We start from the raw sequence: 144179 nt of genomic DNA on the forward strand, positions 1-144179 counted from the left end.
TATACACGGCCATTGTGTGGATTGTTTTGCTACTAATAAACTTTTAAATTAAGGGAAATGCAGAATATCCCATGAACCCTGACCAGGATGAGCACTTTGAAATGGATGGATTTTCAGAATGTTACCAGAAATATTTTACCCTGCATAAGTTAAATCTTCTAAAATAATGAATGCTTCTTCAGATTATTTAAAATCAGATCTTTTGGGGGGTTTCACAGACTACTGTTCATTCATAATTTTTACCATGTTTTGGGAATACATTACATAATACATGGGTGAACTCTGAGTTCAGTACGTTTATTAATCTATACAATTCCAGATGCATTTAAATTTTAAGTGCACCTCCCAACCACAATTATGCTGCTTCATTCAGTATATTTTTTGAAGTTGTATAATTGCAAAAATATAAAACCCATTTGAAAGCTTTGCTTGAAATGAAAAGATTAAGCACAAGAACATTTCTTTTTAGTACTTGCAGGGTTTTATAAACCAATACCTTTGTTCTGTCAACCAACTAGCGCCCCCTAAGTAATAATAAAGCTTTCAAAACATCGCCATAAAGGGTTAAGAAATTTGGAATTCCTAAGTAGAACAACAGTAGCTCCTCTACCAAAAGTCCATATTTTAACAATTCCTCTTTAACGGGTCTCTGTGATAATGCAATTAGGACAATTTTTGCTGTTTCCCTGTCTGATTCACAATAACTTCTATCACAATAACGTATACGTGCCGCCTCATGGTAACATCAGGTAGTCCCACGAAGCACCAAGGGCACTTTTCCACTGGCATACAGGAATGGACCTGTACTCAAGCCATACCACAATAAAAGAGTAGTTACAGTGCGGTTCCAGCTCACTTGAATTTTCCACTGCAGTTTTCCAGTGCACTGCACTGACAGGTCAGCTTGGTAAAGGCCCCACTTGGAGTGCATCAGTGAGGTAAAACCGAAAGACGCTTATTTGTTGTTCCCATGGTGCATATTGTGATTTACTATGTGCAGTTATTTAATTATTATTTATTATTGCTGTTTGGCAATTTCCACTAGCAAATCGAAAATCACCTTGTTATGGAATTATGCTAGCGGAATTAGTATTCACTTGCGTATATTTACATTGAAATCAAATTTTTTAAGTAGGGGGATCGCAATTATAGAGTCCCGAGATTCGGGAATGCACTGGTACATAACAATGTGATATACTACTAATAATTAATGAAATACAGAATATACTCTCCTTCAGTTAATTCATGCACAGTACACCGTTATCTCTGTGCATTTCCACCAGTCATAAGGTGGTGAAGCAACCAGCTCAGTTTGGTTATTTCTTAATTTTCTCTTAACTCTCCAATTTGTTTCCCAAAATGCTCTTAAGTATATCTTCTGTAAGATATTCATAGGTAAGGTAAGAAGACTAACGTAGTTATGATATTATTTTGTCTGACACATGAATAGAATCTTCGTTAGCTTTCGTCATTGCACTCTGAATGCACACCCCTCTAAATGTCATGGTATATGAAAACTTTGGTTTACAAGGTTGAATGAATCGACACTGCAGGTTCATTTACATATGTTTAATATATTTTCCCTTAAAAAGCACCCTGCAATAGTCCTTCGTAGTTAACACTTGTGGATGACATGGCTGGGAGGAAATTCCGACAGAATGAAGGGAACTATATTGCAACCATAACCGCTAATGCCCTCTTCCTCGCTGATGGGCGTGGGCTTTTACCAGACACTTGGGCTGCGTAATACCCCTGCTTTCAAGTCATGTTGGAAAAATGGTAAATATGAGATGAGAACACATGTACACCACTAGAAAGTCATATTTACTAGTGGGAAACTCTGGATTTTCTTTAAACTTTACGTTCCCGAGTTGGGGGCTTGTCATTAAAACAATCATGATGGAGGCAACGGATAGCTCCACTGCAAAAGGTAAATTATTTTGAAAATAGTAAATTTTATATAGCATGCCATTGCAAAACTCTAATGAGTTTTGAATGTTGAGATTGTTATTGGAGGAGATAGTTATTAAATGGTGTGACCATGAAAAAAAATTATCTCAATATTTGATATATAGCTGGTCAATTGCCTGCTGTTTCAGCAAGGGATTATGAATATGGATGTTTTGCTATGAATGCGTTTTGGCATTTGAAAAATATAGCAAAACAAAAAGTAGCGTTTTTATCACCTCCACTTTGCTCCGAGTTCGCCACTTGAACACACGTTATGTCGTAATTGTGATTTCCTGGCTCCCTGGTTGGATTTTCGAAGTAGAACTTGAAGGCAGCATATATCGTCACGGTTCTGCATCACGAGATTTGAAATTTCTGGCAGTAATATTGCGAAAAAGAAAAGAAAACAAAAAGGACAAAATTACCTGAAATATACTATGACCAAATAGAACTTATCTCCCATTAGAATGTCTCACATAAGTTGGTGCTGTTGCCAGTTGTGTCAACATTCACAAAATAATGCTGACAAATGTAGTGTGGTAATTGCATTGTGCAACTCTACCGGACACGTAGCAATGAAGTGGTCTGCCTGACCACAAAGAATATTTTTGCATTTGGTTCCGTCTTTTGGCAGGGGAAAGGCAAGTCCGGTCGACTTCCATGGACTTGGATCCAGGCACTAAAGAATTAACCTGAGCTGGTTAGTTCATCCAGGCCACCCACTCCCCTCTGTGATGCTCTCGCCTGGATTGATGAGTCTGGCTATCGATGCAGAGAGCTAGGTCGATTAAAGTGCACCTCAAGAGAGGTTAACTTCTTAACTGTTTTATCCCCTCAGATAGTATGTGATAAAATGCATCCACTTGTGCCTTCTTAACCAAGCCACTTGACACTGCTCTGGTTTGAATGTCAGTGACGTTTTCATAAACAGATCGGTTCCCCTGGCACACATGCTGCCTCTCTTGAGACCCACCTCATTTCCTCCTCAAAAAAGGAAAACTCTGCACAAAGGGAAGTGCCTAATCCCAAGTGGTGGTAGTCCACTCCCTGGTAGAGCCAGTTAATAAGGTTATAGACTTCATGTGACCGCTCTGTGGGGAAAGGAGTGGGCTGAAGTTCAAAAATGAGAAAACACTAAGACAGGAATGAGCGGCATGTACCCAGATTCCCGCTGTACTAACCTGGAGGTGTTAAGGTTCAATGGCATGTGGCAACGTTAAAGCGGAGGGGCAAACCAGATGCAGACGCTACACCTGAGTAGCCAGCTATGTCAGACCGGCGCTGAAGGACTACAAACTCTCATGTATGGCTCCCTGTTCTGTTTGGTGCCAACCCAGGAGTGTGCCCTCCTTTCCCAGGGCTTCTGCCAGCTGTGGGATTCTGGAAGGATCTACTGGATCCATTGGCGGATATATAATACAAATCTCAAAAGAAAATATTTTTCTGACATGCATGGTGTTAAAAGTAGGAAGGCTCAGTTGAGAAGGCAACAACAGAACTAAGTATGACATCTCTCTGTGTGATCTCTGAAAAAACAATTAAGGTAATATGATTTTGGTATATATTTACAAGATTAAAATGATTGTGCCAGTTATCTCAAAAGTCCGCCACAGCTGGGGACCCACGTGGTTGTGGTTGGGAACCCATAAGGTCAAGACTAGGGTTGTCACCACTCCCTTATAATACAGGATCATATTTACACACTTCACAGTTATTTTATGCTAATTGATTTGTCAAAATTTCCTTTATGATGTAGAATTAACATGGCAGAAGAGATAAGATGCTTTAACTAGCAGAGATACTTTAATTATTTTCAGTTTACTGTATGAAAAGACAAGAATATTAGGCAGACTGTGAAATGTAATCATTGCCCAGCTTTCTACTGCTGTAAATTCAATGAGCAACCTGTCCAAGCCCGTAATAAGAACATTCCTGCACAAAGCATTGGAAATAAAGTAATGAAAGGACTATGATGTTTGTCCATGTATTTTTATTTGGTAAATTGGGGATTTAATAGTTTTAGATTTATAGTTTACATCAAAAGTGAAGTAATGAATAGTCTCATTTACTTCTGAAAAGGAATGACAAGTAATTTGCAATTTACTAATACTAATAACTAATTACTTTTTTTGAATAACTACCCCAGCACTGTTGATAGACCTTTATTCTACTGTATGCAAGTTACAAAGTGACCATGAATGATGAATGATGCTGACTATTTCAAAAAGTACAACCCAAGAGATGAAATATTCTATATATTTAGCAGGGGTGCATGAAGAAAGACATGAAATGAAAGAACTAACTGACCAGCTGAGGGAGCTTAACTATCTTATTGATCATTACTACATGTGAAACACAAATCAGATGTCTTATAGATCATATTAAAACAACAGTGAACACTAAATCCTCACAGTCTTTTTTCTTACATATCATTCCATACATGTTGTGGAAACCCACATATAATACAACTCAATCTAGAATTTGGTTATGTCCCTCTTCATTATTTCTACTTATTGCATATTATTATGTATTTCAGTGATAGTTTGTATTGAGTCATTCTTTCAACTGAATATTATTCATTCTTTGTATTTATATATAACCACCCATTGAACCTTTTAATTATGTGTTATGTGGTGTTCTTGACCAGATTGCTGCTTTTGTACATGATTGGCACCATACATATTTGGCACCATATATAATTGTTTAGTTTTACAATGCGAATGACATTATCTTACACATCCTATGAGAATTGACCTTGCAACTGCATTGAACAACCACCAGGTGGCAGGAGAGACATACAAAAGACCAATAAAATATTTCTGTCATAGCAAACAAAGGGTTAAAAAGAACACTAAACAACGTCAATTTTTAAGCAAGCTTGGAAAATTCATCCTATGTCATATTCCACACTTTTTACTTAATAATAATTAATTATTATAAAAATGTGTTTTTGACAGATTTTTAAATATATCAATAGACACACCATGACCAGTGATCTCAATTCAATCCTTGTAAATAATATATAAAGAAGACCTCAGATACTCATGGTACAAGAAAATATAATGGCTTTTCCAAAATGTAGGTGTGCACAATTGATGCTCAACTGGGAAATACATTATGTTTTTCAGTTTATAAGCAAACAACAAAAGTCTTTCTACATGATTATAAATAACTGAAGTACAGCAACACATTCAGTAGTTTAACAGCTAACAAAAACCTTCCTACCCTTGGAAATACAGTGCTTCCATATGGGCTGACACAAAAGCAAACGGAACTACTGGGATGCTTATGCCTAAGTCTATGACTCAGTATCACGGTACCTCTTGACCGAGATAGACGTGTGAAAGCTGTGTTCCTGTGTTCGGTGTGATTTTTTTTGTACTTTATCTACAGTACATTTAATGATACAGTAATTATTGCTCCTAAGAATGTTTGCAGTGATGGTAGTAGACAAAGAGGAATGGAGTGAGAGTAACTGTAGAACTTAAAAAGGAAATTATATTGAGACTTGAAGGTGTGTCTGCTCTTGCATTGGAGTATGGGATTGTCATTTATTTTAGGTTTATTGCTTTGGTATGTGCAGTTTTTCAAGTGTGTTTTAGTTTTATACTAATTGTTAATGATTTGTATCATTAGTTAGGTAGGTAGATATTATTTGGGGGTCTGGAATTAATTAAATTCATTTTCATTATTTTGTTACGAGCTCCAGCCCAGGGTTGGAGCCTGACAGAAAAGAAAGGGAAAGGGTAAGGGGAGGATGAGACAATCAGGGATCGAAAAAGGGGACACGAGTAAACAAAGGGGTATTTTTTTATTTTTTATATTTTATTCACATCACACGGACACATTACAAATCACCTGGTGCAAGAAGACTTCAGTGGCCTGTACTAAGAAGCGGGGTTACTGGTTTATCGGGGTAACTTGTCAGATTTAAGGTACGATTACCACAGTTTAAATGGACTTCATGTTCATTCACTTACATTTTACCCAGACTACCTTAAATCCGACAAGTTACCCCGATAAGCCAGTAAACCTGTTTCATAGTACAGGCCACTGGAGCGACTACGGCCAAAACAACAAAGAAAAATCAGAAAATCCAGTAACCAAAAACCGTCATACACAATAAATCAAACCAATAAAACAAACCAGTATCAATGAAGGAAATGAGCAGAGCTCCCGAAGTATCTTGTCCTCGGCTTTTCAGGTCGAGGAGTCGGAAGTGACGGATGGTGCATCGGGCAAGTCGTTGGCGGGGTCTGGTCAGTGTGGTGGAGCAAAGGCCAAAGGGAGAGGAGACTTGCTGTGGGTGGGTCTGGACTTGCAACGGCACGTAACAATGGGTTGCATTATTCTGCATTTGATTATTTCTCTCTGAGTCTGCCTTTTTTACGACATTGATGTCGAACAGAAGAATGGTGCATTCATTTTTCTCTCAGAACTCGGAAATTCCAAGGTGGGTGGCATCACGTCTGACAATCTCCCGTTCCAGCTACCACATCTCAGAACAAACATGGCTGCCTCCATGAACACGCTGCTGTGTGTTGTTGCTTTATATTTTAGCAGATTTAGCTGAGATTATTTTTTCCGAGAGACAAACAAAAAACATGAACTAGTCAAACCACATTAAAAGATTTATAAAATATTTTAGTACATTCATAGCGATGTTCTTTTTTCAAGAGGCAAACAAACTACAACCAAAAGACACTAACAAGTCTGGTAAAAATCTGATATTGCATGCTAGGATACTGTTTATGGTCATAATATGGCATATTCTCAAAAACGAACACGTACAATTACATTTATAACTGTTAAGACATTTAACAAAATATACATTTTTAAAGATTTATCAAATAGAATTACTATTGAGTGTGTAAGCTGCCATGGTGAAATTACGTCACAGGGGAAACTCGGACAAGAAAATGGTGCGTTCGTTTTTCTCTCAGAACTATTCCATACTCCAACTACACGCTGTGTAAAGAAGTGCTTCCTCAATTTTGTTTTAAAATGTTCTCCCGCTAATTTCCACTTATGCCCGCGAGTTCTACTATTTAAACTAATACTGAAATAGCTATTTAGCTGAACAGCATCCAGACCTGTTAGAATCTTATACACCTGGATCATGTCCCCCTTTAATCTCCTTTGCTCGAGGTTAAACAGATTCAGCTCAGCTAACCTCTCCTCATAAGACATTCCTCTAAGACCAGAATTATTCTCATAGCCCTACGTTGCACCTTTTCCAAGGCAGCAATGTCCTTCTTATGGTATGGTGACGAAACCTGCACATAATATTCTAGGTAGAGTCTTACCAAGGAATTATATAATTGTAGTATCACTTCCCATACATGCCCATACCATAACACTGCCTCCACCATGTTGACAGACGATGTGGTATGCTGTCCCCATCAGTCTGGCACAAGGTGATCTTGGTTTTATCTTTACAAAGAACTTTATTCCAATATTTGGCCCTCCTGTTCTTCAATGTTGCCAGTTTGCATCTATAGGTAAATCCTGTATTTACATGAAGATGTCTCTTGATTGTGGACTTTGACAGTGATACTCCTACCTCTTCAAGAGTGCTCTGAAGTTGGCTAGATGTTGGGAAGGGATGTATCTTCACCAAGGAAAGAATTCTGCGATCATCCACATAAGTTGCCTGCTGTGGTCTCCTAGGCACTTTGGTATTGCTAAGCTCACAAATGCGTTCCTTCATTTTAAGAATGTACCAAATTGTTGATTTGGGCGCTCATCAAGTTTTATCTATCTCTCTGACGGTTTATTTAGTTTTTTTCAGCCTAATGATGGCCTCCTTCACTTGCATTGACACCTCTTTGCACCTCATGTTGAATTCCAGTGAATAGCTACCAAATGGAAATTTAGTGCTTAAAGTCAACTCCAGACCTTTTATCAACGTAATTTGTAATGGTGTAACGAGAGAACAGGCCACACCTGACCAAGAAACTGTGTGTCACATATCCAATTACTTTTGAGATTCTGAAAGGTTAAAATAACTTTGCCTTTTCTAGACCCTGGGCGTCAGGAAATAAATAAACGTAGGTATAGAAAATGTGTATATATTATACAAATATAATCGAAAAAAAATTACTTTCCTGAGAATCACAGTATATAAGAAAGGCAGTGAATATTCTGTTTCTTATTTTCTGTTAGTCTTTAGTGTTTCCCCTGCTTCCCTCATGGCTGCATAACTCAATGAGCTCTTTTGAATTTTGATATTTTGATCTTTATCCTGAAAGTGGTTGAAGTATTAATCCAAAAAACATTCTCCTGACAATCACATTGTCTATATTTTATACAGATATTAGTTAAAAAAAATACTTTCCTGACAACATTGCAGATTCTCAGCATTCTTTCAACTATCTTCCAGATGTAATCACTTGGGATATTTCTCCAACAATACTGAAGAATTTTCCACAAGTTATGGACACAAGTTGGCTACCAAGCACAGGGCCCTTCTAATCCAGTGATCACAAGAGTCATTGTGCAAACATCAAGATTACCTGTTCTGTTCTTCCTCACTGGAGCTTCTCGTAAAACAACTGAAGATATCATCCAAGAAACCTGAAGTACCAGTTCTCTTTTAAACAGGGTAAAGAAGAAGGCCAGTGCATGGGAGGGCCATTTGTTCTGTTCTGTGATATTGAAAGTAAGAGGCACGTGGCAGTTATTATGAGTAGAGATAATGTGAGATATCAACAGGTTGACAGATGATGCAATCCCCTCTACTCTCCACTCCACCCTCACTCACCTATACAAAGAAGACTCTTACGTGAAAAAGATATTCACAGACTTTAGTTCAGCATTCAATACCATCATATCTCCACAGCTAATACAGAAAATGGACCAGCTGGGCCTGAACACCTCGCTTTCCAGGAATTCCTTCCGAAGAGACCACAACCAGCAAAAATACATCTGGCATCATCGCACTGAGCATGGGGGCACCCACATGACTGCACACCAAACTACAGCACCAACTTCTTTTTCAAGTTTAGGGACAACAGCACAGTAGGACAACAAGAATGATGAGACTAACCACAGGAAGTAGGTGAACCAACTGGCCTTGTGGTCAGTAGCAACAATCTCTTCTTTAATGTGGACAAAACAAAGGGGACCATCATTGACTTAGGGAGATTGCACACCCAACACTTCCCACTACCATAAATGGTACTACTATGGAAAGAGTGAGCAGGACCAATTTTTTGGGGATGCACATCACAGAAGACTTCTCCTGGTCAAAGAACACTGCTTCACTGGCGAAAAAAGCCCAATAACACCTCTACTTCCTCCGCAAATTAAAGAGAGCTTGTGCCCTCCTTCTATCGAGGCATCACAGAAAATAACCTGAGAAACTGTATTACTGTGTATTTTGGAAACTGTACCAATAACAATCGAAAAACAGTTCATAGTGAACTCAACAGGAAAGATCGTTGGAGCCCCACTCCTCTCCCTCCCTCTATCTATCTAAATGATTGTGAATCCACCACGTTTTGCACCATGATCCACTTTTTGCACAAAGTATTTAACTTAGTTTAATTTTATTTTTGCATACATGTATATACTTGAATACTTGTGTCTGTCTTGCTTGTTGTTTTTAGTGCACTCACCATGGGGTCTGAGAGTAATGTGTCAGGGTCAGCACCTGTTTGTCCCAGTTGTTTGTGTCTTCTCCCCATTTGGCCAGCAGGTGTCGCTGGCCATCCTGTCCTTCCCATTCTTAGTCTTTAATGTTTCCCTTGCTTCCCTCACAGCTGCATAACTCAAGGAGCTGAGCATGCGGCTACCTGTCAACCCCTCACTCGTGTGATCAAATCCTGCCTCCTCTGTTTTTGTACTTTTTGTAGATTTTGTTCCCTGGTGTTTCATTTGTATGAGTTTTCTAGTTCTTGTGTCTTGTGATTTGTATTCGGTTTTAGTTTGTATGCTTTGTACTCATGATTGTGTTTTACTTGTCATTCCCCTAGTGAAGACTCTGTTAGTTTCTGTTTTGAGTTCCTTGAATTAATTATGTTTCACCTGTTGCCTGTTCTTGTGCTAATTCCTGTGTGTTTCCTGATTGCTTGTTGTCCTGTACCCTCTCTGATTGGCTGATTGTTTCATGTCTCACTCCTTGCGTCATTACCCGGTTTGGTTTCATATATTTATATTCCTGCCTTAGGTTAGTTCCTTGTTGGGTCATTGGACATCTGATGGTCAGAAACTGAATGTGTATTTTATTTGCTTGATGTTTCCCTGTGTTTCATTTTTGTGTTTTGTTTCCTGCCTGCTCCTAGTTCCCTCGACTTTTTGTTTTCCCTGTTTGTTTTTTACCCCTCATGGTCTGTTTGCCTTAGTGTTTCCTAGTATCTTCTGTTTTCACTTAATAAACCCCTTGTGTTAGCTGGAGTCGCCAGTGGATCATCAACATTCTATTCCCTGCCTGCATGATCCCATGGCCTCGTGTGAGATCCGCCCGAGATCATGACATAATGTAATTTCAGTCCTTCGTGTGTCCTGTACCTATGGCAGAATTGACAATAAAGACTGACAACTCCACAAGCTTGACCATGCAGTGCCGATTCTAATCTTCCTTCCCCTTAACCCAGCACTGCCACACTTCCTCCTTTTTTTTTACATCCAATGTACATCCAAAACAAAATGTTTTGTTTTAGTAAAGGCAATGACATGATTAAGAAGTGCAGAAAGTGCATAGGGAATGGCATGCACTGGAAAACAACCATATTAAGGCTAGGGTGTATAATCAACTTGCTGCCTAATTCGTGTCCTGGGCCAAGCTAATAACAAGCAGGAGTAAGAGAACAGAAAACTCACAGGAGTAGAAGTACTAATTCCCCTGACCTTTATTTATACAACAGAACAAACAAAGCACAGTCGGAGCGCAAGGGCTTGGGGGAGGTCCCGGAACTCTAGGTCTGGGAAGCTAGAGAAGAGCTGGCACTAGAGACACACACAGTGACAGGGAAGGACATAGCAGGGATCTAAAGAGTCAGGGCAGACTGGAGCTTCGCAGGCAGGGACAGAGGCAGGGACTATTGTGAATGGAGGCTGAAGTTGTGTAAAACACGTGCATTCATTCATAATAAACACTACAACTAGCATAAGACTGACATGACACAACATAAACAAACATGAAATAATAGGAACAAACAGAATGTAATTATGGAAATGCAGTGACCAGATATAAATGGGTAATCTTAAAAAGGAAATGCTGCTCTGCAAAGCAAGCACAGTTGGTAGAAATACGAGCCTAAAGTCATAAAGCAGATTAACAGAACAGTTTAGTTTGTTACGATTAATGGTTTCATGATGGTCTGACAATTTCTCGAGGGCTTCTCACAGGCTTCTCTCAGGGCTACTCCTCTCTGGTCTTCTCCTGGGCTGATGTTCTCTTCTTTGTTCTGAGGTGCCAGGTTTTATGGTCTAATGTTCATGAATAGGAATGACCAGAAATTTGACACCTGAACCAATGCCTGACCATCTAGTTGGCGGGCTTTCGTAGGGGTGTCTGTGGTAGTCCTTTTGGTATTTATGACCAGACTGATTCCCCTTTACTGATGACTTTCATTAAACTGCTGTAACTTTTGATAGATACAGATTCATGGTAGCCTCTGACCAGTTTTGGAATCGGGAATGATTGTCCATCAGCTTGTAATAATTTTGTAATTTGTAATAATTAATTAATTTGTTACATGGTGTATGTTACTGACTCACACCAGTATAAGGTATAGGTGCTGAAATCTTATTGTAGGAACACGAAAAAACGCTGACTAAATCTGTAATCTGTCTTCTTTTCAAAACGGCCATTATCAAAAGTATTAAAGTTTTTAAAATTAGGTTAAATTGGCAAAAATGTAAACCATGTCACCTTACTTTGTTTTACCTACATCGGGGGCGTGTAGTGCCGCTTTCACCTGAAGATCGCTATTTGCATTCGAAATAGGTGCATTTGCATGTATTAAAATTGCATTCCCATGGTAATTTGATGAACAACGCAACGGTGAAATGCGATCCAGATACATCCCCATCAGCGCCATAAAAGGGGGGGAGGATGTGGCCAGGTGTGATTGGCTCATGCAGACACATGAGAGCTCCTACATATTCAATGGAAGGAGGCCAGAAATAGTAACATCAGTTAGCATTTTCTTACTTATTTATCCAACGGAATCTTGCAACTACACCATTTAGTCATCTTCATGTAGCCAAGACTTTGGTGGTCATATATCTGGGACCCAAACAAACTGCCACCATTGCTTACGATGTACTTTTATAATGTTTCTGCAAGTGTTCCAAACTGCATTTTGCAATGTCTATACTTTGATGTCGAATTACAAATTTAACATAAATCTGACATATAAGTACATTAAAATAAGGATGAGTGTAATGCCAAAACAAATATATAAGAAATCATTTATTTGCCATGAATTAAGTTTATGATATTGAATGAGATGTGTGATCATGCCCCGGTCAGTGAATCTGTGTTCCCTACCCCTAGACCCCACAGGGTTAATGCAGTTCTTTTAATGCAGAGTAGTAGGACCAAGAAATGCTAATGGACCACAAAGATCAAATAAGGGCCACAGAAGAACGTGGAAGAAAAAGGGGGGAGAGTTGTTAGTTAAACAAAGAAAGAAGAACCTCTGATAGTTAGGACACACTAAGATGGTATAACCATGAGAACGTATATGCAGTGGTAGCTATACATATTTATTCATTCAAATTCATATAAGCGTTTAAGTGTGAGGGGTAAAATAGGTGATACTTGTGTCTGTCTTGCTCACTTCCGTGAACATGGTTATAAGGGTGGCACACAAAACACTAACATTGTCTAAGTACACACACAAACATAACCTGTATATTGAGACTAGCAATCATGAGTAAAGAAATATATAGGGTATACAAAAGTCGCCCTTAAAAGAAACTTTCTTTAGGGTGTTGGACTGTTGGGTGGGTGGTATATAAGGCAGGATGTATGGGGAGGGGGTTGCGTGCCAAGTCGAGGGACCCCTATCCTTGTGGTCCACTCTGCTGTCCGTAGGTTCCTAAATCTGACCTCCCTTGTTATCTGTGTGTCTGTGTGTGTGTGTGTGTGTGTGTGTGTGTGTGGAGGGGGGGGGGGTCACTAACCCCCCCTTTTGTGTGTAGGCCAGCGAGTACCTCTCGTACCAGGGTAGGCCTTGTCTCAGGCCACCTGGAATCCAAGCTCTATCATATGTGCATGTGTGATCCTACAACTGCACACTTATTAGTCCATTAATACTATCTTTTGTACTTTGAACAGACACATTGCAGTTATTAATAGTAACACAAAAGTATTGTTAGATCTCACAAAAGGACTTGTCTTTTGTTTTTCTTTCATTCATTTTTTTCTCCTCCCATGCCCCCTTAGGGACTCCATACAACTGCATTAGGTAGGTTGGTAGCAAATACAGTTTTGTCCCTGTCGAGCAGATATCGTTTTAGAACGTCATTGTTGGTAAGCATTTCCAAAACATTCTTTCTGGACTGTATGTGCCTACCTATGCCTGAATGTCATCTTTAGGACATCTCACAAGCTCTCTTAAATCTTGTCGGAGTTAGGAGTAGATTCCTACGATCAGAAAATTTATAAAAGGCTCTAATTTTTACTCCTAAAAGTAGGACCAAAATTGTGTCACTCTGAGACTTGAACCTGAAGACCACTATTACTCAGCAGTCATAGAGTATGTCCTGTGCTCCTCCATCACAGTCTGGTTTGGAGCAGCCACCAAACAGGACAGGAGCAGACTACAATGTTCAGTTAGGATAGTGGAACAAATCAATGGTGCCCCCCTGCCCTCCCTCCAGGACTTGTACACTTCTAAAATAAGGAAAGAGGCCGGAAAAATCATCACTGACCCATTGCACCATAGACACTGTATTTTTGTCACCACAGAAACTTTTTTCCCCCAAGCTATCACCCTTACAAACATCTGACCTGCAATATCAACCTATGTACACCTGTTTCCTTGACTGCTACACCCCATTGAAGTGAACGTAAAACATCCCATACACTTTGTATCTTGTATGTTGTTTGCACTTTATGCACATTGTCTGTCTGTAAATAAGATTTTTTTTATATATATTGTATTTAATCTGTATGGTTTTGTTCTATTGTACTGTAATACACTCAAATGCTACACTCTGATTAAAAAGTGTTCCTTAATTTTTTTTGAGCAGTGTATATAGAAGTACAATCTTTGTTCAAGCAAAACATGACCTACAGGTTTTAAAGCGTGTTCAATTAAAAGGCAATAGGGCTGTTATTCTACTGCATCTCACAATTTAGGTTCCTTGCCAGGCAACAAATGAGTCAGCTCTTCAGTCAGCTGTAACATTACTTGCTCCTGCCACTGCTGGTGTACACTGCTTTGTTGGCATCAGCACATGCAGTTCAGCATCACGCCTTCTAAAGTACTTTAATGTGACCTCATGTCCAGCAGACATCCATCATGCATGCCAATGTTAAACAACATAGAACATGCTACAAGGAGTGCTGCAACTTTCTGAGGGTTGAATTGTACTATTCTATAAGAACATGAGAAATTTACAATTACAATTAAACGACCATTCACACACTGTTGTGGGCATTGAATACCATGTAATAAACCATGTCTTTAATGGACAGTCATTGTAGCCATTCAGAGGTGCTGCAGCACCATGGCAACCCTCCTGCTGCACCCTGGCACATGGCCCTGCAGTCTTATGTCCTTTTATGGAGATTGATGTTTACTTGTGCTAATTAAGAACAAGTGCAATGCGCTTTCAATTTACAAGGACAATGGGATTCATCATTACTAAAACCCATTTGCAAACAATTCTACAGGTTAAGAACACACCGTGAATCTAATATAGAACAAATAATAAAAAAAAAAACTTAGGATATGAGACCCATTTGTTTGCCTGAAGGTGACATCATTCCAGTGCTTGAAAAAAAGTAATTTGCATCTAATGCCAGGGGATTAAGAATTCATGGTCATATAATTATAATATCTTGAAAAAGTTGATTTATTTCACTAATTCCATTCAAGAGGTGAAACTTGTATAATGTATACATTCATTCCACACAGACTGACATATTTCAAGTGTTTATTTCTTTTAATTTTGATGATTATCAAAGACTTACACAAGAGTTTCACCTCTTGAATTGAATTGAATTTCAGCAACCAGTTGAATTGGTTGCTGAAATGGGGTACACACCTGCAGCAACTAATAACTGAATACCTGAAATTTCTTTACCTCTTGCACACGTGTATCAGTCATTTTTGAATTTTATACAGTTAGCGTTCTTGTACAGATAGCCAATGATATGTTATTTGCTCTTGTCGTCTGTACAGATAAATGTTTGATTTCACTCATGTGTCAGGAACCAAAATGAGGAATAATCCCTTTGTTGTTTATTTCAGTCCTTGTTTCCCATCCCGGATCATGAGCAGCATCTTCATAAATGGCATCATAACATTGCCACAAAAGGTTCAGGTACAAAAGCCATGTTTATGAGTGAGCTAAACCAAGTTTAAAACAAACAAAGCTAATACTTATGGAAAACCAACATCTGTTTTCCTGATTGCTTGTTGTCCTGCACCTTCCCCTGTTGGTTAATTGTCTGTCTCACTCCTGCTGTCTCGTTGCCCAGTTCAGTTTTGCCTGAGTTGAGTTCTTTAGTACTTCATTGTTTGTCATAGTTTTGCTGTTTGATGTTAGTCCTGCCTACTCCATTTTGTACTTAGTCTTTGTTTATCCCTTTGTAGATCATTTGGTTTATTTTTATATTTTATACCCTTTTCGTTTTGACCCCTCATGGTCCTTTATTTTTGTAATGTTCCCAGTGTTTTCTATTTTGTTTAATAAACCCCTTCTGCCCTGTGAGCTGCTAGTGGGTCATCCGCATTTCTTTTTGGACCTGCACTATGCCTCGCCTGCATGTTAAACTCAGCCAGATTCATGACAGGGGTCTCTAACGCCCCCTCTTGGGGTCCGTGGAGACCCCAGCGCCCGAGATGACATGACCCAGATAGCTAACTTCTGGTTTACAAACAGCACACTTTTCAAGCTTCACCTTTAACCCATCTTTCTGTAATCACTGCAATACCACTTCAAGGTGTTCTGGGAGATGGTGAATGAGAAGATGACCACATCATCAAGATACAAAAATAGCAACTGACAGTTCTCGTTACTGAAAACCCTCTGCATGAGTCGTAAAGGGCTTGGAGCATTGCTTAACCCAAATGGCATGTGGCTATACTGAAATTGCTCAAAGGGAGTTCAAAAGGCAGTTTTTGATGTATCCCTCTCCAACACTGAAACTTGGTTGTATCTGCTAGCTAGGTCCATATTGGAAAACTAACAGGTCCCTGATAGTGCGTCCAAAGACTCCTCAATCCGAGGAAGAGGGATGCTATGCTTACGAGTCTTTGTATTCAATTGCTTTGCATTCAACTGTTTTTTGCCATAATTCTTCTAAGCTTCCAAACTGATTTATTGATTTCAGATTTTACTGACCTATTGAAGTGATTAAAATATCACTTTAATGTGTGTTTCCATGCAGCAAGTCCATACAAAGAAACTCAGGTAGGACCTTCTGAAGAATTAGCAAATTTGTCAGGTTGAGATTGTCTACAGCATAGGCTGATCAGAAGGACAGTGAGGATGGTAGAAAAAGAACCAAGGAAACCATCCAAGACCATTCAAGCTCCAAGGTCAAGGTACGTCACTTTCTGATCACACCATCCGTTGCATTTTGAACAATAATAGGCTCCATGGAATAAGACCGAAAAGGGCTCCATTATTGAGAGAAAAACATAAAAAAGCCAGAGTGGAATTCACCAAAATGCATGTCAACAAGCCCCAAAGTTTCTGGGAGAATGTCCTTTGGACTGATGATACAAAACCTGAGCTTTTTTGCCAGTCATATTAGCTTTATGTTTAGAGAAGGAAAAATTAAGCTTTAAAAGAAAAGAGCACCATACCTACTGCGAAACATGGAGGGGGCTCAGTTTTGTTTTGGGGCTGCTTTGCTGCATCTCGCATGGGGGACCTTGAATCTGTGCAGGACACAATGAAGTCTCAAAATTATCAAGGCATCCTGGCCTGAAACATACTGCCCAGTGTCAGAAAGCTCAGCCTTGGGATTTTACAAAGCCACTGTAGTCATCGCTCTTCTCCCGCCTTGGGTACCTAATAGCACCAAAATCCCAAATGATCCAATGATGAGGGACTTGTGGGAAATCAAGTGCACATCTGCATGAGAGCATTAGTGCAAACACACCATTGAGATGTATTAATTAAACTCAGGAGCCCCAGTAGACTCAACATCAAACGGGAGCTGCTGGAATGGAGGGATTCAGAGGGAACAGATGTGACTCCATTATTGTGATGGAAGGTTGTATTTAGGGATGGGCCAATCCAGGTTTTTTCATTTCCGATAATATTTCGATACACAACTGCAGATATCAACACAGACTCCGATACAAGAGATGTGTTTACTTTGTTAGACTTATATTATTTTTTTAAGCTGGTAAATACAGATGGAAAAAATGTAAAACTGTAATGTAATGTATTTTATAAAGATTGCAAACCGCTGTGCTGCTGGTTTCTGTTAAAAGCATAAAATACTCCCAGATCGTCACTTCTTATCTTGCGCTCCTCGTACTGCGAAGGGTAGGTGCATGACGTCACTGCAGGTGGAAGTCACTGTACTTACACCCATTGAGTAGCAAAAAAGACTGAGGGGCAGCATTAACGTTTGATTTGAATGCCACAAAAAACACATGTAAAATGGGAAAGAGCTGTCATGCGATTCATTGTACATATACAGTACTGTGCAAAAGTCTTAGATAGTCCAATGAAATATTTAAAGCTGTTTATCAGTCAGATGCAGATGACCTTAGTATAAAATTAAAATATGCATTTACTACCAAGAGTTTTAAACATTTTCTTTGACTGCCTAAGGCTTTTGCACAGTACTGTATATTATTACTGAGGATCTTTGATACTGTCAGGTTTCGCAGGTGAGGATGGGCTGGCTGGCGGGTAGGAGGCAGGGAAGGACGAGGCAGGCAGGCAGAATATTGGGAAAACTGGCGGTTTATTAGTGGGGAGACGGCTACGGGAAGAACAGGACATCGTGACGACACTAACATCAGATAATATCCATGACGGACATCAAACAGGGCAAGACATGGACTCAAATAGACAAAGACAGGGCAAACTAACAGGGCACAGCCTAACAGAAAGAAGATACATGTGAGTGTGTCTTTTAGATGTCTTCTCATCCATTCATTCATTCATCCATCCATCCATCCATTCATACATCTTAACCACATAACCAGTTCAGGGTTGGGGTGACCCTTTATGCTATCAAAGAGCCAGGGAACACCTTCAGTAGAACACCAGTAAATTACAGCACAGCATGCCAGGCATGGCACCTTCATTAGCCGGACATGTAATGTACTTCCTGCTGCATAGTCATGTTACAAAAAGAAACAAACATGGCACAAAATGTTAAATATATCTTTAGAAATACTTGGCATTCCATTCAAGGTGTCTTCCTCATGCCGGGTGCTTCCTGGAATCTGCCCTAGGCCTGCCATCAGAATGGAAGAGGGTAGATTATGAGTACATCTTAAAAAATAACACTGGACTCCTCAGTCTAGGAGTAGGAAAATAACATGCCTTATTTTGTTTAAATTACCTTTCAATTTGCTAAAATAATCTGCCTGTGAATTTCACAACTTCCCCATAGTACAGTATATGGCTGTGTGTTTGTGTGTGTGTGTGTGTGTGTGAGAGAGAGAGAGAGAGAGAGAGAGAGAGAGAGAGGAGAGGAAGTCGTTGAATGTGTATGTGAGTGCGTGTCTGGAATTTCAAAAATCACCTCTAGATCTTCTCTCTTATTTGTGAAGCTTCATTAAATGAAAGGCCTTTTGTTTAGTTTACTTACTGACGTCAGCACTCATTTGTTTCGCAAACATACTGCAATAGGTGGGGCATAGCCGATGTCAGGAAGAAACTGAAGTGAAGACAAATATTTGACACACCCATTATGACAGCGTAGACCAATGAAAAGACATTTCGATGAGTGACATAAAAGGAAGCAAAAGAAGAAACTTTCTTTGACAGAACTGAGGAACATCTAAAGTGAATCAACATGGATGGGAGCAAGACATACAACAGCCCACCGGCTTATCCTCCACCTTCTTACATTGAAAACACCCTGAACCCCAATACTGGGTATTATCCCAACCAAGAGGTTTTTGGTCCACTGCCACAGTATGGAGCTCAGAATCTACAAGGACCCCCGATTGTTCTCACAGCCCAGTCGACGGTGTTTGTGAGCCAGGTGCCACTTAACACACCTGTACCAGACTACCTGGGATATTCCATCTTCGTTATGCTGTGTTGCTGCTTGCCTCTGGGAATTGGAGGTCTCATCTACTCAATCAATGTGAGTAGGATAGGAATATTATTGTTGTTATTGTTGAGTAATCTTTATTATGTATCTGGGACCACTTTTTGTATAAACCCATTATGGTAGGAAAATGGGAAAATATTTACCAAACCTGTAACAGCTATCCATCTTCTAACAGCTTAACACTGTTCAGGGTTGCAGGAGAGCTATATCAGTATTGGGAATATATTGGATGGTGAATAACAATATTATGATTATTATTATTGGTTATTAGTGCTTCACTATTTTTACAGTAATTTATTTTGAGAACTCTGGTCTGAGAAATGTTACAATTAAATAAACAGTCCAGGTAAGCAGAACCTTATAGGGCCTTGAAAAGGATTATTATGTATCTGCTCATTTTCTTCAAAAACACATTCATTTTTTTAAAGCTGTATTACACTGTAAAAAATGCATCCTTCTATATTAGAATGTCTGATAAAACAGCTACTGGTGCAGTTTTTGTGTGATGTGTTACTTATAAATTGGTTTCTAATTATCACATTCTTGAAAGTTCCATCATCATAACTGCCCATAATCATTTTAACAATTCTACATAAAACATTATAAAACTTTATAAATACTAGCTTTTTTTTTACCAAAAGTATGAAGACCGTGGTTATAGTGTGCCATAATTCATTTATAACAGTTCATTGTCTGCATCCAAAAAAGTAAGGATACATTCATATCTATAATGTGTTTATTAGCTCGGTATAACAAGCTTGAAACAGGTTTCAGTGAATTACAAAAGCATGGGAAATGTGAAACACAAATTTATTATTTGCTTCAGGTAAAAAAAAACTGATGCTGTCATTTGTCTTTTGGTTTGCTCTGTAGTTTGCTGTAAATGGAAACTATATGGTTTACTGTAAATGGAAGGGTGAACAAATCAGGCAGTGCAAGAAAATGAGAATCTGGGCGCAAACGTGCAAGGTACAAATCAGGCTGGTGTTAAGGATTGGCTCCAGAAAGTGTTGTGAAACGATGTGGGCCGAATGGGTCACCATGGTAAAATGTAGTGCTCTGCATCTGCAGATGTGCACGGTACAAATCTGGCTGGTGACATGGATCGGAAAATGACAACATGCATTTAGATTAAAAGTTATTTAGTCAAAGGTGTGATAGATCACCTCAGCAAGTAGTATGAGTGATCGGATCACAATGCATCTTGGTGGTCATTGACACATATAGTGCTCTACTTATGATCCGATCGGCCGAGATACATTTTAAACAGAACCTGGGACAATTTAGTGTTTAACGTCTTACTTTTTTGGAACATAATACTGTCAAAATACAGCAAAAGAGATATGACAATATTTTTGTTTCACATTTGCCGTGCATTTGTAATTTAGTGAAACCTGTTTCAAACATAGCAAGCTGTAAACACATTATAGATATGAATATATCGTCACTTGAAGCAGACAAGGAACTGTTATAAATGCATTATGGCACACTATAACCAGTCTTCATTCTATTTGATAACTAAAAGATAATATAGCATAGTTTTTATGTAGAACTGGAAGAATATTTATGAGCTGTTGTGTTGATGGAATGCTTATAGAGTATTATAATTAACACTATGGTACCTTATTGCTGTCAATAAAATATACAATAATGCTTCATTAAGTCTTATACTTACCGTAATAATGCATTAAGAAGGTATTTGTAAAGCATAATAAATTACAGCTTCACAGAAAGTATCACCGAATATTTCAAAAAAATGTAATAAGTAAAAAGTATTATCAAATATTCTGGATGACAAGTGGGTATATTCTTCCATGCAATTAAGTCTAAACAGTGCATAGCTGTCAGATTTTTTTCAAGTGTTTTCTCCCATTGCCAGTCTGGGGGTTAACCCCTAGCCAGCGCTAACCCTAACCATAAATAACCAAATCAAATTTTTAGTTTTTTGATTGCATTCACAGATCTTTGTGGAAAATGGTCCCCACATTGTGTGGGACTTTTGGTCCTCACAGTGTAATACAAACCTAACACACACAGACACACACACACACACACCACTAACACAACAAATGAGATACACCACATCACACACATAATACAAGCACAATACATGCCATTTACAATAAATGTGTCTAGTTTATGGAGATAGCAGAGTGGGCCCTGTCCCTTTGGATTGATGAGGAGTTGGTGTACATAAACACACACATACACAAACACACACAGCCATATACTGTACTATGGGGAAATTAGAGACACCACAGTCAGATTATTTTAGTAGGCATTCCCCATCCATGGCCTTAGTAACTAATAAATGGGAGTCTCATGGCTTCCTGGGCACCGAGCTCTTAAGTACAGCTACCTCAATAGGACATCTGTGAACCAAGCATCTATCTTGACGATCTGATGGTACATGCAGCTAATTTTGATGACGCTCTGTGGAACCTTCAGATTGTGTTTCTGAGAATCTGTCGGACTTCTTGGGGGGCATCATCAGCGGGGAAGGGTTGGCTGCTGATCCAAAAAAGACTACAAGAAAAAAGTGCTACAATATAATAATATGTACGTCCATCTTAGCAATAAAAATATTAATTAAATTACTAATTAAAATATTATAAAATGTATAATGGTTCATCTTGGTCTGAATCCAGGTAAAGCATAACCTGGATTAGCTGTACAATGTATAAATTAAGGTGCAAATAAGAAGGAATAGTGTCACAAAATTGATGTGACTATGTAGAACAGCAAATTTCCTTTCCAGTCACTTTAGTTTCAGTTGTTTCTTCAGAGAAAATATTTACAGTACTTGGGATACCATTATTGTATGCTGAAAACCTGAGTAAAAATATAGTTTTTCAAACTGGTTTGGCAAAAAGCATATAAGTCCCTCAACTCGAGTATACACAGTATATATACTTCAAAATTAACCTTGATTTGTATTGTTTTTTGGCCTTGACAGAATGTCTTTTTTCAATGTGTTGAGCATTTCAAAGAATAACTGCAACAGTGACATTTCTGTCTTTCTTTATGATAAAATGGAATTTAGCAACATGTGCAAGAGTTTTCAGACAAATTTCTGATTATTGCAGGCCAGTATTTTAGACTTGTATTTTTGTTTGACTCTCCAGACACGTGAAGCCAATAATCGGGGTCAGCAGGAACTGGCACTGAGGAGCTCACATACCGCACGGATTCTCGACAGCATTGGCCTGGGCGTCGGCATTGCCATTGCCATTGCATGGATTGTCATTGTAATTATATACACGAGGTACTGATAAATACTAAAGGCTTGCAAGTGTTAAAATTAACTAAAGGCATATTTGGGAATAACAACAAATATATCTAAAAAACATGTCAAAGCCTTTCATACATTATGCAAGTAACTGCTGCAAAATGTGAAAAATATTTTTTTTTATCATAATTTTTTAAAACTAAAATTACTGATATTTGTGTTACCACAATACCACCTGTGGCTGCATGTGTTTCTGTAAATGAGGTTGAATCCCAAATAATTGATAATCAAATTTTACTACATCACTTACTGTAGAAGCCATCGGCTTGTCTGGTATGTACATAATAGGCAGGAGTTTTCAGGTCACATTATGTAATTACTGACCGTCCTCTGTACAGACTTACTATGGAGTAGCACACGGCAGCATCCCTGGTCCCTTGCTGTTTTCCCTCTTCTCCCGCTACCTAATATCATTAGAAACCCTGATTTTGATTTTCACTTTTCAGCTGATGACATCCAGGCATATGTATTGAACAAGCCGAGCACTCTAGGTGTAACAAGCAATATAGAACAATATTTGATTGCTGTAAACGAATGGATGTGCAACAACTTCCTAAAACTTAATGAAAAAACAAAGGTAATTATTCTGGGTTCCGGGTAATAAGGGATGACTTGAAATCAAGGTTTGATGGTGTGATATCACATGCAATACCTGAAGTTAAAAATCTTGGTGTAATTCTTGACTGTGACCTTCTTGTGTAATTCTTGACTGTGAAGTTTTATTTTATCATCTGAGGAACATAGCAAAGATCAGATTGTTTTTATTGCATAATGATGTTGAAAAATTCATACATGCTTCTATTACGAGTGACCTCGACTATTGTAATTCCCATTTTACTTGTTTTCCAAAAACATCTGCTTATGAGTTACAATTCAGAATGCTGCTGCCAGAATACTAACAAGAATTAAAACAACAAACTGAAATATCACATCAATCCTGTATGACCTCCACTGGCCACTTGTATTTTTAGAATAGATTTTAAAATACTTTTACATATGTATAAAGCAATAATTGTACTAGCACCTTCATAGATTACTGACCTTTTTACCTTATTTTACCTTACCTGTATTACAAGGGTGAACCATAAATACAGGGGTGAGGGAACCTTTAGCTATTATGCTCGAAAGCTATGGGACACACTGTCAGAGAATATCAGAGAAGCCAAGTCGCTTAATACTTTAAAAAAGTTATTGAAAACATCTTTTTAGACTGGCTTTTTAATCAGTTCATAGAGTGCTATTATATTTCATTTTATTTCCTTGTTCTCATATCACTATCATTTGCCTGTGTTCTTTTACTATGTATGTTTTTTTTTTCTTTTTACATTACTATCCTGTTGTTATATCTATAATATGAGGTGTCAGCTTATACTTTTATATCTTTTGACCTTTTCATTCCTTTACATTTCATCTCATGATTTGTATTCCTATTTTTTAAATTCAATTTTTATTTTATTGATTGTTTTTTTCCATGCTTCTTTATTTTATTCTTTAGATTTATTCCTTCTTTCTACAACGTCTTTGACTTTTATGTCAGTTGTATATTTTATTCAGCTTCTCCGTCTCTGGTTGTAACTTTAATCCCATATGTGAAACATTTTGAGCTGCATTTCATAAATAAAGATTATAATTATATAATAATAACAATGCTTTTATGGATCCCTGTTGGCTAACTTTCTTTTTGCCTATCCATCTTGCTCTTCATGATACACAGACACATATATAGATGAAAGCAAGCTTGGCAGTGAAGGGCAGCCACCTGCAACGGTGGTCTTGCTCGATTGCCCACGGACATGTGACCATTTTCTCAAAGATGGGCTTGAACGGTCACAAGTACCGACTCTTAGCCCACTGAATCACACACAATCCCCCATAATATATAAAATTAGCATATGTCAGACAGGAAACTTTCTAATGTATGGCCCTTACATAATACATTCTAAATGTATAAAACCAGTTGTTTTCCATTTTATTGTGAAAAACCTGAACTAGTTTCTTAGTAATAAAAATATAATCATCCTCACTGATATGACTACATAAAGTTTAAAAAAATGGTGATTACCATCACTCCCATTATTGAAAGTAATATGACTGGGAGTCCCATTGCTTCACATTCATGGCTTTTTAGTGGTGCTGGGATATTCTAGCATATATAATGGTTACGAAAACAGCATGATGTAAAAGTCGTAACAAAATGGGAAAAATCTACCATGCGGACAGAAAGCGCGTCATAGTGGCGGTAATACACCAATCAGTTGGGTTCCGGCCACAGCGAAGAAGAAAAATAACACAATAGCGTGTGTAAAAAACACAGCATGGATGAAGACAGTAAAGTGGGTAACATTGCAAATGATGAAGGAACAAATTCGGAGACGCAAGGCATTCCCCATCCATGGCCTTATTTGAAAGAACCTTTAGATGTTGTTGGCTCAAAGAACGATTCGTGGTGAATGCGCTGTGTCTTGTGCAAACCAAAGAACCACGAGCTTCTGGCGTTTAAGAATTCGCCTTCAAATCTTAAAAAACACAGGTAAGCATGTATTTTTAGCTGTTATTAAGAGCTAATTGTAAAATATTAAATATCCAACAGCAAGGTTTTAAAACTGTTTTGCATCACTTACAACCAGATGTGGTTGTAATGTCCCGAGGAACCATCAAAAGCAGAGTTGAGAAAGAAATGCTGGAAATGAAGAATAATCTAAACTCAGGCTCTTGAGACCAAACAAGACAAGGTGGAATTTCTCTTTTCTTAGCCGTGGAGAGGATTGTAAGGATCATGAGAGAACAAGAGGAAGGAGTCATTACAGCTGTCTGCAGTGCGCTAAAATTCCAATGTAAGTACAATAACACTTCATTTTCATAACTTAGTGACTTTAATATCGTAATAATATTAATTAATACATGTTCCAGATTGTGTGCGCATGTATATGTGAAAGGGAGAGAGAGAATCTTTGTATGTGTACATATAAAGAATTTAGTTGTGTTTTTTGTCTTTTGACAGGTTCACTCCTGCTGAGATTGCCTTTCTCAAAGAGCATGTGAAGGCGATGAGCCCACTTGCGAAGGCAGTTGATGTTCTTCAGGGAGAGGCCAGATCATATTAGTATTTTTTTTTTTTAATCTTCTCTTTACCAACTTTTGTACTTAAGTACATTTCAAAACCAATACTTTTTTACTTTTACTTAAGTAAAGGATTTCAATCTGTACTTTTACCGAAATCTTTTTTCACGCAAGTATCTTAAGCAGAGAATGTCAGTACTTTTGACACCTCGGAAGTTTGAATAGACTGCCATATGTGGCTAGCCAGTCAAAAGCATCTTGTCAATATCAGTATCACAGACTTAGTAATGTTGTTTCCTGGTCCCCTGCTAACCTGGGGTACACAAAAGCATAGTAAAAACATTAGCAATTTTCATAGTTCTGAACGGTTACAACTATGTAAGCTACTATTGGGATCTTTTGGGAAATGCCCTGAATAGGACTTAACTTCTTAGCCTAATAGTAATAAATAACTTTAAATAAATGGTTGTCAGTATATATTTCTTTCTTCGCTAGGTGTACTTGAGTGAAACTGAGCATGCATGCCCCTCGAGAGAGAAAATAAATGGTGCAGGTCGTGCAGGTTCTTTGGGCGTGAAAGTGCGCTGGGGTATATTAATCCAGGTAACAAGGAATGTTCCTAGAATTTTAGTGTTTTCTCAAAGTTGGCAAAGAATTATCATTAAGCTAAAAATTATTACCTGTACATCCTTTTAACGCAATTAATATTGAAAAATATTGTTTTTAACAAATTATTTTATAAAAGTCCTATATATGTCTATACCACGAATGTGCCATCCAACCATAAACCCATGATCTTTGACATGTAACTAGAGGTAGACAGTTCAGGACCAGAAAGTAAAAATCTAGAGCAAGATTTTGTTTCAACTACCCACCTTTGTATGTAATGCACCAGAGTTACCCTCTTCCCTACCATGCCTTGTTTTTATATTATTAGTCTTTGTTGTAGTAGTGGTTGTAGTAGTGGGATATTGTTATTGGAACATCAGGAAAACTGGACACTTTTAGCATTTTCATACCATAATCATAATGTTCGGTAAACATTCCTAGTACAAAAAAAATCGAGTGTTTGAGATTCATGGTATGTCAGTTACATATACTGAACTCTCCTTATTTAGCTATGCCAAGGTGAAGTCAGATATTCTTTCTATGGCACCATAAAAAGTTCTTAATGACCTTTAAGCTTCTACAAGAAATAAAAACCTTCTTTTGCATTTATTAAAACAAAACTTAGATTATTATATTTAGGTCCAGTGATGGCGTTGATACCCAATGCCACAAACACAAACAAATGATTCATTCCTTAACTGCCTCAGTAAACCCACTGTAGAAAAATTGGGGGTGATATCAAATAAATATACCTTTGATAAGCATATTCATTTAGTTGTTAAGGTTAGGCCAGTTTTTTCCAACTAAGGGTTTTAGCCAAGGTCAAACCGTTTCTTATTTTTAATGAGGTAAGGAGCATTCACTGATACAATGCAATTATTTTGAAAAATTGATTCATGCTTTTATTTACCTCAACTTGACTACTGCAATTCCTTGTACGCTAGTCAGTCCTCTCTCTCACCTGCAGATGGTTCAGAATGCCACCAAGCTTTTAACTTCTTTCCATCGGCAACCAGTTAATTTTAGAATAGATTTAAAGATTTTACTGTTTGTTTTTAAGTCCTTGAATGGATATTCATCACCTTATATCACTGATCTCTTACATACCTACATCTCAGCAAGGTCACATTGGTATTCTGATCAGCTGCTGTTGAATTTCCCAGGACAGACTGAAAAAAAGGGTTGATGGCACCTTTTCTCTGGCAACTCTAAAACTGTGGAATGCCTTATTTCTTCACATTAGGACAGCATCCGCATCTAGGGTGAGCACCTAATCCATGTCAAGAGGGACACTATGAGGTGCTTTAGGTTTTACAAACTACTTTAAAACTGAAGTTTGTCTCATTACTGCAGTTATTGTGCTTAGACTGGTTTGTTTCCTTGATTGAATCATCTAGCTGTTTCACATTAACATGAATGACACATTCCCCCCCCCCCTCCCCCTTTATTCCTTGGCTCTTAATTTATTTTAATGTTTCGATTTTTACTTTATTTTGTTTTATTGTTTTCATGTAATTTTTTTGACATTTTATTTTTAAATGTTTGTTGATTTGTATGCTGTACAGCACTTTGGTCAACGTGTGTTGTTTTAAAAGTGCTTTATAAATAAAGTCGACACTGCCATTTATTGTAACTTGCTGCTTTTGTTATGTGCTCAAAATTCAACTATCAGCTCATCTATTCTTACACAAAACAAAAAAAAATTGAAATTACACACCAGGGGTCGCTGTCCAGAAAGCCTTGTGGGCTGCGCTGTTAGCCGTCATCACTATGCGACAATCGGAGCAGAAAACGGGAAGTTTGACTTGGAACAAATAAGGAAGCTAACCGGCAAAGTTTCCTCTTTAAGTGGTGTCATATCTACGAATGTTTTGAGTATTTTTCAAGGGCTTTAGGTCTTATAATTGTTATTTTTGCAAGCATATATGCTGGGGGACATTTTTTATACATTGTAGCTGATGACATAGTTTTTGTCGTAGACGTAGATAAATAGTTTACGTTTAGTCATAATTTTGTTATAGACAGGTAGTCATGTCGAGGAGGATGAAGTCGCTTCATGAAAGCTACTGAGTAAGATTTAATAATGGTTTAACGCCGAGCATCCAGGTTTACTTAGGAATTGGAGCTGTTTCAAATGTCTGGAAATGTTGAACATCCCGTCGCAAGCGTTCCCGGCACCCAACTCACAGCAGCGGGTCTCTCAGTCAGCAAGAAACAAGGTCAGTTATACAAAGCCGTGTTGTTCATGGAGCATTTCATCGCTCTACACCACATACATGCAGAAGCTGTCTGATGTGCCCGATTCAACAGCTATGTCAAATACCAACACACGGTGCACAAATTAATATAATACACAAATGAAATAGATAATTGTACTAGGATCGGAAGTGGTGATGCCCACTTAACACTAGTGGATTTTGTTTCCTGTGTCGCACAGGATTTTAAGCGTTGGAGACGTACGTGGTTAGATGCTTTTCATGTGGGCCGATCTTATTGTTTATGGCTATTAAATTAACTCAGTACTTATTGCGAGTGTAGTTTCTAATGCCGTAGTACACTTGGGAAATTAAGTTAATAAGAATCATAGACCAACCACAGCAAAATTGTTGTGTGTGCATATAATTGCTCTAACATTGTATCGTGATCATTATGAATGACCTGGTATAAAGATATAAATGTATTATCAGGGTATTGCACTAGAACAAAAATATGCAATGCATTTTATGCAGTTAATCCAATTTGCAGTTTTGTTATTTGTTGGAATTGTTCACCCCAGATGGGACTGAATTGGCTATTATTGTAAGAGCTGAAAAAAGAAGCAGACTTAGCAGGCCATCCAAAAAACCCACACCCACTCCGGCCCTCCGTGGAACAGGTTCCCCACCCCTGCTTTAGATGAAGTTGTCTGATGAATAATATGAATGTATATGATCCCTCTTAACCCTGTGGGCTGTGATGAACCATGTTGTTGTAGGTGGCATTGAAGCCAGGATGCAGTCTAATGGACTGGATCAGGTTGACCAAGAGTGGCAAAGACTTGACTGGGTTCCGGGGAAGGCTCATTGAGGTTACCGAGGAGGAACTGCGGAAACACAACACGCGAGACGACTGCTGGACCTGCATACGAGGTCAGACAAACACACACAGCCATTTATGAGTTTAAAGACATGCAGGAAAAATACAAATTAAATGTGATTTTTTTTTAATGACATATCGGTCTGTCTGTCAGTGTTAAAGTTATTATGCTATAAATATTGGTTTGCTATGCATACTTGCATATTATAAGGCTTTAGTGCAATGACTTCATTCTATCTACAAGGTGTGTTCTGTGTGTTGTGTTTGCAGCGCAAGTTCTTCTTGTGTGTTGACTGGTTTGTTTTCTTGATTGAAAGACTCATCTAGCTGTTTCACATTAACATTAGTGACACATGCATGATTATAAGAAGAACTCAATGGATTTTAAGTAAAATCCAGATTCGTTTAATTGAAAGCCCAGTGTCTTCCCGGAAATAGATTATCGGATCACCCTAATGCTGGTCTTTTACCAAACCTGTATTTACTAATTTACTGTAGCAAAGTTGCGGCCTGTCTGGTGGTTAAATCATGGTGACTGGAGTTCTCTCTTGAAAGGTAGAAACGTTTCACTGCTCATCCAAGCAGCTTCATCTGTCTGAGGGAGGTTGTAAGTGTCCACATATTTATCCTCCCGGGTGGTCTCACTTCACACCTGCTCTAGTAGGCTCTTTGAGTGAATCAAAAAGGGGGGGGGGGTTGTGGGTAGATGTAACCGTCACACCTTAGCAGTCCCTCCTACCCCCATAGAGTGGGTCGTTAAGGGTGGTCCACCTGGGGGAGGTTTGAATTGGGTCTGGTTTTTCCTATGAATGATTTTTCTTTTGGGAAAGGATGAGAGGGCCGCAGGATAAATTGGAGACAGGTTGTGCCTAAGGCCTCCACCTCTGTTGAGTGAGGGGTTGTGCATTTACACATGCAAGGCTTCCCTCACCCCTCTCGCGACCCACTTGTCTTCTCTATCCAGTATCTGGATGTTGATTTCCTCAAAAGAATGTCCTTTTTCTTTCAAATCGAGGTATGCAGCTGATTCTGGCCCGGAGGTGTTGTTCCTTCTGTGCTGGGCCATCCATCTATGTAACAGTTGTTTGATCTCTCCAATGTAAAGTTCAGGGCACACTTCGCTGCATCGAATGGCATACACTGCGTTGCTTTTCTTCTGTTTTGGTATCCGATCTTTGGGGTGGACGAGTCTCTGTCTCAGCGTGTTGGTGGATTTGAAATGGATGGTTATGTGATGTTTCCCAAAAATCCTTTTAAGCTTTTCAGACACCAGACAGGTATGGGATGACCAAGCCCTTTCATTGGTCCTGCGACTCTGATTGTTACGTTGTCCTTTTTCCGAAACAGGGTCCTGCTTTGTTAAAGGCCCACTTGGGATATCCACATGTCCAGAGGGCTGTCTTCAGATATCTGTTTTCCTTTTTCTTAACTTCTGTGGAAGTGGGCTGTGGCCTGTACTACGAAGCAGGGTTACTGGCTTATCGGGGTAACTTGTCGGATTTAAAGTAACCCAGTTTAAATGGACTTCATATTCATTCACTTACGTTTTGCCCATACTACCTTAAATCCGACAACTTACCCTGATAAGCCAGTAACCCCACTTCGTAGTACAGGCCACTGATCTTGAGCATTTGCTATTGTTCAGTTGCTAGTACAGCCTTTTTTGCTGCGTCCTTATAAGGAATATTTCAGTATAATTGTTTCTGTTTTGATATATTCTAAGGGATGGTTAAAAACATAAACCTTTATAAAAAAAAAAATTCTGTCAGAAGTCTGCATTTAACCAGTGCCCAATACTTCTGCCAGCAGAGGGTATATTTGCTCTTTCAAATAACCTTGGGTGTGTTATAGTAGCAACTGAAAATAATGACTAAGCTGACAATATTGTCTCTAACTGCAAAGTACATGCATATTCATTTTGTGTTAAGAAACATTATCTTGGTGTGGAAATGTATTATGTTTGTGTTTGTGATTTTTCATTTTTTTTTAGCGTGTATAAATTGTGTGAAGATCTATACAGTCTAGTTATGTATTTTATATCCATGTGCTTTTCTTGTGATGATGGTGTGGGTGTGTGTTTTGTACACCAATGGTGTGTCTCTTCCAGGCATGGTCTACAACGTGAGTCCTTATATGCAGTTTCACCCCGGGGGGGAGGATGAACTGCTGAAGGCGGCTGGTGTGGACGGCACTGACCTGTTCGATCAGGTGATTCAGAGATGCCACCTCACTCACACATTTCTGCTTACACTTTGCAGTAGCTTTGAGTTTAATGCAGTGGTTCTCAAACTCAGTCCTCTGGACCCACTGCCCTGCTTGTTTTTCAGCTATCCCTGCCCCACACATAAGTCCCAGCTGACTATCAGCTTCTGATTGACTGAACACACCTGATCCAGGTAATCAGCAGTGTGTAGGGCAGGGATAGCTGGAAAACAAGCAGGGCAGTGGGTCCCGAGGACCGAGTTTGAGAACCACTGGTTTAATGCAACAATGATGCCTAGACTTAGGATTTGACACATGCGATGGCCTGATGTTGTGGGGCCAGTAAAAATATGTGGATCAGGCTAATTGACCAGTTGATGATGTTTCTGCCAATGACAGTCACTATGTAGCATGACAAAGGTAAGTTATTCAGCTGGCCAAAATGTGTTAGTGTAACTTTGCTCATAAACACACAAAACGTGACTGTTATATGTCAATCAGCCAGTCAGCTAGCAACCAAGCCTCAGTATGCTACATTATCGATCTGCCTTAAGCGTAGCTACACTAGCTAGCTTGCTAATTTATGAGACTGTTTAGTGTTCAGTGCCCGTTGCCTTGCGATTACAAAAATATGGAAGTACTCGGCAATACTGCTATATTGTGAATATATTGAATTGCTCTGGCGGTGATAGCCATTTACTTCAAATCTCCCATGCCACTGTTGTCTATGCATGTACTGTGTTTACATGCACAGAATAACCAGATGTAGGTAATAATTTGAATTTGTTTTCATGCTTTTGAATGAATCAATTTCTTCCGTAACCTGAATTTACACGACAGATTAAGGAAAGTATTTGAGTGAGTGTCATGTTTCCTTTTTTTACAAGCTTGGGGTAGATCCAGTCGAAGAAAACTTTTAAGTAAAACTTTCCTTAAAGGGGCATAAGTAACTGGTACTGCAAATCATGAACAATTAAGGCACCTTTCCACTGCACCAAGTACCATAATGATTGATTAGTGATGAACAAACATCAAATCAGTACGTAATAAACACTTAGTTTCTGGTTAATTCATACATTAAATGAGTGTACTACTACATTATTTGTACCTCCATATGTAAAGTGCTACCAACATTTTGTTATATTCCAGCTTTGTATTCTGCAACTGAGCATGCTATTAGACCTATGACATCCTTAAGGTCCACAAGAGACAGTCCAGATATAAATTTACAGTATTCCCACTATACATTGCCCTTTTCAATTGAGAATGGACACAAACGCATTCCAAAGCATTTGCAGGTATTTTTTTTCCCTCCCCTTTTCTCCACAAACACTTGACGTCCTGGTATAGGAAAAGGAATTTCTCTGGATGTTTCCTCAAAATCACATACAGGGTCTAAAAGTGACCTTTGTCGTCTTTCTCAGTTTGCAGAGGATGGACCCAAAACTTGTGGGTAGACCTTCTGTGGCATAAAATTGCCACTTTGAGCATTAAAGCTAAAAAGAAGCTCTAAATACATTTTTAAGTAAAATATAGTCAGGATCTGGCGCCAAAAACAACCTGCGATCTCCACACCAAAATCCTAAACCTATCTCCTCACAAACCCACACAAAAAATTTGGATGACAGTGATATTATCTGGTTTTCTGATTTGCATATTTCAGTGACATTTAAATATGTACAGTCACAAACACACATAATAAAACTTAACATTGAAAACATATAATGACTTCCATCATGCACATATACTGTAAATATACTTATAACAAGTTTTTTAACATAAGTATTTTGTGTCATAAAAAATAATGTACGATTTTGATAACAAGGTTACCTATTGGTTGACCAGTGTTAGGGTAGCTGTATGGTTGAACAGAAGTAGTGAATAAAGAGGATGGATAAATATGCTGTATTGCACTGTTCACCATTGAGTTTTTTTGTTTTTGAGTTGTATGCTGTGCTCTTTTTCTCATTACTTGGTAAGCATAAATTGTAGAAATGTCCTGTTTAAGTCCTTATTAAATGTTCACTGTCGTTGTAGATTCATGTGTTTTATGGAGATATATCTTGCTAATGCATTGTAAAATTTATTACAGTAAGCCTTCGTGCATCCGTTATTTGCGAAATCAGATCTGCGAAAATTTCATTGGAACTGAACTTGTTTGTATACGTGACTTTTTCGCACATTGCGGAATCCTCGAAAAACAGATACAGAAGTGTTTGTTTAATTTTCGTAATAATTTTTCGTGCTTTTAAGCGTAAAATTGGTAAGAAAAATGTAGTTAATGAAGATTCTACTGTGTTTTGCGGGAAAGTTATAAAAAAGACATATGAATCAGTTAAAAATCCCTTTAAAAAACTTGGCTTTCTTATGGAAACGTTCCTTTTTATGTACCTTTACAAGATGTGAATCCCATTCGCAAAGTTTATTTCCTTTGGAACTGTCATGTCCTGCTCGTCCGATCCTCCCGTGTGTCACACCCCCCTCATTTACCTCGTCTGGAATCCTGGTGTTCCCAGCTGTGTCTAATTGTTGTTAATTAGTTCCGTATATTTAAGCCTGCATTCGAGTATGTTTCCCCGTGCGGTCATTGATGTTGTGTTGTAGTTAGATGTTCCTGAGTGCTTTATACATATTAAATCCCATGTTCACCCGACTCCCTGGCTCCTGTGCTGCTTCCCCGCTCCGTGCTCAAGCAATGCATAACATTATCACATTTTCACTTTACTGCACAGCTAATTCATAATTATCATTATCTTAAATCAATATTCATCTAAATTGTACCTTGGTCTCGTATATGACCTTCAATAAGTTTACAGTCCCGTTCGTTTACTCATTTTACCTTACTGTGAATGCAAAAGCAAACGGCAGCCAATGCCGTGTTCTATGAATTAGTAGGGGTAACATTAGTATACTGTACTGTAAATGTTCCAGTGTGACAAATAGGCAATACTGTACTCCTTTTACGGCAAACATTTTTTTCAACTTTTAAATGAAATTGAAGTGTTTTGGGAGCATATTTAGGATTTAATCTATATAAATAAGCACATATTAGCATTTTTAGTGACTCTGCCAAACCTACCAAACGTCTTACTGTATTACTTTGGCTGATATATATATTGTGTTTCAACTGCTTGGAGCTTGATGCTCCCTTAGAGATATCGGCCACTACCCTGATTCCCATTGCCATTATCTCAAGAGCCTGAAAATCCTGCATTTATAAATAATACAAAGTTCTCATTTCTCTCAGTGGCTGTTATGTTATTGTTAAGAAATGTTCTGTTTTGGATGATGTCTTAAATTTCCTTTTTTCCCAGTACCCTTCCTCTGCTGTGTATCTGTGTGTGCTGCTTGTAAAAAAAAAAAAAACGTCTGCCATCTTTGGCGCAAATTTACACTGGAAACGTCTCAGTGGTGTGCTTAGTGATTTTGACACTACTTAGGCTTCCTTGTCTGGTTGTGCTCCACAGTCATATGTAGCTTTCTGAGTTTAGTGACATGTAGAAGTATAAAGACCATGTCGAAAAGAATACATAAGACATGCTTAATGCTAATCCTGTGCTCTCCCTCGGTATGCGATTAGCCATAGCTACTACATGTAGGCAATGATGTATGTTGAATCGTGATAGATTCTAAACCATGGTGATTTTTTCATGGCTTTCAGGTCCACAGATGGGTGAACTACGAGTCTATGCTAAAGGAGTGTCTGGTCGGCAGGATGGTGGCCAAGCCCAGCACACTTAAACATGGTAGTGATCCGGTGCACGTTTGTGTGTACTTTTGTTAAGAATCTGAATGAATCCAAGAGAATCCTTCTGAAACTGATACCTGCTTCTTTCACTGCAGGTTCTTCAAATACACAGAAGATTAACCCTTCTGTAAACCGTAAGAGATCATTTATTTATATACACTGAACAGTATTAACAGCTAGGTTCAATTTTCCCCATATGCACATTAATAAGAAGTCATATAAAATTAAGTTATCACATCTTATAAAAATTTACAATATAAAATCGTTTATGGCTGGGTGATACAATGGTAACGATAATTATCACAATATAAATTTTCCTCGATGTGAATGTGACAAGTGCTCGATAAAAGTTTGGCCCAATATGTTGTCAGTGACATGTTTTGCAAGACGATGAAGTGACGTTACTTTCTCTGTGACTGCTTGTCAGGACCAGGAGTGGAGTACATGCGCAAACATAGCTGTAATATAATGCAGAGAATTAAGAAACTTCAGTGGCAACATTATTTTCAGTGATGACTAAAATAAAATAACTAAAATAACCTGTTCATCTTCTATCTTAGACTCGTGAAATGCGTAATGCTGTTTGGTAGTGATGGCCAACTTTATGAACAGTGTGTTTTTTTTGAGCCATCACGCTTATGGTTTCGATATGCTTTAACCTCCTTTTTTTTAATAGAGAGCTCCATCTAGTGGGGTCAGAAAATAGTGCATATTCGTCTGGAAGCGTCATTTCAGATACCACTACTGTTTTGCAAGTGTTTGTCACATTATGATTATAAAGAATTGTTTATAAATGCAGCTACCAAATTTTAACTGATGAGTAAAAATCAGCCTTTAAACTGGAAAGAAATAATGAATCAACAATTATTGCAACAATTCATTTTTGGCCATATCGCCCAGCTCTGAAACCATTGTATAAAACTCATTTAATGTGCTTATGTTTTGGGGCATACAGTGATACCTTGAAATGAATAGTATGTATGCCCATCTTTGGCTTTAATTACTACTTCAGTGCATTATGAAAAAGGAAAACCATATATAATGAAATATAATGGAAAGCTGGTGGTGATGTGCTCTACTCATCTTTTGTAAAATTGGTAATCTCCATTACTCTCTTGGCTGTGTACTAACACTTTCCCATGGATTTCAGTGGGGGAGCATATTATTTAATTACTTGAATTACCACATTACCACATATAGTTTACTCTCTATGTGCTTTTAAAGTTGGGTTTCTGATGTGAAGATTAGGTCTCCAAGCTATAATTTCTATGGAACAATGTCTCAGAGCTGTTTGCTGTTTTTTGTCTTGCTAGGGTTATACCCCTCTTCCCCCAGCACACTTCTTGAATCAAACCTGCCTTCTCTGCTTCCCCCTCCAACCAAGGACCACTGTCCCAGGTGAACTATCTTACCATGACAGGAAATTAAATTGGGTTATAGCTAGGGGTGGGTGATATGGAAGGGATGATCACGATCCAAGATCTTATTATGATTCTTTTTCATGTTGGTTTTTAAGACTATTTTGCAATTTACTGAACAGTACAACGAATCTAATTATCCTATTTTTAAAAAATATAGTCCTATAACTAGGGGTGGGTGATCTGATGGTTTTATATTATGATCGATCTGGAAAATGTCTACAATATGCATTTCATGCAAATTGTAGAGATTGTGATCTTTTATGTCTCCTCGCTAATATTTCCAAACTTCACTTGTTACTTAAGTGGCCAGTATCAATTACCCTATCCATACCACACTTCCTTATCTGCTATGCTATAGTTCACATTGAATTGTTTTTCACATTTGCACAGCTTGACTCTGTGATAGACACATACAGTAATATAATCAACACAGCCAACTAGTAGGAAGTAATTTTTTACCTTTGTGAATGTAGCACGGATCCTTAGAGACTGTGATCTTTTGTTCTCCCACTAATATTTAAAAACTTCACTTATAACTTCAATGGCCAGTACTAATGTGCGTCAATACCTGATCCATACCACTTGCTGAATTTGTACCTGTCTCCAGTGATCCGATCATCCTGCCATTTTATGGAAAAATCATATTGTTTACACATTTACAGCTAACTACAGAGGTCACTTTATTGTTTAGCAAGAACTGGTGTTAATGATTACACTGACTGGAAAAAAACAGTTTTCTTTGCTTATCATTTTAAGTATTCACTCTGGTTTGTATACCTGTAGCTTTGGTTCACTCTCAACTGAAAGGGCATCTGGCTGTGACTGGGGTATCTAACTAGACCCACAAACACGCATTCGGACACAAGTGCAGGTGCTCTGCAGAACTTTTAAACAGACAGAGAACACAAACAATCTGAAATCAGAATATCTCCCTTAATATCCCATTCTGGGGTGGTGGAAATTGATCAAAAGCAGCCCATAAAATGAACCTGATGTAGTGAAAAGAACTATTAACTGGATTAGGATGTGTTGTGACAATGTTATGAAACAAAATGGTCAAATCGGGCACTGTTGTGAAATGTGCTGTAATGTGTAGTGCTGCATATGTGCAGACATGTGAGGTACAAATCGGACATGCGCAGCGATCTTTCACAGTGTTATGTGTAAACTTTGTTGGGCCACACTGAGCACTTCCGAGGTAATATAAAAAAATCTATTCAAACCCGATACAACTTTAACTGAAGTTTAAATCAGGATTTAATTACCATTTTGAAAATGGTGTCTTTAATGCAGTATTGTGTCCCAAATAGTGCTATTACTATGTCTCTAATGTTGTTCAACTCTGAATTCTTGACAGTACATTTTAAAATTGGGGGGGGGGGGGGGGAGGGGAGGCAAGGCACAGAGGTCATTCAGAATGCTTTACATAAAATACGATCAATTAAAATCAGTCAGTAAATGGAAAATAAAAGCACAAGTAGAGGACAAAGTAACAGTAATTTAAAATTACAAATAGAAGACACCAAAGTAAAAGAAAAAACATCAACATTGATTAATAGCGCTAATGAATGGCACTATGGAAGAAAAATGTTTACAGCCTGGTTTTACTGGTGGCTGCCTTTGGTGCCTCATCAGGGAATTGGTTCCAATTTTGAGTGGCAAAACAGCTGAGTTCCATTTGGCCTTGCTTAGTTTTCACTTTTGGCACTATTAGTTGACCAGCTTCTAATGATCTTAGCGACCTGTTAGGTTCAAGTTCAGATTCATTCAGAAAGTCTATGATATAAACTGGACCGAGACCATTACTGCGGCTTATTTATAAGTCACTCACTTTGAAGTTAACTCTTAAAGGGAACTAGAAGCCAGTGGAAGGACTGGAGTAATGTTTGCTCTTCTTGGTTCCAAGTAGCAAAGTAATCTAGCAGCAATATTTTAGATGAGCTGGAGCTGTCTTGGATTTTTTTTGGAAAGTTTTTTTGGGAGTTATAATAATCTGTGAGTGGAATTGAAGGCATGAATAAGTTTATGGTCATTCTTGGACATTATGTCTCTGATTTTAGAGATGTTCCAAATGTGATAAAAAAGATGACTTGGATATAGCCTTGATATGGTTATTGAAACTGATCATGAAGCAGGACCAGCGATGCTGATCGATCTTTTTTTAGTCTCTTTGGGAAATGATTACTAGTGGACCAGATTTAATTATGATTTAAAAACATGTTGCGGGGTGACAAAACTCAACAAAAGCAGTGGTTCACAAACTTTTCACACCGTGTACCACCTCAGGAAGGATTACACTCTTTGCATATTACCATTAGAGCATTATACTTCAATATCAAGATAAATACGGCCTTGATATGATAAGTAAATCTGCTATTTTCACTGCATGAGGGTTATCGTTTGATGTGTTCTCTCTCTGTAGTGTTTACTGCATGGTGAGTGCTGCGGGTGGCAGTTTTGTCATGCTCGTTCTTATGTTTAGTTTTAATATGTTTAACTAGAACAGGCTACTTGTATGAACGCCTCTTGATATTGTAGCAGAGCATAGTTTGAGTCTGCTAGGTTTATGTAATTAATTGTGGTCCCCAGACTTCATTTTTTGACAGATCACCTGAAGAGACATTGAATAGTAGCAACAAAGGGAAGGGTGAAAGCAGATGACATTTGACTTGGTGAATGTGATCAGTAAAAAGTACTTTATGGATTATATGGATGGAAATCTACCTCTGGCTTCATTTTCAGGCAAATTGCCCGAAGCAGCAATGCTGCATGGCAGCAAGTGAAAAAATGGCAGTGTAGAAGACACTAGGTGTTGTGAACACAGTAAAAAGTATCATGCAGATCTTTTTCAAATTTTGCAGGCACATTGTAGGGGTGATGAACTGGAAGTAATCAAACTTTGCAATTGCACCAAAACTGAAGCAACAGTGCTTAATGACAACAAAGAGAAAGATGTGCTTAGAAGATCTATTTGTGATTCTTTGCTGTTTACCTTATTTGTTGTCTGTTTACTTTGATTGACCTTATCACTTCAGAAAATCATTATATGGATGAAAATCTACAGCTAATAGTGTATATTTGATTAGATCCAAAATTGTTACTGGAACTGTCAACAGAGGGCAGCCGAGAGAGAAAATGAAGCAACCATTATCTTGTGAGCACAGCCATCTGCTTATTCCATGGGTCTTTTTGCAGACTTCCCAGGAACATTGTACAGGTCAGTGACTCTAAAAGTGTGGGGCTTGTGATGATTTTTGGAATATTCTGTAATAAAGTTTGGATTGATTTTTGGTCTCTAGATGCCCATTGGGGGATGTTATCTGTAGCAGTCCGGTAGTCAATTAGTGAAATGCATTGTACGGAGAATTTAATCATATGACTTTTTTCGGTAGGTTTGTAATAATATTTTCTTTAGACTGCAGTATTTTCAGTTGGTGAAATTTATCACATGAAGTGCTCCAGGGTCCCCAGATAAAGGTCTTTACTATGCACTCAAGCTTCGCTCTCAATTGTGAGTGTGTACTTGGTGTGCATATGTGCATGTGTGTCTCTGTGTGTCTCAGTATGTCTGAGTATGTCTGAAAAAGAGTGATTAACCACATTAAACCATTCAAAGCAAGAGTTAAGCCAATATTCCTTGTTTTCTGGGCAAGTAATTGGTAAGTGAAGTAGCCAAGAGTTAACAATGCTTTGATTTGTAAATACTTGTTGACTGTAGCTAATCCCTTGTACATACTGCCCTTTTATTAATGTTTTTTGGCACTAGTTTCTTATATTGTGCAGTCGTCCCATATTGAAAAATAAAAAGGTGGGTCCTGTTTTGAACCAATATGGGACGCGATTTGTCTTATATTTTCTGAATGTGTGATCGTGAGCTTGATTATTTTGTGAGCACATTAAACTAAAGCATGGTTTAGTGTTGCATCTCTTTGCCAACACATAAAGCATCGCATTAACAGAGTAGAGCTCAGGGGTTCAAATACCAGGATGCGCACATAAATTGTATCTCTTCCTTCTACTGTATAAGTCTTTTTGGATAAAAGTTTAAATATGAACGAGTTGTACATATACATTATGCACATGAAAAAAAAGAACTGTCCATTGGCCCTCCATCCCATTCAGGGTTGTGGGGGGTCCAGAGCCTACAAGCACGGAATAACCCAGGATGGGGCATCAACCCAGTGCAATGTAAAACTCACACACCAGTCATTCACACATGTGCACCTGTAGGCAATTTGGTAAGTCCAGCCAGCCTCAGCATGTTTTAGGATTGTGGGGTTAAGCCCAGAGGGTATACCACTATGACACGGGAAGAACATGCAAACTCCACACAGAACCTTAGCAGAGACTTGAACCCATGTCCTAGAGGTGTGAGGCTACAGTGCTAATCACTGCACCACCATGCCAATGGCCCCTCCAGACTTTTATTTATTTTTATATATATATATAACCATATAACCATAGGCCCCTCGAGATATACTAGTGATTTGCAAACTATTTTGACAGGTCCCCATAGGACTGATGCATTTGTCTTGATTTGATATTTGGTGCCTATTTTACACACTTTCATTATTTTAATTTGTCATGTAATGTGTGTAGACATATAACCTGCTCACGTTATTTTTTATATTTCTGAAGTTTTTCTGTTTAGAAATAGATCTGCTCCCAGCTCAATCCCCTCAACCGGTTCTGTTATTTTCCCTCACCTGCACCTCCCTACAATTCCTTTTTGCACCACAGTTTGGATACCTCTGCTATATACTATTAGTGTATTTGTTGCAGTTCTTACTGGTACAGTAAAATCCTGTTATAATGGACTTCAAGGGACCTGGCAAAACAGTCCGTTATATCCAGAGCTGCTGTATGCCCATTACACAACTACAGGACACCATTTACTCATGCCACACCTGAGCAGGCACACTTGTGGTATAGAATATTATATTGTACATGTAGTAATTCAACTTCACCTGACCAGATGCGTGACTATTAGTATCTGCGCTAAATATGACCGGCACGCCACGTGCCTTGTAGGCGGAGCCTGCATGTCCGTTATAGCCGAACAAAACTACAGCTAAAAGAGACCCTGGGGACCAAATTATTTCTCCGTTTTAAACTAAGTTCCGTTATATGCGAGTCCGCCATATCCGATGCTTTTTCTGCATGTTCTTAAAGGCGCCTGGCTGGGACCAGCGGACCTCATCTGTTGTAGACAATATTCCATTATAAGCGAGTCCACTATAACGGGATTATACTGTATATCACAAAGTTTTGGTTATAGTGCAAAAGAGAAATGCATAGAAAATAAATATTTTAAACATATAGGTCAGATTGGGGAGCATACACTGGTACAGCATGTTGCCACTCCCACCACATGACAAAACACCTCGGGAGCTCAGTTGGTCAGCCTCCAGGTCAACATGTGGCCTTCCCACCCTCCAGAAGGGAACATCCAACTGCCAGAACCAGGTATTATGTGAGTGTCCCCTTAGCCTGGTCCAGTTGCTTGGGTCCTCCGCAATGAGAATCCTGCAAGCAGAATCACCCTCAGGGAATCGTGCCACATGGCCGTAGTGTCGTAACTGATGCTCCCTCGCAATGCAAGTAATGTGCCTCATTTGGGTCTCCCTGAGCAACCGCTTGTTCAGCATAAAATCAAATCAGTGGTACCCAAGGATTCTTCAAGGAGACACAGTACCAAAGGAGTCCAGTCTTCATCTCAGGTCATTGGGTAGCATCTATATTGCAGTTATACAGCAAGACAGGGAGCACTAGGACTTCAAAGACTTGGATCTTAGTCATATTGCAAAGACATCGGGATTGCCACACACCCTTTTCTCTTTTCTGACTTCCCAGGAAGAATCAACAACAAAAAATATAAATAATATAAATGACATTTTCATACATCCACAAAGGAATGCAAGTAATCAACTAATTGGTGGGGAAAGATTCTGCAAATTGTCATAAATGAAGTAATTGTGCAATAATTGAATAATTTACATTCAGACCTATGTATCACAACAAGGACTCACAGCATTCAGGTAAAAACCAGTTGCACAAGTTAAGTTTGGGACAAGGATGGTTTAAATGGTCGGACCAAATGATAGTGGTAGTTTCTGACAGCAGCAAGTCTAGTACTTATTTTGTTTCCCAAGCAAGAGATCAAACCCCCTTTGAACGTGCATTGCAAACAGTACCCCTTACCTGTTTAGCAAGTTTTACTTCCACTGCTATTCACTTTTTAAAGTTTGTTTTTCATGCATGAATACCTTGTTATCTGGAGTTTGGTTGGGTGGATTGAGGCACTAACCAGTACTTTTTGACCTTGATTTCAGATTTGATTGGTTTCAGACAGATTTGACTGTCAATATCGTGGTGTATACAAAATGTAAGGTAAGTTGGTATTCCTTCAATTTTCTCTGAATATTCTTCATAGCTTATTTATATTAGTTCTGTACCACATTTCTTCCTTCACCATTGTGAACGATATCCAATGAGCTGAGATTGAATAAATTGTTAAAAATACTTCCGCTCCTGCAGATTCCGACCTCAGGCATCACTGTGGTCGACTTGCAGGGTGGCACTCTACGGGTTGAGGTATTCCTTGGAAAGCTGTCATATCTGCTCCATCTTCGTAAGTACACACTCTTTGTAATCCATTGCTTTTTTCCTAGACCAGTATAAAAGCAGGAATTGTGTTTGACTTGGCTTATCTTGTTCAGGATAGAATACCAGAAAAAAATATTATTTCACTTATTTTTCTGAGGAAGGTGGGTGGCAATTGAAATTGGCATTATAAGGGCATTATAGGATTCATCAGCCTGCTCCCCTAAGTGCCACAGCCAGAGGTAGGTAGAGTAGCCAAAATGTCTACCCAAGTAAAAGCACTGTTACTTACCCCTCTGGGCTCGAGTGCATCGTCGATGATGCAGCGTATTTTTCGTGTCTATTTCAGGTTATATCTCGCGGAAATCTTTATGTAGAATCATGAAAAAAATGCTGATTAAATCCGTAATCTGTCTTCTTTTCAAAACATCCATTGTCGGAAGCATTAAAGTTTTTTTAAATTAGGCTAAATTGGCAAAATGCAAAAAAAAAAGCATGTCACCTTTCTTTGTTTTACCTGCATCAGGGTCCTGCCCTCACCTGAAGATCGCTATTCACATTTTAAATAACTGCATTTCCGTGTATTCAAATCGCATCCGCATGGTAATTAGATGAACAATGCAATGGTGAAACGTGATCCAGATACATCCCCATCAGCGCCATAAAAGGGAGGGGGGATGTGGTCAGGTGTGATTGGCTTATGCATACACATGAAAGCTCCTACATATTCAATGGAAGGGGGCCATAAATGGTAACATCAGTTAGATTTTTCTTATTTATCCAACTGAATGCTGTAACTACACCATTTAGGCTTCTTCATGTAGCCAAGACTTTGGAGATCAGATATCTGGGATCAAAGCAAACTGCCACCATTGCTTACTATGTACTTTTACAATGTTTCTGCAAGTGTTCCAAACTACATTTTGCAATGTCTATACTTTAATGTCAAATTACAAACTTAATATAAATCTGAAATATTGACAATATACATTAAAATTAAGATGAGTATAATGCCAAAACAATATATAAGAAATAATTTATTTGCCATGAATTAAGTTTATGATATTGAATGAAATGTGTGATCATGCACCAGGCAGTGAAAGTGTGTTCCCTACCCCTAGACTTCAGAGGGTTAAATTATAAAAACAACTCAAGTAGGACTGCGAGATACAATCACGTTTGGATTAGCGCTCTTAAGCTGCTATTCAATGAAGTCGACCTTGGTGAATCTCAGTCTCAGTATTTGAATAAGAGTAAAAGAGTATCTAGAAAGAAGACTGCTCACATAGCGAGTTACTTTACAAAATCTGTACAGTTACAGGATTTCCCAACAGCACAACCAATGAACAAAATTCAAAATTTAAAATGACCTCTGTCAATAAAACAATTAAACATAAAATGTGCAAATAAATAAAGGTACACATTTGTTTTTGCAGACATACTCGAGTAAGACTATGAAGTATTCACTGTCAAAATAATTTGTTAAAGTAAATTTCTTTTTAATCGTATACTTATGATTATTACTATGTTTCAGAGCTTTCTCATGAAGTACAGGAACACCTTTCTGGTAAGCAAAACAACTGAACTTTTTCTAGGATTTTTTTATTTCCTAAAAATGGACAGCAAGCTCTCCTACTGGAATGTTGAAAAAGTTAACTGTATGTACCGCGACATGTACCAGGTGGGTCAGGAGTCTTAGGTATGATATGCTGTTTCTCTGATCAGGGCCCATAGATTGGAAATTGACTGCTTAATGTCCGCATTGTCATGGACTAGACAGTTTATTTAAAGTGGACTTCTTACATTCCACCCTTTACATTCCTCACAGTTCCAATTTGCATTTAGGCCTGAAGAACAGATTCTCACAAACACACACACACTTTCGCTTTATAACCTTTCAGCACAGTTTTCCTTTGTATTCTAACCTCCTCCACAATACCATAATTGTAAGCTTTTAAATGTAAGCTTGATTTTACATTTAAATTTGCATTTGAAGTAGGAAGCACATATTCTTTTTTCTTTTTTTTGTCAGCATGCTGTAAAATACTACTTAATACTTTCATAATCTTCCCAGGCAGTAACAGCATGTGGTCTTTTATCTAGGAACAGGTCTGGGGTTTCGATGATGGTGTTGTTTGGCACCACTAATTTCTCCACCAAGTCTCCCTCTGTGATGTCCCTGGAATCCTTGTCTTTGTGTTCCACTAAGGCTTGGCCTTCCAAGTACTTCCTCTCACAGCTTTCCAGGTATACAATATCTGGTTCCAAGTAATTTTGCAAGATGGAGGGCAGAGATAGTAGGTTACACATCCCTGATCAGTTTGATCAGTACTTTTTTTCTTCACTTAAGAGGTAATCTTCTGGGGTGAACTTCAGCTCCTACTGGACACCACTGGGGCCTCAGTTCCCAACCATCCTGTAGAGTGAGCACATCGTTTTCATGTGTGATTATTAAGTCAGGTTCAGTAGGTATACTGACTAGTCCTTACACCACTCCTTCACTAAGTGGGGGCTGCCCCCCCAACGGGTTTCTCTCCCTACTACCATTGAGCTCCTGCCCTCCTCCTACACTTCAAAGACATTGCTGTGCACTTGGAGCTGTTTCTTGGTGGTTGTGGCATTAGGAACCAGGTTAAAACCGACTGTTTCTTTTCTACCTTGGGCTCATCAGGCCAGCATAATGAATGATGAAGGTCAGTCAGCTTTTGCCATTGTTCTCCTAAAGCCTCAGTGTGTCAGATTTCATTCTGTTTTTTGTATCACAGTAGAGGAGATGTTTCAAGCTGATTATTGCCACTCTTCAGTGGTTATCCAGAAAGCTGGCAATGGATGGGGGACTAAACATGACATAAGTATAAATAAATAAATGTACAAATAGACCATTAAATAAATAAATACAGTTTGGTCATGAAAAATGACATAATTAGCTCCACTTATTCATTGATCTATTTCTACAATTCTTCATTTACAAATTTCTGTATTTATACATTTTATCGTTTATGTAATTACACATTTCTTCATTTACTTATGTATTTCTGTCTCCATAGTATAATAAGGTAGGCTGTTGTAGCGTTTTCAGTTCAGTTTTATTTGTGTAGTGTTTTTCCACAACATTACAGTGTCTCAAAGCGCTTTACATTATCCCTGCCCAAAGCCCCCAGTGATCAAGCCAGAGGTGACAGTGGCAAGAAAAACTCCATAGAAGGAAGAAACCTTGGGAGGAATCAGACTCAAAGAGTCTGCCATCCTCCGGAGGCCGGCAGAGGAAGTCAAATGAACAAAATGGAAAAAATCCTAATATACACTGTCCAAATTTTAAGATTTGAGTCTGAATGCAGCAGGAAGTATAGATAGAATGCAATTACTGCTGCTGCCTCTGACAGCATAATGACCAGTAGTACAGCAGCAGGGTAGGCAGAAGGGCGAGCAGGCCAGAAGAACATCACAGGTAGCAGAGGCTTTGCAGTCAGCAGGGTGGGAAGAATATCATGATAGTTATCTTTTTTTTGGGGGGGGGGGTGGGGTTTCCAGGCATCACACCCCAGGAGGGGTGGGAGAGATAAAAAATGTGTTCACCAAAGTAGGGGAGACTAGAGGCAGTGCAAACAGTTAGGTGAGTGTAATATGTAAACTCTAGCAAATATGGCTATGGTAGCATAAGTAGGAGGGAGAGGCGGGCAAGAACGCAGGCATGGGGAGTCCCTGAACACCAGTACTCCAATTCCACAAGGGGGTGTGAAGCTAGAGTGACAGCACTAACAATTCAGTTCATCCAAAACCAATGGCACCAATCCCCAACCAGCTCTGCACCGCACACTGTATGCCTAACTGGGGACGAGCAGTTAGCCAGAGTTAGAAATAGAAAAGTGTATTTTTAGTCTAGACTTGAATATTGAATCTCGGACATCAACTGGAAGACTATTCCACAGCTACGAAGCTCTGTAAGAGACCGTTTTGCAGCCTTCCGTAGTTCTCTCTGGCCTCAGTATTATTAAATATCCGGCTCCTTCAGATTGAAGCAAGTGGAAAAAAAATGGAATAAAGTCATCACTTACGGGGTTTGTGAGCATGACATGGAAGCATTCTTTGTTAACCTAGACAGAGATTCAAACAGGAATTTTGGGTTGTTTTTGTTCTCTTAGTTTGGAGAGAGACATAGACTAGCAGTCACTAGTGCTTGTCTGTATTTAGAGGGGCTCTCTTTCCAGGTAGATCTGAAAACTTCTAGTTTAGTTGAGCGTCATTTACACACTATCTTGCGTGAAGCGTGTTTAAGTTCACCGGTATGATCAGAGTACTACAGGGCAGGTTTTTTATCTCTATTTTTATCTTAAGTGAGCTTCAAGATACAGGATTTCTTTATGTCCAGTTACCTGTCCAAGTTCATTTTCACTTGAGGCTCAAATGTAAGGTTGATGGACTGGAAGTTGGTCAAGAAATATTGCAGTGGATAATGAGGCTATAGAATGATTGGTACTGTAACCAACAACCAACAACTGTGAACAAAACGTGGCATGTCCAAAGTTATTCATACCTTTCTCAGTAATCAATAGAAAAGCCTTTATTGGCTATTACGGCAAACGCTTCCTGTAATTGCTGACCAGCTTTTTGCATGTCTCCACTGGTATTTTTGCCCATTCATCTTTAGCGATGAGCTCCAACTCTTTCAGGTTGGAGGGTCTCCTTGCCACCACCTGATCTTTAGCTCCCTCCACAGATTCTCACTGGGTTCTCCCAGTTTCGGAACACTCTTTTTCGGATGTGTACATTTTTTGTTATTGATTATCATAATCTCGGCCATGTTGTAGAGAAGGTATGGTACCAACGGTATTTACCAAACAAGTTATTAAAGTGCGGTATTTGGCATGTTTTTTAATGGAAAAAATTATTTAAATTGCATTGATTGCAAAGGTGCTTATGAAACAATAACCGAAATCCAGCAATAGCCGAAATCCATTCTCTTGCCACATTTTTAGATTCTTCAGAACTAATTTACAATCTCATTCCAGGAATCTTTGAGACATGGATGTTATGCAGGTTTACACGTTGTTCTGTGACTCTGTTCCAGCTGCTGAATGGTATTGATCTATAGCAGAGTCAGAGCTCTGAGTGATCAATTGAGGAGCATGAAAGAAGTGAAAAGTTGCAATGCAAGTACATACAATTTTTTATGCATTTGCTTTCAGTTCTCACTGCTAGTGCAGTTGGAAAGGTGCAAGTCTGCATGCACAAAGTTTCCAGTGGTCAGTGGGCCAGATTGGGCGAGCCCTTGGAGTCCCATGAATCATTTCTGCACAGGAAGGATCGCGGTGAGCCAAGCAGCATATCACAGTGCACCTCTTCCCACACCTTACTGGAGGAGTTTAATGCTCTTCTTGCATTTGATTTGGGTTTCTTCTGGGTACTCTACTGTTCATCTGAATTAATTTGGCATCTCTAATTGAACCGTCAGATACCATTGGGGTTGGACAATGAAACTAAAGCACTAGCCAGAATAGTTTTTGAGGTTTCACATCTGTATGTGTATGGCCTGGTGCCCAGTCTTTACTGATTACATATTCCATCAGTAAGAGCAGAGTGTCAATTGAATTGAATGCAGGAGTTGAATTAGCAGAGCAATAGCACAGCTGTACATAAAATATTGCAATCCACAAAACGTAATGAAAGACCAGGTCAACAAGCCTTGTGGTGTATTGACAGCCACAGTATCCAGGATAATGTTGGTATACTACCACAAAGGATGAAGCCCATCCAACAGGAGTAACAGTGGATGCAAGAGGAAGCGGTCTGAAAGGGATGCCACTAAAATTGTTCATTCTCTGTAGATAATGCGAAACATTTATTGTTCTCTGATGAGTCCACCTTTACTGTCTTTCTGATATCCTGCTGCGTACCCTGAGTGCAGCATGAGGGTGGATCAATAATGATTAGGGCTGCAATATCAAGTTCACCCTGTAGTTCAAACATTATACCGTGAAGTAAATGCATTGTATCAGGATGATAGTACAGCAATACACAGAGTAAGAGTGGTGACAGAGTGGTTGGTGAAGTTGTATTGAGCCATTTTTGAGTGTTTTGGAAGAGCTAATCAGGAAACGTTTCCTTCCACCAGTATCACTTAGTGACCTGGCCCCTTTTCTGCAAGAGGAATGACTCAAAATCCCTCTGCCCATTCTGCAGGACTAGTATCTGTCCTTTTAATGAATTTATACTACTTTTTGGCCACAAAAGGAGGCCCTACACCATAATAATAAATTATTGTGGTCTAAAACCAGGTGTTTCAGTTTGATTGTCCAACTCCTGTATTTTAGTGTGACAATATGCTGTATTTATTTTGCTGTTTATTTGCATTCTGTGTTATTTTCTTGTTAATATGTTAGCTGCATTTGTTGATGTATCTGTAGGTTTAAGTGTCCATAATACAATTCTTCAGCTTTTTTTCTTTTATTTTTGAAGGCATCTTTTACAGGAAGTGTGTGTTGGTGTCCAAAACACACATCACACATGACACCAGCGTGTTTCGGTTCCAAATGCCACCTGGTACAGTCATGCAGATTCCAGTCGGTGAACATGTCTACTTAAAAACTACCGTCGAAGGTAAAAAAACCGAACACCCCGATCATCCCCTGCCTTTCCTTTGACCAATAATACTGTAGCTATTTTCTCATAGAGGCCACTCTGAGTATGAAAGTCTATGGTGGACCTTATTCAAACTCTGCAGGAAAAACGCCTGGCTGATGAACTGGTACTGCTTAAATTTTGAGACAGATCACACTAAAATTGAAGCAGTGCCACATAGTGATAATATGATGACGTTAATATCAGCTCAAAAAATATTTGATGGATGTTTTTCAAGCTGAATGTGGAGACATTCTTTTGGTGGAGACCTGCAAGTGAGACAATTTTGAAACCAATGACACCAAAATTATGCATTTTCAGCACATACCCATTCAAAAATAAGTAATTATTGTTTATTTAAAATAAATATATGTTTTAGAAAGAAAAATCAAAAATCCCTTTTAGATTAAAAAATAAATTAATTAAATTTAAATAGCAACCCTCTATTGACCAGCCGCCATTGGAACTACACCCGGTGATCTTCAGACAAAATTGCCCCCAAATTTTTGCACCAGCGGTGATTGGCAGCAAAGGAAGGAAACAACAGCTGTAGAAGACACTTGGTTTTTTGAACACAGTAACTGTAATAATTTTAAAACTTTTCAGGCATATTTTATGGGTGACAAACTGGATGTAAGTAGCAGTGCCACATAGTGATTGCAGAAAAGGGCAGTTTCTGACACTGAATCCCATTAGAAGTCAAAAAGATTTTAACAGATGTTGTTTAACCTTTGCAGACATATTGTAACAGTGAAGATCTGCATTTAATCATGTCGTGCCAAAATTGAAGCCACTCTAGAAAGTAATATCTAAGAGAAGGGCAGCCTCAGACACTTGATCTTTTCATCATGACAACTCAAAAATTGCCATATCTTTTCCATACACAACAGTACTTGGTGCACTATGTGTTATGACATATTACTCCTGTGATAGTCAAGGGGGTGATGTGAGATTCAAAACGAGCAGAGAATGAATTTAGCTTGTCTGGGTGGAAAGGAGACTGCTCTGTGAATTGTGGATTTGATTTTGTCCATAAGCTTCTATGAGTCATAGCTGATCAATGACTGAACAGTATATGAATTTAAAAGCAGAGAACACAGCAATAAATAACTTAAGTCAAAAAAAGAATAAGAACAGACAGGAGCTTCTGGTACAGCATCCATACCTGTCGGCACCATCCTATCAGTTTGTTAGCGGTTCCCCCCCAGACCACTCTCAGTATGTACTCACCATGGACAACAGTATGCATCCTATAAGCTTTGCAATTTTGGAGATGCTCTGACCCAGTCATCTGACCATAATGACTGAAACTTGGGCTGCATGACCACATTGCAATTATATAGTACATGTGGCGCTAACTGAATTTAATAAACAAAAACATATGCCACATTTATTTACCCATACCTCTTCATTTATATCCGTGTAGTACCGAAAAATTTACATCCATGAAAATGATAATGCCCATCATCTGAAGCCCTCGTGATTATTGCGCTTGTGCAATATAATCATAATTATATTGCACTGTGATATTGTGCAGCCCTAATTTGGCCCTTATCAAATTCACTCCTATTACAGGTTTTGAATGTTAAATTACTATCAGATACATCCCAGACCTTGACATGCACCATTTTTTCGCTTCACCTAGGGGTAGTCATAATGTTTTGAATCATTGGTGTCTGTGTGTGTATGTCTGAAAAGCAATTAACCATACTTAGCCAGTTAGAATGTGATTTCAGCCATCAGACAAGAGGGACTTATTCGCCAATATTCCTTTTTAATTTGTGGACAAGGAATTGGTATACTCTAAGTGAAAGAGCCAGGAATTTAAAAAAAATAATAATAATATATAAATACAGTTCTTGGTGATTATAGTTAATCCTGTGTATATATTGTAATTAAAAATGTTTTTTTTTTGTTCAATTTTTTATTGTGCAAATGGAACGTTGTGCAATTAAGTCTTTTGGGAAACGTTGGACCAGCAGCCATATCACCTGTAGATCAGACCAGCTACTCCATCTGAAGTCAAGCAGGTGTGTGACTGACCAGTGCTTAGATGAGAGACCAACTAGGAAGGCTGGGTTGCTGCTGGAAGAGGTGTTGGTTTGGTCAGCAGGGGAGCCCATCTTTTCTTCTGTGTGGATCCCAATGTCCCAGCACAATGACACTATGCTGCAAAAATGATGCAGTCCATTTGCATGAGACGTGAAACTGAAGTCCTGACTCTCTGAGGTCATAAAAGATCCCTGAAAATCTTTTGATCCAGTGGTAGTAGCCGATGTGGCTCCCCAGTGATTCTGCAAAGCACTTTGGGTATATTGAAAAGTGCTCTTTAAATGTAACATTCATTCATTCATTCAGTTCTAGAGCTGTTTTAAGTGTCCTGTCCTTAGAGAACCCAACATGAATACACGACACAGATTATGTACTCAAAATGGATATTAAAGTATCTTTTAAAGGCAGTAAACTGGATTACATTTCCTTGAATGATTTCCATCAAGGAGGAAAATGAACAAATCATTATTTCAGGTAAATAGTATTTTTAAATGGTAATGTTAAGTTTTTTAGTTTTTTTACAATTAGTTTATGAAGCAAAATTTATAATCTTTGTTTAGGTGTAAGGGCGGCATGGTGGTGCAGTGGTTAGCACTATTGTCTCACACCTCTGGGACCTGGGTTTGAGTCTTCGCCTGGGTCACATGTGTGCGAAGTTTGCATGTTCTCCCCATGTCGTCTTGGGGTTTCCTCCAGGTACTCCGGTTTCCCCCACAGTCCTGCGACCCAGTACGATAAGCGGTTTGGAAAATGGATGGATGGATGGATGCTTAGGTGTAGTTTTATATTTTATTTTTTGTCTTTCAGTTTTCAAAAATGTTTTCTTATAGATTAAGTTGTTTAATGATAATTACCCTGGTAGGACTTAACACCAGAAAACATGCCACATTGTTATCAGGATTTTACCAGGCAGAGGCTGCTGGGATTGCAGCATTGAGAGAGAGTGTTGTAAACGTGGTTTACACTTATGTTGTACCCGTGTTTCAGTGGTTATTTGGGATTTGTTTGGCAGAATATCTGTGTGTTTGGCTGTTTTTTTTGGTCGGCCTGAGTGCTTGTCTATTCTTCTTAATAAACAGGGGCAGTGTTACCGACAGTGGGTTAGGGATGCGGGTGTCACCTGAACGGCATTCTGTGTCCACGTAACTTTGCAGCAAATATCCGAAGGGCAATATCATCTAACATCGGTAATGTTAACTAGCGCCGGTGAAGGACAGATGCTCCTGAGACACCAGACAGTCACCAGACAGTGATTCTGTCATTAACATAGATAAGAGTGTTGATGAGGACAAGGCTAGAGATCACTCTGTCATGCTTTAGAAGGAGTGTAGTGCTTGAAATCATTGTTCTTCCTCTAGTAACCATGGTTACCTGCAAGGAAACATGTGCAGTCATCATTGCTTTACATAAAAAGGGCTTCACAGGCAAGGATATTGCTACTAGTAAGATTGTATGTAAAGCAACCATTTATCGGATCATCAAGAGGTTCAATTGTTGTGAAGAAGGCTTCAGGGCACCCAAGAAAGTCCAGCAAGTGCCAAGACCATCTCCTAAAGTTGATTCAGCTGTGGGATTGGGGTACCACCAGTGCAGAGCTTGCACAAGAATGGCACCAGGTAGAAGTGAGTGCATCTGCACACACAGTGAGGTGAAGACTTTTGGAGGATGGCCTGGTGTAAAGACAGGCAGCAAAGAAGCCACTTCTCTCCAAGAAAAACATCAGAGACAGACTGATATTCTGTAAAAGGTACAGGGATTGGACTGCTGAGGACTGGGGTAAAGTCATTTTCTCTGATGAATCCCCTTTCAGATTGTGTGGGGCATCTGAAGAGAAGATTGTCTGGAGAAGAAAAGTTGAGTGCTGCCATCCGTCCTGTGTCATGCCAACAGTACAGAGACCATTTGTGTGTGGGGTTGCTTCTCAGCCAAGGGATTGGGCTCACTCACAGTTTTGCTTAATAACACAGCCATGAATAAAGAATGATAGCAAAACATTCTCCAAGAGCAACTTCTCCCAACCATCCAAGCAGTTTAGCGACGAACAGCCTCTTCCAGCATGATGGAGTGCCATGCCGTAAGGCCATATCTAACTAAGTGGCTCAGGCAACAAAACATCAACATTTTGAGTCCATGGCCCAGAAGTTGATTGACAGCATGCCAGAGCGAATTGCAAAGGTCTTGAAAAAGAAGGGCCAACACTGCAAATATTGACTGAGGAATCCCAAAAGGACGATTGCATTGGAAGCTAAGGATGACGTTAAAAGTTTCTTCCAATATTTTAACTCCAAAAGAGTTCTCAAAGCTGAAAGCACTAATCTGTAGGATAGTAGGAGTTTAATGATTGTTTTGCATGGGTATTCACAAAACGTGTCAAAATATTTCATTATGCAGTGTTATTACATAATGTGTTGCTACATGTTGTATCCTACTACCTTGATTTAGGTTCTTTCGGTTATTTATCTAGTTCTCCTCAGTCAACAGCATTAAAGTTTTTCATGTTTTCATTTTGAAAATGTTCACTGCATGAGGGTGAAGTGGGCTATGTGGTATGATAACGAAACATGCTGTTATCTTGTCTGACCTGTCCAGGTAATGAGGTTGTAAAACCATACACTCCAGTAGACAAAACACTGATGCCTAATTCACTGGAGTCTACTGAAGCCACTGGCGACGTCTTCCTCATGATAAAGGTCTATCCAGATGGAGTGTTCACACAACATCTCTGTGGCTTGAATATAGGTAAGTGAAAGAATTATATTGTATTACTGCTGTTGTGTTCTGAACTTAAATTAAATTATATTATGCAACAGTTAGTTATTTTACAGTTCTTTGTATGGATTAATTTTAACATTATATTCTGCAGTAGTTAGATTCTTTTACCATATAAGTCTGTTGTCAAATTATAAAAACATAAGAAATTTACAAACGGGAGGTGACCATTCAGCCCATCAAGCTCGTTTGGGGAGAACTTAACTAATAGCTCAGAGTTGTTAAAATCTTATCTAGCTCTGATTTAAAGGAACCCAGGGTTTCAGCTTGCGCTACACTAGCAGGAATACTATTCCATACCCTAACTACACGCTGTGTAAAGAAGTGTATCCTCAGATTCATTTTAAAATGATCTCCTACTAATTTCCACTTATGGCCACAAGTTCTAGTATTTAAACTAATATTAAAATAGCCATTTGGCTGAACAGCATGCAGACTTGTTAGAATCTTATATACCTGGATCATGTCCCCCTTTAGTCTCCTTTACTCGAGACTAAACAGATTCAGCTCAGCTAACCTCTTCTCATATGACATTCCTCTAAGACCAGGAATCATTCTTGTACCCCTACGTTGCACGCTTTCCAAGGCAGGAATGTCCTTCTTAAGGTATGGTGACTAAACCTGCACACAATATTCTAGGTGAGGTCTTACCAAGGAATTATATAATCGTAGCATCACCTACCTTGACTTACACATAGGTGTGTGGAGTTTAACCCAACATCCTATTGGCCTTTTTTATTGCTTCCCCAATAAAATTGCGAGAGTGGGACATGGAAGCATCAACATATCAACATACTCAACATACTCACCGAGGTCTTTCTCATAATCAGCTGCCTTTATTTCAGTGGAAACCATAAAATATCTATACTTCTGCTCCCTGCATGGATTACCTTACATTTATGTTAAATTTCATCTGCCAGGTATCAGCCCAGTCGCTAATTAAATCAAGATCCTGTTATAGCCTCTGTGCTACTAGATCAGTATCTACTACACCACCCACCTTGATGTCATCTACAAATCTATTCAGTTTACCGTATGTATTGGTGTCAATATCATTAATGTAAGTTAGGAACAATAGTGGTCCTAAAATTGAATCCTGCAGTACCCCACTATGAACGCAGGCCCATTGTGACATTGTGCCTCTAATAACTACTCGCTGCTTCCTGTCTATTCACCAGTTTTCGATCCAAGCTGCTACAGTTCCTAAAATCCCTGCAGCTTTCAGCTTAAGCAAGAGCCATTTGTAGGGGACAACATAAAAAGCCTTCTGGACATATAAGTAGATCACATCGTGGCCTTTTTGTAATCAATTTAAATATTAAAAGTAATATGTTTCTATATTAGGATTTTTAACATCAGTAATCTTTTACTGACACAGGTCTCTTACATTGGTCCTCCTTTCACTTCTTCATACCATTATTTTTCACTTTCTTTGCCCTGTTTTGCATATTGTCAGAACCCAGATCTCGGGCATCCTTTTTATCTTAATCTTCATCTTATTTTGTAGATAGGACTACAGAATTTTTATTAGAATGAAAAGACTCAATTTCTTAGTGAATCAAAAATTAAAAAAAAAACTTTGAGATTTTGTATTGAGAGCTCGTTCTCACCAAGAGATAATCAGAAGGACAGCAAGCTGTGCACAGATATATGAAAATATACAAATATGAATTTTGGTTCCTATTAAGGAATTGACTGTTAGTATTGGAGAATTTGCCGGATTATACATTACTGGATTTGTTCCTTGTGCTGTATGGGATGAGCAAATTGACAGTGATGTGGTATATAATGTTGAGAACGTGCAGGTAGTATATTAATACATTTCATATACAGTAGGTGGACAGGTACAGGTCACCAGATGTTTAGTGACATGATTGCTTGCTTGCAAAAAAGCTGTCCCTGAAGTTGCTGACACAGGTGTGATGTACTGAAAGTACTTTCCAGAGGGCAGAAGTGTTAAGAGGGTGTGAACTGGGTGGCTGGCATCCGTGATGATGGATTAGACCTTCTGGAGGGGTAGATTGGGGTAGTTGGATAGATTGATTTGAGCTGTGGAAAATCTGTGCTGCTGATTTGCAAAGCTGTCCAAAGCTTAATATTTTTTTTCTTCTAATGACACTTTCACGATACGATATTTGTATGCACTGTTCTCTGTCTGGCAGTCCAATGGATGAGTCTGAGTTTGGTAGATTGCCAAGAGAACTGTGTAAAGCTTGGTGGAGAGATTATGGGTTTTTTTTTATGGGTTGGGCTTGGCCCCTTAATTCCAGTGAAAGGAACTCTTAATTCTGTAGCATTCTAAGCCATTCTGGACAATTTCATGCTCCCAACTTTGTGGGAATAGTTTGGGGATGGCCTGTTCCTGTTCTAGCATGACTGCGCACCAGTGCACAAAGTGTGGTCCATAAGGACATGGATGAATGAGTCTGGTGTGGAGGAACGTGACTGGCCTGCACAGAGCTCTCACCTCAACCTGATAGAACACCTTTGGGATGAATTAGAGAGGAGACTGTGACCCAGACCTTCTCGTCCAACATCAGTGCCTGACCTCACAAATGCTCTCCTGGAAGAATGGTCCCACAAACATACTCCTAAATCTTGTAGACATCCTTTCCAGAAGAATTGAAGCTGTTATTAAAGCCTATGCATTAAGAATGGGATGTTCATGTGTGTATAAATGCAGGTGTCCCAATACTTTTAGCAATATAGTGTATGTGTAATTTCCCTGCATTATGCAGTACATGTATGAACTGTAATTATACCATTACATATGAATTTTACATTGTGGTAATGAAAGATTTCCAAATATTTTTTCCAGTGTGATTTCATTAGGTTCAGAAAGTATCTTTGTTTTGTGTATGATTCTTGCCTTGTGACCCATCCAGGAGACTCACTGGCGATCAGCAGTCCAAATGGATCCTTCAATCTCCGCCCCCTGCATGACATCACTCACCTGTACCTTCTTGCTGCCGGCACTGGCTTCACTCCCATGGCAAGGCTCATTCGTTTCGCTCTTCACAATGTTGGGAATCTCAGGTGAGTCACAGCATATCAGCTGAGTTCATTTTTAAATGCACATTGTGGCAAATCAGTCAGTAAAACAGACTCATGAAAAAGTCTTTAGCTGCACAGTCGAACTCTAAGTGTTCATAAGACTACCGCTCTGTTTATCTTTCACTCGGTTCATATTTTAGCCGCACAATACTGGAAAAAAATTCAAATATCGTGAAGTAAAATTTTTTTGATAAATATTGCATTATTTATAATCAGAAAAGGAGCCCAAAATTAACACATTATGTTTAGCTATAGTTTCTTAACTACCAATAGGATCACACAGAGAAGTTGGTAGTGCTGCTGCGAGTTGCCTTTTGGTGGCCAATCCTTGTTAAATTTTCTGCTCACGAGGCTGCAGTTGGCTACTTACTCACAGCTTATGATTCATTTGGCTTCTTATTCACAATTTCCATACAGGGAAAAGCTGCGGGGGACAAGCCAGCTGAAAAATAACACAAATTATAATATTTTCATCCTATGTATGTCCCCCCTCACCAGGAACACCAAACTGATGTTCTTCAACCGACAGGAGAGCGATATCTTGTGGCGTTCAGAACTGGACCAGCTTGCTGATACGGAGGAAAGGTAATGGAGAAGACTCCGTGTGTGTTTGCGCATTTGTGTGTATATGGGGTCAGAATGTCTGTCACTGGTTTGTGTATATTTACGTCTTGCTAGTGTTCTCTTCTTTGCGAACGCTTCTCGCCTCACTCACCACTGGGTGTTTCACTGTGAATGGCAGCAGTTGCTCTATGGTCATCTCCGTGTCTTATCGTTTGTCTTCATGTTTCGCATTCCAAAGAGTGGAAAGTGTATATCCACCATTGATCTCCCTTTCACATTCACTTTCACCTTCTGGTTTATGAACTTTTTTTTTCTTTTTGTGCCACCAATATTATTTCTGCTTTGTTTCATTTTGTTCCATAAATTGCTTCCACATCCCCAAATATATTGCACTGTCCATGCATTATCTTTAACAGCTTGAGCAATATGGTTTTTGCTTGTTTGGAACTTTCTTTTCGGATTATCATAGTATCACTTGATTTCCTAGGTAAAATATATAAGCCTTGTACACTGCTGTGTAAAACGAAGTGAGCAGCGCATACATTGATATGGTTTTGTCTATGCATCCATCCATCCATCCATCCATCCATCCATCCATTATCTCCCGTTTGATCAGAGGTCGGGTCACGGGGGCAGCAGTTTCATCAGGGAAGCCCAGATTTCCCTCTCCCCGGCCACTTCATCCAGCTCCTCTGGAGGAATCCCGAGGCGTTCCCAGGCCAGCCGAGAAACATAGTCCTACCAGCGTGTCCTGGGTGTTCCCCGGGGCCTCCTCCCAGTGGGACATGCCCAGAATACCTTACCAGGGAGGCATCCAAGAGGCATCCTAACATCCTAATCAGATACCCGAGCCACATCCGGCTCCTTTCAATGCAGAGGAGCAGTGGCTCTACTCTGAGTCCCTCCCGAATGACTGAGTTCTCACCCTATTTCTAAGGGAGAGCCCAGCTACCCTGCGGAGGGAATTCATTTTGGTCGCTTGCACTAAATCTCGTTCTTTCGGTCACTACCCACAGCTCATGACCATAGGTGAGATCCTTTTCCAGCTGAGGACCATGGTCTCGGATTTGGAGGTGCTGATTCTCATCCCAGCCGCATCACGCTCGACTGTGAACTGTCCCAGTGAGATCCGAAGGTCACGGTCCGATGAAGCTAATAGAACCTCCTCATCTGCAAAAAGCAGAGAACTAATCCTGAGGTCACGAAACCCTCAACGCTCTGGCTGTGCCTTGAAATTCTGTCCATAAAAACTATAAACAGAATCAGTGACAAAGGGTACCCCATACTACAAAAAAACCCCCCCCATAGGACTCCCTGAGGGACGCGGTCGAATGCCTTCTTCAAGTCCACGAAACACATGTAGACTTGGTCCCTTGAACCATCCAAAACCCTGCGGAGAGTATAGAGCTGGTCCACTGTTCCATGGCCAGGGCGAAAACCACACTGCTCCTCCTGAATCCGAGGTTCGACAATCCAGTGGACCCTCCTCTCCAGAACCCCCGAATAGACCTTACCAGGGAGGCTGAGGAATGTGATTCCCCTATAGTTGGAGCACACCCTCCAGTCCCCCTTCTTAAAGAGGGGGACTACCACCCCGGTCTGCCAGTCCAGAGGCTCTGCCCCCTGATGTCCATGCGATGCTGCAGATGCGTGTCAACCAGGACACCCCCACAGCATCCAGAGCCTTAAGGAACTCAGGGTGGCTCTCATCCACCCCCGGAACCCGGCCACCGAGGCACACCCGAGTTTTTGAAGCTACATCCCGCTTGGCCTGCCAGTAGCTGGCAGCTGCCTCTGAAGTCCCACAGGCCAAAAGGGCTCAATAGGACTCCTTCTTCAGCTTGACGGCATCCTTCACCACTGGTGTCCACCAGCGGGTCCGGGGATTGCCGCCAAAACAGGCACCGAACACCTTATGGCCACAGGTCCGGTCAGCTGCCTCCACAATGGAGGCGTGGAACACGGTCCATTCTGACTGAATGCCCCCCACCTCCCCCGGGATATGGTAGAAGTTCTGCCGGAGGTGGGAGTTGAAATTCCTCCTGACAGGGGATTCCGGCAGACATTCCCAGCAGACCCTCACTATACGCTTAGGCCTGCCAGGCCTGGCCGGCTTCCTCCCCCATCACCGGAGCCAACCCACCACCAGGTAGTGATCAGTTAACAGCTCCGCCCCTCTCTTCACCCGAGTGTCCAAGACATGTGGTTGCAAGTCCGACGACACAACTACAAAGTTGATCATCGAATTGCGGCCTAGGGTGTCCTGTTGCCAAGTGCACATATGGACACCCTTATGCCTGAACATGGTGTTCATTATGGACAATCCGTGACGAGCACAGAAGTCCAATAACAAAGCACCGCTCAGGTTCAGATCGGGGGGGCTGTTCCTCCCAATTTTGCAACTCCAAGTCTCACTGTCATTGCCCACGTAAGCATTGAAGTCCCATAGCAGAACAAGAGAGTCCCCAGGAGGAGTGCTCTCCAACACCCCTTCTAAAGAGTTAAACGCCAATGTACAGGCACCCAGCCAGGGGGCAGTAAGTATGCCCACCCCCGCTTGGCGTCTCTCTTCGTGGGCAACTCCAGAGTGGAAATGGGTCCAACCCCCCTCAAGGAGACTGGTTTCAGAGCCGAAGCCATGCGTCGAGGTGAGCCCGACTACATCTAGCCAGAACCTCACAACCTCGCGCACCAGCTCAGGCTCCTTCTCCTATCAGAGAGGTGACATTCCATGTCCCTAGAGCTAGCTTCTGCAGCCCAGGATCAGACCGCCAAGGTCCCCGCCTTTGGCCGCTGCCCAGCTCACATTGCACCCGACTCCTATGGCTGAGCCCGACCAGGCCCCATGGGTGCAGGCCTGGCCATCAGGTGCTTGCCATCGAGCCCCACCCCCAGGCCTGGCTTCAGGGGGGGCCCAGGAAAGGGAAACCATGGATCCAATATTTTTTTCTTCATTAGGAGTCTTGTGAGCTGCGCTTTGTCTGGTTCCTCACCCAGGACCTGTTTGCCTTGGGTGACCCTACCAGGGGTATAAAGCCCCGGGCAACTTGATCATTGGAACACGCAAACCCCTCCCCCATGATAAGGTGTCGGCTCCAACGAAAAAGTGTTTTGTTTATGCAGATCTATTTCAAAATTAAGTTTAGTTGGCTGACCTAGTATTTACCTCTGTGTTGCTGCCTCGTGGCATGGTGGTGCAATGGTTAACACTGTCGCCACACCTCTGGGACCTGGGTTCGTGTTTCAGCCAAGGCTCGATGTGTGTGGAGTTTGCATGTTCTCCCCGTGTCGTCGTGGGGTTTCCTCTGGTTAATCTAGAATTGTCATATTGCCCGTAAGTGTGCGTGGGTGAGTAAATGGTGTGTGTGTGTTTACTTGCTATGGGTTGGTGCCCATCCTGAGTTATTCCTTGCCTTGCGCCTGTAGCCTGCGGGACAGTCTCTGGATCCCCCTTGAACCTGAACAGGATAAGTGGTTTCAGAAAATGGATGGATGTTGCTGCCATCCTAAATAACTTAGGTTATGTGTTGTTTGTGTTCCAGAAAGTCAATTTGGGAAGTTGGTAGTGCAATTTCATTGAATATAGGCTTGAATAAATTTGACTTAATTAACCAAAATGTCTAGAATTTTTTTTTTTTTGGTCGCGTTTCGCAATCAGGGCAGGGATCAGTCAGCAGTGCACTCACCTTGCCATTCATCATTTATATTTCAGTTCATTGTTTTCCCTGCACGGGGGCGGCATGGTGGTGCAGTGGTTAGCACTATTGCCTCACACCTCTGGGACCCAGGTTCAGGTCTCCGCCTGGGTTACATGTGTGTGGAGTTTGCATGTTCTCCCCATGTCGTCGTGGGGTTTCCTCCGGGTACTCTGGTTTCCCTCCACAGTCCAAAGACATGCTGAGGCTAATTGGAGTTACTAATGCCCATAGGAGTGAATGTGTGACTGATTGGTGTGTGAGTGTGCCCTGGAAAATGGATGGATGGATGTTTTCCCTGCTTATTCAGTAGATCTCCCAGTTGCTGTTCATTGTGCCTATGTGATTCACAATTGTACTAAGTTTAATAGATATTAATGCATTTCAAAAACTGTTATTCAAGTAGTAAGTTTCATACTTTGGCCCATTTATGCAGAAAGTTTTTTGCTCTGGCTTTTTCACTGAAGTGCTTTAAAGCAGCAGACATTTACAGAGCTGACTTTGTGTCTCAGGTTTGAAGTGAAGCATGTTCTCTCTGAGCCATCTGATGACTGGACAGGCTGTCAAGGCCGAATCGATGCTACACTGCTGATGGACTTCATGAGCAGGCCAAAGGAGTCCAGGTGCTTCGTGTGCATATGTGGTCCCACACCATTCACAAAACTGGCACAAGGGTTAGTCATCTGTTAGTCTGCTAGTCGCAGCATGCGAATTATATATTTTGGTATGAATTACAGGTTTTGGTTTAGGAGAACTTGTATAATGAGTACTGTCTGATGTTCCCCACAGGTTTCTGCAGCAGATGGGATATTGTGATGAAGAGATCCACACATTTTTAGGATGATGTGATGAAGCTGCTGGCCCCTACAGAAGTCTCTGCAGGGGAGATATGTGATTGTGGATGATTTTTATTTGCATAATGGTTGTGTTGTGTGTGTTTTCTCACTATGCACTATGTCTGATGCTAGCTGGCCTTTCTCACCATCCAAACCAGGGAGACTATCCCCAGGGCCAGAGGAGAAGGTGCCTGCTGGACTCTGCTGACTCTCTGCCCTTTTGATAAACTCAGGTTAATGATACCAATGATCAGACTATGTGCATCTAACCAGCAGACTTTGAGAACATTTTGGCTCACTTCGACATCTCACATTGGGCTGGACACAACATCAAGTATGTTGGTGTGCTGTATGATGTTTGGCACATATCTTACATACCTTTTGTTTTGGGGTGTGAAGGATATAGGTGCTCATATGCTTAAGTTTAAGGGTCCCAACTTGGCATAATGTAAATTTGTATAATATTGATTTGAATGTCCAGTGATAATCCTGCCATGATGCTCATGATGACTTTTATTTGGGGGCGAAACATACACTTTTCCTATAAATTCACCCATGTACAAGCAAAATCCATGTCTTTTATAACACCTGCCCAATGAATGCTTTACATGGTAGTGCAGTACTACAGAGTTATATATAGTATACAGAATTGCACAGGTTTGGGGTACTGAAACAGAACTATTTGTTGATATTGCTGTTTTCTGAGAACATCATGGATGTTATAAAGTCCTTTAATTTTGTACAGCTGAGTACTTTGATGACGAATTCAAAGAAAATCATTATTTTTAAAGAAACCCACCTCAATATTTTGGGAATCACATTTAGTTTAAAAGAATATGAGTTAAGGTCACTTTCTGCAAGTCCATAAAAAGCAATACTCTTCAAAAGCCAATTAAATCAAGGCTATGTTTTGGCTTACATGACAAACTGGGAAGGGTTATCCGACTGCCCATCATCTGGGGTAAATTAATTACAGACTGCCCAGTTTTGACACAGTCTGGAATTGCTTGCATGACTCATTGGTGTCCTAAGCCTTTTGTTATAATATCACGATGCTGAAAATGACCTGCTCCTTTTGTCAGAAATTTCCAGTCCCCCATGTTGTAAATAAACACTTGAATGTGTGAATCCTGTAAGAAAATGGACTTGCTCTGCTGGGTTCAGCTGATTCTGAATACCCAGTAGAAAATAAATTAACAAAGAAAGCTTTGGAGCAGTAAATCTAATGCATATTCGATTCAGTTTTTCATATAATACATGTTCACTGCACTTTAAAATATCCCTGCCTAAAGCCCCCAGTGAGCAAAACAGAGGTGACAGTGGCAAAGAAAAACTCCCTAGTAGGAAGAAAACTTGGGACATCCTCCCTGGGCCAGCAGAGGAAGTCAGGTTAACAAATTTGATATGTATGTACTTTATTGATCCCCTTGGGGTAAATTTTCCATACTCCTCACCCAGCTTGAACATAAGAAATTGACAAACAAGAGGAGGTCATTCAGCCCATTAAGCTCATTTGGGGGGAACTCAGTTAATAGCTCAAAGTTGTTAAAATCTTATCTAGCTTTGATTTAATGGAACCAAAGGTTTTAACTTGCACTACATTAACAGGAAGACTATTCCATACTCTAGATACACATAGTTATTTAGTTGAACAGCATCCATTCCTTTTAGAATCTTATATACCTGGATCATGCCCCCCCCCAGGTCTCCTTTGCTCTACACAGAACAGATTCAGCTCAGCTGTCCTCTCCTCATAAGACATTCCTCTCAGATCAGGAATCATTATTGTAGCCCAATGTTGAAGGTGAGAGCAAGCTGGCCACAAAGGGCTGTCCTCTGACTGTTCACATGAAGGGTGCTTGTGTAGATTCAATACAAAGCATGATTTGAAGAGTTGGTTTTTAACTGACTATTGAAAGTCAGGCTGGCCTTTAATGTTTTAAGGAATTCACTTATTAATTTCACTGAGAACTAAATGAGAATTAGGTTGAGGAGGTAATATTATAGCTTTTTATGCATTCTTTATGCACTTCAGGAGAAGTGCTGCTGTTTACAGGTGATAAGGTTATGTGAGTGATGGGAGGTGCTGCCTCTTTGCTGCAGTGCTCTGCGAATCGCCTTTATTATGACTGCATGACCCAGTCCTTGCTGTGTTCAGTTTATTGCCTAGCAACGAGTCCATCAGCAGAATGAGCTGAAAAATCCCCCCATATGCATTAACCACAAGGATGATTCTACCATGTGATGTGTCTAAATGAAGTAAATGACTGTCCCCAATCTTTTCATTCTCAGCATGCAATACCAGGCCAGTTGATGATGCCGATTAATACTGCTAGGGCAGTTTGTAACTGCAAACGATAGCATTCCTCAGAAAACAGCAGAAGGTCCACTTCTAGGAAATCTCCTTACCCTTGTTTGAGTACGACACAGAGTATTTACAATTAGCAGTAGGTAACCTCTTGTTTGTTTAGATTCAGATGTAGAAAGTGACAGTTGTTTTTGGTATAAGTAGGTCCATATGACTGCATATGTTAATCAAAGTGTTAGTGACACATGCATTACTAAAGTATGAGAACTGACCTCTGCCATCATGGACAAATATTGCCTTAATGGCATTCTGTATGTCTCCTGCCACCATTTTTTGATGTTATATTCTTAATCTGCAATATGCCCTCCAGAGCATATAGAGAAAAATGCAATTAGAAGCACTTAAATGTTATGTACATGCTTGAATGAATTTATTGGGACGTCATTTAATCAAAGATATTAAGCTGATAGTAGGTACTAGCATTATAATGAGATGCAATCTTGCACGTTTAAGATATAAAATGCTCAGAGCACTTGTTTTTCTGAAAAGCAATATGTTGTAGTGTGGAGAGTCCCAAAAATAACAGACATACATGCTATCAATATTCAAATCTAGACTAAAAACACACTTGTTAAGTCTAGCTTTACAGGGACTCTATTTCTAACTCTAGCTAACTTCTTAGCCCCAGTTAAGCCTACAGTGTGAGGTGCAGTGCTGGGTGAGGATCAGTGCCATTGGCTTTCGATGAACCGGACTGTCAGTGCTGTCACTCTAGCTTCACACTCCCTTATAGAATTGGAGTGCTGACGTTTCAGGGACTCCCCATGCCTGCGTTCCCACTTGCCTCTCCCTCATACCAGACAACAAAGTAACAGTGTATGTATTCTGGATTCAAATCATGCCTAATGCCTCATCAAGCAAGCTTAAAAGATGAAACTTTTTCTCACCCCATCACCCTCCCCAACACACACACACACACACACTTTTCTAAAATCTCTCCTGCACACCTGCCTGTGAGATAAGACCGGATGGGCTAGCCTACGCTCCCCATACGCATCAGTGAACCATGGGCACCCAGGACCCCATCTACAATTCACAGATTGGCCTTCCTTTTACCTCTTTTGATAGGTATTGACCACTGCATACCAGGAACCCCCCAGAAGACCTGCCATTGGGGAGATACTCTGTTCTAGTTATGAAGCCATCACAATTTGGCCCTTATAGAAGTTGCTCGGATCCTTACACTTGCCCGTTTTTTCTCCAACACATCAACTTCAAGAGCTGACTGTTCACTTGCCTAAAATATAATGGCACCCTTCACAGTTGCCATTCAAAGATCAATGTTATTAATGCCACCTGTTGGTGGTTTTAATGTTATGGCTGATCAGTGTAGTGTTACATAGTTCTGTGTGCCCTCCAAAGCTACATCGTCATGTTTCACTCAATACTATTTTTTAAATAATTATCATAAACTTTTACACAAGTTTTTTTTTTTTCGTCAAATACTGGCAAACTGTAATGTCTTCTGTGTTCTATGCAGTTCTGTATAATATTACTTAAGATTTTTTCAGTACATTTCCCTATCGAACCTAAAGTGTTTTATCGTCGTATTGTATTATATATATATAAACTAAATTCTAAACTCCTCCTGCTCCCTGCTACCTCCCCGCCTTAAAGGCAATCGCCCTTCCCAGAGTATCCCCTTGCAAAACAGTGTGTTGGGAGTCCATTTAGAAGCGCTAGATTTTTGTGGTGGACGCACACCAGATTGCAAGCGTGTGGTGGACGATCAGTGGTGCTGGCTTCTAAGGTTTTGTTTTATATGAGCAAAATAAATGATGCAGCTGCCGTGGAAGACTGGTGTGAGAGTAAGTATTTGAATGCGATTTCGTGATGCACATTTAACTCGTTGTTATGTTGTTTAGCATAGGATACTGCCTGGATGTAACGAATGAACTGTTTGTTTTTATTCTGCTGTGTTTTCAGGTTGTGGTGGCTAACATTTTGTATTTCCAGTTTTCTTAAATTTCAAAGAAAGTATTCTGGAGATGTCTGAGTTCAACCACCTCAATAAGAGTCGATCAAGCGGCCGTGGTCCTGAATATGTATGGGAATATGAATATTATGATGACGAAGAGCCGGTGTCTTTTGAAGGGCTTAAAGCGCACAGATGTGAGTTGAAACATGCGCGTGTTTTAATGTGCACCGTTCTGTCGCAGTTTTCTCCGAACTGAAAAGATTTGTGTTGCGCGGTGTTTGCGTACATTGTGAAGATTTTGTGAATGAGATGTTAACCTTTGGGTGTGTTTTTCTGGATCCATTGTAGCCTTTATGTTGTGAATGTATCGTTTTTACAGCAACAGTGAACGCCCTAATTGTTCTCCACCTCGGTTTCTGTGTGGGTTGGAAATAAATGGTATTCAAATGAGGCTCCTGAAATAGATTCGCTGTTTACGGTATTATACAGCAAATACACTTTTCTTAAAATACGGAAAGAGACCAGTTATTGCTTTATTATATTAACTGACTGAGAAATTGTATTTTACGTGAAACTTGATTCCTGTTAATTCCAGGTGCGTACCTTACTAAAACTTGTGTTTAAGTGACACATTTTATGCCCATTCACTGCTGTAGTGACTGACTTCTAAACCCCCATAAAATAGCTGGGGGGGCTACCAAGTGAAAAAGCCTTTGATTTAGCTGTTTTCTCTTATGGTGCATCATATTATAGTACACTGACAGATTCACAGCTCATTAAGATGTGGCTCAGCTATGTCTTTCAGCTTCCAGCTGAATACTGGGAACCTGGGAAATGGTTGTCTATTAGGGCATTTCATGGAATCGTTCTGTAGAATTCCTTTTACTGGTAAATTGTATTATGTTAATATATTAAGTACTTTTTCATGTAAGAAGTATGCTGGCCTTAATCTGATTAAACCTGTTTATTTCCTCTGCAAAATTGAAATTGTGCTTCAAACTGACTGACTGTAAGGAGTAAAAATATTGTATTAATTTAATCTCACCTGTTGTGTTGCAGATTCTGTTGTGATAGGCTTCTGGGTTGGCCTGGCAGTGTTTGTCATCTTTATGTTCTTCGTTTTAACCCTACTGACGAAGACAGGAGCACCACATCAAGAGTATGAGGATATGAATTTTGAAAATTCTGCTTTCATCTGCATCCTCATTATGTCCTGCCATCCTGAATGCAAATTTGTGTTTTACTAAAAGCCTTGGTATTTCATACATTTTGAACATTTAGAGCAGCTCTTCTAAGGTAGTATTTTGCTTTCATATACATTCAGTGTCAAATTCCATTAAATCTTAATTGCTGGAAGGAAACCGTGCATCTGATGTTGAATGTGCCACCATCTTTCATTACTAGCGGTAGTAATTACTTCTGCAATATGGATGAAAGAAGGTCCTGGTACCTAAGATGGTAGAGACCAGTTTATTTCCTTGTTGCAACATAAAGCTTCACACCTTGCTTTAGGGTCCAGATTCATGGAATATTTATCACAATGTTAGTAGGCCCCCCCACATAAGATTTTCCAGTCTAGGCTCATGCCAGCAAGCATTCAACAGCCAACATCCATTTAACAGCAACAGACCCTCAGTCGTGAACTGGCAGTGCGAGTGCCGCTAGAGATATTGGGCCCCCAACCCAGAGCAATCCAAATTTTTTCATACCCCTTTCACTCAGGAGCCCTTGGAATAGTCTTATCTTCTCCCCTCTCTCTGATACCCCTGACTTCAAGCCACAATAGTGACAGCATTTGAAGATCCCCTAAGTTACTAGAACAATGAACATCAATCTAGGTTGTTTTTTCATTTACTTTTATATAGTGCCTTTCACAACAAGGCATTTTACACAAGTGTGTTGTGATACATTCCTGCATCATTTTAAGGTTAACTGTCTGCCCAGCCCTCCTAGGAATGCTAACATTAAAGAAAAAGAAAGAGTGGGCTTGCTTGCAAGTGTAAACTGTGGTCAAGGTCAAAACCCTGTAGCAGAAGACGTTATTGCCAACTGTTACTTTATGTGTGGAATGGCCAAGAAGCCTGTGTTCTGTGATCTGAGTGAAGTGGCTTGTAAACTTGAAGTAATTCTGTTAAGTATGCAAGCGTTCCTTATATGTAAGTAGGAGAACTCTAAAGTCAGCCTTGAACCTAACAGGAACCTGGTGCAGGGTACCAAGAACAGGGGCTATGTGTTCAAACTCCAGGCTGTATTTTGGATACGCTAAAGTGTTTAAAGTGTTGTGTGTACTCCCAGATAACAGAGCATTACAGTAGTCTAACCTACCGTATACAGAAGCATGTATTAGTTTATATGTATCTTGAAGAGTAAGGAAACAATGTAGTTTGGCAATGTTACATACCTGTAGGATACACACCTTTAACACTGAATCCACATGAAATTTGAATGAGAGGCTTGCATCTAAGGAAAGGGTCTCAAATTCCAGTCCTAGAGGGCCGGAACCCTGCACATTTTTTGGGTTTCACCGCATTTAACACACCAGTTTCAAATACTTGCACCTCCCTGTGCTAAATATCACACAGCTGAATGATTTGTGGTGGAACAGAGAAAGAACTAAGCTACAGAGGGCTCCAGCTATGGCAGTAAATTAATAAGAAAAATGTCGTTAATGCAAAAAAGTACGTTGAATTACACTACTCGAATAAAAATTTGCATTGCATTGCATTTATTAATTATAGAATAACACACTGCATTCAATAATGCTTGAATATCTGGGGGCTGTAATTTAACATGAATATGCATTTAAACACAATATTTCAAATGAAAATATTTCAGTTTCAATTTCATTGGTAAAATAAGCAAAAATATACAGCTTCCACAATTCAGTTCCAAAATATGCAGTTTATAAAGTTAATTTTTATAATTCAGTCACCTGAATTATATTTTCGCCTCAAAAGAAATGTCGACAAATTCAGCTATAAACATTTGATGTTTTAATGTCATCTTCATAATTCAAGAGGTAACACTGAGTCCTTTTATTTTCAGTCTGCAAATGCGCTGCCAAAATTTCAGTGTTTTAAAATACGGTCTGAAATTCAAAAAGCATGAGCAGTTGAGTGCCGATAGAGTTCTTGTGTAGATCTGCAATCAACAGTGAGTGTGCAATAAAAAGGCCTACAAGTTCTGTTGCACCGGTGGACAGGTAGATTCTTTGTGCCATAGTGAATTTGAGTGTCCCTTAAGTCAACTACTGTCCCATATTTTCCATCTAGATATTTATTAAACTTGCCGGTGACAATTCACGGCATGACATTACACGTGACTGTAATACTGGAAGCGATTTGTCTGTATTTTCTGATTGCAGAATTGGGAAAGTTTATGGTTCAGGACCCAGGTGGAAGAAGCGTCCCTTATTTTTTGAGATTATTCTGAATGAGCCACTGAAATCCCTCATCCTTCACTATGGAGAATTGCTAATTGTCCAATCTAATCACCTCCATTATTTTAATAGTTCTGTCTTAGGCTCTGTATCATGGGACCAGCCCATGACAGCTAAATATCCTTTATGTAGCTTCTAAATTCCCAGATATGGACCACAGCTCCAATGACACAAAACTAATTTATTCAATCTCCAGCACAAAAACATTTAGCAGGTAAGCTTACAAACAAAGAATAGTACCAAAAAACCCAGAATGTTGCTACATCATGATAGGAAATGACAATACCAGAAATAACTTTAAAATAAACACACTAATTACATGGGCCCCATGATAAAACACCCAAAAGGAAATCCCAATATGTCCCTTTATTTGGGTCTATCGTCAGCAGGTCCCTTGCAACGAAACTAAACACTCACACACACCTTTGTCCAGTCATTCACACAAATATAAAGATAATAAAAGAAAGATAAATAAACATAATATGTTCATATTAAATTACAGCCCCCGAATATTCAAGCACTAAGTGCAATGCATTTTTATTCGATAAGTGTCATTCAACATGCTTTGTTGCATCAACAAATTTTCTCATTAATTTACTTCCATATCCAGCTGTCCAGGACTGGAGTTTGACACCACTGGAGACACCTAGGTTATGGGCTGAGCTGCTGAGGGAGAAGTTCACCACCTAAGAGTGGAGTGAAGAGATTATATCTGACCAATCCGTGGACTTGCCTCCAAACAACAGAACCTTGGTTTTCTCTGCATTTAGTCACAAAAGGTTTTCACACATCCAGGTCTTAACTTCATTAAGTTCATTAACTTCATTGGCTAAAGTGACAACAGATGTCCATGAACACTTTATTATACTTTTTTTTTTTCCTGGAAGTATTTGTACCTAATTTTCTCTATTTCCTTCACCTGGCTTTATACATCTACTGCCAATTACAGGAACCTGGAGGCTTGTGACAAACATCCTGGTCTTACCAGCTGCGTGGTGGACATAAGCCATGACCAGGGCTCCGGCAGCAAGGTGTGCTCTCGCTCCCTGATGGAGGAGTCCCACTCCATCTTCCGCTGCTACATCAATGAGGAGGAGCAGTGTGAGCCTGTGGCTGGTCACCAGGGATACCAAGGCGGACTTAGTGGCAGGACCTCCTCAGATGTTCAGGGGGAGCCCGTGGGCATCAGGAAGGACAGAGAAATTAACTTTCTGCAACACTTCAACATCCCAAACTTCGTTAACTCTGAACACAGCTCTGTGTTGGGTGATGATGACCTGCTGCTTTGTGAGCCGCCGATTATTATGGACAGTGAGACCAGGTGCAACAGTAAACTTGACATCATCAGCTGAAATCTGTGGCCTGACATATCGATGTTGCTAGATGAGCTTCATTTGTATTCTGAAAATCACACTGGTCCAGCATACAGTAAAAATCAGTACGTAAAAAGCATTGTACATGAGTAATGGTACATACAACAATGGTATATACAGTGACTAGCATGTAATTTCAGCTACCCGTTTTGTCATTTGATTTGATATTGCAATTTTGACCTCATAAAATATGTAGTAATTAGTATTTTTCTAAACTACTTTCTTAAAAATAACATAAAATTAGTCCATTTTGCAGCATTGTTATTAAACTGCAGCAAAATAAATTTAATGCACCAAACTATCCTGACATCATTTTGTAGCTGTGTGTTATTGAATGTGAAATTCATCACAGTTAACTCAAAATAACTGTAAAATGTGTTCAATCATATGACCAAAAGGAAAAATAGTCTGTGATCAGCTGCATTGTACATGATGTACTGTATGAGGAATCCAGCTATGAAAGACTAGCTGGGTGGTGATGAATGAGGCTTGAAACAGGCCATTATTTTCCTGGCCAAGACCCGTAAGAGTGTAAAAGTTAAATATTACTTATTCAGAAAAGTGTCAGCTAACAGAAAAGATATTTTATTTTCATTCTGAAATAACTGGGGGTAGTAAAGCCTTACAAAAAAACTGTACTTGTACTGAAAAGAACATACATTTCCACTCATCCTCACACCCATGTTGGATATATCATCACCTGAGGTTGGCTCTTCAAATTTGGATTGAAATTTTAAAATTCATAGTAAGAAAGAAGATAATTAACCACACAGAAAGCACATTCAACCTTTACTATGAAAACAATTAACAAGAAACAATTACAGTCTAAAATAAAAATAATCCCGTAGGAAATAGGATACAGTAATACATCCCTGCAGTTATGTAATGATTAAAGCAAATGAAAATTCTATCAAAATACAATAATAATATTTAAACAGACAATGCAAGAAAAATATTTTCAATTTCATTGTCCTTGTCTATCAAATCATGTTCTAACTGCAAGAGATCCACACTACCAGTATCTATGCTGAAGTATATAGACTAGTCTTGCCTTAGGTCAAGTGTACAGCTCCATTGACTGGGATCACCACACCCTGCTTCTGAAGCTCTCTCAGCACACCCAGGATGGAGTCCAGCTCAGTGCGAAAGTTCTCCAGCTCCCTAGTCTTGCCCTGGGCCAGCTTTCGCAAGGCCTCTACTTCCTGCTGCTGCTGATGCTCTTCTGATACTAGAAGTGTCTTTGCGATCACCTTGAAGCAAGGAGACATTAAATTCTGTTAGAGGCTCAACTTCAAGGCCTGGCTTTTATAAATATTAAAAGTGGACATTTTGTGTTAATTCAAGTAATGTACCATAAAATGTGCATTTTTCACGATTTCAGCTTGTTTGCTTGTGTGGGTACTGAGTGTTTGTAAGGGTGGGTGTATGGCACTCTGTTGCCCGCGTACTGCATGCATGCATATGTGGACATCCCTACTGTACCTGCTGCAGCTCTCTCTCTCTTTCTCTGTGCCGCATTTCCATATTCTTGATCTTGGTCTCTAAGAAGGTGAAATGTTTCAGCTGGGGGGTGTGCGTTTCCTTTGCTTCTTTCAGCTCCTTCAGCAATTTTTCCATCTATAACATTAATAACTTAGTTATGGTCCCACACACATTATACATTAAAAATATGCAACATATTTGGAAATATGAAACATTTCCTCTACAGTGTAATACTCAATGGCTTTAATATTGCAGTGCAGTAATAGGAATAGTAGCAATGCTTAGATAATTAGGCTTGCCATTAAACAAAAACAAAAAAACATGGTACATACCTCCTTCTGCAAAGTCTCCTCCCTAATGTGGGAAACTGCAAGCACTTCTTTGCATCCCTGTAACTCCTTAACCTCTTCCTGCAAGTGTCTGATGATGATCTTGGGAGAAAAGCTGACTTTTTAAAATGCAGCTCTGAACAGACTGAATACATGAATTCATATTTTCAATAATGACAAAATTTAACCATCCTTGTAAGAAATACTAGGTTTGATTAAATATTTGCTGAAGCTTCAGAAAAACTGACTTAGAATCCTCAAAAACACATCACTTGACCCAACTGGTGACCGCTGAAAGCTCTGAGTAGCTACCTCCTGGGTAGATAGCTGATTGGTGAGTTCAGCCACTTTAGAAGAGGAGTGTTCTAAGGCATGCTGGGCAATCAGGCTCTCTCGCTCCCTCTGGAATTCAGTCTTCAGCAATGACAGCTGCTCTGCAGCATCCTTCCGGACCCTGTGAGGGAAAAAACTAGAGCTGAACATCTTATCTCATCATGTTCACCGATGCGTCTTACAGGCTCTCGATGGCACTGGTCTCATCATCATCAACTGTCACATGTGGTTCATACGGGATGCATAGAAGCACAATTTAGAACATTCCATGCTGTGAAGTTCTGATTGTAGGCTGGACGTACACTATATCGCCAAAAGTATTGGGACACCCCTCCAAATCATTAAATTCAGATGTTCCAATCACTTCCATAGCCACAGTTGTATAAAATCAAGCACCTAGGCATGCAGACTGCTTCTACAAACATTTGAAAAAGAATAGGTTGTTCTCAGGAGCTCAGTGAATTCAGGCGTGGTACAGTGATAGGATGCCACCTGTAAAATTTGGAAAATTTCCTTCCTACTAAATATTCCATGGTCAACTGTTAGTGGTATTATAACAAAGTGGAAGTAATTGGGAACAACAGCAACTCAGCCATGAAGTAGTAGGCCAAATAAAATCACATTGCAGGAACAACGTATGCTGAGGCGCAGTGTGCAGAAGTTGGAAAGTCAATAGCTACAGACATCCAAACTTTGTGAGGCCTTCAGATCAGCTCAAGAATAATGCGTAGAGAACTTCATGGAATGGGTTTCCATGGCTGAGCAGCTGCATCGCCAAGTGCAATGCAAAGAGATGGATGCAGTGCTGTAAAGTACGCTGCCACTGGACTCTAGAGCAGTAGAGACGTGTTCTCTGGAGTGACGAATCACACTTTTTTGTCTGGCAATCCGATGGACGAGTCTGGGTTTGGTGGTTGCCAGGAGAACGTTACTTGCCTGACAGCATTGTGCCAAGTGTAAAGTTTGGTGGAGTAGGGATTATGGTGTGGGGTTGTTTTTTATGGGTTGGGCTTGGCCCCTTAATTCTAGTGAAAAGAACTCAACGCTGCAGCATTTGAAGCCATTTTGGACAATTTCATGCTCCCAACTTTGTGGGAACAGTTTGGGGATGGTCCCTTCCTGTTCCATCATGACTGCGCACTAGTGCATAAAGCAAGGTCCATAAGAACATGGGGAAGCAAGTCTGGTATGGAGGAACTTGATTGGCCTTCACAGAGCCTTGACCTCAACCTGATAGAACACCTTTGGGAAGAATTAGAGTGGAGACTGCGAGCCAGACCTTCTCGTCCAATAACAGTGCCTGACCTCACAAATGCTCTCATGGAAGAATGGTCAAAAATTCCAATGAACACACTCCTAAACCTTGTGGACAGCCTTCACAGAAGAGTTGAATCTGTTATAGCTGCAAAGGGTGGGCCAACTCTATATTAAAGCCTATATATTAAGAATGGGATATCATTAAAGTTTATGTGTGTAAAGGCAGGTGCCCCAATACTTTTGGCAATATAGTGTAGGTCTTAGTTTTGTTATATTCCCAAAGATGGTGACAACTGGAAGATGAACAAGCTGTTCTCAATTACTTTGCTTAGCCTATTGGCCTGTGGCAATGTGAAAGCTTGATGTCCACCTCACTCAATGAAACAGTGTTTGTTTATACAATCCTGTACATCATATTCTTATATCAAGGTTACTAAAGTTTTGGCCTTGAATATTTTCAGTCACTTCTATATACTTTATGATGACCCTGAAATAAAATAACAAAACAGAAAGTATTTAAATGTATGTAAGTGACACCAACACTATTAACTTCTACTGCACGACTACTACCACTTGATACTTCCAGATATTGACTGCTGCTTACCTGATTTTTGACACAATGGATATGAGAATGTGCAAGGTGTGGTTGTTTCTGTCTCAACATACCTGTGGAGCTCCTTCTCTACTTGTGCCATTGCTACCCTCTCTTGTTCGTTCTTCAGTTCCATGTGCTGTAAACAAGCCTTCAGATGATCATTTTCCTGCAGTACTTCTGAAATGTGGGACCCAGAGAAGGTGAGAGGTTGGTAGCTCTTCTCATTTAGTGTCACAGGGAAGGTCTGAGCCTTGGTGCTGATCTCTCTAGCTGCGCTGACTGGCTCTTTGGGTTCCTTGCTGTGCGCATTTGCTGCTGACACCGAGAGCAGTGACCGCCGCTCCCGCTGCAGCCGCTCCACTGTTCGAGTCAGATCCTGTACTGTCTTGGTTTTGGCTGCAAGCTCCAGAGTCAGACTCTTAATCCGGAGCCCCTTCGCCATTTCTGCCTGATGGTCATGCTTGCTTGGACTCTTCTTGGGTGTCTGTTCTCTGCACCCAGACTGTTTGACTTGGTCCTGAAGGGCATCAACCTCTACCCGGAGAGCACTGACCTGCTTTTTCTGGGTCTCTTGAAGGCTTTGCAGTTCTTGCTCCAGGGCCCGGGCCTTAGACTCCCAGTCCTTGCATGTTCCAGTCTGGTCATTTAGGCCTTCTTTTCTTAACTGTTCCTCCAGCTCAGAAATATGCTGCTCATACTGTATCTACAAACAAAAATATGTTGATCTAATAAGTTTCATAGCCAATAAAAAACTAGAATTGATGTCATCGCATTATATTCCCCAGACAGCCCCATCACCTACTCCACCCAAACTAATCTGTACTCATCCCCACAAGTACTGGATGGATCACCTGGAAATGTGAAAGTTAATAAATCTGTTTCTACCTGAAGGCTGCATGTACTTGCTGTGATATGTAGGTCTGAAAGTATACTTATTCATTTATTGCACATTCCATTTATATAACAATTTGCAGAATCTTTCCCCACCAAATAGGTGGTAACTTTTATTAATTTGTTAATGCTTAAATGGGTATGTTTGAAAATGTCACCTGTAAATATTAACATTCTGTTTATTTCTCTTTTGCCTTATGGCCATAATTTCCCATGACATAACAGTAAGAACTGTAACAGATACATTAATGGTATATATGGAGGTCTGGTGGGGGCATGGACAGTTTTTTGTACATGTAACATTTACATTTGACACTTTTATCAGAAAAGACAAAAATGTGTAACTGACATGTGCTTTCTGGGATTTGAACCAGCAAGGTCTGTATTGTTAGCACAAAGCTCTACGTGTTGAGCTTCAGGAGAGGTATTGATCCTATACTAAACTGTGTTTTGGTTTAACGGAATTACAAAATACTAAATCAACTTCACAAAATCCCAAAAACGTGTACATGATTTATACTCACTGGCCACTTTATGAAGTATACCTGTTCAACTGCTCATTGAAGCAAATATCTAACCAGCAACACAATGTATAAAGTCATGCAGATATAAGTCAGGAGTAAATTAAAGGTGAATTAAGTGACAATGTGGTATGGTTATTGGTGCTAGATGGGCTGGTATGAGTATTTCAGAAATTGCTGACTCAATTAGTTAATTTTGTATTTTATTTTAAGGTCCTCCCCAGTTCTGATTAATTTAATCATTTGAAAGAACACCAATTTCTCTCATCAAGCAGTTCCTGCACGGTGGGAATAATTATTATAATGAATTCTCAAACCATCAATGTCAACCCATCAGGTGTTTCAGTGCCTATTAAGGTCGCTCTTAAGAAGTTCTCCCATAATCTCTTAAGAAACTGTTCGGGAAACAGTTGTAGGAAAAGAAATACCTTTCGTAAGATATATCTTTAGCGCCTTCGTAAGATGCTAAGAGTCATCATTATCGGGAAACGCACCCCTAATCACATATTACATTTATATTCACCTTGATCTTGTGGTACTGTTGTTCCATGGCTCTCAGGCTCTGCTTGGCCTCCTCATCCTTGGCCTCCAGCTCCTCCTCCAGCCTGTGGACACGGCGCTCCAGGAAGGACACTGTTCCAGCCTGCTCAGTGCTCCCTGGCCCAGCTGCTGAGGCAGCAGCCCAAATCAGGGCAGGAAGGGAGTTAGGGTGTCTGCGCTTCAGTATGTCTTCCATCTCCTTCACCTAGTCGGGAAGGTGGGCATATCCTCTGTAAGTGACACAGTAAGCTTGGGCTCTTATCTCCTATGAGTCATATCTCTTTTCCATACTTTCTCAGGCTTGTTATGACTCACTCCCCACAATGTTCCTTGCTAAGGTAATATTATTTTCTTATGGAACCTACCTGTCTCTCCAAATCCAGGATTCTCTTTGCATCTGCCATTCTCTCTTTTACCTTCTTTTGTTCTTGACTGTTTTTCTGTCCCACCACATCCTTTAGTTTGTCTACCTAACTGGACAAATAAGACAATTAGTGATACTGCTTACAGTATTTCTGCTTATATTCTCTAAGCCCATGAGGTACAGAAACATGTTACTTCCACTCATTCTTTATGGATAAACAAGTATAAGATACAAACCAGTTTTCCTGGTCAGGATTGCAGGGACATTTAAAACAAAATTTAATGATTTGCCCCCTTTAAAGGATCTTTTAGAAACATAGATGGTGACAGCTACATTTTCTATGACTTCTTGTCCTGTTTGTGGTTGCGAGGGGTCCGGAGTTTATGTTGGAGGCTATGGGCGCAAGGCAGGGAATAATCCAAGACGGGGCACCAACCCATCACCGGGCAACTTCACCGACACATGGACACCTGTGGGTAATTTGGTAACTCCAATTCACCTCAGCATGTTTTTGTACTATGGGAGGAAACTGGAGTGCCTGGAGGAAACCCCACGACGACATGGAGAGAACATGCAAACTCCACACACGGATCCATGGTGGAGACGCCAAACCTGGTCCTAGAGGTGTGAGGCAACTAATACTAACCTCCAGAATATCAGAATATTCAGAATATCTAATGAATTAAGTCTCTAGCTATGGGGTTTGCAGAGCAGTGGTAATGCATTGGTCTTGCAAAAAATTGTGCATCTGTATAATGTTTATTAATGTATATTACAGCTGTTAATGGGTGTTAGGATGTAAAGGTATACATGCATGATGTTTATGAATGATTTCTGAATACTTAATGAATACATTATGAAGGTGTATTGAATATTTTATGAATGCAATATAAATGCATTATGAAGGTGCAGTTATTTGAAGATTTTTTTAAATTTATTTTGATTTGAGATTTTTTAAACAGAATTTTATAAAATTTCAGTTGCACTGTTAAGAAAAGGACACGTTTTGCATAGTTTAGAAAGATAAATAAAAGAAGATTTTTCAATAAATTTGTCTGCAGCTCATTCTGATTGTGAGAAAATCGCATCGTGAACTCAGAATCGTGAATTGTATCGAATCGAATCGTGAGTTGACTGTATCATTACATGCCTACATAATATCCAAAACTCCAAAAAACCCCAGAAAAATCAGCAAAATGTACATTTTATTCCAAAATGCTGGCTTGAGTGGCAGGAATAAGTATGATCAAGATAAAAAAAAAGCAGAGGACAGAAACCTTTCTTTAGCTACTCAGAGAACATTGCAACATTGTCAGAATGTCTATTTCGAGAGCTGCACCTGCTCTTTGAGCCTGCGGGTCTCCTCTGTGGCAGCTCTCAGCCGACCTACTTCGCTGTCCAGCATCTCGTGATTCTCTGTGTACCACTGCAGCCTCCTGTTCAGGGCCTGCACCTCCATCTTGTGCTGCTCCTCTAGCATCTTTATGTCAAAGTTTTTATCACCTGTTGGGTAAATCACAGAACCATAAGCCTCTAATTATTTTCCTGTTTGTTTTTTATCCATATCACTGAGAAAGCCCGGTGCACTTATAAAGTAGGTTTTTCTACTGTGGATGGATGTGGAAATTTCATGTCCAGAAATTAAAAATGAGAAACTTCAATAAACTGTCCATAATGGACATCGTTCATAACATACATCACAGAAATGTAATTCCAACAGATCACTTAAAATGATTGAAATAATGCTGAGTATCTCAAAAATAATGACTTACTAATTCATTATTCTGAGATATGATGTCAAATTTCTCATAATTTTGATAAACTTTCGAATTAATTCAAAATACCAAGCCACTACTTGGAGATATTTAATCCAATTTTATTTGCGTAAATGTGTTAACAATACATTTACATTATCCCAGCCCAAAGTCACCTGTAATCGAACCAGGGTGACAGTGGCAAGAAAAAATCCCTAGAAGAAAGAAACCTTTGGAGGAGCCATAATCACAGGACGAGCCCATCTTCTAAGGGCCAGCAGAGAAAGTCAAATGACTTTGACTAAACATATGAAGTCAAATGAACAAGATGGAAAAATACTAATTTACAGAGTCCAAAATTTGAGTCTCAATATGGAGGGCAGGCAGGTGTTGGTTATGGATCTGATGGCAGGAGGAACATTGGTACAACAGCAAGGAAGGCAACCCCCCCAGGGTTGTGGAGTTTGTGATAATGGTTATCTATCCCTTGCCACCCTAAATAACATATTTGTGTATTGGAAGTTTTGCTGCTTAATACACCAATGGTAGTGCAATTTCCTGTGGTTGCTTTTTAACATTGATATGCTTAATTTCTTGTATATTCTTGTCAAATGAAAGCATTTTTCTTTATGAAGACTAAGATGAACTATTACAAAATAAAAATGCATTTGCACATCTTTAAAGCCCCTATAGCTTATAACCATTAATAAGTGACATATGCTCTGTAAACTAAACAGGGGCAGAAGGTGGCAGTGCCAACAGCCAGCCTAGTAATCCACATGGGCACATAACAAATCAATTTCAACCCATTAATACAGCCAGACCTGAGGTACAGAGAAGCCCCTTCTTACCCGAGTCCATCTCCTTCCTGACCATCCCCACATCCACCTCCAGGGCCTGCTTCTCCTGTTTCAACCACCGAATCTCCTCTGTCAGTCTGGCTTCACTCTCCTACCGAACCAACCAGAAACACCATGCTGAGAAACGAGCACATCAACACCACACCCTGCCCAAGAGTCTTTTTTATTTTAAGGACATTTATGGTTTATGACCAACATAGAGTAAAACTGCTGTGAGAACTTACACATTAACATACTTATACTTAACATAAATAAGTTACAAAGTTACATCAGTTCATTATTCTGTGGTTCTAATATACTTCTGTACAGTAAGCCTTACATGTATAATTTTACAAATGTCAGGTTCAAGAGTCAATCAAACAGCCGAGCGAGTCCTCTTATAAAACAGCAAATATTTACTAGGAGTGACCACAGATCCTGGAGGCTCTTTGGCACTAACCTGTAAAGCCTGCACCTGGTCTGAAATGGCCATGTTCTGCTCAAAGGAATTTCCAGCAGTCCTCTGCATGCAGCTTCTTTTGATCTCTTCCCTATGAAATACAACCTGTCAATGGCAAAACTGATATCTGGGAATTCATTTTTTCATTTAATACTGGAAATAAAATTTCGAAATCTCCTAAAATAAACCAGCATTTGGCATCGACTAAGACATTTCACATTGGGTAAATGGAACAAAACATATTTAGTGATTACTCCAATTTTGAGATTTATAGCAGTAATAGAAGGGTTTTATATAAGAAAACAGAAGAGAAACTGATACTACAATTTAACCAAAAAAAAAAAAACAATGAAACATGGGCGCAGGGAGTCTGGGAGTGCTTTGTCTGCTCTGGAGTTCATCTGCACTGAATCACCAATACCCCAACAAAGGAAGAGTATCAGTCCATTCTTTCAAAACATGCTATACCCTCTGGTTTGGTGCTTTGTGGATTCATGCTTCCACAGGATGATAACCTCAAACATGCCTCAAAGCTTTGCAAGAACTAACAAGAGCACGTACTTTCCCACAAAATCACCTAATTTCAACCTCATGAAAAATGTATGGAGGTACCTGAAGACCAAGAAAGCTATTCAGTTAATAACATGATGGTCTTCATTCTTAGATCATGCTGGCATAACATGAATCATCAGGTTTAGCACAAACTTGCTAAATGGAAAGCTGCTTAGGGGACTCGCATCAGAAAGGAAAACAAATGTTTTCAAATTGCTGCCGGGAGAACATTCCCTCAACATTCCAAGAATGAGGAATGAGTTGCGATTATGTCTTCTGCACGTGTGCCATGTACAGCATAGACTCTCCTTCCAACATTCCTGACAGTTTTGTATGCCAGAAATGATTTGTTATAGTAGAGCCAGAGGACAGGATTCATGTGTTGGAGAGGCACATTAGTACCCTATTGGAGACTAAGTAGATTGAGGGATTTATAGATATGGCTTGACTGGAGCACACAGCCAGCATAAATCTGACTGTAGTTCTTCCTGCCATGACTGTCTCCGGATCCCTGAGTCATGGTCACACGTGGTCCTAGGAGTTCTAAGCAGAGAGCTCCTGTACAACAGTCAGGTGTTGCACTTAACCACAGGCTTTCTGCTCTTGTCAGTTTGTCTGCTGTCATTTCTAATGATCACAGTGCAGCACTTTCTGTGAAAAGCCTCGCTGGGACCAGTGTTTCCAACCATCAAGGTGAAATTGGACTCACTCTCCAACAATGAAGTTTCCACCTTGGTTATTCATGTTGGAACTAATGATATAAAGTTCCAACAATACAAGGTATTAAAGAGGAACTTCATTTCTTTGTGTGTGAAAGCAAAATAAAATATCAAAATCTAATTGTTTCTGGTTCCTTATCTATTCTCTATAGTGGCGATGTAACCTATAGCAGGATACTTTCCATAAAGTGGATGGTGTGCATAGCCTTATAATTGGGAGGTTTTTTTGGAATAGCCTGACTTTTATAAAGAGGACATCCTCTATAGGAGGGGATCATATATGCTGTTTGGGGGAAAAAAGCAAACAGTTTTGCTGCCTGACTTCTAAGTGTACTACCGGAGATCCTGTGATCATAAATCGAAGGCTGTTTACTTTCCCAACTTTAGCTCATGTCTGGCATTGACCAGTTGCTCTATAACATGGCATTCCCTAAATCTAACAACTATATAGAAACAGAGTTGAATGACCCTAGAAAAAATATGGTAACTATTACTATACCAAGACTTAAACACACTCTATCACTATGTCTGCATGTTCTGACCACCCGTGTTCTATGTGTTCATTCCTACATGTAGTGCTAGTTTAATCCCATGGAAGTGTGATATCGAGGGTACAGCCTTCAATCTACAGACTCACATGCATTGAAGGAATTGACCATGACTACAGTTTACGATGTGTTATTAACAAGCAAGCCTATTCCTATTTTCCTATTCTTTCTTATTCTATAATGTTAGCATGCTTGGGGGGGGGGGGTGTTGATTCTTCTCTGTTGTATTCTTCCTTTATTTCTTTCTTTGTTTTTCCATTTTTGTTTAATTCTTTATGAAGGATCTAGTAATGCATTACAAAGTTCATTAGGGTGACTTTGTTGTGAATGTAAATGTGATTAATCATTTCACCATGTTCACTTGAAATCTGCATAAAACAATATGGGAATAAACCAGTACACCTTTATCCAATAAGGATCTTGTGTAATTTAGGGTAGCGACACCCACCTGGCCATGGCCAGTTCAACCTGTAGTCGTTGGTTCACCATGAACATGGCCTCTTCATTTTCCTTGCTCTGTGATTTTAATGCCTTCACCTGGTGGTACAGCTTCTCATTCTCCTGTTGGCAAGGACAGATGCAGCTCCATGAAAACACACCTGTCTGCCAGACCCTCCATTAAATAAATTAAATATTCCACACCCAAGTTAGTATGTTTGTTATAAGCAACAAACAAAAAGCAAAAAATGTAAGTGCCATTAAACAAAAGCTACTGAATGAAAAAATAACCTCAAATTGCAACAGTCTGCTTTAATGATTAAAAACAGACATGTCTGGACTCCATAAAGGGAATTAATTTCCAAGTTTTTCAGGTCATAAAGGTCATTCATGGTTATTCCAAGAATCATTGATATTTTAAAAGTATTATATGAATAAGAAAATTAACAGAATTGACCAGTATTTAAACAAAAACAGAAGACTCACCATATAATAACATTTAATAAAAGTTTTTAAAAGGCATATTTTAAGAAAATGAAAAATCCTATTCTAAATACAAAATACATTTTATGTTTTAAAAGAGTCAAATTTTTAGGGATCTTTTAATAAAGACCTACAAAAGGGAAATGGCCTAATGATGAATGATAAGCACCTGGAACACCTGCTGCAAAGCAGCACAGAAGTGAACCAGTATTGATGAAGAACCTGTGAAGAACCTCTTCAAACCCGGAAAAAAGTCAGTAAAAAGCATATACCTGATGGTATCCCTGGATGAGGGTCTCCTGCTCCTTCAGCTCCTTCTCAATGAGCTTGAGCTTCTCATTTGTTATGGGGTCTGAGGACTTCCCAATGCTCCATCCGCCCTTCTTGCTGACCTCTTCTAGGTAATGCAACTAAACGCATATGTAAGATAAATAATTACAACTACAAAGCAATTACAATAAAATAATACATGTATGGATTTCTGTCAATCCCACATGACCAGGGTAAACAGTTGTAAGTTAAATTATATCGAACATTATGTAGTTTTAATAAGAGTGTCTAGGCTTACTATAAGCCACCTTTGGATTCAGTTGCAGTGTTGGATGGATGGATCAAGTTAAAATATATTTTTAAAGACGACATCCATATACATGACAAAACAAATTGATATCAGTGATGGGTTGAAGATTATTCAAATAAGTGTTCATTTAAAACTAGTGTATGTGCAATATAAAAGCTGTTCCTTGAGAATAAGTTATAATACAACCTGTTTTACTTGATATGATCAAATAACCAATTGCAAACAGAGAGAATGAGATCATCACATCACTGCAGATCACTGCACGCATGTAGAAATACAGTAGAGGTTTGGTTTTAATGTAATGATTGTACTATTACAACACAAAAATCTGCATTTACATCTATGGCATTCAAATTATATACGCTAAGATTACTTTTGGCAGAATTACTGGATTCTGTTTTGCCAGAATAGTGGTTCATATCTTCATGTGTATGCAAATGCAACATAACATCCATAACATCCATTAAAAGAAGAATAACAGAATCACTAGGGAGTCATGGCAACTGCTGACGTAGCTTATTTCTCTATTTCCTATTCAGGGAACCTACGTTTGTGCTCCTGATGGCTGAATCATGGAACAAACATTTAACCATTTTTACTCATCCTCATTACAGAATTATAGCTGACTGTGCGGCTGAGCAAAATTCTTATATCAGCGACAGCTTACCCTTTATCACAATTAAAGTAACTGCCTACTTATCAGGTATTTTCCCCTCATGTAATCCATAATTTTTAACCAAAAACCAAGAATAGTAGGTTAGTACCCTTTATAGAAATTCTGGGCCTTTTTCTACACATACCACCATACACAATTCAGGCTACAGATACCCAGACTACAGCATATGACCTGGGCATGGATGAATTACTGTACAAATGAGAATGAAAACAAATTTAAGCTCTAAAGGAGGACAATTGTACTTGCTGAAATAACAGTGGTGCTTATGAACTCTTACAGGATACAAGGATATGACTTAGACCTAAAAAGTAGCTTGAATAAATTAAACTAAAATTAAAATTAAATTGAAGAGACTGCTTAATTTCCGGTGCATATAACAATGTTTAATATGCCTGTGCTTTGGACAGTTACAGTGAAAAGCGATTCCTTTACTTTTAACAACACAATCCTAAGAATTAACAGAGTAGCTTAAAGGCTACTCTGTTAATTTATTTCCATGCAAAATGAGACATCACTTTAAGGCTAACTTAAAAGAAGGTTTGAAACTAGGTCTTAATGATATTGGGAAAATTCACATTGTGACATTTGAAACTGCTGAGATAAATAATATGACGGTTATAAAATGAAAAAAGGAGTTGAAATAGAACCTGCTATTATCTATCAATAGAGTCTTTCTTTATGGAGAAAGGCAAGAAAGTAATTCTGGTTAACTCAAAAAAATCTCTACTGGTACACTGACATATCCCCAAAATTTTAATTAAGAACAAATTTCACAGAAAATAAAATTCAAGAACATTTGAAACTCCAACCATGACAAGCTAAATGCAAATATAAAATTAACAGAAGCAGCATAATCAGATTCTCTTGCACTTGCTGCCACGAACTGTACCAAGACAAACAAAGCAAATCTGACAAATCATTTGCAAATACATTCTTTATGGGCACCAAACTACTAGTGAGAAAAGATTAAAATAATTATGATTGGCTTGGAGAACACGTGCAAAGCTCACGCAAAAGTGGAAGTAAAACTGGACATTGGTAGGCCCGGGAGGTTGGCATATTGGGTCTGCTATGTCTTAGGCCTTAGGCAAGAAGAGATTGTTTTGAATACTGTGTGACCTCGCTTCTTTTTAGTACGTTCCACAGACCCCGAGGAAACCTCGGACATTGGAGAGGCAGACAGCGGACCAAAAGAGGGGGAGAAACCACCGGCAGGAGGAGATTCGAAGCTGCCCCAACTGGAGCACACTAGTTATAGCTTTATAAAATAGTTGTGGCAGACCATATATATATGTATATGTATAAGTAATTATGTTTATCATACTAATCATATGTTAACCATGTATATGCAGTGATTCAATGACAATACGTCAATACATTAATCATTAATCAATGGAACACCCAAACATTAATAGTGATTTAACGTCATATGATCAATATCTATATACATATCTCAAGTAGAGTCTAGAAGCTGAGACAGATTCTGGTAAACTGAGCTAGATGGGTGGATTTTACCTTGCCACCAAGGTAAACCAATAGAGCAGGAGAATGGTGTTTGTTATACGTTTGAGCTCGGTTTGTTTCGTGACCAATCAGGACTTAGAAGTCCTTATTGGGAATTGGGAGTTATGGTTTATCAACTGGTTGCTCTGTGTGCTCCAGGCGACTTGGTACCGAGTGCCAGAGTGTGATGAGAGCGCTTTGCTGGATTGCTGGAATAAAAGAGATTTCCTTTACTCACCAAACTGAGAGGTCCGACTTTTATTCTAAGTGTTATATTTAAAATTTTTCTACCACAACAGCAGACGTAAACTTCAGAATGAATAAACCGAATGAATGGCATCCATTCATCCATCCATCCATCCAGCACCATAACTGCTTAATCCCAACTGGGGTCGCGGGGGGACCGGAGCCTATCCCGGGAACAATGGGCGCAGGCAGTAACCAACCCTGGGCAGTCACCAACAGGGCGCACACATTCACACAATTATAGGGCCAATTCAGACTCACCAATCAACCTGCCCTGCACACTTTTGGACCGTGGAAGGAAACCGGAGCTCCTGGCGGAAACCCATGCAAACACGGGGAGAACATGTGAACTCCACACAGAAAGGACCTACGCCCAACCCTGCGCGCAAACCCAGGACCTTCTTGCTGTGAGGCAGCAGCGCTACTGAATGGCATAACTCATCTAATTATATTGCTACTAAATAACACAAAAAATTGACTCATTTATGAAATTAATTTACAGTGTTACACACGTTCAAATATTCGACAATGCTGACTCATTCACAATAAATACATATCAAAGTCCATATCTGTATAATTATGCATGTCTCCCACTGAAAATTAATTCTCTTGTACTTTTTTAATACACAAAATTTATTTAGAAATTCATGTATCAGGCAGTTTATGAATTTTCCTTTTGTTTTGATCAGTAGACTAAACGGTTTTACATTATTGTCTTGATCTACGTTACACTGCAATGCAAACACACCAACACAAAACAGAAGCAGGAAAGCACATCTGTCTGAGTTTTCAGTCTCACCGAGGGCCCTAAATGCCAGCTCAAGTCGACCCAATAATTGAATTGCATCAGCCTTTCGTAATCAAATAGTTTTTCTTCACTGTGTTGTACTGTCTGGCTAACTGGAGACAATCAAGTTACCAGTCCCCATTAGGGTTGCCACATTCAATCACAAGAAGTAAGGGAGGCCACCTCCCTCTCCCCTGGTACCCAATAAAATGTCCTTGGGGGCGAGTGCTTAATCGCACAGAAAGTACGGGACAAAATTACATAAGAGGGAAACAATATTTTAAATGAGATGATCGTGTAATATATGGGATGCAGTCAACCCTCACATACATGGGATTAGCCAGAATAAATAAGAACAGTATTTATAAATCATAGAAATTTTAACACTTGGCTCTTTCACTTAGAACAGGGGTGGGCAATCTTATCCGCAAAGGGCTGGTGTGTATGCAGGTTTTTGGGATAACTTTTACGTCAGCTGTTCAAACCCAGATGTGAGGACTCTTCAGCCAATCAGTCCTCTAACTAGTGACCTAATTAGGGAATTGCAGCAAAAACCAGCATACACAGTGACCCTTTGTGGATAAGATTGCCCATCCCTGACTTAGAATATACCAATTCCTTGACCACAAACCAACAAGGAATAAATTACTTTATCTTACCTAATGGCTGATCTCACTTTCTGAATGTTAAATGTGATTATATTCTCTCCTTTTGAGATATACACATATATATCTTCCACCACTTATCTGAGTCTGGGTCATGGGAACTCTGTGCAGAGATGCCCAGACCTCCCTCTCCCAAATCACCGCCTCTAGCTCCTCCAGGGGAATACCCAGGCACTCCCAGGCTAGCCAAGAGATGGTCACGGTCACGTTTTATGATGAGATAACATTTAAAGCTTTGGTGGTATGTCCTGGTTTTAGCTGACTTCAGCTGTTTACGTGCAATAACCCTTTTAAGGTGCTTACAGGTGTCTTTAATAAGCGGATTAATGTGTTTACATGACTAGCCCATTAAAAACATACCAGAATATTTTTGTCAGATTACTGCATGTAAACATAGTCATAGCTCACAAAAAAAAATAAACAGATCTCTCTTCAGGACTTGGGAAGATGCATGTCTCTCCCTCTCTTCTGTGTGGTCCATATAGCTGGGTGATATGGACCAGAAACCATATCTTGGTATTAACCACCGTATACAGGTGGTGGATGTAGAAAGCCCCATCCCAAATGATTGATGACCTGTCTTGCGATTGATCAGGATTATACTTTATTAGATCTACATTTGTTTGCTCTTTCTGAGTATGTTTTCCCTGTTTTTATGAATTTGAATTTCTCAACCCAAAGTTTCTTGACCTGAGTTTTACAATCCAAACTTGAATTTTTATTACCACACACACACACAAAAAACCCCCACAATTTCAAGTTCCGGTAATGAATTCAAATTTGGTTTCTTTAATTCAAGTTCAGATAAACACATTCAGGTTCAGGTTCTGGTATTCGGATAATAAAATTCAAGTTCAGGTTAACGCATTCAGATTTGGGTAAATACATTCAAATTTGGGTTGTGGTGAGTCAGATTTGATGCCATAGATGTGTACCTTTCCCTACAACCAAACGGAAACTGTTTTGAAGCTTGGCATCCTGATCAAGACTGAAAATTGATTGTTCTTTAAAAAAGCTATAATTGTCTAATCTTAAAATTCTTAAAAAGACTTCCCAAACTAATGAGTGTCACTAATCAGTGACAATGACATTCCAGAGTGATGGACCATTGGCAATATGCAAACCATTACAGGTGAGTTGACCTATTTAATCAATATTCATTTTGTAGGCCATTGACTTTTATATATAAAAAAAGTGTCACTCCAAAGTTCTAACACTAGTAATCAAACCACATGAAACTTCAGAATGCTTCAATCCCCTATGTGTAGTCAACCCCTACAGTATGTCTATACGCTCCAGAGCTCAAAAGCCTTGACCACAAATGTTTATAATCTGTTGTTATATATCTTAACACCTCTAAAAAGAGATTTTTGAAAAGTTACCTAAAATTCCATGGCTAATGATATTACATTTCCACACAAAATATAAAATCCCCCTACCTCCATGTGCTACATTGAAGACAGAGGAAATTCTCCCCTATTGAGAGAAATGAATTTCAGGCCCTGAATGAACTTCCATAGCATCAAGATTTAGAGAATTGTTACTTTATTTCACAGAATTCTGGTTAGTCTATGGTTCACATACGTGCCGAACCGTGGGAGGGACGGGGGGGGATCCATACGGATCACAGATTAACTACAGTCCATTACATCACTACTAAGTATGTTACTGCATGATATCCAAGGCCACTTTTTCAAGTGATCCTCCAATTCTACAACTGTAGAAGGCAATAGTATGACAAGACTGTCGCATGTCAAGGTTAACAGCCTTTGTTCCCACAAACTGATTTGTGTTTTTGCTATCACTATCACTCATAAATCACTCATAAATGTCAGTTCTGGTTCAGTGCTGCAACAAAACAGAAGTCGTGCCCATAATTCATACCCGGTATCATGATAGCTGGGAATAAGATGGAATAGAGTCCAGCCCAGAGTTGAGGTTACATCATATCTACACTATTTTAGGGCCCTTTCCCATCAAAAACAGACAGTCCATGCTTGTAAAGCCGGTTTTGGTAGATTGGTCCGCAAAGGTTTCTGCCTTCACATATTGTCATGTGTTCCGCAATGCATTGGACTCTTATGGCTCCTCCTACAGGTGGTGAACTTATTGGTAATTGCCCCACAATAAATTCTAGCTTTGATTTGTTCCATAGTTTTATCAGGCCCAGATTTATACCCCTTACAACATGTCTGCAAATGTTGAAAAAGATACCAAATACTTTTTCAGTTACCATACTAATGGGATCCAATGTCTGAATCTGAAAAATGTTTTTTTTTTGCCATCACTGCATGGCACTGCTTCAATTTTAGGGAGATCGGTCTCAAATGTTAAATGGTTCTGGTTTGTCACCCATATCATGCCTCTGCAAAATTTGAAGAAGACCCTTCAAAACGTTTTTGAATTATCTTAAGACCATCTGCGGTGGTGGACCGATCCCAAAACCATATGCAACCCCTCTCCAGGGAACACAATTATGGGTTCCTACCTTTGTCTGCAAGATGTAATTTTCCTGTTTGAGAACTAAAACCTCCCTCTTGTGGGCCAGAATTAACTCCTCTTCTTGTGTTTCAAACTGCTTCTGCTTGCGTGCCGGTCTATCCACCAGAGGGCAGTCCTGAGCATTCTCAGCGCCCATCTCCCTTCCACTGCAGTTAGGTGGTGCTGTGTCACTCTGCAGGTACAGTGAGGACTGTTTATTTACCTCAGGCTGCAATAAGAGCACAAGGTCATTATCAGGCAAGTTTTTATGTGACATGACAATATATAGACACCTGTGATGAGAACTGAATACCATGAAAGTTTTAACAACTGTCAAACAAGGAAAGAAAAATCATCTCATCTTATGCAACACTTAAAAATGTAAAAATATAAAGTTAACGTATTAATGTATGGAACATACGTATTACATGTTCAGAAGACAATATAACTGGCACAGCTGACATTAGATTGCAGCAGTGAATGGCAGTAAGTTACTCACCTGTCTACTGTATCCTGCATCTGAACCTTGCGCCCTACCAGAGTCCTCGTGCTCTCTCTGTTGTACATGCTGCTGCAGTGAGGTAGCAGAGGACCGCACTGAAGACACAAGTTCATCACTCACCGTCAGCCCCAGCTCAGCATGTCTATCTGAAATGTAGAAACATAGAACTAGTGTGACAGATATTTACTTACAGAGTTAGTTCATTTGAAAAGTTTAAGGAACTTTCAAAATCTTTCGTCACTCCTCCTCCTCCCCACCCCCCCATTCTCAATGTCAGTAACCTCCCCCCACCTACCTACCAATAAATGGGAGTATTTCATCTTCTTGGAATATTTCAGCATTTAGCCTACCTGCCAGATTTCCCGCATTTGCTTGTGAAGGTGAACCAGGCAAAGCTCTCTTATTCTCCACCTGGGGCACATCAGATTTCTTTTGGGAGGGAAAAGATGAATCACGTCGACGCCCCTGCACTGAAGAGTGCCCTGGAACCTATTTAAAAAAACAGAATGTCATCTATCACTGGGGAGAACTGCCATCCCATTCTCCAAATTAGAATTAAATTAGACGATCAATGTTAACTCACCACAGCACACAGTGCACAACAACGAAATGTGTCCTCTGCATTTAACCCGTGACATAGCAGGGGGCAGCTAATTCAGAGCAACATTGCTCGGGGGTGGTACCTTGCTCAGGGCACCTCAGTGGTACCTTGCTGGTCAGGGATTTGAACCAGTAATCTTTCAATTACAAGTGCGCTTCCCTAACCATCAGGCCACCACTGCCCCATCCAAATCTCTCTGCTTCACCAGTGTCTGTATTTATGCACCTTTTTCACCTGTTTCTTTTTCGTTTTACAAAGTTGTGGGTGACGAGGCTCAAGGTAACCATCCTGGCCCTGCATGATCAGCTTCACCTCCTCCATTATATTCCTGTGCTTTTCATCTCCTGTCCCCAAAGGTGGATCTTCTGCGCTCTCTCCAGCTGGCCCCCGAAGCAGTGCTTCAGCAGAGGTGCCGATTTTGTACCCCTGCAGTATCCCAGTGCTGTCACCACTGTAATCAGACATAAGGTCATCATCCAGTGCTGTCATCATTCAGGACGTTTACATGCACACTAAGAAATTAGAATTTTTGTGTTAGTCCGCCTAAAAACCAGACTTTTACAGTGCATGTGAACATGCTTGTCTGACTGAAATCAAACTAAATCAAATTTCTCTAAACCAGACTAAAACGCCCAGATAATGTGATTGGGAGTCGATTTCCTCCTGCATGTATATGTTCAATTAGACTCAAACTAGACACTCAGCGCATGCTCAACAGTACCCCCCCCCCCCCACCAGGAAGTAAGAGAAGAAACCGGCACACATAAGAAGCATAGTGCAGAGCAGTGGACATACAGGTCGTACCAAATGTACAGTGCTGTAACGCTGTCCAATTCATAGCTAAACTGCAGGGTGCTGTTCCAGTTCTAATGATCTTATGTTGAACTCCTTTTTTATTTCACAAATTTTTATTACAACAAAATCACACTGCAATATTAAAAAAATTTACAATACCAGGCTCTCCTAGTATGTTAGAATACTTTATTTCTTGATATGATATCCTGATCTGGTTGTATCTGTTTTTCCAACCAGATCGCAATTAAAGATTGTGTCACTTCATTTGTTACGTGCAATATAATAGGTCAACTGGAAAAAAATCCCAATACTAGCAAGCTAAAAGGAACTATATCTCCACCTATTGTACTGGAGTCAAAAATACTTCGCTCAATAAGTCGATTCCCCTCCTGTGCATGTATACTGGGACAAGGACAGCATTACTAATTAAATGGCATAGTCAAGATATAACCATAGCTTGACTTAGCTATGCATGTAAACGTACTGACTGTGACCAGACATATGGTAATCACCCAATGCTGCCATCACTGTGACCAGACACAGTTCAGTGATTCATCTCAGTCTCAAGCACGATGTCCTGTTACATTTTATTGTATTATTTTTAATAACACGTCAACTGCCAGGTAGTGTGCAAAGCATTCTGAATACCGTAGAAGGTTTAGATTTCTTTAAATCTCTAAAAAATAAACTTTTTTATGAAAAGAAAGCTCATCAGTCACTCAGATTTTTTTAACTGATCAATATTCAGTGCCAAATATGTTTATGGGCTTTCTTGACTTTGCTGAGTCACACGTTAAAGTCCTTCAGCATGATATCATCTTGATTTCAACAAAATGATATGTGATTGGGGGGCGGCATGGTGGTGCAGTGGTTAGCACTGTTGCCTCACACCTCTGAGACCCGGGTTCGAGTCTCCGCCTGGGTCGCATGTGTGTGAAGTTTGCATGTTCTCCCCATGTCGTCGTGGGGTTTCCTCCGGGTACTCCGGTTTCCCCCCACAGTCCAAAAACACGCTGAGGCTAATTGGACTTCCTAAATTGCCCGTAGGTGTGTGTGAGTGAATCATGTGTGAGTGTGCCCTGCAATGGGCTGGCCCCCCATCCTGGGTTGTTCCCTGCCTCGTGCCCATCCGCGACCCAGTAGGATAAGCGGTTTGGAAAATGGATGGATGGATGGATGGATATGTGATTGGAAATGGCTCACATGACTGGATGCTGGGAAGATTGCTGGGTGAGACTCAAGTCCGGTCTGATTAGCCGCATGAGTTCTTCCGCTGTAGGCAGATCTGAAACACAGTGATTTCCATGGTGTCACATCCTATGGTCAATTTTTGTACAAAGAAAACACAAAATCCTCAAGCTTTCTTTATACAGAACCCTTTGATCATTCAAACAAGCTTTAACAAAGGTGAGATTAAACCAACTAAAGACAAATACTACAACAGAAAGTGCTGAGAAATTTCCAACAAAGTGCTTATCTTTTGAATCATCAAAAAACTGATATGGATAAGAAACAGATATTCTCTGATTACTGGATATCCAGTCCTACTCATATACATATGGATGTATTAGTGTTTTCTTCTCTCCTGAACCTTCATGCCAAACAAAAATGAATATATACAGTATGTTCCATAATAAAGCATGAAAGTAATAGCAATTAAAGGCATAATTGTTAGGCGCTATATAATGCTGAAATCTATGTTGTCCAAACACAAGCACCACAATCACAATATCTTTCACCATGGTTCACAACTAAATATGTTGGCCACAAATGGCGAACATCATAGTCTACTTGCAGCAGATTCAAAAATATGGCAAGAATCACCTGACTCAGTGCAGATGGTGGCCTTGAAGGTCCCCCTTGAATATTCTGGAGCAGGTACAGGGTGGCTGTTATTACTTGGAGAAGAGGTGCCTTGCACATGGTCGGCTGAGTCACCGATGAACAGGTCAATCTGGCGGTAGGCTTCCTGCAGGGCCTCCACCTCACTGGCACCACTCTGACCATACGACTGAGCTGTAAAAGAGCATTCTCACTCTTTATTCTCATATAGACGGACACACATACATATACACATATAGTGGTGGCCAAAATTATTAGAACACCTGACAGATCTGAAAATATTGACCTTTTTTTTGCCTCCAAGACATGATTTCATTTTATAATGTTCGTGAAATATGCAGATGGTTGCCTTCAGTACAATAAATATCAGATGAAGTGAGTCCTACTGTTCCATCCACTTTTATAATATAATATAATTTTAAACTTTAATATTTGGTATGTCCACCTTTTGCAGCAATTACAGCAGCACATCTCTCTGACACAATGTCAGTATATTTCCTGAGAACTTCAACACTAATGTCATCCCATGTCTTCTGCAACTCAAGCCAAAAGATTTCTTTTGAATGTACAATAGATCTGTCCAGTTTATTTTCCAACTCGCCCCAAATTTGCTCGATGGGGTTTAGGTCCGGACTTTGAGGGGGCCAGTTCATCATTTTCAATGTTCCAGCAGACTCCTTCTGTCGCAGGTAGTTCCGGCAATAGCTAGAAGAATGTTTAGGGTTATTGTCCTGTTGGAAAATGAATTCAGGCCCAATAAGACGACTCCCAGATGGTACTCCATGCCTCAGCAGAATGTTGTGGTATACTTTCTTATCCATGATGTCATCAATTTTCACTATGTCACCTGTTCCTGAGGCTGAAATCGCACCCCACACCATAATACTACCCCCTCCGTACTTAACTGTTGACAAAGATACTCCTTTTTATATCTCTCCCCCTTCCTGCATCAAACATACACTCTTCGCTTGTCGCCAAATTATTCAAACTTGGACTCATCAGTCCACAACACTTTACACCAATCTTCCTTTGTCCATTTCTTGTGTTCTTTTGCAAATTTCAGGTGTTTCACTATATTGTTCTCTCTCAAAAATGGTTTCTCTGCTGCTGTTCTGCCAACAAGTCCTTCTTCTCCCAGTCTCCGACGCACAGGTCTTGAGGACACTGAGGCACCATTAGTCATTGTGGTGTGGATCTCGTCACGCAGTTCTCGTGAGGTCTTTCTTCTGTCCTTAAGACTGAGAATTTTGAGATGCTTCACTTGTCTGTCTGAAAGTTTTTTTCCTACCTCTTCCTTTTTGGTTCTGGTGTGAATTGGTGGCATCATGGCAGTCAAAAGTGTACTATATAGTGCTTGGACAGCATCTCAATTCCTTGGATATGGGGCGGTAACTCCAGCCAGCATCAAAAAGGACCTATTGCTCACTCGTTAGCTCCTTCTTCACCTCGGTCATGTTCAAAGAAGAGCAACATGTGCTTCAAGACTACTTCTAGAGGCTTTGAATTTATACCAATTGGTGGTGCGGCCTCAGTGACAAACCTTGATGTTACCAATCACTTAATGAGAATGATAGACCTTGTACATTCAAAACAGTGACTCAGCTGTGCCCTAAGACTCTTGATTCACCATCAGTAATTCACCATGATTACACCTAACAGTGATTAAAAGAAGTAATTTGGCTTCTTCTGTGAAGGAACATGATTGTGTGTGTGTGTACCTCTAAACTTTGTGTGGACTTCATATTAGCTCAAGAACAGTTGAGAACTTTTACATTACTGTTGAATGCACATTTAAATATCGAATATTTCAATTGAAAATATTTCAGTTGTAATTTCATTGGTAAGATAATCAAAGCAAAAGTATTCGGCTTCCACAATTCAGTTCCAAAATATACAGTTTATAAAGTTCATTTTTATAATTCAATCACTTGAATTCAGTTCATTTACTTTCGACTCAAAATAAATTTCAAGACAACAAATTCAGCTGGAAACATTCAGTGTGTTTTTAATGGCATCATAATTTACAATTCAAGAGGTAACATTCAGTCGTTTTATTTTCACTTAAATACACTGCCAAAATTTCAGTGGTTTAAAATACGGTCTAAAATTCAACCTTTAACATCCTGGACTTGCAGGACTACCAGTTGAGTGCCGATAGAGATCTTGTCTAGATTCGGAGGCAACAGTGAGCAAGCGCCAAGTACAAGTTCTGGCACATTGGTGGCCAGAACAATAGATTCTTTTTGTGTTATTGCGGACATGAGTGTCCCAATGAAGGCTACTGTTCCCTCTCTTCCATCTAACTAGTCATAAAACTTGCCGGAACTGACTAACAGAATGACGTTACATGTGGAAAATGGAAAATCGATCCGCTGACCAGATTTTGTATATTTTTTTTATGTCGCCAGTTGTATCAATGTAACTTGCAGGGCTAGTACTTTGAAAACTCTTTAAAGTATGGCTGCCATCCGTCACATATTTTACAAGATGGACGACAGCTGTTTACTTATCTCGTACTGTAAAATAATATGTTGCATCCCGTTTTGAACCAATATCGAATATGATTTGTCCGTATTTTCGGATTGTACAGTTGGCAAGGTTTATGGTTGGGGACCCAGGTGGAAGAAGCGTCCCTTATTTTTTGATATGATGCTGAATGAGCCACTGAAATCCCTCACACTTCACTATGGGGAATGACTAGTTGTTCAATGCAATCATCTCCATTATTTTATTAGTTCTTTCTTCCGCCCTGTATCGGGACCAGCTCATAAGCCAGCTCAGCACCTCTTATTATGCAGATTCTAGATTCCCAGTTATGTACCACAGCTCCAATGACACTTAGAATTAATTTACTGAATCTTAAATATAATTAAAAAAATTGAATTACTGAATCTCCAGCACAAATTTTAGTAAGAAAGCTAACAAACAACAAAGAATAGGACAATCAAAACCAAAAAACCCACAATACTGCCACATGATAAGTGCACACGCTAACATTGGAGGTAAGCTTTAAACTGATTATTAAACATGTACTAGATAATCCTGAAAAGGAATAAACATTAAACTTTCAAAGCTAGCTAAAGTTTTTTCTTATGACAGAGTAATAGCGTTTTAGCGAAACTTTAACTCCCTGCACTATAATGTCCGTGCAGTATGAAGGTATGAAAAAGCCTGATCTTTAAGCTTACTAGCAATGTAAGAATCATATGTGCCTAACAAATTACTGTACCAATTATAATTTGGAAGAGTATAGAATTCTTGAATGTTATATAGAGGTTTGTAACCTATTCACTTTTTTTCTTTGAGACGAGTAAAAAAAAAAAAAATGTGATGCCTGGTGAATTTAGACACTGAAAAATGATAAAAGTAACTAACATTGGTTTTGTTATTTAAATCTGTTGCACCTGCTATTGTTTGCTAATGTAAAATATGTCAGATAAAGTTGGGTTGTCAGCAACTCATTTTCAGTTAATTGTTATTTGTATTTCAGTCACGAAATACTTTTTTTTAGAATTGTTTATGATAGAGAAGATCATGTAACAGTGCAGTTTGGGGGAAATTTCTTTTATTATAAAAATAATAAAACCTTTGAAGAAAGGTTTATTTCTGTTTGCAAACACTGTCAATTACAGTTCTTAGAAAGAAAACTGAAATTGGAAAAAAATCGGTATCGGCAGGTCACACTTGCAAAAAATATCAGAAATTGTAATCGGCAAAAAAATTGCAATCAATGCATCTCCATACTAATCGTAATCTAATAAACAATATTTATCATGGTTTTACCTTTTTTGCTGGTTCATCATCCAGAATAGTGCCCATGTGTTTTCTCTTCATGTGCTTGTGTGTAGTGTTACAGCCCGAAACTTTGCACAGTGTAAAACAACCGTTTTGTTTTGTGATAATTTGAAATACTCCCACAATTACATAGTGATAATGAAGGAAAACATTTGTCACAACTAACAACCAAAAAGGCAATTTCATTCAAATTAAAAAGCAATGCAATGATTTAAAATATTGAGGTTGAAGCATTTTCAGCGTTGACGCCATTGACTACGTCGACTGATCGCTGCAGCCCTAGTACTGTTTGTTTATATATAAACAAATTACACATAGCTACACTAAATGAAAAGAAAAAAATAAAAGCCAGACTGGCTCTCATCCCCACTTGCCTGTTCCACTGGTCTCCATGACACCGAGAGCCAAACAGCCGTCGTTCCTCACTGGCATATCTGCCGCCTCAGCACCCTCCTCGGGTTTCTGAGTCCCAGCAGCCGAGTCCAGGGAGTCATGGAAGGAAACTGAGCAAGACGGACACATGAAAGGTCTAATTCGTATTCAACATAAGAGTTGTGATGGAATTCTTTTACAAACAAATTGAATAGACATAAGGGTGTTAATGTATGAAAACAGATCTTATACCATGATGTTTTCTTTTTTTTTTACCTTTCGCAAGCATTCCAGGTCTACTGATTTTCTGCGAACACAATAGTGGTTAAGGATTACAATTTCATTTTGATTAAAACACAAACATTGAACACACACATCACAAGAGAACTCCATAACGGCTCTCAACATGAAACAGAAGCTGTCAAAGGACATGTCAACACAAGTGGTGGAAAAAGTGAACCCAATATTAAGCCACCCTGCTCAGATGCTCAGCATGCAACAATCATATATTTTTTGTAATTGGGTGACGATGTAAAATTTGATGACACGTAAAATGTGTCAGAATAAACATTTGTTGTTTGGCTTAGCAATGTAGTGAAGTGAAAGTAAAAAATGCAACAACTTAAAATGCTCAAGGAAAGTTAAGTACAGTAACGAAGAATCTGTAAACGCACCCATGCATGATAGCAAAAGAACACTGTCCAGGAAGGCAAACCACCACAGCCATTCATGGAGCACTGTAAACGGGCTCTTAAATGATTTACAAAATTAAAATTCCAATATGATTAGACAGGTTATTTAGACAAAACTGCCAACAAACCTCATCCTGTGCCTCTTTACCGCCCAGTTCATCTTCAAAATCCTCACTGTAGTTCAGGGTTGCTGGAGAATAACAGACATGAGATTATAAAACGTGCAGAGCTTCTGGTAAAAACTATGAGCCAGCCCACTTTTAACACTCATCCTGCTCATTAGTCTCCCGCCTGCTCTCTTACTCACCTGGCATGCTTTTGAACTCATGACTTTTCTTTGACTCCAGCTCAGTCACTATCTTTTCTGCATTCCTGTAAATGTAAGATCTTTAAACTGATATTTATGGGGCCTGACATAAACAAGAAATTCAGTAAAAAAAAAATAAATAAATAAAAAAATAAATAAAATAAAAAAAAAAAACAATTCCATATTACCTACCCTACTGGGTATACAGTTAATCAGAGATACACAATAACTCAATTTTTTCAGAGGATGATATTACAAATATAGTGGAAGAGAGCGGAGGCTGACAGAATAAGACAACAGAATAAGACAAACAGTTGAAGATAAGGCAGAAGAGGCGCAAAGGACACAAATTAACCATTACTTAAGGGTATTGGTGAATGTAGACCCAGTTGAATCCAGCTCTCGGTTCAACTTGGAATAGTCAATAGTGGAGGAAGCTCCCCTCTCCAAGTTGGCAAAGAAATGGGCCTTCTCTTTCTCCTCATCCAGTGTGTCCAGGCCAAAGCCTGTAACATTTGGTCCTGCTCCAGATGCCAACACCGATTTTGAGTCTAAACACAATGAGACACAGCAATTAACGATGCACAGTGCAGACTGATGTACTTCATCCTGATGCCTTTTGGGTATTTTTGCACTGAATACCAATTCTGATCAATCCCAGCACAACTGAGAACTGGGAATGTCTTGGCATTCCACTGGTGGAGCTGGAGGAGGAGGCTGGTAGGAGAGATGTTTGGGCATCCCTGCTTAGACTGCTGCCCCTGTGACCTGACCCCAGGTAAGCGACAGAAAATGGATGGATGGATTATTATTATTATTAGTAATGGTAGTAGTTATATGTAAATATTATAACATATGTTTCCCCTGAGGTTCTCTTACCCGTTAACGAAGAACAGCAAATATGGAAATAAAGAAAACATACTAACATACTCCTCTCTTAGAAAACCACTACTTAAATTATGTTTTCTCTCAACTTTGTAACTTCGAATATCGGTGCTGTTGGCTTCCAGGGAAAAGAGAATTAAAGTCCTTCAAAAAATGTATAATAATAATAATCATACAGTAGTAATAAAGGTAACTACACATGGTACTGTAGTGTACCTCAAGCCGGTGAACCGCTGTTTTCTCAAGTATCACAAAGTAATGCATTCTTTATTACAAACTATTGTATCTAGCCAAAATTAAAACCAAAAAAAAAAATTTTAAAAGGTGCCACCACCTTTCCTCCATGATGAATACATGTATATATGAAGAGGAGGGGGGGGGGGGGTCGCACAGATTGGAGAGGGGCCGTCATTTCATGAAAATGAAGCTAAAATTTCCGTGCCTTCATTGCATCCACCTCCAGCACATTTCTTACCTTATCCTTGCTTTCTCAGCACCAGCTTTCTTTTCAGTTTGCTGTCCATTGCAAAGTAGGGATGAACACATTAATACTGAATTATCAGTTCTTTTTATCTGAATGGTTTCATTTTGAAAATCGATTCTAACTAGAGGTCAAATTTGTTAGCAATTCAATTCAATCGCGATTCTTGAGGGGACGATTCGATGCATCACATTCGATTCAATTAATCAATCATTTTGATAACCTAAATTCAAACTTTTTTTTATCTTCCAGCAGCATGTAAATGCAAGAACGTGCAACCCAGAAGTAGGAGTGTCTATATTTAACCCCAAAATCGATTGTAATGCTGACAGATTGAGGTACTGAATTGCCACCTTAATAATTACCTGGTAAGGTAAGTGCTCATGATGTTATAAAGAGCAGAATAAGAGCTACTAGCAGGCATTTCATAAGGGGAGGAGAAAAGGAAAGGGGGTCCAGACACTCGGAAAATGGACTCATCGATCCACCGGCAGCCACCCCTACATAAAAGCAGCAAAAATGGTTATTGCCATTATGTAACTACTATGGTTACGTCGCCACTGAAAAATGGAATCGAGATTGGTATCAGCCATACCAACCTTGGATCGAATCAAAAATGGACCGAAAAAGTAAATCAGTGGTATCTCCCATCCCTACATTTTCACACAAAGCAGGCTAGTACCATTTTAGTTTCCATCTCTTTTGTTTTTTAAAGGTGCCACCAGCTTTCCTCCATGATGAATACATATATATGAAGGGGAGGGGGGTTGCACAGATTGGGGAGGGGTCGTCATTTCATTCATTTACTACGCGCACGTTTGTATATTTATAAATGAGAATTTGAAAGTGTGTGCACAGCAGCTTGACTGGCCAGGAAAGTCATCCTCCCACAGGGAAATCTCCTGAGGCTCCTAACGGCCACTCCGGCCAGGCCCTGGAGCAATTGTGGGCAGGGGCCTTTCACAAATGCCCAATGATGAAATCACTCTGACAGCCAAGGGATTTGAACATCAACCTTCTGATCATGGGCATTCGATCATGCCCCAGTAACTCTGTGCACGGAAATGTGCACCCAACCAGCTATAAAATGATATATATATTAACAAATTTTAATCCTAACAAAATTTATAATAAAAATGGACACTTACCCTTTGGTTCAAAGCTATATCTGCTGAAAATGACGGGCTCTGCCTGCTCCTCCTTAACCTCTTCTTCCTTCTCCGGCTCATTTTGGTTCCTTTTTGGTTTTAGCTGTACCTCATCTTCCTCTTGAATAGACTGGGATTTTCTTTGAGATTTTCGAAAAATCTTTCCAGATGCCAGCAATCCTGAAACTACAATTACCTTTGGTCAACTGCAGATGTCAGTGGTCATAAAACAGACACACACACAAATGTATGACTGTACTAATGCTGGGCAAAATGGCAAAATATTTTATCACTTTTTTTCCCAGTTATCCTCAATAATTGTATAAGTATAATATAAGTCATTTCTTTACTTCTTTACTTCATTTTTGTCTAAAATTCCTTTGGATTCCCAGATTCAGAACAAGAAAAATAACCACAAACTGAATAAATTGCAAACTAAAATATATTTATAATACAAAAATAAAAAAAAATTGTCAGAAGTATGCATCATTAATAATTCATGCAAATTCAGGAAAAATAAATTAGAGACTGATGTATACTATCAAGCAATGCTCCTTATCGAAAGTTTATCATAATTGCTCAATGCTTAAATACTTTTATTAAAAATTACAAATTAAAAATGAGAAATGATATGGGAGAGAGGAAAGTGTGTGTGTGAAAATTCTGTAAAATACAGTACAGTACACATCTTGGCCTACTCTGGGTGCTGTACAGTACACTTACCGATTGCTTGTGAGATGTGATGGGGAAGGATGGAGGGAGGGAGGGAGAAAGAGAGATAATGTGTTTGTTGTTATCTGTAAATGTACTGTACAGCAATTAAATTACCCCGAATGAGTTGTGCAAACAAAGGCTTAGGCAGGCCTACGAGTGTCAATTGATGCCTTGTTGTGATTAAGTTAAAACTTGGCATGGCGTGCAGTTTAAAACTTGTTTTATTTCCGCCATGGTCAACACGGTTAAGTGGATCAGCAAACAGTGAATTAAAGGCTACTGGGATATGACTGTATATACAATGATCAGCCATAACATTAAAAACATTTGGCTAATATTGTGCAAGTTTTCCTCGTGCTACCAAAACAGCTCTGACCTGTAGAGTCATGGACTCCACAAGACCACTTTTAGTAGGTACTGACCACTGCATACTGGAATACTCCACAAGACCTGCCGTTTTGGAGATGCTCTGATCCAGTCATCTAACCATCAAAATTTGGACCTTGTCAAAGCTGCTTCGATCCTTATACTTGCCCATTTCTCTTGCTTCCAACACATAAACTTCAAGAACTGACTGTTTACTTGCGGAATTTATAGTGATACCCTGTGACAGGGTTTAACAGTTCTTTTCCTATTAAAATATGGGCACTAACATGCTTGATATGAGTGTAAGTGGAGTCAACTGTCTAATTGCCTGTATCAGTATGAGTTTTATCAAACACAATTCTATTATAAAACTGCATGCAAGTATTTGTCACATTGTTTTTTATGTTCTTGAGTTTTTAACAAGTGAGAAACAGGCTTTACTTAAAAATATCAGATGCTTGCAAGGTCAAAAATAGTATTTTGTTATACAGTACTGCATTGTCTGGAACAGCAAACAGGAGAGCTTTGGGCCTTTTAAAATGTTAATATTAACACAAAACACTTATTAGCCAAAGTTTAAACTGTAAATGCCAATTATTTTAGTTTGTTTACAGTTCATATCGATCAAAAAAAAAATCGTTCAGAACCACCCATTATTATGCCTGTAACATATGGGCAGATATGTGTAACTAAAAGCCTTCAAGAAGGCCTGCAAGTACTGAAGAGCATAAGCACAGGCTAACCACTACCCCAAAGAAAGTGGCAATTCCAACTGTTTTTGGGTACAAAATTTGTTTGTTGGACAATAAAATGCACCATATTTGCCTTTTGAGAGCTTCCTTGCATAGTGTGAGGGACTGCTGCATCATCATGCTTACAGTGATGTGGCAATTCAGCTGGATGGGGTCACACCACAGAGTGGGGTGGGGTGGAGTGGAGTGTAGTGGAGTGTAGTGGAGAGGAATGGACAGAGTAGCCTCACTACCTGGTAAGCTCCAGGGAGGCAGATTGACTGTTTACTTGAATAAATCATGGTGTCAAGATGCTAATCGTGCCACTGAGGATGCAATATCCACCCCACTTCATCTTATTCTGACCATCTTGGAAAACACAAACACTTTATAAAATCCTCTTCATTAATTTCAGCTTGGCTTTTAACACAATCATACCCCAACAGCTGGTGGCGAAGCTGAGGATGCTGAATGTGGACACAGGCACCTGCACCTTGACCCTGGACTTCCTGACATTGAGGCAGGAAATCATATATCAAAACTGACCTCAGTGAACACAGGCTCACCTCAGGGCTGTGTTCTGAGTAGGGCTGCAACAAAGGACTATTTTGATAGTTGAATAATCTGTCGACTGTTAAAACGAATAATCGATTATTCAGATAAATCGACCAATTACCAAATTACTCTTATTTGATATCATGCATTATGTGGGCAGTCTGCTTGAGAAGGTGAATTGGAATTTGGCTCTGAAGTTCATCTGTTTGTGGAAGGAGATTTCTATGTAGATGATGGACTGAAGTCACTGCCTACTGAAGAAGCTGCAAAAAAATTTGCTTAAAGGAAGCCAAGACATGCCAAGAAAGCATGTAATTGTAGAGAGGTCATGGAAGCTTTTCCATCTGAAGATCATGCTATCAAATTCAAGGACCTTGATCTTGAAGCTGATGCTAGAAGCTTGAAGCTGAGCTTCTCTTAAGATCTGTTACTGAGGTGTACTTTTAGTTCCTCCAGAAAGATCAGGCAATAAATAAAAGGTTTTCTTTCCTTTATATCTAGATTTAATTTCAGGTTAAAAGGTAGCGGCAACTTGTGATGCCAGGCGGGGAGTGTTGTGTTCTGCATTTGGCTCGCTGTTCTCGGGGAATGTCCACAGAGTTAATGCATGTTCCAGGGTCTTTATGATCTGATCGATCCCATCTTTTACTCCCCATTTGATAGCATCCTTGGTATATATTTTCATTTATTAGTATTTTATATGTGATATGTGAAAGAATTTGTTTGTTTGTATTCATAATAATTAATATTTATTTCATTTGCTGCCAAGACGTGCAGAGGTTTTGCTAAACACTATTATGCCCTATCGTTTTGCAGCAAGTCTTATGAATCGAAGCTTTGTTTTACGTAGAATCTTTATTAATTACAATTGTAAACACTTTATATGAAGTGTGAACTGATTTGTATTTTCTGTTACTTTTTTAGATTTACTCATTCAGTTAATAAATTAGGTTTAAACACACTTGGTTTGATAATTGTGGAAGGCGTTTAGCTGCCTGTCAAGTTGTGCCACGGGACACAGTGCAGTGAGGACAGAACACCATCATTATTCATACCTTTAAAAAGATATGAATAATGTACTCCCTGATCATTAGTTTCTAATGAGTGATGCACTAAATGTGATGAAACACATTTATACTATACCTAGTGGTGCTACCTAGGCCTGAGATATGTATAAAACATAATATGCATTATTTTATGAAATATATATATATATCTATAAGAATATATATATATATATATATATATATATATATATATATAAAAGAATCATTTCAAATCATCCAACACCCCCTCCCCACAAACATGCAAACAGTACCAAGTGGGGAACTTTTTGTTAAAAAAAAAAAACTTGACAGTTTAAAAAACATTATATACGAGTAATCTTCTAACCGGCGTTAACCTGTCAAGGGTGGTGCTCATTAGCGGTGTTGAATATCGTTGTTTTTAGTCTCTGTGGGAAATGTTTGATTGCTGGGCCAATTTAAGTAGGATTTTTTTTTCTTAAATTTGCAGGGTGTCTAAGACTGTCTAAAGCATTATTTATGTCTGAAGCAACTTTTGTAACCGTGTACCACCTCAGAAGGTATTGCACTCTCTGTGTATCACCATTATAGCCAACTTTTACATACAATGACTTTGCGTACCATACCAGTTGAAAAAAATAGCATTTTTGTTTAACTGCATCAGAAATTTTGGCTAAAGGCCTGAACTGAAAGTCAAATCATTAATCTTTATCTTGCTTTGTATTAGTCACTGTCAGACACCGACACTAGGTTGCTAGTCGGATATCGTCGCTTACCGATAACGTTGTCATATCACACAGGGCTAGTGCTGGCCTGACTTCCAACCGGCACTGCAGCAGCCTCCAATTGTTCACCAAGTTACCTACAAACAGCCTATTTTGTGAGTGATAAGAAAACACCCACTTATTCTCTTGTGTCTCAGTTTTTTCATTATTGTGATGGACCCCCCGCACCCATCCTGCTTAGCAAATTTTTAATCACCAAGATTTCAAAATACCGGAAATGTATTGCAAAATAACATTTTTTTTTTTTTTTTTATATCATATGCCTGGTATTAATGCATGGACAATATGAGGGTATGAAAAATCAGATCACGCAAACCTCTCTCAACCCAGCTGACTATCGTGGTCCTCATGATGTGACAATTGCATGTGCACAACATGTAACATTAATATTTATAATTACAATTAGGGCTTGCATGATATGTGATTCCTTTTTTTTAGCTATTCACTGAAACAGACAAGCAGGAAGTTTAAGGGGTTTTAAACGCATGCAAAATTTGTGCAGTTAGGAAGAGCAGAAATTCAACTGTAGAAGGCTAATGGTGCTAATAAATAGAACAGGTTGAAATATCATTTTGACACTAAAGAACCAGCAGACTTATCAGCTGCTGACACCAGCTCAGTGTCAGAGACACATAATGTCCTCCGTATTTCAGTCGCTTAGTCTTCACCTTCTAGACACATTGTTTCTTGCTCTTTAATATCCTGTCAAATATTGCTTTTAATTAGCACATCAGCAGTTCTTTTTGTGATGCTTATTCAAATAAAACCAGCCAAAAAAAATCTACACTAAGACCTTACTATGTACTGTGGCCCTTTTCCTCACTTCTGAGGAAAAAAGAGTGGTCATACTTGATTAAATCTAGTAAGGAACCAATTCTATACTGTATAACTGTAATTTGAGTCTAGTGAAATACATGGGCATTGCATGTGAAACTTGTCAATTACAGAACCACACTACCTATGTACGGTCTCACATAACTTGCTCCAAGAAAGAAAACCCAAACCTCTATAAACATGTACAGTATAAATTTTTAGTTACACTATGAACATTAGGTAAAAACACAAGTGCAACATAACTTAATCATAGGTCTAATAACATTTTATGGACAGCCCATCAAGCTCATTTGGGAATAACTTAACTAATGTGCGCTACATCTTGTCAATAACCATGCCAAGTGGCAATCCCAGCTGTAATGACACATTGGTTCAGCATTTTGAGTTAACAGCAACTTGTGTACATCCTGTGGTTTTCCAGATTACTGTAAAGGACAATTGTAATTAATATTTAAATGTTTACATGTGCACTTCACAATCAGTAGTTACCATTTGTTTACGGTCACTGGTGGCTAATGGATACAGTGCAATCATTAATAAATATGTATAGAAATAGATACTCGGAAAATTAAGTAGTGTTCATTGTTCCCCACCGTGCATTTATTAAACCACACTTTACTTCACACGTCTAACCCTTTACACTTTGAATGATGGAATTGCTAATGAACATGCATATTGCTCTCCTAAAATATGTCAACAGCTTTCTCATCTTTCCCGGTCATATATCCATGCTGTGTGTGTGTGTGTGTGTGTGTGTGTGTGTGTGTGTGTGTTGGATAAAGGAAAACTTGGAATTGTATGCTTGGAAATTAAGACAATTATTGACATTCTTTAATGACAATCAAACTGTACACATGGATGTACATTGTCAGTGATCCACTGTGAGCATGCATTTCTAGCTTTGGTGGCAGCAATGGTGTTCTTGGCCATCACTATACTTTGGAATTCTTCATATTTTCTTTTTTCTTGCATTTAAATATGTGGCCCTATTGCTGTCCATATTTATGTAACTGGCTGAGCGTTGCACACGGCACGTTTTTATGTGGACGCGCTCAGGAAGTGATCATGGTTTCAGTAAGAAAATATGGCTCAACACAGATTGCTAACACTTAGCATCTTGATCTCATATCGCGTGTTAGGTTTTGCTAAGATAAAACTTTTGTTCTAAAAGCAATACAGTACACTATTTTGTTTGTTGGTTAAATTAAAAGATATATTGTTTAACACTGACTTTCTTAATGTTTGACATTAATCTACACAGTGAACTGATTCTCCAAGAATTGTTCTAAAATGATGTTTCAGCAAAATTAAATCAAGTTAAAACTGAATCAAAGCGAAATTGGGCACTCGTAAATCGAAACTGGATTGAATTGTGAGGTCAGGGCTGATTACCAGCACGAACTAGGACCCTTGTTAAAATTGAGCATTATGTTGGCAAAGGGAGGTTGCATGAAATACTACATCCACATGTGCCAATATTGTGGCATATGTGGTTTTTCTTTTTTTCTAGAATGTCCTACTCACTTAAGCATTGAATTTTTCTAAAAGAAATTCAGCTAATTCATCAGAAACACATGTTTTGTAACCTTTTTATACTAATTTTTATGGAAGGTGCCAATAATTCTGGAGGGCACTGTATATTCATTTAAAACATTTCACTTCCCTTACCGAAAATTGTTAATTTTATTTTGATATTATAAAAGTGAAGTCCACCAAAAAAGACCATGCTTGTCAATAACCTTTTTATGTCCCAAAGCCTTAATCCAACACTGGGAAAGCTGTTCTGTTATTAAAAAAATATATAAAATCACTACACTCCAAATTCACTATACATACTACCAGTAAAAAGGTTTTGCACACTGAGATTTTCTATATTTCCAGGTTACTTATTTAATATTTACTAAAAATACTCTCAATAATCTTTGCTAACAATAAAATTTACAGTATGTTCATCAGTTCATGACCTTCATTAGCAAGAAAATTGCACATCTTTGATTAATCAAGGTAACCTCCTCTAGAAGTTATAACAGCAGAGAAAACGAGGCATTTTTTCTACAAGGGACATTACATGCTGCTGTGTTTCACTGGATGATAAGTTAAGCTGTACATTTAAAATTCTAGGACAGCCTAGAATGTAACTAGGCCATCACCACCAAACCAGTTAATAAAATGTCAGACACGCAACATTACATACTTATTCTTTCCATGTTATGAAAGAAACTGGTATTATTTGACTTATTTTCATTTATAGTTGTTCACTCAACTTTCCAAGGCTTAACAAAAATAAGAAATCTGTAGTTTATTAAATAAGTGGAAAAAGGGTAAAAACCTGTCTCTTCATCTTCATTCCACCATGGTCGAGGCGCCCCAGTAGTATTTGCTGGGTTTTGGAGCACCTTCCCCAAACTGTCCAACCCACTGGTATGATTTGTGCCACCCAAATCCACAGAGTCATCAGAGATGGACTGCAAAGAATGAAGCATAAATATGTTATGCCTAACTAGTGAATACATGCATCGCTGTAAGTGAAAAAACAGCACTCCACTTTGACACTGTAACCATGAAAACTAAAAAGTCTTTTAAAACAAAGTAAAATCACTTCAATATTCTATGAAATGTGTAAGATACATATCAAAATAACTCTTACTACCATAGAGCATGTTGTTTTAAACAGTTAAAGATGAAAAATTAAAGCTACCAAGAATTCCATTTTAGATGCAAACTGCAAAAACTTATGGATAAAAATGAATCTGACTTAAAGCTTAAACATAAGAATAAATTACTTACAAATATTTCTAATCTACGGATGCCAAACGAGAATTAAAATAGAAAACTGGAAGATGAATGGGAGGAGAAATGCGATACATTTTAATTAACACTTTACAGTAAAAAAAAAGCCTAGCAAAATACTTACCTCTTTTAAAAACAACTCAAACTGGTCGTCCAGCTCTTTCTTGGTGAGTCGGTGGGACATGATTCTTAAACCTCAAGCACACCTTCAAACATAGTAGAACATAAAAACAGTTACATTATTGTACAGGTAAGGCTGCAATGTTAGTGGATAATTTTGTCAGAGCTTTTAGCACATTGCAGTTTGTTTTACTAATGCTTTGTATCTAATGAACCAGTTATATATATTATAGGCAAGGTATGTCGCGCAAAACTGCGATACAAAAATCAAGTGATGATGTTGGTTTCCCTTTTCTTTTATACAATTACCATGTACGTTTTGATCGCATTACAATGTTTTTCAACAAAACACTTTAGCTAGTTAAATAAAAGCGTACTTCTGCCAACCGTATTTACCTACCATAACTATCGAAATCAGTGAAATTTTTCATCTTTCTGTACAGGGAAATCGCTGTTAAATATTATTTCATAAGACAACGTTGTTACATTAGGGATCCAATCTATCGAATATTCATACGCGTAAAACTATCCCAAAATACAGCAATGTATATTTACAAACATACATCCTTCCCGCCATAGCAACCGGGCTTGTATCTCTAAGTATTATTAGTGCACTAGTTCTCTTTTTCTGCGATTTCGTTTTATTTGAGCCTGATTAAAAGTTGCATACTGACATCTGCTGCACAGGAGTGATAATTACACCCCGCCTGAAATCGTGCTACAGTTTTGAAAACTTTTTAACTATCTGCATTTATTAACATTTATGAGCTACATATTTTAGATTCCTAAGAATGCAGTGTCTGCCAATTTCCTAAGGAACTGGGGTTAAGGGTCTTGCTTAAATGCTCAATTGTGAAATCACTGTGTCAGCTGTCAATATTAATACATTCCTGGAGCTGGTCCCTGACACTGTGATACACTTTAGCACACAAATCCCTGTTAGCATCAATGTCCACAACATCAAACTCCTTCAATTCATCCACTGTGTGGGGCTTCATCTCAAAAACCCTCTCCTTTGCTATACCCCAAAAAAAAAGTCCATGGATGTCAGGTCGGGTGAATGTGGTGGCCAGTCAATGCTGCCACGTCACCTGATTCAACAATGTAGAAGGTTAACTAAAATGTTTCACACTGTCAGGGACAGGCTCCAGGAATGTATGTGGATAGAGAACATTTTTAACACATAAGACACTAAGCATGACCCAATCAGTACTGTAAAATTAAAACTGAATACATAGTTTTAAAAATAATGTAAAATAAAAGCTTAACTTTGTAAAATAATTGTATATTTACTTTTGGTCCACCCTGTAGGGTAAACATACCATTTAAGCTCACATACCCTTTAAGCTCACAAACCATTTAAGCTCACATAACCTTTAAGTTCACATACCCTTTAAGCATAATACCATCTTTGAGCTCAAATTACTTAAAGAAAAAACAAGTCATCCTCCTGCTTGTTGTCTGAACCAATCAATGCATTTGTTACTAAACACTTCCAGTAATTTTCAATGAATCATGTAATTGCATACTCTGATACTGTATAAGCATGCATGTCTTCACACTTCCTGTCGGATTATTTTAAAGCCGGCCAGAAGAGGACTTTCATGAACTCACATTTTTTATGGATTTAAACCTGTATTTTGCTTAACTATCACTAGTCATTGCAAAATTCAGAGATTAATGTTTATAACCATGCCTAGTATAACTTGGAACTTGGATGTCTGAAATAGTTACAGTTAAATCAAAAGATTGTTTTAGAGACATAGCACAGGAACCACAGTATGCAGTCAGCATTCTAGCCATATAAGACTGTGTGCTACACCAACATACCTATCTTAAGTAATTCATATAATTGTAAAGTGAGCGTAATGGGTACAGTACTATAAAAACCAGAGTATGACATCAACAAAGAAAAGTATAATTTAAGACATTATCAAGACTGCTTGTTCATATTTAATATATGAACTTGTATAACCTTGATCATTTAATATTTGGCAAAAATTGTACTTAAAATATCATATAATATGTTTTTAATCAAAAATTGTTGCTATTCCTTTTAAGCTCAATGTGCTCCCTTTAAACTCATTTACATTGAACGTCTATGTGAATATTTCATGAACAGACTTTAAACATTCACTAGTGGTTTTCATTTTACGATGATATTTAGAAAATTATTAATACATTATTTTCACAGCCATAAGATGAAAAATAGAAAAAGAAACAAAACAATCAAAGAAGGAAAGAAGGAAAACATGAAAAAGAAACTAGATGCAGATGCAAAGAAAACAATAACACAGAAACCCAAGATAACAGACAGAAAACATCCCAGTTTACCCAACCTTTGTACTGCGTGGTTATTTTCACATCACCACCAGAATATTACATTGGGTCCACACCCCTTGAAGGAGAAAACTATGATGAAATTTCTGACTAGAGGCCCAAATAATATATTAATATATGTCCTTCTTGTGAGAGAGAAAACTGAAAATGTTCAGAAAAAAATTCTTTCTGTGCAAGGTAAAATTAAATGGTGCAGGATCCTTCTATACTTAAGTAACTAGAAAGAGGTTGAAAAGAGTATATGGTTTGTTACTTGCTGTGAAAAGTAGTATAGATAGATAGATAGTGTGTCTGCTTCTGTGTATTTGTGCGTGTGTGTGTGTGTGTGTGTATTAGTGATGCCTGGGTCGGCTGTTTTTAACACCCGCCCAAACCGACCCACCTGGAGATCCAAACTGCCCCACCCAACCCGCAAAAATACGTGTGGATAGCATACTTAATCACGTTTTGATCGATAATGAAATGCGTTTTGTAACTTTTTGGCCTGCTCGCCCACCAGCACCCACGATATTTTAAAAATGTCTGCCCCAAAACCGCCCGCACCCGCGGGTCACAGGTCAACCCGCGCATCACTAGTGTGTGTGTGTGTGTGTGTGTATAGCACCACAGCACAATTTTTTCAATTTCTGGGTGGGTGTACATCTGTGAATAATATTGTTTTTCACAAACTACAGCCTGGTTCTTGCTAACTGCAGCCTGGTTCTTCTCTGTTTCTCATTAATGAAGGGCTTTATCCTTGCTTTTTTGGAATTTCAGTCCCGCTTCTAGGAGCCTGATACAAACTGTCCTAGCAGTGCACTTCACATCTGCACTTAATGTTTCCCATTCTTTTTGAAGGTCACTTGATGTCATGCTATGAATCATGAGAAACTGTCAGATAAGTTAACGACCATCTCTGGCATTAGAATGTCGCTTCCGCCCTTTACCTGGCTGCTTTCTGGTCATTCCCAGTGTCTCCTGCTTCACCTTGTTCTTGTGTACTGCTGTCTTAGAAATTTTGAACCAAGAAGCAACCTGCCACCAAAACCATGATTAAACCAGGATTTAAAATGCAGATTTGTTTAAAAATACAGAGTGGTCTCTTAATTTTTTCCGCAGTTGTATGATCAATACTATATGACAAAATTAGTTTGAATCATACTCCTCTCTGCATATAATCTATTCTAATGACTTGTTGTTTGATTTTAATGATCTGGTATTTCTATTGTCTATCTTTAAGTAAAAAAACATTTCAATGACATCTAAATAATTTTTTTAAAGAAATGATCATTTTAGATACAACATATTGTTGTGAGCTTATTTGGAACAGGGGTATTCTTAAAGGGTACAAAATTTACCCATTAAGCACAGCCAGACTTTTTTGCATTTAAAGATGCATGTTTTTATTATAAATCACAGAAGTATTTAAATTAAGTTAAATATTGTTGTATGAGAGATTCATATTTTAACGTCACATATCCTCTTGAAAGCAATGTCTTATGCTCTCAAAATGTATCAGTGTAAATTTAGGTGAGCTTAATACGTACATTCATCCTATGTTTGTTTATTTATTTGTTTCTCTGCTTGTGTGATGCCCGGCTCGTACACTCCTCGTGTGTGCCACGCCCCCCTGATTATCCACGTGTGCTTCCCTGATCGTACCCAGCTGTGTCTAGTTATTTTGATCAGTCCTGTCTATTTCAGTCCGTGTCTTACCTCAATTCCTCGTCTGTCATTGATGTTAGTTGACGTTTGATGTATCCTGGTCCCCGTCTTTTGATTAAACCCCGTTTACCCCTTATTCTGCCTGCCTACTTCCCGCCTGCACGCTCGATCGCCCGCTTTTAATCGCCGCGATCGTGACATTTTGTTTGTTTTAATTAAACACACTTGCAACTATTTGTGACCTTATAACACAAATGGCTTTGACATCATCAGTTACTTTCTGGCATAAAATAAAACCTAATGACATGTTTAACCTCACTAACTTTGAAGTCCATTGATATCTAAGCAATGAAAATTGAAACTGCAGAGTAAAATAAACCTCATTTGTTCATTTTAATGTTTACACACGTTTTATTTGACTGATAGTTGGGCCAAACAACTGCAACAAAAGCCTTAGACTTGGTTCTGGAGCTTTCCTATTCCACTGGACTGTATGCACTATTTTGTTAATGTGCATACTGTATAGCACAATGGTCAGGACTTCAAAATAATCATATTCTATGATTTTAAACTCAAGCTCAAGAAATTATACATCTCTCTACAACAGATACAGTAGGTACATTGGTTAGCTAATTTTTTCATTACTTCAATAAATCCCTACAATTGTATCTAACCTCACTTGGGGAAAAATAAAAGCTCACAAAATATCCCCATGATAAAACCAGGATGATAAATAGAACAAAGAAATAATAAAGTGAGCCTGAAACTGTGAAACAGCAGTACAACAAAGAAAATTAGAGAAACAGGATACTGGATATTGCAGTTAAGTTACTCCTCAATTTGTTTGGACACAGTAGTTAGGCTACACATCTGCTTCTTTGCACCCAGCCAGTTACTTAAACAGACAAGCCGGTTTACATTATCAGACAACAGGGAAGCTCGCTTTTTCTGCATAAAATGCCCAGAAAGAGGAAATAACCTCCCACACGGTACTCATGCGGCAGGTGTTGCCAAGTACTTGCGTGTTGGGCAGGCCAGCTTGCTTTCTGCTCCTTCACGTCTGAACCACCATTGCTGGAGACAGTCCTCCACACCAATAGCAGGCTCTGCCATGTAGCGCTCCTGTAATTTCTCATTAGAGTCTTCCTCTTCATCAAAGTCAGACTCTGAAGCATCCATGAGAGCTCTGCTTTTCTTATGCAGCTCAGACATCTCGGGTTGCTCTGACTATGCATGCTTCCCCTCTCTGAGCATAGCACAGATCAAACCCCACACCTTAGCCCTCTCAGCTCAGCAAAGGACACTTAAGGTCCTTAATATTAAGATCAAGTGCTATTGCAATCCTCAGCCATGTGATGTTCATGAATTTCCCAATGCAATAGACCTCACTCTCACTTAAAACACTCACTCTTTACAGGCTAATTACTTTCTCTCCATGATTCAGACAGACACACACACACACACAACTTTGTGGGGACATTCATTTCTATGGTTATAACCCTAATCCTAACAGAGACAACCTTTACAGTGCCTGACCCTAACTTAAATATTTTAGCTTTTTGATTGCATTCACAGATTTTTATATAACTGAGGTTATATATAACTTGTCAGCTTTAAGGTGCCCCAGTTTAAATGGGCTGTCTTCGTTCATTTACATTTAGCTCAGACTAAATTAAATCCGTTAAGATATCCGGCTAAGCAAAAAAATCCAGCTTAGTGATACAGGTCCCTGGTTCCCACAATGTGATAATTACAAAAGCACACACACATTTCTGACAAACCCCAGACAGACTATCAATAAGAGAGTTTCAGTAAATTACCTGCAAGGCTCCAGCACAGTCTACAACTTCTGCAGTTCATCCAGCTCAGCTGCTGTTGGCATAGCAGTGTTAGTGTTGTGTAGTGCCAGTGTAACTATAACTGGTTGTTAATTTCTCAGAATTTGCTTTATTATGTCCAGGATAGAGTTCCATCTTGTTGATATATCCTGTATGAAAGGCTCGGTCTTCAGCCATGTGCAATTTACTGTTGTTCTGTCTCTGTAACATTTGCTGGACTGTGTTTAAAATGTCCAACAACCTTTCTGCATTTTGCTAATGCAATGTGAAACGAACTGTTCTGCAAAAACAGTACGCAATGCAAGACAAATGTTCAAATAGCAGTTGTTTGGCTGCTGCTATCACGTTCCAAGCACTATCAGGGGTGAGTGTGCTGACTTTAGGTTCAGTGTTCCACTGTTTTGCTACTTGCATAAACGGCTTGGCACATGCTTAAGCAAAATGCCTCTCCTTTGTCTTCATAACAGTCAATGCATGCAACCGAAGTTCCCACTGCTTATTCAAATAATGCGCTGTTACCCTAAGGTGTCTGTGATTGTGAAGTTCAATAATCCCTAGTGAGAGCAACCATCCTAATCTCTTCCAGCTCCTTCAGTACTTTTGATCTTTTGTCATCATGTAACTTGTGCATCTTCAATACATTGATATCGCTGGATGGCAATTCATAACTGCAGTCATTGGAGGCGAATTGAATTATTTCACACAAACTTTCATCCTCGCGAATGTTAATTACCTTGAAAACTTTAGCCACCCATTTATTTATTGCTGTAGCAAACTTCCTGCTTGTTGGTTTATCCATGGGTTTCCTTTGCACAGTTTTGCTAACGAAATTGTCTGTATTTGGTGTGTTTCTGGCTAGCAAATGGTATTTTGGACTAGATATACTTTGGTGGAAACTGAAGTAACATCAACAGTAACTGTAAATAACTTTAGTTTTGTCAGTAGACCCATCTGACTGGGCTTGCTGCTGAACTTGCCATTCAAAGTACATTTTTCTTTGTCCATTGTTATTTGCTAGCTACTATCCGACTCAACCCGCATTAATGCCATAAAAAATTTTGTCATGTTACAATGAATTCATCAAAGATCTTAAGACAGAAAAAATACAAAGAATAATATGGAGTAAAAATTGTCATGTTTCCATGAGTCTATGAAAGCCCCAGTAGGAATGTTTGCCATGTCAAACAGCTATTACCAACCGGCCTAGCTAGCAATGTGTTAATGTGCTAACTTTAATTACATCATCCATATCTATGGAACTAAAAAAGCCTACAAACATGACTATTAAAACTGTAATTAAGATATTTTTAAGTCTCTGTTAAATATGTTAATTGTAAATGCTGAGATGCGTGATTTCTGATGTTCAGAAAGAATCTTAGCCGATCTTACCAGTTGATATTTAAACTTAACCAATATTCAAAGTTATCAACACCATAACTAAAGACACAACAGCTGAAATAATAGAGATGACTTGCATTGGATGATCAGCCTTTTTCCATTTCCATTTCATTTAATTGCATAATATACAGAGACTTAATCGTAAGACTACCTCGGTGTGGAAAGAAAGTTGGACATCGGTAGGCTTAGAGAGGGAGGCATATTGAGTCTGTTATGTCTAAGGCCTTAGGCAAGAATAGATCATTTTCTATGTGTCTTTGTCTCACGGTAGCCTGCATGTAGCTAGTTTCACAGGCCCTTAAAATCTTGGAGAGACAGACAGTGGAGAAGATGGGGGGGGGGGGGGGCACTTGCAGGAAGGAATTCAAAGCTACCCTAACTGGTGCACAGAGAGATGTAGTTACAGAGTAGTCGCAATATGTCATACGCTATATGCAACACGGCAGTTAAAATGTATAAGTAGTTATCAAATTAATCATACATTAACTATGTTTTCACAGTAAATCAATATCTATATCCATATCTAAAGTAGAAGTCTAGCAGTTGAGGTGTGTTTTGAGAAACTGAGCAAAATGGGCGGATGTACCCTGCTACCAAGGCGGACCAATGGAGGTGGAGAATTATGTTTTTTATGTTTCAGCTTGGTTTGTTGGTGTTTTGTGACCAAGTCCTTATAGGGAATTGGGTGTTAAGGTTTATCACCTGGTTGCTCTTTCTGTTCGGGGTGCCTGGTGCCAGAGTGTGACTGGAGCGCTTTGTGGGATCGCTTGGAAAAAAAAAACTTTTGCACAATAAAAAAAAAAAAAAAAACTCAAATTAACGTTATTTGTAGTATTTACACAGGATTAGGTATAATAAAGAACAATAGTATTTACAAATAAAAGGATTTAAATTCTTGTCTCTAACACTCAGGGTATACCAATTCCTTGACAACGAACCAAGAATGAATATTGGCAAACAAGTGAGTTTATCTTGCTTAATGACTGAACTCACATTTTAAATTGTTAAACGTTTCAGAACATGCGAGAGTGCAGAACATGAGAAAGTGTGCATGAAGGGCTCAATATGTCTGTAAGAGAGCCCTCATGCACTTGATGAGTTGACAGTGGGACAGCCGTATAAGTCATCAAGGACTTAGCAGGAATTTGCCTCAAAGTGCATGAGTCTACGAGTGTGGATATTGGGATTGGGCGTGAAGCAGGCTTCACTGGGGGGTTTAAAAACATGTTATATTCCATAATTTTCCAATCAACTACTAAAGAGAAAGTGATGAGAAACAGACTGAAGTGCTTCACTGAATTTACTTTTATCAAACTAAGGGTGGTTCTGCTTTACACAATACTTTATCAGAGATTTTTTTGAATAGCCACATTTTGTTGGTTTTGGAAACAGTTGTTGCGATTATATATTGGCATTGAAATACTTTACATGCTATGAATCTTACTTTTTTTTTTCGTTTCTTCACCCGTAGTTTCAAAGAAACCACCACTGCTTACCAACAAATTGATGTCTGGAGGGGCTACTTATACGCATCTAATCATTCTGCATGCATGGAATTACCACTTCAGCCATCTGCCATATGTTTATTTGCAGAGCAGCATCTTTATAGTGCGGGGGTGTATTTCTTTCTGTTGAGAATAGACCAGTGCTACTTATAAGCAGTTTCAAGACAAGGTGAAAAGTGTAAATGGTAATTTCATTGCAAATGTAATTAATCAGCATGGCAGTTTGACTTAATTGCAATTCTTTGCCACTGCATGGAGATAAAATATTTTCTGCATGTTTGCAAGCTTATGTAATGACTGTCGTTACAATTAAACATTTTAATCTCCATTTCCTGAAACACACTAAAAGAGTTTAATTTTAGGATTTTTTATTATATTTAAGTTATTGGCATTGATTTGATTTTTATTACAGCTTAAATCACTTGTTCATCAAATGTTACATTTTAGCTTAGTTTTCATGGTAATTCATGTTGTGATTTGAAAGATGCCAGACAGAAGCATAATTGTGTATTTGTTTTCTGGTATAGTACAATCTGTTTTGGTGGCCAGTGCTCAGAACTGAGTTTTTCACAAGATAAAAAATGACAGCTAGCTTCTTTTTATATGTAGCTCCATGACAAATGTAAACTTGTTCCAATCTCAATAATTCATTTTCCCTGTGCATTCAGTGTCTACAGTTTAACAAGCATCATATGCAAGAACTGATGAATTTTGTACAGTCATAAGTCATGAAGAAGACCCTGATGTAGGTACTGTCCTCCGTTCCTTTCTCATTTCCGCTGTTTGTCTGGCGTTTTTTTTTTTTTTGCGTGGGGTATAGTCTCCTCTTTGAGCCTCAATCAAAGCCTCCCTAGTAGAGGGAACCTCGGGGGAAACAAAGGAGCCATAGCTGGTCCCGACATAAGTGTGTCAGTCAAATCAATATCTGCTAGCCTGCGCCACTGGGCACGGGTGAGCACACAAGCGGCTTAGGAAGCTCCACCGCAACATCATTTACACATGGCACAAATGAATGCTCTGCACCAACACATCGGTACCACAACAGGACAAATCACCGAGTGGAACAACACCTTGCATTAGGAATGACTGGGCAGCACCTGTATCCCACAGGATAGTCACAGGGTGCCGCACCTCACTTTCACTGAGCGAAACAATAAACCGGTAAACAGGAAAGGTTGGAAGGTAGGTTCAACAGTCTGGGCTGCCGGTAAAGCATTGTTAACACAAGCAGCGACCTGCACCTTTCTAGTCGGAGCACGGGCATCTTTACGTTTAAGGGCCGGACAGGCTGAAATGATGTGACCCACCTCATGGCAGTAGAAGCATTCTCTCTTCTCCACAGGTGGTAGAGACGAAATGGACGAAAGATAAGATGCTAAAGGACGGGGTCCAAGTTTATGAGGTAAGGGAGTCGGGGTAAACACAGTCTTATGCATTAGCACAAATTCGTCAGCAAGGGTAGCAGCCTCAGCCAGAGAAAGAACCTTTTGTTCATTTAAGTACACCACTACATGACTGAGAACACAATTTCTAAACTGTTCTAACAACAACAGCTCTTTGAGCTGATCAAAGTTAAAGACACAACTTACAGCGCACCATTTGTTAAACAAAAAGAGCTTTCTCACTAGCAAACTCTCCGGAAATTCTGCCCATAAGCCTCAGGTACTAACTCATACGGCCGTAGCACAGTAGCGTTAACGATGTCGTAATCTAAGCTCTGTTCTAATGTCAGAGCCGAGCAAACTTCCTGAGCCTTCCCCACTAACTTGCACTATAATAACAGTGACCACAGATGTGTGGACCAGTTCATGGTCATAGCGATCCTCTCGAGAACAGCGAAGCAGGCATCCACCTCATTTTCCCGAAACACGGGAACGAGACCGATATGGCAGCTAACATCAAAGCCCGAATTTCCACGAGACTAGCGAACATGAAGGAGAACGAATGGTAGATCGAGGAGCACCTAGGGCACAAACCCGGTCACATGCCGGCTTGAGGGGTCGTACTCGGTGAATGTACCTTACGTGGAAGGGGCACAGGTTTTTGTTCACCCCTGCTCATCCTTCGTAATGCTACCACCGTAATGCTAGAGTAAAAGCGATGAGGTCGAACTGGGCCATTACTACTAACACCACTACAACACCCCCCCCCACACACACACACACACAAAAAAAAAAAACCGCCGGACAAACACCGGAAAAGAGAAAGGAACGGACGAGCCCCCAATTTCTGTTGAAAAGATCCAACCCTAGACTGGATAATTTCTTTATTTTTTATAGTTTTTTTATATTTTATTCACACTTTCACAAACACCAGGTGTAACAGACCTCGGGAGTGACAATGGCTAAAACAACAAACAAAACACCGCTACCGAACGAAGCCCAATCTAAACTAATTCTACGTGAGAAACAAATTACAAACAAAACAATACTAACTCCTGGCTCCCTAACCAAACCAACAATAAAACACCACGTCTTGCAAAACAAACAGGCAGTCACTCCTTACACACATAGGTACGAAAACACAGGAGACACAAAATCCGGGTAACAGTACCAAAGGCAGAAAGCAAAAGGGAAGTCAGAACACAGGCGGACAGTCGAACCAGAAAACAACAAACTAGGGCGGAAGTACCAAAAAATGGCGAAGCGAAAATCAAAAACCAAAACCGTCATACACAATAGTCCAATACTAATACAGCAAACCAATACAAGAAAATCAATGAGCAGATCTCTCGACGTACACCAGCCATAGCCTTTTCTTTCCAGAAACCGGAAGTGATGAGCGGTGCATCGGACGAGTCGTGGGCGGGGTCTGGGCGGGGAGGCGGAGCAAGGGTCGCATGGCGGACAAGCTGTTGACGACAAGGCCTGTGGGTGGAGCTGAAGATGCAGTCGGCGAATGGCGACGAGGGCGGGAGGTTCGGAGAACCTATAGGCACCCCCTTGAAACTTATGGCACGTAACAGTGCTCTACTACACAATAATGCTGGCACACATGATTCTAATATATTTAATATCTAATCTAATATATTTAATTTACCGGCAGTTAGTGATTTGAAGTGTCCTTGGTAATCAAACCTGTTTCGTTTCAGAAAATTCACCATTTGTGTCTGCAGACTTTAATTAATTTAGCTTCAACAATACTCGTATTATGTTTAGTAAAATGAATCCAGCTTAACATCTTTCTCATTTACAAAGGATAGACTGTGTGTGCATTAAAGTTAAGTTAAAGGCAGGATAATGCAGAGCGGATGGTCGGTGTTTGTGGGTCAGAATCAAAGCAAGATGGCAGATTTTACATTATGTGGATTTTATCATAATTATCATTCTACCATGGGATTTAGCCAGTCATTTCAGGTTCATCAGTCCATCTGGATATTACATACTCCAAAGATATTATGCTGACTTTTTCTGGCTTTGAATGAGCTGTTCTTCACTCCTTTTTACCCTTGTAAAAACACCAGATACAGACACATGCTGTCTGCCTCTCCTTTTATTCCCAAATTTCTCCCTCTGCTCGTTGGATCTTTTATTTAGCTGTTATATCTCAGATTCAATTTTTCTAAAGGTTACTCTTAAAGTATTGGCCATTTTAGATTTTTTTTACCTTTTTAATTAACAGTACAAGTATTTTACACAATTGTTGTGATGTGTGCACCGTGTGCAAAGAAGATGAGTAAAAACGTAAATGGTGGGGAAAAAATTATTAAAAAAAAAAATCTTAACTGGGAGCAAAAGCATAAGAGATGATTTCTGTCAAGGATACTTGAAACCAAGGTATCATCTCTTGATTTCCTCTTGATTTCTAAGGGTCTATTGTCAATGTACTCACAATGCACAGTCTAAACAGAAAAAAGTGAATACAGTATGGACCTAATTCATTCTCAGCTATCTTGCACCAGCTCCAAGGTAATGCAATATTATCTTCTTGATCATGTAGATCAACAGGGGACGGAATTTCCAGGAACATCTATGTTCTTTACAGGTTTTAAACTTTAAAACTTAAAGATTTAAAAACTGATTGTCCTTCTTATTAGCAGGTATCATCTCACTCGGTATTGTATCAATTTTACTTGCAGGTAGTAATTCAGGCTCATTTATGCAATGGCAACTTTAAAAACTTTAAAACATATCCATTAGCTGCAATGATATTTTTTCAGAGAAAGTGTAGCAATGGAGTGTAAGTAGAGATCAGGCAAGGCTGTTACTGGCTTGGGCTGTAGTTGTGGCCATCTAGCTGTTGCCGTCGGGCGAGAACATAGCTGGAGCATATAATTTTATGAAAGGTATTTCAGTGCTATTGGGAATCCGACGCAGAGCAGTTACCATAGTTGTCTTGCTGCTATGATCACCCTAAAGTTGCTGAACACAGGAGGACCTTGGCTTTGTGAATCACAAACCAGTCGTAATTTCATGATGAGAGTTATTACCTCTAGGGGGCAATGTTGCGCTACTAGAAAGTCATGCAGCTCCGGCAGCAGCACGTATTTGCTCTCAGGTCATTGCAGCAGAGATCTGTGGTAATCTAATAAATGCTCCTCTCTCTCCTGCCTATCTCTGCAAGGTTAAAGCACATCCATTTAAACAGCCACTGTTCCACTGCCTCTTCTCTTCAACCTTTTCTTTCATGCTCCCCACCCCAATAAAACAGACATTTTACCATTGTGTAGCAATGTATCAGCTTCAAAAGAGATGTGTGGCCCCACAGACTGGCATACAGGGGGTTGTGTATGCAGGGTTACATGGAGAGTCCCCCGATCTTGTCTATATGCTGCCGCGATGCTCTGAGGGTATCCTGCAGCACTCTGTGTTTTCATTTTATTTATTTTTTATTGGCAAATGCATTTATTGGAAATAAAGAAGTTCACACACCAAAGCAAAACACAAGATTCTGCATTTTTTTATCTGGACACAATGAATGTAATGGCAATGTTATTAAACTATAATCGTGTCACAACATCACAAGACTGAAAAAAAATGTTATAGGAGATAATGGTGGAGCCTCTGCAGTGCCGACCTGCAGTTACCTGAAGTTACCTACTACCGTTAGTACTCACTGCAGGATGTCTGTGACACAGCACAGTGAACCTGAAACCTAGTCTAGGGGGCACCTTAGCCAAAATGAATACGCAGGAAAAATACATAAAATATTTGCTATAAAAAAGTGCTAAAAATGTGTTACAAAATGGCTGTATAAACATTGTTGTGCATTCAGAGGGGCCACTCTACACGTCACATACCGAGCTTTTTACACTTGTTATCATTAACGAGTGTGGCCATTCTTCTCTGACCTCCCTCATTACGAAGGTTTTTCAGCAAATAAATTCCACTGACTGTAAAAATCTCAGGAGACTGGCTTGTTTTGAGATGCTGGAAGCACCGTTAATGACACCACATATCATAGTGCATTCAAAATCAGTTATGTCAGATATTTTAGTCATTCAAATGCCTAGTTGAACAGTAAGTGAACCTTTGGACAATGTCTGCATGCTGTGTGTATTCAGGTGCAATGACATGATTGACTGTTTGGAGGAGTATGCTGATTGCATTAGCAGGCAGGTATTCCTAATAAACTGGCCGCTGGCTGTTTAATGCAGTTACATAGGATAAGTCATATGGAGGTTTTCCTCCAGGTCCTCCGGTTTCACTGCACAGTCCCAAAACATGTTAAGGTTAATGATTACTCAACTGTCCATAGTGTGTGTGCATATGTATTTGTGTGTGTGTGTGGACCAGGTACACATTACATTGTAGGGGCCAAATAAAAATCTGTTATCTTCACATTGTGGGGGTCATTTTTCAATTTAATAAAAACACGTGACTACAATAAATAACTAAAAATGCTAAAAGACTTGTATTTTATTTAGTTACTTATGGTTAAGGGTAGGTCTGGGTAGGGGTTAAGGTTATCATTGTGGGGATTAGGGTTTTGCGTGTGTGTGAGTGTGCCCTGCGATGGCTTGGCTCCCCGTTCTGGGTTATTCTCTGCCTTACTCCTGTAGCCTCCGAGATAGACTCCCAAGCTCCAGAAAATGGGGTACAGAAAATGGATGGTTGGAAGAAATCATATGATGTGATGTAAATATTTGAAACATGCAGTTAAACTGCTAAGTTGTGTGAGGAGTGAGGTGTCACTATATATGATGTTAATGTTTCTATTTTTATTCTAACCACATAAATTTACTTTTATTTTTTTTATGTATTTTCTCAGTATTCCAAAAGACAAATTGACCACTTTGGGTATAAATTAATTAATTTCCAATGCAAAACAATATTGATGATAAAGAAATAAAGTGATTCAGAGCACAATGAGGCAATTACAATGAGTAATTATGAGCCGTAAACCTTCCATTGAAAGTGCCAATAATATGGTCGAAGAGGACACACCACAAAGAATGGTGCCTGCATTCAGATGAGAAACCTCTTTTTCAATGTGATGGAAAAAAAGTCATGAAGCATGACTTCAAAAACTAACAAACAACTGGTGCTTGATTATCTGTATGTGTAGCCAGAGAATCACTCAGTTCTGGAGATGGTGTAACATATACTGCAGTGATTGTCCATGATGTTGCATTGATTTATTTGATTATAGAGGATGTAATGGTGGCTGGTTGAATGGCTATACTGAGTTAGTTGAAAAAAAGCACTTTTATTATTGTTAAAGTTTCAGATAAATATATTTATAAGAGAGAGATACCAGCAAAGAATGTCTGGAAATCATGCTGAAATATAAATTGTGCAATGAACAATAAAACATATTGTAGAAACTTGTATTTCAGTGAATACTGAAAGTGCATTCCTAGGACAGCTCTCAAAAGAAAATATAAATGTTGGTTTCATTGTCCATCAGAATTAAGCTGCCTAAAAGGACTGAATAAATCACAAAAAGTCTTTGTTGTAAGCCTAGGTTTATTTAATTAATTTATTTTTTTTGCCGTGTTTAAATGAAAACAAACAGATGGGAGAGCATCTCTGTGCTGCGGCTAAATTTTGCTGCCGAATCTCATCGGCAGTCAAGGCCAGACCTGAGTGTCACAAACTGAGGGCACAGAACACAAGGTCATGTTGATATTTTCTTCCCACCTGCTCAGCCATGCCAGTATTTTGAAATCCATTTCCCAAATCAAAGCAAAAAGCACAATAGCAGTTAACTGGCTACCTCAGTCTTCTATAGGGAAAAAAATGCTTGCTTTTTCAGGAACTTAACTTGGAAGTTAGTATGTGTGTAAGCAAAATGAAAAACAGCAGAATGCTCAGAAAGGAAAATGCAATAAGCCGCCATGTGTATGATAAGTGTGATTTAAAAATGCTGTATTGTGCAGATTTTGGAGACAGCTGCCTGTCTTGATACCTGCCATATGGTGTTGTGTGACTGCTCTTATTTAGACTATTCTGCTTTTAGTCTGAGAATTGTTTTGATAGTGAATTTAGCATCCTTCACAGTTCTGTGTACTCCTTTGTGTATCCATGTCAGCTAGTGTCTGTCTGTACCCTCCCTTTGATCCCTATAGCATTGCTCCTCATGCCTGACAGGCAAAAGCTGTTGTGCTTGTGATAGGTATAAAAAGATGGATACTTATTGGGTTTGTTCGTTTGGGGCAATTCTGTTATCCCTGCGTTTTCGCCTGAAGCTAGATACACTTGAATCTACTTTGACTTCAGACACTCACTTGAGTGATACAGCTGGACCAGAGGGCACTACCACTTCAAATCAATAACCTAAAGGAACTTCTCCAGGTATATGTAACCTATTGAAATACAATGTTATGGCATTAATGAATAAGCTTGACTTTTGTTTAACTTTGTGAGTGTTCTTTAAAGATTCTAGGGAACAGCTTTGAAATCATAATCTGCCCACAACTGTTACAATGAAGTCTATTTTAATACAGAGGGTAACCAGCATTGTTTCTGGTGCTAAATGAGTACACTGTGGCACATATTGGGCTCTATTTATAATGTAAAGCGTAAAGCACAAGGCGCAACTAACATTTATGGACGTGTTCATATCCATTTTGATATTTTGACAGCAGAAAAACCAGACTTTGCGCCAAGGCAACTCTCTTGATGATTGATCATGTTTTGAGCATAAGATGCAATGAACCAATCAGGGGTCACTTTCCTGAAAGTGATTGATCTTAGCACGTAACAAACAAGATAACAAATGACGTAAGTAAAGAATGAGTGAGCTCTACGTGCATAATCCAGAACCGTTTGTTATTCTAGAATTCACAAAGGAAGTTTGTTGGCTCCACCCCAGCCTATGCCTGAGAATCAAGGACTGTCCATAACAGGAAAATCAACCCCATGTATCTCAATGGTGAAATGTTATGTGATTATCACACCAGACATATGCAAATGTAAATAAAAATATAAACTAAATAGAAAATCAATAAAAACACACCAAAGCAACCAAGATTAAATACAAAATAAATGAAGTTATTTGTTGAAAATATAAAAATGGGCTTAAAATGTGATGTTGCTTCCTTGTAAACAAAATGCAATGGTGAGCAGCAATAGAAAAAGTAAGTAACTCTTTTCAAAAGAAGCCTTAAAACAACTTATGGAGGAGGTGGTGAAAATATATTTTAATAAAATAATTACTGGAATGTTACCAGCATAGCACAAACAAGAATAACAGCACAGCAGCATGCAGGAGGAAATCTTAGAGCTCCCAAGAACTTGTGTAGGCACCAGAATCACATCTTCCACAAGGCCAAAGCGCACTCTTCTTTGGTGTCATGTGTACTCCCTGGCCACTTAAGGGTTCCATCCTCTGCACCTACAATGTCAGGTATGCCTGCAGGGGCATGAAAACCAATTTTGGTGTCATGCAAGACATCCCCTCCTTCTGGACACAGTATGTAGTTGTGCACACAGTCTAACAGAAATGCGATAAATGTATGCACAGTTGCAGGACACATCAGCCTTGCTGAAGCCATATGCAGCTGTAGGTCGCAGGAATCTAGCAGTGGTGTAGAAGCAGAGAGTTGTCAGAGGCTACATAGTGCACTGAGGACCAAATTCCGATGTGTTCCTCTTTTCAATTTACCCTGCACCAGACAAAGGTAGCTCATTGTTTCACCTAAGGCCAGCCTGTATTTATCTACGAATTGTTCATTACTGGGCTGGTCAAAGGGGTCCATGGCCACCGGCAAAACAGCCTTTAGACAAGCAACTTGGCTTCCTGGACAGTGCTGTCTCAAACGCTGTCTTCTGTTGACTTGCACAATTCTCTGCTATTTATGGTCATGAGGGGTGATTCACCTTCCCAATTCAAAAGACGTGACTGAGCACAGCAAGTTTGATTGGTTAGTTCATTAAGTAGCTGACCAGGGTTGTTTATTTATTAATTGGATTTTGAATTGATTTGGACACATCCTGTAAGATGTTGAATTGGAATGACAGTAAGAAGAATTTAATTCCTTTCAATTCAAAGCAGTCATGCAACACATAAATGTCATTTAATCTAGCAAAACATAATTACATAACAGATTTATTTCAAAGATGTTAGATGTATATATTTACATTAATTTGTACATTAATTAATACAGTGAACTTTATATTTGCATGACTCTAAGATAAAAATTGCGTAATTATTTTAGCCTATTCTAACAATATGCATTTGGTTTATGTCAATCTTCCTTTTCCATGGACATATATTTATTGCTTTTTGCACATTTAAATGTTTCTGTGTGTTTCAGTTTGTCTGCAGTAGCTTTTCCTGTGAGTTTCTGTGGATTGTCAGATGGATATGGTTGTGGTAAGGTTAGTTTTATGACCGTATGAAGTGCTTGTCCACCATAGTACACAAAATCACAGTTAAATTATATATATAGACACTCCTCTACTTGCGAACGAGATACGTTCCAAACGGCCTTTCGTAACCTGAAATGTTCGTAAGTCGTTATTCAACATTATTTTAAATGTATATGCAAGTACAAAGAAGTAGGATGCTGGGAGTACGCACGCTACACTGCTGCGCGGCGGGAATAGCGGCCAGAAGTCATACTAGGCGGAATTGGAGCGCGGAAAAAAAAATTGATGAGCCCAATGAACACAATTTGGACTTTGTTCATTCAGTTCTCTTCGTTCATATGTCTGAAAGTTTGTAAGTTGAAAGTCTGTATTCTATAGGTGACACTTCAAATTTGGCATTCTTTACGAATAATGGTGACATGCACATTTCGGGCAGGTGCTCGAACAGGGGGGTATGGCCGACAGGTACTTTTTGCTGCTGTAAATATTAATGGTCGTGTGGGGGTGGGGACGCATATGGGCAGGATTCTGTGTATACCGTTTATGTTTACATGCTGTGTAATTCATATTTAAATGTTAAGTTATTTTTTAAATGCTAAGCTGTTTTCAACCGATTTAAGAATTTGATTTTCAAAGTCATTCTCAAATCAGTTCTTAATGATACACACAAGTGTGCACACAAGTGTTACAGCAAGCCCCTTTCGAGCTAACTTATAGACTACATTAGAATTTTATATTGCAAAATCGGCCTCTCATTATAACATCACCATTATTGCATTGTCCGAAAAGGGCTTCAGTGTGTTTTTATCATATATTTCGGCTGATCTCTGTGGCTCTATGACATGACACTAGAATGATGTAGAAAACAACTAGTAGGTTGAAGCACTTATAAATCTACAAAGGAGCTAACTAACTACTTAGTTATGAAGGGTCTCGGGAAATACATGGTAATTAACGATCAATCCTAAGTGCTAGTTAACAAGCTACTTAGCATTACAAAGCTTTCAGGAATGCCACCCCAGAATGGCATGTCCCTTCACCTTTAAAATACAGTGGCGCATGAGCGACGGTGGATTGTTATTACAATGGTGTGTTTGCCTGGAATACCAGATCGGTTTTCGCCCAAGGAAACGGACGTCCTGTTGTGTGAGTTGAAAAGGCACAAGCTCATCATCTTAGGGAGCACCACGCCAGGTTGAAAGCTGTACAAAGATGTCAGAAGAGGGGGAAAATGGAAGCTCGCTGCTAAAGAAGCACAGTGGCTGGGAACAGGGACTTAAATATGCTTGTGTGAATTTTGGGTCTCAAAATATAAACATAAGTGCAATCTTCGTTCAAACCAAACAAACAGAACCTACAGTGCTTAAGGTGTTTTAAAATGTTATGGCAATAGGGCTGTTATTTTTCCACATCTCACAGTTTAGATTCCTTACCAGGCTACAGAGGTTTCAGCTTGTCTGTCAGCTGATCACTCCTTGTACTGATGTACATGTCTTTGTTGGCATCAGCACACGAATTCAACATCACACCTTCTAAAGTTCTCTAATCTGTCCTCATTTATGTCCAACAGACACCATGAATGGCAATGTTATGCAACATACAACATACCACAAAGAATGCCGCAACCTTCTGGGGGCTGGATTGTAATGTTCCACCTATTATCTGAAATGCATTTTCAGCATTCCAAATATATTTTCAATTGCAGTATGTGCTGTATGGAATGAAAGCTAACACACAGCCATGGAAAAAATTAAGAGATCACAGCACAAATTTTTGTTTTGTCTTAATTTGTGGGTATGAATCTGTGTAATATATTATTTTTCCCTAAAACTGCAGCCTGGTTCTTCCCTGGTTCTCATTGCTAAATGGCTTCTTCCTTTTTTACAGGACCTCAGTCCTGCTTCTAGGAGCCTGATACAAACTCTCCTAGCAGTACAGTTCACACCTGCACTTAATGTTTCCCACTCCATTTGAAGGTCACTTGATGTCATCCTACGATTCATGAGAAACTGTCGGATGAGTTAACGGTCATCTCTGGCATTAGAAAGTCACTTCCGCCCTTTAATTGGCTAGTTTCTGGACATTTTCAGTGTCTCCTGCTGAGACACCTTATTCTTATGTACTGCTGTCTTACAAATTTTGAACCTTGAAGAATCCTGCTACCCAGCATAGCCTTTTGCCACCAGAACCAGGATTAAAGATTTCAAAATGTAGATTTATTTAAAAATATAGAGTGGTCTCCTAATTTTTTCTGCGGTTGTATGTACAATGAAACGTGGAATATATGGAACGAATACTGATATATATAGAATGAAACCCGGAATATATAGAATGAAAGCCGATATATGGGATGAAATCCGATATATATGGAATGAAAGCTAATATATATACAATGAAACCCGGAATATATGGAATGAAAGCTAAAATATATACAATGAAACCCGGAAAATATGGAATGACAGCTGATATATATACAGTGAAACCTGATATATAAGGAATGAAAGCTAATGGAATCGCCATTGATGAACAGATCCAGCGAACACTGAAAATTGGCTAACCATAAAAAAAAATAAAATAATTGATTTTCCTTGCCGTTTATATGATGAACAATTTCTGTCTTTGCACAGAATGTGTATATAATTTATATTTTGAAGAACTTATGTTCGTAAGCTAAAAGCAAAGATGATATTGAATGAATAGAACAGCAGTTCTTCAAAATATAAATTATACAGGCATTCTGTGCCGCCCTCACCTGAAGATCGCTATTCGCATTCAAATAACCACATTTTCGCATATTCAAATAGCATTCGCATGGTAATGTGAGGAACAACACAACGGTGAAACGCGATCCAGATACATCCCCATCAGCGCCATAAAAGGTGTGTGTGGGGGGGGGGGGTGTAGCCAAGTGTGAATGGTTCATACATAAATGAGAGCTCCTACATATTCAATGGAAGAAGACCAGGAATAGTGACACAAGCTTTTTCTTATTTATCCAACTGAATGTTGCAATTACACCATTTAGTCATTTTCATGTACTTAAGACTTTGGTGATCAGATATCTGGGATCCAAACAAACTGCCACCATTGCTTACTATGTACTTTTATAATGTTTCTGCAAGTGTTCCAAACTGCATTTTGTAATGTCAAAACTTTGATGTCAAATTACAAACTTAACATAAATCTGGCGTATTTACAAAGTACACTAAGATTAAGTTGAGTTCAATGCCAAAACAAATAATTTATTTGCCATGAATTTTTGCTTGTCATACTCTGACTACACGTTGAGTAAAGAAGTGCTAACTGGAATTCATTTTAAAATGTTCTCCCGCTAATTTCCACTTATGGCCACAAGTTCTATTATTTAAACTAATATTGAAGTAGCCATTTGGCTGAATAGTATACAGACCTGTTAGAACCTTATATACCTGGATCATGTCCCCCCTTAGTCTCTTTTGCTCGAGGCTAAACAGATTGAGCTCAGCTAACCTCTCCTCATAAGACATTCCTCTAAGATTAGGAATCATTCTCGTAGCCCTACGTTGCACCCTTTCCAAGGCAACAACGTCCTTCTTAAGCTATGGTGACCAAATCTGCATACAATATTCTACGTGGGATCTTACCAAGGAATTATATAATCTTAGCATCACCTCCCTTGACTTAAACTCCACACACCTAGAGATGTAACTCAACATCCTATTGGCTTTTTATTGCTTCCCCACACTGGCGAGAGTGGGACATGGAAGCATCAACATACACACCGAGGGCTTTCTCATAATCAGCTACCTTTATTTCAGTGGAACCCATAAAATATCTATGCTTTATATTTCTGCTCCCTGCATGGATTACCTTACAGTTATCTACGTTAAATTTAATCTGCCAGGTATCAGCCCACTTTCTAATTAAATCAATATCCCATTGTAGCCTCTGTGCTACAGTACTACTTTAGTATCTGCTACACCACCCACCTTGATGTCATCTCCAAATTTAATGTATTGGTGTCAATATCCATCCATCCATTTTCCAAACCGCTTATCCTACTGGGTCGCAGGGGGTCCGGAGCCAATCCCGGAAGCAATGGGCACGAGGCAGGGAACAACCCAGGATGGGGGGCCAGCCCATCGCAGGGCACACTCACACACCATTCACTCACACATGCACACCTATGGGCAATTTAGCAAGTCCAATTAGCCTCAGCATGTTTTTGGACTGTGGGAGGAAACCGGAGTACCCGGAGGAAACCCCATGACGACATGGGGAGAACATGCAAACTCCACACACATGTGACCCAGGCGGAGACTCGAACCTGGGTCCCAGAGGTGTGAGGCAACAGTACTAACCACTGCACCACCATGCCTCCCTGGTGTCAGTATCATTAATGTAAATTAGGAACAATAGTGGTCCTAAAATTGAACCATGCGGTACCCCACTATGAACGCAGGCCCACTGCGACACTGTGGCTCTAATAACAACCCGCTGCTTCCTGTCTGTTAACCATTTTTTTGATCAAAGCTGCTACAGGTCCTAAAATCCCTGCAGTTTTGAGCTTAAGCAAGAGCCATTTGTGGGGGACAACATCAAAGGTCTTCTGGAAATGTAAGTAGATCACATCGTAGGCCTTTTTGTGTTAAACTGATTGGCCTATAGTTTGCTGGATTACTTCTCTCCCCTTTTAATTGAATATGGGTGTTATATTAGCATGCTTCCAATCAGAAGGTACCACACCAGTAGATAAGTGTAGTGACATAGTAATGTTAAAGGTTGGCTAATAATATTCCTCATCTCTTTTAAAACTAAAGCTAAGATTTACTTATCTTTACAGTGCTTAAAGGTAAGTACAATGGGGAAACAAACTGAAATGGGGACTAAATACAGAGGACAAATGACAACAGGTGATCATACGGGGCTTCCACACTAGGTTAACGAGGGGGGCGTAGCACACGGAAGGAGCGGACGATTCGGCAAGGACAGGACCTCCACCAAAGGTGCCCACTCTAGACGCGCCTAAGGGTAGCGAGGCAATGAGACCGGGTACAATAAATCTGGGCAAACACAAGCCAAAAAACCATTAACGAGACATGGGAAACAGCACAGACACACAGAACAGGCACAAGGAGAATAACTCAGACAAGAAGCGACAAACCACGGGAAATGCAGACAGACACAGGGGCACCAGAAAAGGAAACACAGGATGCGGGGACACTACAGGGAACAACGGAGGGACTATACCAGGAGGCATACCTATAGGAGGTACAAATGGTCCAGCAGGGCACGAAATCACAGAAGGACGGGAAGGAAACATAAAGGAAACACAAGGCACCGAGGGATGAGGGGGAAACATAGGGGGCACAAAGGGACCAGAGAGGGATGACGGTGGAACAGGACGGGAAGTAAACACAGGGGGTAAAAAAGGACTAGGAGGGACCGACGGTGGAGCAGGATGGGGAGTGAACAGAGCGGGCAAGGAAGCCAGGGGCAACAGGGATATAAGAACACAACAGTAATTCAATCAATGTTGAAACAAATAAATCAATCTACAATTTACCTATAAAACACATTCATATATGTGCGATAAAACCACATTCGTTGTAACAACACCAAAAACAGGCACAGCACCATAATGTTAACATTACAGCCCAGAACAAAGTAATGGCTTAATTCAATTCAATTCAATTCAAGAGGTTTATTCGTCACATACAGTACAACTTGCAGTGAAATGTATCTCTTAATCGCCCTATTTGTTTTAAAAATGGAAGAAAAAAAAGGTAAAAGTCAAGTAGGACTAAAAGAAAGAATAAAAGTACAATATATAAATACAATCTATCAAATCAAATATACAATCTAAATATACAATCCAAATATACAATCTAAATATAGTGCAATGGTGAGGTGATGTACAGACTAAAGTTATTTCTGCAGTAAAGTGAACGTGTGCAGTATATGTGAATTCTAATACAAACATACATACAGTAACTGTACAGAATGACCAGAATTAGGTTGAATTGAGAAGCCTTATGGTCTAGGGGAAAAAAACTCTTTGAGTCTCTCTGTCCTGGACATTAGGCAACAGAACCGTCTGCCTGAGCTCAGCATGCGGAACAGACAGTTTGCGGGGTGTAAGGAGGCCTTAATTATCTGTTACTCTGGACCTGCAGTGTTTTTTGTAGGTGTCCAGCAGGGAGGGCAGAGGAGATCTGACACAATGCTCGGCCGCTCTGATCACCCTCTGCAGGGCTTTGCTATCCTTTAGAGAGCAGTTCCCAAACCATACCATAATGTTCATGGTCAAGATGCTCTCCACAGCAGCCGAGTCGAAGGTTTTTAGGATCACTGGAGTGATCCTAAATCTCCTCAGGTGCCTCAGGTGGTAGAGCCGCTTTCTTGCCCTGGTGACCAGAGTGCTGACCTGTGATTGCCAAGTGAGGTCCTCAGTGAGCAGAACCCCAAGGTACTTGATGTTATCAACCCTCTCCACTGGAACAGTGTTCTTCTGGAGGGCTGAAAAGGAGCACTGCTTCTTCTTGCTGTAGTCCACAATCAGCTCTTTAGTTTTCCTGATATTCAGACTGAGGCAGTTCGACCTACACCATACCAACAGGTTCTCTGCCTCCCTCAAGTAGGCCGACTCATCGTTGTTGGTGATGAGTCCAATTACCACTGTGTCATCTGCAAACTTCACAATGCTGTTGGAGCTGTTGGAGGCAATGCAGTCGTAGGTGTAGAGCGTGTAGAGCAGGGGACTCAGATGTTGGGTGATGGTGTTGGACGCACGGGGTCCCACTCTCACTGTTTGTAATCCACCAGTGAGGAAATCTAACATCCACCTGCACAGCTGGGAGTTCAAACCCAGTTCCCACAGTTTGGAGAACAGTCTAAGTGAGACGATGGTGTTGAAGGCTGACCTGTAATCCACAAACAGCAGCTTTACATAATTCCCATTACTACTGTCTACATGGGTGAAGGTGGTGTGCAGTATGTGTGCGATGGTGTCCTCAGTGGATCTGTTTAGGTGGTAGGCAAACTGTAATGGGTCAGTGGAATGGGGGATGGATGAACAGATGAAGTTTTTTATAAGCCTTTCAAACACTTTCATCACCAGAGATGTTAGGGCCACCGGGTGGTAGTCATTCAAACTGGTGGGCTTGTTGTGCTACGGGACGAGAACTATGGTCGACCATTTGAGGTACGTTGGCACAACAGACTAAGCCAGAGACTCACTGAAGATATTGGTGAAAATGCCAATCAGCTGATCAGCGCAGCATTGCATAACATGTCCTGAAATCCCATCTGGTCCCACAGGATTTCTAATGTTCACCTGCTTCAGACCCCAGCGCAAATCGCGTTCTACCATTACACAATGAAATTAAGATAATGATAATATATACTAATAAATGATGAGTAAGCAAGTGATTTATACTTGTACTTATCCGTGAATACACCAATATATTTCGTCTGCTTCAGAGACTCCCCCGATGTTTGAAAAACCTTATGTTTCACAATATCTCATAAAATACAATGGGAGGCTCACATGCATCAAAGTCTTCTGCTTTCAGTGTGTATAGTCACATTTAATGACATCCATTTTCTCAGTGCCGCTAATGTAGTGTTTTCATATTTGCTGTTGTGTTTTTGTATTTGCTGGTGTCTTTTCTTATTTGCTGTTGTGTTTTTGCGTTTGTTGGTGTGTTTTCATATTTGCTGTGGTACTTTGCACCACTCCTGACGCATTCCTGAGGTCATCTGCTGCCCTGCCGCAAGCATGCCGTGGAGCCACACATCTATCATCCCTCTGCAGATGCATTCCTGTAGCCATCTGCCGCTGTTCCTTGAACACAAAATAGTCTTATAACTTAATCACCCCTCTGCAAAGGGACACCCTCCTGGGTTCATCTCCCTCTGTTACTCAAGCACAGCACAGTGCCACACCTCTATCACCCCTCTGTAGAGAGCCGCACTCCTGGGGTTATCTGCTGCTGTTCCTCAAACATACTATAGGGCCACACCTGTATCACCCCTCTGCCAGTCACTATGATTCGTCTTGCACTAATACAATGAACAGGGAAATATGCTCAGTTACACATGCAGTCACACTGCTATTACTGTTAGAATTTGAATCAAATTCTGCTAGTAAAAATATTGTTGTTTAATCTATATTATAATCAGAATCAGAATAGAGTTTATTATTCACACATACAAGGAATTTGCTTTGGTGGGTGGTGCCAGACATAGTATTAGAGCTAGTGTTTTTGGCTTTATGGATGAGGCGGGCTGCGGTGGGGAAGAAACTGTCCCTATATCGTGATGTTTTGGTCCCAATGGACCGCAACATTCTGCCAGAGGGGAGAGTCTGAAGGAGTTTGTGACCAGGGTGAGAGGAATCAGCCATAATCATTCCTGCTCTTTTCAAAGACTTGGACTCGTACAGGTCCTGTAAAGATGGAAGGTTGCAGCCGATTGTTTTCCCAGCAGAGTGAATGATGCGCTGTAGTCTGCTCTTGTCCTTGGCAGTGGCAGCAGGGTACCAGACGGTGATGGAGGTGGTGAGGATGGACTTGCAGCTTTGCGGGGGTTCAGCTTCTTGAAGACCTTGTTAACATCTCTCCCTTGAATATGAAGAGATGAGCTGTGAGGTTTCAAAGATGCCACACCAGCAGTTGGTTCAACTGGATATACCAGAAAAGTTGGTAATAAATCCGCTGAGGCAGTTTTTCTGATGTTTAAGAGTTCTTCTCTTGTGAAAGTGCAACAGAAGACTAAATTAACAAACAAAATAAAGCAAAACAGTGCGCACCAACACACCAAGGAAACCATCCGCGGCGCCATCTTGTAGATAATGTCAGTTATATATATATATGAACATTATTTATCGACAAATGTTTAAATATATAAACTATATATTTAATTATATTATTTAAGCAAAAGCTATGACAATGTCAGTGTTTGAGAATCTTTCACAAGTCATTAAGGTGGTTAAGAACAGACCAAAACCAAGCACTGTTGATAATCTTTCTGGTGAGAGAGTGGAAGCAACATAATGTTTATTTTTTGCACCAAACCCAGCTTATCTGGATATTGGAATCCTTCAACTAAAAACCCAATGAGCTTTAGGTTTCTGCCTTTTCAGTGTTTATAATTAAGCATTCACAATGAAGAATTTGTACATTAAATAATGCTAGTATATTATTATTATTATTATTACTATTATTATTATAAAGCAACAACACTCAAACATTCATACTGAAAAACTTCATCTTCCAGAAAATTTGCCATGTTTGGGAAAGGCTAAAACAAAGTCCGGGTGGGTAATCTGTTGCCATGACGATCTGGATCCCCCCATGATAATCAGTTCAAGAGCACTTATCATATGGCATCATTCAACACTGCTAGCATCCCAGTGAATGACAGTGGGATTGTGGAATTACAGACACAAATTAAGAAAAAGTAAACATTTCAGACTTTACAGACGCCCTGCTAGGTCTCTTAAATGAGAGCTTAATTCAAGCTAATGGAAAACTCATATAATGGGAGAGTGTTGTGAAATCAAATAAAGGGCTGAATGATTGGGGATGAGTGCAGGTGTTTTGCTCTTCTTTCCAAACCTGATGTAAATGTTTCAAACCCTAATGAAGTCAGCGTCCTCTCCTGTCACCATGACATTGGAATGCTTGTCTGCATGATAACTGCCCCTCCCCCCACTGCTCTAAATACATATTCATGCAAAGTTCTCATGATGACTATTTCTTTTTGAGCAGGGAGGAGGCATATATTTTGGTTGTAATAGTGGGGTCCTTCATTACAGATAGTAGAACTGACCTTGACTAGTGCTTAAACATGATATTTAAAGACTGCATGCATATTCCTTTTGCAGAATGTAAATTCACATCAAGTGCAATTTGGGCATTGTAATTCTACAGAGATTTGCACTAATAAGATGACTATTTAAACAGAGTCTTTGCCATTAATAGTGGAACCATAGCAAAAAGGGTGGGTTCTTCTGGGCATTGATGGAGTTAATGGGTTAATGGGTAATAGTGGGACATGGTGAAAATATAGCTAGGATTATTACTTTCTTTTTAAGCTCAAGTCTGATATCTTTGTACTTTTTAACCTTTTAAATGTATTGATTAGACAAAAACATTTGAAACAGAATGCCCAGCAGGGTCAGACTGAGAGAGAAAATTACTTCCTAGAAAGGAGTCTGTGGTTTTGAAGGTTGTAATAGAGTAGGTAATGTCAGAAAAAGGAAGAAAAGCTATTTATATGGGGCATTTATGAAAGAAGTATGAAAGAGTTTAATGTGGAAGTATTTCTACCAAATTCATGGTATTTACGAAATTATAGACGGTGACTTCATGAGCAATAATGGATGCTGTAATAATGAGTTCCAGATGAAACAGACATACATACGACAATAATTTCTGATCCTGTCTTATGCCCATAGTATATGGATATGTGAAGGGAAACTCCCAATCAACAGGGAATGAATTAGTTTCTGTGGTGAAGGTCAGGACTCACAAATATGTAATGACCCATTTGGATGATCATTTCTTGTGTACAATCAGATAGATAGATAGATGTTTGATGAGCCCTGGGAGGGAGGACTGCATCATGTTAGCTACGGCTGCAGCAAGCTGAATCTCTCTTCTAGCTGTCATTACAGAAGTAGTCGTACTGTACCAATAATGATTAAGGTATGTATCCATCCATCCATCCATCCATCCATCCATCCATCCATCCATTTTCTAAAACGCTTATCCTTCTGGGTCGTGGGGGGTCTGGAGCCTATCCTGGAAGCGACGGGCATGAGATGGGGAACAACCCAGGATGGGGGGGGGCATCCGCCTCCCATCAAAATGTGTAATTGTTTTAATACTGTAAGTATCAGTCTGTAAACTTCAGAACCACATGCAAACCAGCTATTGGAATGCTAGGTCCCTTAGGCCTTTACGTGATTTATGTGACAAGGCCTTGTTGTTCATTTTTTTTAACCAAACATTAGATTTGGGTTCTCTGAAGAAGTACTGGCTGCATCAATGAGTCTATGGGAAAAACCCTAATCCCAATCATGTCATCCTTAACCCTGACCCAGCGCTAACCTTAACCATAAGTAACCAAACAAATTCTAAGCCCTTTAGCATTTGCACGTTTTTTGATTGCATTCACAGATTAGTATAAAACTGAGGTTATCCAAATGGGGACCTGAAAAATGTCCCCAAAAGTAAGTTAGTTTCAGGTTTTACCGCACTTTGGGGACATTTTGGTTGACTTGCATATCAACATTGCATATTAAAAATCAACATTCATCAATCCAGGCTAAACACTCAATATACAATATTAATTTTATAGTAGAGGCATGTCAGTTTAGTGATCGGAAGAACATCTCTTATTCCGGAGGGACAAAGAAGTGAAAAATAAGTAAAAAGTCTGTGGAAAAATGTTAACATAGAAAAAAAATCATGATCATACAAGTCTACTGAGCTTACTACTCGTCATTGTCAACTTGTGCAGTTGCAAGCATGTAGCGATTGCTTAGCCTGTGTTATGTTTCCTGTCTTGAAGGGTACATGATGCCATCACAAAACCTTCTCCTCTGCTTGACTGCTATTTGGTGCAACATATGATATTCAGCCCTATATGACTCTGACTCTCCATACCATTTATGTTGAAGGTCCTCTGAATTCAGCGTCAAGGAGCTGGAAGGAGATTTCTTGTGTACTGCTGGTTTTAATAAAATATAAATCCCATAAAAGATTTAAAGCGAACAAAGGTTGATGAAGAGAGACATCATCCCAGGCCGCAGGCTGCACGAATGGCTGGCTGCGCCGGTGAGTTCCACCTTCACTTTGTGTATGGCTGTTTCATCTAGCCATTTTATTCAGCCCCATGCCATTCAGATTTTTAATTGAATAATATAGAAATTCCATTTGTACGTTTAGAAACGTTACATTTTAAAAGATTTTTTGATAGCTATGTACTGAGTACTATCTAGTATTATCTAGTTGTATAGATTGAATTATTTGATATTCATTATCCAGCTACAGACAAGGTGGATGATGTATGATGATGATGGAACAAGTATGTGAACATCTAAAAGATCTTAAAAAGAGGGGAATTGCTGTCAGGTGATGGTGGGGTTCAGGCTGGTTAAATGTAAAGTGCTTTGTGACAATGACTGTTGTTTAAAGCGCTATATAAATATAACTGAATTGAATTGAGGTGATCCAGTCAATTCAGGAAGTGAACTATGTTCAAGCAATATGCCCCAATCAAAATTATTTCACAGGTCCTCAGAAGAAGAGCTGTTTCGGCTTATAAGACTGTAAAGGGCTATAAATGGAACTCTGAAGACATCATTTCAGGGTCAGGTGAGTAGTTTACAAATGGAAAAACAATGGTGCTCTTTTCCTTATACTATAAGTGAACACCTCACAGATTAACGCTGTTAATTAATTAACAATTAATGTGCTAATTAAACATTTAATGTAGGGAAGTGGATGAAACACAAAAACAACAACTGTCAAATGCAGGGGGTCTCCAGGACCAGGCTTGGGATTGCCATATTTCTTAACATAATTGCACATAGTAGTAGTCGTTGTAGTAGTTATTAGAACGCAATGTATGGAAAGTCACGATTTGTCTTGAACTTAAATATTATGTTAATATTAAATATTATTGTGTTGCCTCTGCCAGTCTTGATGGCAGTCTGAACCAATCCTATGTAATAGACGAGAGAATTAACACGTTTTTCTATGCAACAAAGATATAAACATCCTCTTATAATTTTTACACAGGCCCTTGAAATTAGTAAGCAGCTGTAGGGCATCTCAAACAGACAAGGCCCCACTGTGTATGATGTTAGGGATCAATTGTTGTCTGTGTTTTGAAATGGTTTGTATGGCAGACACATCTCTTTAGCAAGCGAATCAGAATAAAGATCTCCCTGGAACACCAATTCCTAGCTAATTCATAAAATGAACCACTGCTTTCTCTTGATAAGCATTCTTTTGATGATGTTACACATGCATAATTTCACATTAAGAACATAATCTCCCTCTATTCTGCCTCCCCTCTTTGTTCTAAATAATATGATTGTACATTTGGGAATGTCGGCAGAAAAGTAGGCCGCATAATCACATAGAACTTTAAAATCCTACTAGTAATTGTTAAAGTTTCCTCTTAGGAATTCCAATGTAGCAAAAAAAATGTATGCTAACAGAAAACATGTATCCACATGTGCTGTCATGACTTTTACATTGGGATTCAAACCACGTACAGCATACGGCATACAGCATTCGGTAACATACTGTATACTGCGTACTCAGGGACGGATATGGGTTGTGTGGGCCCCTGGGCAAAACGTTCGTGAGGGCCCCCCCCCACCACCACCACCACCACCACCACAATTCAAGGGCCCTTGGCAGCCAAACGCCCTCCCTATAGGGTCAGGGGCCCTTGTAGGCAGAGGATCAAAGAATGTAGGCCCTCTAAAATAGACAAACGAAAATACATTGTTGATAAGCGTTGATAAGCGGCCCCGCTGGCCCGGTCCGTAATCCATCCCTGTACGTACTGGTAGTCAGCTTTTTTGTAAGAATTTTTTTAGCATACTACACTTTTACATCACCCCCCCTGTAAGCCTAGTAGATCTGTAATGACGATTTCACATAGACAAGACAATGTTTAAAACATTTTTCAACCAGTGCGCTGCAATAACTTGTCAGATGTGCCATGGTAAATTGTCAAAGTCTTCAAAGCTTACCACAAATAAAATCATTTCAAGCAATAACTAAACGCCTACCATACCGAATGCATCACATTTGTCAAGCACCATGTGTATTGAATGGACAGACACATTGAGATGTGTAGTCATATACATGACTGAATACAATTACAAAGCCAATCAGAGCAAACTACATATACATTATATATAAATTGCAAACAAGTGTATTACATTAATAAATAAATTACAAATCATTCATAGCCTATACATTAACACATAATTAGACGTCGATAATTTTATCAAAATGACGGCAACGTTTAGTTCATCCTCTTGCAGAGTATGATTAGAGGGCTGTATTATGGTTAGGTCCCAACATCCAAGTCGTGTGTGTATCTGAAAGCAAAACAGCCTGTACCTTACCTACAGGAAAGGAAATGCAATAGAGAAATGTTAGCAGCGAAGCAGCTCCTGTTAGCTCTCTCATCCATTTAGAACTGCAAATTTGTTTGGTCTGACACTGGTTCACTGTACTTTGACCTCCCTTTAAAAAAAGAAAGTAATTAGAAAATTATAATAATAAAAAAGAAAATTGAATAAAAGCCTCAACAAATTGTTTTTTATCCTGAGACTGAGCTCTTCTTGGTTTCTTTCAGGTCCATCATTGTTTTCCAAGTTAAACAGTTAAAATGAGAGTGTGATGTTGTCGCACGAGTTGCAGTGGGAGATGCAGTAGGCGAGTTAGATGGTCTTGTGCATATTGGTGACTTTTTCTAAATCAGTACGATATCCTGGTATGTTTGGCCTACTGCAAATTAGATATTTTTTCGTGTTCTACATACACATACTACTTTCCAGTCCAAATCAGTATATATTAGTAGTATTGTATGCGATTTTGAAAGCACACCTGTCCATGAACTATATACGAGGCACCACAATCTGGGAAGGTTACTTTGCATCTCCGTGTACAGTGTACTGAATATGGTTGGTGCGACAATAACAGCCCCTTGATTTGACTTGACTTCATATGCATAATCAACGTCAGAATATATCTCTTGCTGCTCCTCTGTTTTCCGTGTCCTGGGTGTTCAGCCAGGAGCTGCTTCCCTGGTCCTTTATAAAACTTTCAGTTCTTCACCAGCAACTGGGTTAAAAAAGTTGTCCTGTTTATATAAATCAATGGCAACCAAAGCTCTGCGTCAGAATGTTTTCATTCCAAGCTTACCTTAATCAGGCTTATATGGTCCTTAATAGGCTAATAATGAATGTGGCAGGTTGAAAGCAGTGTGCGTTGAAAACATTCGGTTGGGGGGCTGCACCAGGAACAGGATTGAGAAGTACTGCCATAGTCTTCAGTAAGGGCACATAGTGATGCCCCAGCTTCATCTGATAGAGTGAAGTGCAAGTGGAAAAAAAGAACAAACAACTTTGCTCAAGATATGGTTTTACGTGAAAGTAAGCAACATGCTGCATACATTTTTCATTAGCTATCACCCAGGGCTAGAAAGCCTTCTTA

The 144179-nt window shown here is 39.3% G+C and overlaps 4 protein-coding genes across 11 annotated transcripts in view; 3 read left to right on the top strand and 1 right to left on the bottom strand.

Annotated features, from left to right (window-relative positions):
* The window catches only part of LOC125748465 (phospholemman-like), an 11063-nt gene extending 11005 nt beyond the window's left edge, over positions 1 to 58 (top strand). For all 3 annotated transcript variants that reach the window (XM_049024606.1, XM_049024605.1, XM_049024604.1), the window contains one exon: positions 1 to 58. This exon is cut by the window's left edge and continues 836 nt beyond it. The gene's annotated coding sequence lies outside the window, so the exon portion shown is untranslated.
* A 28074-nt stretch (positions 59 to 28132) lies between these two features.
* Positions 28133 to 64113, top strand: LOC125748455 (cytochrome b5 reductase 4). The gene is made up of 16 exons (XM_049024584.1): positions 28133 to 28567; positions 29323 to 29476; positions 31531 to 31631; positions 35287 to 35371; positions 35469 to 35507; positions 36687 to 36771; positions 43127 to 43184; positions 43332 to 43425; positions 44932 to 44964; positions 48584 to 48706; positions 49854 to 49994; positions 54657 to 54806; positions 57722 to 57872; positions 58389 to 58475; positions 62662 to 62823; positions 62939 to 64113. The coding sequence occupies exons 1-16, from the start codon at positions 28493 to 28495 to the stop codon at positions 62991 to 62993; spliced, it is 1593 nt and encodes a 530-aa protein (XP_048880541.1). The 5' UTR covers positions 28133 to 28492; the 3' UTR covers positions 62994 to 64113.
* Positions 64114 to 64341: 228 nt separating this feature from the next.
* Positions 64342 to 72384, top strand: mrap2a (melanocortin 2 receptor accessory protein 2a). Of its 2 annotated transcripts, none has more exons than XM_049024592.1 (4): positions 64342 to 67161; positions 67280 to 67465; positions 68331 to 68430; positions 71660 to 72384. In XM_049024592.1, exons 2-4 carry the CDS (start codon positions 67342 to 67344, stop codon positions 72060 to 72062), a joined length of 627 nt encoding a protein of 208 aa, XP_048880549.1. In that variant the 5' UTR covers positions 64342 to 67161; positions 67280 to 67341; the 3' UTR covers positions 72063 to 72384. The 2 variants fall into 2 exon arrangements, with proteins under 2 accessions (XP_048880549.1, XP_048880548.1); XM_049024591.1 differs by having other exon boundaries at positions 67310 to 67465.
* A 268-nt stretch (positions 72385 to 72652) lies between these two features.
* On the bottom strand, positions 72653 to 111084 carry cep162 (centrosomal protein 162). Of its 5 annotated transcripts, none has more exons than XM_049024571.1 (27): positions 110867 to 111084; positions 110471 to 110552; positions 109886 to 110021; positions 102547 to 102732; positions 100394 to 100583; positions 100033 to 100097; positions 99854 to 99915; positions 99310 to 99340; positions 99036 to 99164; positions 94849 to 95040; positions 94228 to 94309; positions 92542 to 92680; positions 91979 to 92117; positions 91626 to 91774; positions 91134 to 91355; positions 84461 to 84598; positions 83716 to 83828; positions 81449 to 81539; positions 81001 to 81100; positions 79735 to 79898; positions 78397 to 78501; positions 78015 to 78236; positions 76151 to 76782; positions 74207 to 74348; positions 73898 to 73996; positions 73566 to 73700; positions 72653 to 73333 (listed from the first exon to the last, which is right to left on the bottom strand). In XM_049024571.1, exons 2-27 carry the CDS (start codon positions 110528 to 110530, stop codon positions 73136 to 73138), a joined length of 3921 nt encoding a protein of 1306 aa, XP_048880528.1. In that variant the 5' UTR covers positions 110531 to 110552; positions 110867 to 111084; the 3' UTR covers positions 72653 to 73135. The 5 variants fall into 5 exon arrangements, with proteins under 5 accessions (XP_048880528.1, XP_048880526.1, XP_048880527.1 ...); XM_049024569.1 differs by having other exon boundaries at positions 92464 to 92680; XM_049024570.1 differs by having other exon boundaries at positions 91134 to 91319; positions 92455 to 92680.
* Positions 111085 to 144179: the final 33095 nt, after the last annotated feature.

Source organism: Brienomyrus brachyistius, chromosome 9 (genome assembly GCF_023856365.1).
Source record: "Brienomyrus brachyistius isolate T26 chromosome 9, BBRACH_0.4, whole genome shotgun sequence".
Classification (NCBI taxonomy): domain Eukaryota; kingdom Metazoa; phylum Chordata; class Actinopteri; order Osteoglossiformes; family Mormyridae; genus Brienomyrus; species Brienomyrus brachyistius.

What these genes read in the sequence shown, in the direction of transcription:
- LOC125748455 (XM_049024584.1), top strand. Translation starts at nt 28,493, where the DNA reads ATGTTGAACATCCCGTCGCAAGCGTTCCCGGCACCCAACTCACAGCAG. An exon ending in CTCAGTCAGCAAGAAACAAG is followed by an intron (nt 28,568 to 29,322) that starts GTCAGTTATACA and finishes ATGTTGTTGTAG; the next exon opens with GTGGCATTGAAGCCAGGATG. An exon ending in CTTGCTGATACGGAGGAAAG is followed by an intron (nt 58,476 to 62,661) that starts GTAATGGAGAAG and finishes TTTGTGTCTCAG; the next exon opens with GTTTGAAGTGAAGCATGTTC.
- mrap2a (XM_049024591.1), top strand. Translation starts at nt 67,116, where the DNA reads ATGAGCAAAATAAATGATGCAGCTGCCGTGGAAGACTGGTGTGAGA. An exon ending in CGTGGAAGACTGGTGTGAGA is followed by an intron (nt 67,162 to 67,309) that starts GTAAGTATTTGA and finishes TTGTATTTCCAG; the next exon opens with TTTTCTTAAATTTCAAAGAA. An exon ending in ACAGGAGCACCACATCAAGA is followed by an intron (nt 68,431 to 71,659) that starts GTATGAGGATAT and finishes TGCCAATTACAG; the next exon opens with GAACCTGGAGGCTTGTGACA.
- cep162 (XM_049024567.1), bottom strand. Translation starts at nt 110,530, where the DNA reads ATGTCCCACCGACTCACCAAGAAAGAGCTGGACGACCAGTTTGAGTTG. An exon ending in ACCTGGAATGCTTGCGAAAG is followed by an intron (nt 99,165 to 99,309) that starts GTAAAAAAAAAA and finishes CGTCTTGCTCAG; the next exon opens with TTTCCTTCCATGACTCCCTG. An exon ending in TCATCCAGGGATACCATCAG is followed by an intron (nt 83,829 to 84,460) that starts GTATATGCTTTT and finishes CCTTGCCAACAG; the next exon opens with GAGAATGAGAAGCTGTACCA.